A 144,179-nucleotide genomic window follows, 5' to 3' on the forward strand; every position below is an offset into this window, starting at 1 on the left:
TTTATTTATTTTATTTATTTATTTAGTACCCAAATAACAGTACTGGACCAATTACAATCTGGGTTAGTGTATTAAGCGTATTAGTAAATTTACCGTTTACAGATCATAAACATAACAACAAAACAGTATAAAATACATAGACTACATAAACGCCGTTTATATGTAAGTGTGTGAAAAAACTCAAAATGAGAAAAACACACTCACATACGAACAACGACGAACAAAAACTTATAAAGTAATTAAAGAAAAACAGAAAATACATAGTATGTAAAACAATTAAATACAAAAATACAGAATAAATATATAATGTAACAGCAAGATACCCGAGGGCTGAAATCAATCATAGACTATACAATCATAAGACAAAAGACTAAATTGATTGTACAGGATGTGCGGGTATATAGAGGAGCCACTTGCGGCAGTGACCACCATCTATTAAAAACAAAGCTCACAATAGGAATAGATAGAGCAAGAGATTTAAAAGAAGCTGCAGCGGAAATAGAAAAATTAACAGAAAAGAAATACAACCTAAACAGCTTAGAACAAGAAAGCGTGAGGGATTTATACAGGAGTAGATTAGATAAAAAGTTAGAAACCATGCAATTTACCAGCAATGAAGAGCATTATCATTATATAAAAACATGTCTTCAGGAAGCAGCAACAGAGGCCCTCGGACTCCAAATAAAAAACCACAGAAAAACTCCGTATTGGTGGGACGAAGAAATAGAACAAGAGATTAAAAATAAAAGAGAGAAGTATAAAAAATTTCTGAACACAAGGACCGACGCCGATAAGGTAGAATACAAGAGGGTCCAAGCTAAAGTGCGAAAAATGATATGCCAAAAGAAGAATGAGGCTTGGGAGCAAAAGTGTAACATGATTAACACACATTTAGGAGGACGGAGAAGTACAGAAAGTTGGAAAGTATTAAAATCGCTACGACAGGAAAAGAAAAGAGATATAATATCAGCAATCACACCGGATCAATGGGACGAATATTTTGAAAAACTCCTAAATGAGGACAGAGCGGAATTTTTAAATAACAGTGATACCAGCAATGTAAATATCTTAGCCTCACCATTACGGGTAACAACAAAAGAAGTAGAAGAAGTATGTAAGTTTTTAAAAAATAACAAAGCACCAGGACCAGGGAACATACCAGCTGAACTAATAAAATATGGCACAACAAAATTATATGAAAACCTGGCTAAACTCTTTCAAAGATGCATCAACGGAGCGGAAATCCCAGAAGAATGGAAGACATCATGGATATCCACCATACATAAAAAAGGCAGACGGGATCAATGTGACAACTACAGAGGCATCGCTGTAACGAACTCGATCAGCCGAATATACGGAAAACTGATTAAAAATAAAATCGAAAACGAATATAAAGATATAGAAGCTGAAGAACAGGCAGGATTCAGGGCAGGGAGATCAACGGTTGACCATCTGTTTTGTATTACACAGATTATTGAGAAGAAACTGGCCGTCAACCAGGAGGTGCATCTGTTATATGTGGACTTAAGAAAAGCGTATGATAGCATCCCACAAAACAAATTATGGGAAGCATTAGAGAAAACCAATATAAGCGCAAATTTAATAACAGCGACGAAACAATTGTATACCAAAACTGCATCAAGGGTGAAAGTTGGAAGCAGGCTATCGAGAGGATTCCAAATTAGCAAAGGCCTAAAACAAGGGTGCTGCCTTTCACCGACATTATTTAAGATCTACCTCGAACAAACTCTAAAACTTTGGAAACGCAAATGCAAAAACATGGGATTACCGATCAGCAACAATACAATATACACTTTGTCATTTGCAGACGACCAACTTGTACTAGCGCAAGACTACGATGATATAGAATATATGACAAGGAAATTAATAGAGGAGTACAAAAAAGGTGGTTTGGAAATAAACATAAAGAAGACCGAATATATGTGTATCGGTGGGACACAGCAGGACCTTACACTGGGGAATGGCGAAATTATTAAACATTGCGACGCATATAAATACCTTGGTATGACCATCACACAAGAAGGAAGCGTAGACCGGACGATAGAAGAAAGAAACAACCAGGGAAGAAAAGCAATTACCCTTCTCAATAGCATCCTCTGGGACCAGTCAATATCAAACAACAACAAACATAGAATATACAATACAATTGTTAAGAGTATAATCACTTACAGCAGTGAAGTATGGCAAATAAAAGAAAGATACAAGAGAAAACTTGAAGCAACAGAAATGGATTTCTGGAGGCGCTCAGCAGGAAAATCAAGATTAGAAAGGGTAACCAACAACAGAATTAGGGAAATAATGAATGTGAAACACACAATAGTAGATGACATTAGTACCAAACAGCTTAGATGGTATGGACACGTACAAAGAATGTCCGAAGAACGACTCCCGAAACAAATCCTAACGTGGACCCCTCATGGTAGACGAAAAAGAGGAAGACCCCGCCTGAGTTGGAGAGAAGGCATAAATCGAGAAATGAGAGAAAGAGAATTGGATGAAGACCTTTGGATGGACCGAAGTGAATGGCGACTAGGCATCGGAAGACGTAGGAGAACGTTTTAAAACCGATATATATATATATATATATATATATATATATATATATATATATATATATATATATATATATATAACAGCAAGATGCTAAAAAGTCACTGGTTGCAACCTAATATCGTTAGCAGTATTCTTAATGATGCGTAAATTAGAATTGAAGATGTCAAAGAGATCAGAGTTCGCATTGTAGTGAGCTTGCATTTGTACTAGAGGTGACTGCACCAAAATATTTGATCTGGCTCTGTTAACATAAAACGTTTGTGAAGTACGAGAAGCAACACGTGGTACGTGGAGATTAAGAAGTTGCAATAACTCAGGAGTATTTACTGGATTGTTAATAATTTTAAATAAAAAGCATAAAGATTGAGTTATTCTACGACGCTGAAGACTTTGCATCTTAAATTTATCGAGAAGTAGCTCTTCAGAAAATCCCCTAGCAGGATAAATGCCAGTGGATTTAAAGTGCATACTTTTTAAAAACCGCCTCTGTACTGATTCCAAAACAGTTGTGTGATTTTGATATATTGGAGACCAAACTATCGATGCATAATCGAGTTTGGGGAGAACAAGAGATGAATATAAAAATTTGCAAGTGTCAATATCGGTAAGTTCTTTCGCATTTCGTAAAATGAAACCTAGAGTACTAAACGCACCCGCAACGATATTAGTGATGTGTGGAACAAATGATAGTCTGCAGTCAAATATGACCCCCAGGTCCTTAACAGAGCTGGGGCGACAAATGGAAGTATTATGTATATGATAATCGTAGTGTCTTGGAGAAGGGCTTCTAGAAAAAGACATAACATTACATTTAGACGCATTTAGCTGCAAACAATTAGTGTCACACCATATACTGATTTTATTGAAATTTTCTTGAAGTCTAATGCAATCGGAGGGTGACTTAATTTCAAAAAATAATTTTAAATCGTCCGCATAAATTAGTGAATGAACATCTAGGTCATCAACAATATCATTAACGAATATCACAAACAATAGCGGCCCTACAATTGAACCTTGAGGTACTCCGGATAACTGAGGAAAAGGGGTTGATTTAAAACCTCTAATTTGTGTATATTGCCATCGATCTGTAAAATAAGAGTTAAATAATTGTAACAGCGTAGGTGTGATTGAAATAGAACTGAGCTTATTCAGTAGAATTTTATGACTTAAGCGGTCAAAAGCTTTGGAAAAGTCAGTGTATATGACGTCGACTTGAGCATTTCTGTCTAATGCTTCACACAGGAATTGAGTGATATTAACAAGATTTGTTAAAGTAGATTTACCACTGATAAATCCGTGCTGTTGGGGAACTATGAATGGTGAAATGTGGGTGTAAAGGTGTTTATTTATACATATCTCGAAAATTTTACCAAAGTTGGATATGATAGCAATAGGCCTATAGTTTTGGATAGAAGTTCGATTTTCTTTCTTAAACACAGGGACAATTTTAGAAACTTTCCATTGTGTGGGAAAGACCGAACTGGATAATATGCAGTTAAATAAAGTACACAGAGGAGTTGAAAATACGTGGGCACAATCTTTTATGAGAAATGCAGGAATATTATCTGGTCCCATCGTCATGTTCGGCTTAATCTTCCTTATGGCCTGTTCAATTTCAGATTTTGTAAAAGCGGGAATGTGCAATTGTTCGGCAATATATGTATTTAATTTGGGAGTGATATGGTCGGGAGGAGAAATATCGGTGTATGACTTTGAGAAGAAATCGGCAAATGATGAGGCAATATCCTGTGAAGTCTCTAGCTTTATATTATTATACGACATAGTTTCAGGAATAGAACAATTTGTTTTCTTGGAGTTTATGAACGACCAAAAGCTACGAGGATCTTGTTTAAGATTGAGTTCTAGTTGAGACACATAACGCTTGTATATTATTTGATTAAAGTATTTGAATTCTGAACGAATTCTCTTGAATTCAGTGTAATTTTGAATATTACGAGATTTTTTGTACGCGTTCCAAGCTCTATTTTTAGTATTCAGAAGATTAATCAGATCACCATTGAACCAAATCGGATAACGTTTAGTTTGCTTCTTTTTAAGAGGAATATGTTTAGAGAAGATGCTGTGAATATACTGATAAAAGGCATTTAGGTTGCTGTTGATATCAAGATCAGTGGAAAGAAAAGACCAGTCAGATAAATAGAGTTCATTATAAAGTTCTATAAAGTTGGCTCTCTTAAAGTTAAAATTCTGCTTACTGTCGATTTTGATTTCATTAAATTCTTTTTTAATACTAAAATCAATGATGAGCGGTGGATGATGGTTATCCATGGGAACAACATAGTCAATTGCCTGATATACGTTACAAAATATATTAGAAAATACCAAATCTAGGATTCGTTCATTATGATTAACTACATGATTATATTGCGATAGATTAAAGAAATTTGCAACATTCTGCACGGCCACTGATTTACCGGTAGTAATGCCTTGAGTATATTCCGGTATATTAAAATCACCCAAGACTAATACTGTTTCGTTAAAAAGACATTCAACTGTTTCTAAACACTCTAGGAATAATTCTAGTTCAGCTAGAGGTGTTTGCGGAGGTATATATACTAACACGAGATAAAAAACTATTAAATATTGCTATTTACCGTGTGATACGATGATGTTGTGCAGAAATCCCATTGGATTAATTACTTATTCCGTCCCCAAATAAGTTTTTGGTGATCCAAACTCCAAAATTCACATATTGGAGGTCTAACCTCTAAATTTGACCTACTATTTGCACACGCCACCCATCCATGCTCGTTGAATCGCCAACCACAAGTGCCACGTGCCACGGAACTTCTCTCTCACCTTCCAAGAGGAGCATCTCAAACGACCACAGAACATGAATTAAATGTCACGGAACGATTCGACAATTGTTCCGTCAGCCCCGACGTGTGACGTCACGTAAGAAGTCCTTTACGAGAAATTAAAGAATTTAAATGAGAGACCGATGGAAAATAATTATAAAAATAATTAAAGATCCAATCTCGTAACGTGAACCGTTACAACCTATAAGATTCTATTTGTTTTTTGCAATAAGATCGTAGTTTCGTAATTAAAATTAAAATAAGCTCATTGAAAAGAACAAAACGTTGAAATGAATTATTTTGTCATTTAAAGATTACCATAACCCAAACACTCACCCTACAACATCCAGAGGGTCGGATGTTGCTTAATAGACTTAATTATTCGGTAACATCAGTGGTACATACAAGATTTTATTTTTCACCTCAGATAATAGAAGAACTAAAATTGAGATGTTTTTACTTTTTATTTTATAATCTATGACAAATAATACTGTTTGAGGTAGTCTATGACAGTTGTTAATATTTTGACGTTTGTGGATTATATTTATCATGTAGTTGTCATTTGGATTTATATTTAAAATTGTACTTTCAATATTTATAAAGGTTAAAGGTATAACATTTTTTAATGTTAAACAATGTTAGTTCTATAATATTTACTCATTTTAAAATTATTTAAAATAAAAAAAACCTTCGTTCTATAACATTTTTTTTTCTTTTACAACAGAGGATTATAGGCCATAAAGCCCGCTTATTGTGTCCTAGGATATAACGAGTGTGTTTATAGTAACCATATCCAAGGTAAAATAAACAAGTAGTAATATGCAATTAAAATCAATTAAAGCTTTATAAATAAAATAACAGTAAACACAAACATAATTGTCATACTGTTAAAGGCTCCTCAATTCTAAATACTGCCTAATAATAGTTATAACCGAGGTAGTATAATTTGAAAAATTTTGTTTTTCTGATACGTTTCTGTCAAAATTGTACCAAACTGGTACCTTGGGTTGATTTACCTGGTCAGTGTTTGTAGAAAAAGTCGGCTGTGTTTTTCGACTTACTATTAATTTAAGTTCATCAGTCACCCATTTTTATGCATTGTTGGCGTTCTCTTCATTGCCAAATTCAAGTTTTTTGAATCTTGGGTCAATAAATGTTGCTTTGACAACGGTTTTACTTGACTCAGAACCACCCAAACGTTGTTGGACTGTTTCTATTAATTTTAATTTTAGGGAATTTCCAACATTTTTTTCAGTAGTAATATTTGGCGGTGCAAACTGTACTCCTCGAATTATTGGTATTAACAAGGAGACTGTAGGGTAATTTTCACCAGATATTAGACTTGTTGTATCATCTGCTTGTAATACTGTTATGAAGTCATTAATAACGCCCAGGTCATCCGAGTTCAGAAATTCTGGTGATTTTGATAAGTTTGCTACTGCTACACACAATGGATTCTTAATTTCCAACAGTCTTTGTAGCATATGGAAAGTTGAATTCCATCTTGTAACAACCTCCCGTTTTACTTTTAGAATAGGTGATCCCATCTCTTCTTGACCAGAAATAAGTTTGTCACATGCCAGACTGCTATGTTTAAAATGCCCTACAAGTGTCCTAATTTTTTTAAACGTCATTTAATTCTACAATATCTGTCAAACTCTTTGTTACTAATAAATTTAATGTCTGAGGAACACATGGTAAATGAAAAATTTGTAAATAAGTAAAGAAATTGAACATTTGACCCGTTGTAGGAAACAATCGCTATAACTTTTTTCAATGTTACAATGTTTAAAAATTTCACCCATCGTTGAGGAAATATTGTCGTCCATATGATGATCTGGTAGTCCTCGCGTTGACAAAACGTGTGCACGTAAATCACTCTTAAAAATAAAATGACCCGTTACTGTTATGTAGCCTTAAACGTATGTTACTTTTTTGCGGCTTGGCGGAGTGTACAATGGTTGTAGAGCACTGGGATACCCTAGAAATCCTTCATTTTCCATATAGATAAAGGTTGATAATCCTTTGTTATTTTAACTAATTCATTATGAGTTTCACTAATTTTCTTATCTGATAGGTAATTGTGCCGTTTACTACCAAACAGTTTTAACTGTTTGGTAGGAATTACCTGAACATTACTTAGCCTCACAGGGTCTAGAAGTAAACTGAATAGGATAAACTCTCTCCAGATGTTGCTTTAAATTGAATGTACCTCCGAAATATTTCAGCAATATTTACATAATATATTTTACTAATTTACATAATACAGGGTGTTTCATTAATAATTGTCCATATAATAACTGGAGAAACTTTAGCACAAAATACGAAGATTTAACCTAAAACACGTAAATAAAATGTGGTTCCTTACTGAGTTACAGGGTGTTTTATCTAAAAATTTAAAACCTATTTTTGTTCAGCATTTTAAAACTATTCGACGTATCCTTTTCATACTTGGCAGGTAGTATAGATACTATACAAACTACTAAATTATGTTAAACAAACGTTTCTGGCTATTACCAGAGGCGTATGACGGGGGAAAGTGAATGGTTGACCCTTTCCAAATTCTACGCCACTGGCAAAATTGCTATTTTAGTTCAATTTTTGTATTCTCCAATACTTTCTATGCAAATAATATACTCTTCATTCGTAACGATTACGTCATAAGTTTTCGAGATTTTTGAAGTTAAAAATGAAACGACACGGTTATTTTGATTAATGTATTGTGTCGCTTCATTTTTAATTTTAAATATCTCGAAAACTAATCATTTTATCGTTACGAATGAAGAGTACATTATTTTTATAAAAAAAATTGAAAAATCAAAAAATTACACTAAAATAGCAATTTCGTCAGTGGCGTAGAATTTGGGAAGGGTCAACCAGCCACTATCCCTTATCGTACGCCTCTGGTAGTAGCTAGAAACGTTAATTTATCTTAATTTAGTACGATTTACAGTACCTGTACTTTCTGCCAAGTATGATAAGGATACGCCAAATAGTTTTAAAGTACTGGGTACAAATAATTTTTAAATTTTAATCATATGAATTATATCATAAAATAATCAAAATAACTGTGCCGTTTCATATTTAACTTCAAATATCTCGAAAACTAATGACTTTATCGTTACCACTGAAGAGTATATTATTTACGTAGAAAGTATTGGAAAATCTAGAAATGGCACTAAAATAGTAATTTCTCCAGTGGCGTACAATTTGAGAAGGGTCAACCATTCACCATCCCCTGTCGTACGCCTCTGGTAGTAGCTAGAAAAGTTTGTTTATCATAATTTAGTAGGGTGCCTAGTAGTCGCACTTTCTGCCAAATAAGGTAGTGATACGTCGAATAGTTTCAAAATTCTGAGCAAAAATAATTTTTAAATTTTTAGATAAAACACCCTGTAACTCGGTAAGGAACCACATTTTATTTAAGCGATTTAGGTTAAATCTTCGTATTTTGTGCTAAGGTTTCTCCAGTTACTATATGGACAATTAATAATGAAACACCCTGTATATTTCAGCTAACAGTTCTGTCGTCATTTTTTACAAAATCACGCCACACAACTGATTTTTTTGCACCTGGTCGCATATTTTCTAAATGTCTAATAATTTTATACGAAACAGACAAATGGAATAACAAAAACAATAAACGATTCTCATTAACTGAGATTTCTACTTCTACCATGTGCTTATAGTTTTACAGTTAGAATTTAAATTTATGTAGAGTTCCGAGAGATGTAAATCGAATCCCACACACATCGATTTGACTACTTCGGTCGTTCGATCTTCGATACTTCGAAATAACTCGTAATTCGGTTCCAACGTACGGTTCCTTCTCTCATTCTCATTCTTTCTGCGCATACGGAATAAATCCATCGGTAATTCGAATCATCACCCGAGGATTGAAATACTCGAATCGTTAGTAGCCGAGTATTAAAATCAATCCGACTATTCTTATCACTACTATTTTCAATCAAAGGTGTTTCATTAGAGAGATATCGCAAAGGCTAACGTTAATAGCATATCGACACGTTAATAGCGAATAACGGTCTATTTCAACATAGGCATCAAGAGAGTTATCGCAAAAGTTCTGCAGCGGGGTTTAACGTTAACGTTATTATGACAACCGACGTTTGGCATTAAATGTAACCTACAAATTTTAGTGAGTCAGAGAAGTGACTGTTGACTGTTAAGGAATACTAAAACTATTTTGTTTATTATATTATACAGGGTGAGTCATGAGGAACTGTACATACTCCTACCTCGTATAGAGGCTCCTATGGGGAATAACAAATTACCATTAAAAAGTGTCTGCTCCCATTGTTTAATAATATACAGGGCGAGTTTCGCATTTTGACAGAAATTTGTATTCGTCATAATTTTTGAACGGTCAGATCGATGTGTCTCTTATTTTGGTCAATCGTTACACTATTACCACCTAATCAATTGATTTATTCAAACTAGAAAAAAATCAGGTTCGGCTTTAAAAAGTTAGTTCGTTTGTGTCTTAGAAAAAATTTCACCCTGTATACGCTTTTTGAAAACTCTAATATAAATTTTAAAAATTAGACAAATAGACAATTAAAATGGCATATTTTTTCCCCACACGATCACCTAATTTTTTATAAAAAAATCAAATTTGACTATTAATTAAAAGTTTGGTAAAGTGAACAGATTTAAAAAAATAAACTTGTATCTACTTAAAAAATCAGATCCGGCTTAAAAAAATTAGTTCGTTTGGGTCTTAGAAAAAATGTCACCCTGTATACGCTCTTTGAAAACTCTAATATGAATTTTACAAATTAGACAAATAGGCAATTAAAATGGCATATTTATTTTTTCCCCACAGGATTACTTAATTTTTTATAAAAAAATCAAATTTGACTATAATTAATTACAAGTTTGGTAAAGTGAACCATAGATTTAAAAAAAAAATTAACTTTTATTACAAAAATTAATTTTTTTTTAACAAATATTTAATTTATATTACCACCCATTCAACTGATTTATTCAAACTAAAAAAAAATCAGTCCCGCATTTAAAAAATTTATTCGTTTTGGTCTTAGAAAAAATTTCACCCTGTATACGCTTTTTGAAAACTCTAATATGAATTTTATAAATTAGACAAATGGGCAATTAAAATGGCTTATTTATTTTTTCCCCACACGATTACTTAATTTTTTATTAAAAAATCAAATTTGTCAAAATCGGAATTTTAACCTAAAAATGAAAAAAAAATGAAATTAGGGTTTAACTCGCTACAACTCTGTTCCATTTTAATATTTTTTTTCTGAAATTTTTACAGCACATATTATCTCTTACCATTGTGCAGACTATGAAAATTGTTGTAGACTTTCAGTCTTCTTCTCGTAAAAGTTATGAATTTTTAAAAATAAAAGGTGCAGATTCCTGAATAATTGCAAAGTTAAATCGCAAGAATTAAGTGAAAAAATTTAAAATTTATCTATTTGATCACGTCTATGTTAAACTATAGAGTCCAAAGAGAAGTGTTATGGGGTGTTTTAGATCTAGACGTGTCATAGAAAAAAAAAATGGTGAAACTTTTAATTTTAAGAAAAACGTTGTTTAATTTTTTTTATTTTTATGGCAAAATTGCGATTTTGACAAATCTGATTTTTTAATAAAAAATTAAGTAATCGTGTGGGGAAAAATAAATAAGCCATTTTAATTGCCCATATGTCTAATTTCTAAAATTCATATTAGAGTTTTCAAAACGCATATACAGGGTGAAATTTTTTCTAAGACCCAAACGAACTAATTTTTGAAAGCCGGACCTGATTTTTTCTAGTTTGAATAAATCAGTTGATTGGGTGGTAACATAAATTAAATATTTGTTTAAAAAAAATTAATTTTTGTAATAAAAGTTAATTTTTTTAAATTGATTGTTCACTTTACCAAACTTTTAACTCATAGTCAAATTTGATTTTTCTATAAAAATTAAGTAATCGTGTGGGGCAAAAATAAATATGCCATTTTAATTGCCTATTTGTCTAATTTGTAAAATTCATATTAGGGTTTTCAAAAAGCGTATACAGGGTGAAATTTTTTCTAAGGCCCAAACGAACTAATTTTTTAAAGCTTGGCCTGATTTTTTTCTAGTTTGAATAAATCAGTTGATTAGGTGGTAATATTGTAACGATTGACCAAAATAAGAGACACATCGATCTGACCGTTCAAAAATTATGACGAATACAAATTTGTGTCAAAATGCGAAACTCGCCCTGTATATATTAAACAATGGGAGCAGACACTTTTTAATGAATAGAATAGAAATATGCTTTATTGTCATGAAAAATTGTACAATTTTATCGACAAATCTTACAAAAAGTCAAGAAAACAAAACAATAACAATTCAATTTACTAAAATTACATAAATCGTCAGTATAAATTAAAAAATAATAATAATAATGAAGTTAAACAGTTAATCAATTGCAAAATTTAAAAATTTAAATAAATTGCAAATTGTATAGTCTACCTAGTAATTAAGTTTAAAACTTAAGCTGCTGCATATGAGACCGAAATACAGATGAAAAATAACAATAAAAATACTACTTATGCAAAGGGTACTGTAATTTCTTATTTATTGATTAAGAAAATCTTCTACTGCATAATATGGTCTTTCGGATAGATAGGCTGTTGCCATTTTACGAAATTTGGGGAAATATGCTGCAATTTAAGTTGTAGAGGGAGATGGTTGTAAAGTTTTTTTGCGGAATATAATATAGATTTCTTTACTAACTCAGATGACGGGATCGGGAAATAGACGTCAAAGGTAGAATTTCTCGTGTAGTCATGATTAGGTCTTGGTGGAAAGACATGTAGATGTTAACGAATTAAGCAAACAGTTTCTAAAATATATAAAGATGGAAGGGTTAAAATTCTGTGATCTTTGAAGTAACTTCTACAATGTGTTGTTCTTCTGAGGCCAAACAGATATCTTATTGATCTTTTTTGTAATTTGAAAATAACATCGAAATGGGCAGCTGTACCAGAACCCCAAAAAGGAAGACAATAACGAAGATGTGACTCGAACAAAGAAAAATATGGTATTTTGGAAGTTGCTAAATTGAGTTCATTCGAAACAGATCTTATAGTATAGCAAGCTGAATATAGTTTCTTCCTTAACAAATTAATATGGAGGGACCATTTAAGGTTGCTGTCTAAAAAAATACCAAGAAATTTTACAGAATCAACAGTACTGATCTGGCTGTTATTAAGAGGTAAGGGTTAGAGAGCTCCTTTATAAGATAATGCTACTGTTTTATCTACGTTAAATGAGAGTAAATTAGAGTCAGACCAGGTTTTTATTGTAAGTAGATCAGAAGTTATAGTAGCATGAAGAGTTGCAATATTTGAGTTGCTCCAAGTGATACTGGTATCATCAGCAAAAAGAAAGATTTTTCCATCGATTTTTAAACTAGTGATGTCATTAATAAAGATAAGGAAAAGTAGAGGACCCAATACTGATCCTTGAGGTACCCCACATACAATGTTCTTGAGACGAGAGTCTGTATAATTTGCTCTAACCAGTTGTTTCCTATCATCCAAGTAAGATTGGAACCAATTCAAAGAAATGCCTGGAATTCCGTAGAAATTTAGTTTTTTATCAAAATGTTGTGATTTACACAATCAAAAGCTTTGGCGTAGTCACAAAAAACGGTTGCAGTGTGAAGATGCTTGATAAACCTCATGTAGTACAGAAAACATGGCATCAGTGAAAAACGTGACAGCATTTATTATTTAAAAAGCCGAACTGATTTTGTGATAAAATGTTGTTTTCAACGAGAAAGGACATAAGTCGGGCTTTTATGAGTCTCTCAATAATTTTGGAGAGTACCGGTAGTAGTGCAATAGGTCTATAACTGCAGGTATTAGATATTTCACCACCCTTATGAAGAGGAATAATGATGGCAGTCTTTAGGCAATCTGGAAATTTGCCTTTCTCAAAAGAATCATTAATCAGTGAGATGACGACTTCCAACTCATTTTCTGGGAGATGAGAAAAAATGTTTATCGATAGACCATCAGTACTACAGGAAGATTTGCTTTTGATACTATTCACTATTTGGATCAGTTCAGATTTATGGACTGGTTTTATAAAGAATGAATTCGAGACCTTTCTTGAATTAGGGAGATAGGAAAGGGGATCTTTTTGTGGCAAAATAGTTGATGTAATATTTTTACTCACATTAACAAAGTATTCATTTAGTTCAGGGTCTGGAAGGGAAAATGTTTGAGCAGTGTGGGTTTTATTACGAAGATCGTTTATTATGGACCAAGTTTCTTTGGCAACACTTTTAGAGCTTCCCAGACGGTTTTGGTAGAGACTTCTTTATCTGATTTTATACGTTTAAGATAGGTTGCCCTGTACTTAGTGATATATTCAGTGATAGAGACGTTGGTAGTAAATTTCTTGATGTACAGTAGAGAACGCATATTCTTGGAAGATATTCGGATACCTTTAGTAGTCCAGGGTTTGCGATGTTTTGGCTTAATTGGAATTAGAGGAAATGCTTTATTGAAGATACAGACAAGCTTATCTAAAAAATCACTGAAATTATTATCCACGTCCATAGCAGGAAAGTGCCACTAAGAGGTTAAGCATAAATTTTGGAAATTACGAAAGTTCCGCGTAGAAAAAATCCTGCCTAAACGTCGGGTTTTCGAGGAGGGTTTGCTAAAGATATTAAACTTCGTATAAACTGCATCATGATCAGATAGTCCAGCATTAATAATTGTAGAGTGGACATCAAGGGGTGAGACATCTGAGACAGTATAATCAATTATGGTAGATGAAGTTTTTGTAATCCTTGTAGGAGAATCAACGTGCATTGTTAGACCATACGATTCAAATATGCTGATCAAGGATATTTGTGTAGCACAAGCAGCAGGATAATCAATGTTAAAGTCCCCGCATAAAATTTTTCTACTTTTATGGGGTAGGTTATCTAACAAATTTAGAGGGTTCTGAAAAAATAGTTCCACGGAAGAGTCAGGTGATCTGTAAATGCAAATAATATAAAGATTGATATTCTTATTGTAGTCTAAGGAAAACTCAAAGAAGGCTTCACTTAACAGAAAGTCATATTTTGTTACCAAAGAAAAATCATTGCTCGTAGAAAGAATCAGGGTGCCTCCATGAGCTGAGCTTGGACGATCATACCTAGCAATTGTGGTGTATTTTTCTACAAAAAAAGGCTCGTTTACTTCAAGCCACTGCTCTGTAACCGCAACTACCGGGGGAAATCCCAATTCCTTTATGAACAAAAACAATTCATCAGTTTTGTATCTTATAGAACGAATATTAATCAGAACCATGCTAAAGATGTTATCAATAAAACAATTTGAGGCTTCTAGTCCCTTCAGAATACATCGTGATGTTTAAAAATTTCGTTTTGGATAGACAGCGGAATAGTAATTTCGGTGACATTCCCTTGATTTTTGCAGGTATATAATCCTTTCAGAAGTGAGAAAGGACGTAAAAGCAGCAAGATCAGCTTCCACCTCATCTGGACCAATTCCATAAGCATTGTTAAATTCAAGCAGAATTTGTCGTAGATCTTCAGTTTTAGTAGGAAGTCCCTCGGAAGCCAAAAAGAGTTTAATGCTTGTGTTGGTAAATCCATCATAGAACACTGAGGCAGGTTAGGTTGGTCGTGTAGATAAGCAAGATGAAGTTTAATGGCTTTTAAGGTATCCGGTTCCCTTAATGTGGCTAGAAGATATCGACTATTCGAGTTGTTGGTTAATCTAACTCTTGGTGGGGTCAAAGGATCCAGATTTATCGATGTTTCTAAAGTATCCTTAATGAAATTTATAGGCGAATGGAACGGATTCTTAGATTTACACACTTCGATGGCCTGCTTTCTGTACGTATGTTTGTGTTTTCTACTTCATCTTTGTCCTTTCGTGAATTGGTAATTGGATTTTCCAAGGTGACAGGGCTTCTGAGATTCTTCGGATTCTTATGTGACTCAGATGAAAGCGTTGGTTCAGAATAGGAAGATTCTATACACCATTTAATGTTAACACCAGCTGGCCAAATTTCCTTATTAAATAATAAGTTAATCGATGTTTTAGATTTTATACCTATTTTGAACGAAGAGCCAGTTGTTGTGTCGGCATCTTTAAGGAGTGCGTAACATCTAATATATTCCTTAATGCCTAGCTTCTCTTTAATATAGTGAACGACTTGTATAGGGGTGTACGTTGGGTTCAAGTTACTAATAACCACAAAGTGACATTTGTCGTCTGTAATTTTTGGCTTTTGCTCTCAACTCGGTTTGAAATGTCGGGGCTCTTCAGTTTGGGTACTTGCGGTGGCATAAGATGTATTTTTCTTCAATATCTCTTTTTAAGTGGTAAAGTAGATAGATTTTAGTAAGACTGCTCATTTGATTTGAAATTTCACCAATATTTGAAGAAAGCCTTTCTAATCCCAACTTAATCTCAGTTGAATTTTTGTCTTGGATTTCAACCTTGATAGTCTCATCTGAAGAGCCGAAAAAAACTGACGATAAATTGAAAATGTCGTGTTCCATCTGCCTTACAGATTTTAAAACCTTTTCAGGATTCAGCAGGTTGTTTAGTTTGTGGATCTCGTCAATTTTTTTAGTCAATGGTCATTTGATATTTCCCATAGGGGCCTCTATACGAGGTAGAAGTATGTACAGTTCCTCATGACTCACCCTGTATAATATATTGTTATAACACAAAATGGATTTGGACATTGATACGGCAATAATAGCTGGTGCCGATGATAATGAAATAGAAGACCTAATTCTCATCAATTTACTTGAGGGAGAAGATATTCAGCAGGTTGGCATACATTCCGGTTTTAATGAGTTAACCAATAATTAGTGCAAAGATTTCTTTCGGTTTAGCTCTGGCGACATTAGATTATTGGTTAATTTGTTAAGAATTCCAAATGAGATTTGAACTGCCAATAGGAATAAATTAACAGATAAACAATGTATACCAAATTCAGTTGTATCAAATGATTTAAAATTTATTATTTTTAGGATTAACTGCTCTCTGTATCTTATTAAGAAGATTAATTTACCCAAATCGATTGAAGGATCTACAAATTTTATTTGGTATATCCCCACAATCTTTATCGCATAGCATCAATCATATTATGTTAGTTTTTATTATGAACGAATGGGGTCACCTTTTAAATGATTTAGGAAACCATGCTTGGCTTGATATTGAAAAAATGGAGTATTATTCCCAGGTAATGTTTTTGCATAATAGTAATTACAGTAAAACCTCGATATAACAGACTCATTGGGGGAATGGGGTGTCCGTTAAAGCTGAAAGACTGTTATACAAAAATAGGTTTAAAATAAATCAAAAAACTTTTCTTTTGAAATATGTGCTCTGTATTTATAAACCGGGAGATATTATACAGAAGTTCAGCGACGATTTTCTAAGTCCTCCCCTTTGCAATAGTGGAAGGGTAGACGAGGTACTTACAATTTGTGGAAATATCCACAAATTTCCTGTTATGGTGGCTCCCATCCTCTGAGCCACCCTGGATACTTAGGGGTGGTTACCCCGACTATGAGGGTTGATGTAGTAAATATAGTTCGTTGTTAAGACATTTATTTACACGTTAAATATATCACAGAAAGTAACTGGTGGTATATTATGTACTTGAAATCGATGTTACCCCGTCGAATCTCAACTGCTAATTGATTTATCTGTTCTCGTAAAAATATAATTAAAGTCGGTTTTTGTTTATTTACTGTTTTGGTAAGCCGAGGTGACCGTGATTTAAAGTGCTGACTGTTAATAAACACCCACTGAATATTATTGCAACTCGACCTTGTATCAAATACTAGCATGCAAAACTAGGTTACTCGTATTTATTAAACAAACATTACCACGGGCATTTAATTATTAAAAGGTTTATTTGTAATATGATGTTTATTGAGATGCTGTGTATCCCAATTCATCTTCCCCTTCCCCCGAAAATTTTCTGACTACGGAAAAGGAAGAAAATTTTTCTAATAGTACCACTAATTACTTGCTGCGTTTTACGAAGTACAATATATACATTTTTCCTATAAATACTAATTAGATACAAAAAATAAAAGTGAAAATGTTCGTTATCTAGACTGTTCCCGTTTCACTTGTCACTCACGGTGTTCTCGGATTGTAAGCATATAGTCTATTCTTATGTATTTCCTTGATTTTATTGTTTTCCGATCTGATCTTACAATTAACATTATTTACCTCTGTTATTGTGAAAGGGCCTACATAAAGACTATCAAACTTACCATTCTCTTCCCTTTTTACCAGGACTATGTCTCCTATTTTAAATTGTTGTGGTGTTGCTTTGAGCTTATTCTTTTCTTGCCGCTCTTTTTTGTGCTTTAGTAAGAAGGTTCTAGCTCTCTCGTGTGCGCTTTGTAGTTTGTAACGTAACTCATTGTAGTAAGCATCTATATTGTAACATGGTTGAACCTCCTGTGTAAGGTCTTCTGGTAGGTTAACCTTCCTGCCATATAATAGTTCAAACGGTGTGTAACCATGGTACGCGTTAGGGGTTGTATTGTAGCAGTATGTGAACATCCTGCAACACACATCCCAATTTTCTCTGTCTTCATCTATGAATGCTCTTACGTACTCGTTTAATGTTCTGTGTAGTTTTTCGCAACTTCCAATGGACTGTGGATGGTATGCCGTTGAGAAGTTGTGCTCTATTTTTAATAGCTTTGGTAATTCCTGCATTACTTCATTTTTATATTCTGTGCCTTGGTCTGTTCTTATTTGCTTCATGAGTTCGTATGTTGGTATGAAATGATCAAAAATTCCTCGGGCTATTGTATCTGCTTCTTTATTGCACACGGGTATGCTGACCGCGTATTTAGTAAGTTCACATAACATTGTTATACAGTATCTATTACCTTCGTTACTTTTAGTGAATGGACCTATCGTATCTATATATACTATGTCCCATGGTTTGGAAGAAGTGTCCGATATCACGAATTCTTCGACATGTGTTTTTTTCGGTTTATTAATTTGACATTTATGACATTGTTTAACGTATTTTCTTACGTCTTTTTCCAAATTTGTCCATCTAAATCTTGCTTTTAGCTTCTTTATGAGTCTGTTATTTCCTACGTGTCCTCCAAACATCGGATAATTGTGATATTCTTCTATTAGCCTGTGTTTTTCTTTGTCTTCTTCTATTGTTTCTGGTACTTCACATATGTATATTTCAACATTCTTTAATATTTTGTTTCCTTGTTTAATAAATTCCTCAATTGTGCACACTTTAAAAATAATATCGTTTACGTATATTTTTACTTTACGTACTGCATTCTCTACCGCCAGCTTATCAAGCTGTGCCAACATTTGGTTTAAATCGAAATGATTGAATCCTGTGGCTATGCTCTTGCTGCACTTTATTTTGTTTTTGACTCTAATGCTCAGCCTTGGTGAGATTAGTTCTGCTCCAAAAGACAAAATTGGTAGTCTATGCGCCTCTAAATTATTTAGTACCTTTCTTACTGTCTGTTTGTGGGCTTCTGGCTGTAGTGCGAATTCGCTTTCTGCCTTCGTTTGCCTTGCTTCCTTCTTATTTTCTCTTGCTTGAGCTGGTGTTATAGCTAATATATGGGTATTGTCTATGTATAGGTTCTTTAGTTGATGTAATGTTATTCTTGAAAGACTATCTGCATAGTTATTTTTCCCTGTTATGTATTCTATTTCGAAATCGTATTCCTCTAAATCTAATCTGATTCTTGTAAGTTTCGAAGTTGGTTCTTTCATTGCAAATAAATGTGTTAGTGGTTTATGATCCGTTTTTACTAAAAATGTTGGTGCTCCATACAAATAACATTTGAAATGATTAATTCCCCAATGAATCGCTAGTAATTCCTTAACGATTATAGGTTTATTACATTCTCCTTTATTAAAACTTCTTGATGCGTATGCTATAGGTAGGTCTATTCCGTTATAATCTTGACTTAAAATTGCTGAACAACTCTCGTTGGATGCGTCTGTTGTTAGGATGAATTGTTTATTGAAATCTGGATATTTTAGGATCGGTGGCTTCATCAGAGATGATTTAAGCTTATTGAATGCTTTTTCACATTCTTCTGACCAAAAAAATTCTACTCCTTTTCTTGATAATCTGTTGAGTGGTCTGCATATTTCAGCAAAATTTTGAATAAAACGTCTATAATAGTTACAAAATGCTACGAATCTTTTTATTTCTTCCGCTGTCTTAGGTGTCGGGTATTGTTCAATCGTTGCATATTTTGCTTTGTCTGGTGATACTCCTTCCTGAGAAAGATCATGTCCTAAATATGTTACTTCTCTTCTAAAAAATTGACATTTTCCTGGGTTAAGTTTCAAATTGAATTTTCGACATGTCTCAAATGTCTTTTTCAGGTTGTCTAGGTGATGTTTTTCAGATATTCCTATCACTACTATATCGTCCATGTAAAGAAATGCTTTGTCTGGTGTTAATCCCGAAAATGCTATTGACATCATCCTTGAAAAGCTATTTGGGCTTACATTTAATCCAAAAGGTAATCTGGTAAATTGAAATGCTCCATTTTCTGTGCTAAACGATGTGTATTTTCTCGATGATTTTTCTAATGGTATCTGGTGAAAACCTGACATTAAGTCTATAACTGAAAACCATTTTGCTCTTCCTAGTTGATCTAGTATCGAGTCTATCCTTGGTAAAGGAAATTTGTCTGTGACTATTTTCTTGTTCAGTTGTCTAAAATCTATGCATAATCTCCATGCTTTATTTCCATCTATCGCCTTTTTCGGTACCAGTACTACTGGGCTGTTGTATTCTGATGTAGACGGTTCTATTATTCCTTGGTCTCTCAGTTTTTGCACTTGCCGGTTTAATTCCTCTGTTTGTGCATGAGGTGTCCTATAGTTTTTCATGTATACCGGAGTTTGGTCTTTAACTCTCAGTTTCTGCTCGTAGAAGTTGTTACATGTTAGCATGTCGTGCCTTAGGACGAATATATCTGAATAATCTTCACATAAAGATACTAACTTATCGCGTATGTATTCTGGAATGTCTAACTTCAATGATTCCCGTAATTCCTTTTTCCTATCCTTGCTGTCGTTGATCAGTCTATATATGTTGAATAATTTAATGTCTAATGTTTTGATTTCGTTTGTCTCTACTTTTACTGTTTCGTAGGTTGTGTTCAAAATTTTGATGTACGGATTATTACTTGAAATAATTGCTCTCGCTATGAATATTCCTGGTTGTATTTCTTGTTGTTCCACTATCCTGTCGTTCTTCAGCGTTTGAAAAATTTTTACGATTCTGTAAATTTCAGATCTGGGCGGTATTATTATCGTGTCATTATCTATATTATCCAAAATGTTTGTACTAATGTAACAATCGTTGTCCTCTTTAATGTGCATTTTAAGGTTAGCATAGTCTAGTATGCATTGAAAATTTGAAATGAAGTCTCTCCCAATGATTCCGTCGGTTGGAATAGGAAAGCTAGGTTCCACTAATTGAAAGATATGCTCAAATCGAGATCCTTTTACTTCTAGTGTTGTTTCAACTTCTCCCATTGTTTGTAATTCTCCTTTAGTTACTCCTTTTATTTTCGCTTTTGTGTTTGGTTTCACATGTTCCTTCATAAAATCTTGTGAACATTTCAGTATTGAAATATCAGCCCCTGTGTCTATGATAAAGGTATTTGTGTTTTCTAGGATTCCTGTTTTCATTCGTACAAAATTCGTTAGGTTTAAGTCGAAGTTGTAAATATTATATTCCACTTCTGACTGTGTACTTTCCTTGTTTCGTTCATTCAAAACCCCAACTGCTGGTTTTCTGTTTCCTCTTGGCTGTCTTCTAACTCAAGTAGCCTTACGTTTCTGTTTCGTCCTCCTCTCTACGTTTGGTTGTTGAATTGTCTATATCCTCTGTTGGAATAATTCCGTTGGTTTCCTGTTTCTTCTCCTTCGTTCCGTTGTCCGAAGTTATTTCTTCTTCCTCTGTCGTATTTGTTGTGGTATCCTCTTCGGTATTGCTGTTGTCCTCTCCTATTTTCATAATTCGTCCTATAATTGAACACTCTTCCCTGTGTGTTCTCCTCTGTCGTATCAATCGATAAAAATTTAGATACTACTTCCTGCGGTGTTGTGAAATTACCTGCCTCCAGTATTAACTTTGCTCTATCCGTATTAACGTTTCGCTTCATTGTTGCTACAACTGTTTCCGTTGTGTATTTTTTCGCTAGCTCCAATGGCATTCCTTCCGCTATGTATGCTACGTTCAACTGTTCCGCTAATTCCTCTACTTCGGATGCGTACACTGCTGCATCTTTGTTTCCTTGCCTTTTCTTTGTTAACTTGTCTATTATCGTTTTCGGATTGTCACCTCTTAATTCTTTCTTCAGTGCCGCTGCTATAAGTGGGATCGTATCCTCTGTAGTTATCAGATTTCTAGCCTTATTAGTCAATCTTGTTTTTATTAATGTTATTGCTGTTTCTTCATGTCCTTCTGCTATTTTTCCAAGTAACTCTAATGCGTCTAAAAATGGTTGTAGTTTCCCTGCGCTTCCATCAAACTCGTTGGGCAATACCTTGCTTGCAATATTCAAAAATTTGTTGATTGTCAGAGCCATGTTTAATATTTTTATCTCTTGTTTTATGTCGCTTTTTCCCTCTTTTATTTCCTCGTCAATTTTTTCCTCTATCTCCTCGTCACTTTTTTCCTCTTCTACTTCTTCGTCGCTTTGTTCTTCCTCTATTTCCTTGTCGATTAGTTGATGTATTGAACTTGGAACTACTGTCCTTAAGTTTACAGCTTGAAATGAGCGTATAACTTTGTCTCTTATTTTTCCGAAATATTTGTTGCACGCTTCTCTTTGTTTGTCCGATAGCGCTTCCCAATTTTTCTTCGTTAAATGTGTGAATTTGTTATACAATTTAATTAGCTGTGTCGCTACTTCTTCTTGTATATCCTTAGATTTAGGTACTTTCTTCTTCAAGACCCTTCTACTTTGTCTTGTTACTTCTTGCGTAATCTCCTCAACTATTTTGATGAAATCTTCCCAAGTAACTTTGTTGCTACTCATTTATTCATAATTTTCTTATTCCTGTACCCGTAACGAACGCATAAATTTGACAGTCTTACGAGGTATAGTAAATATATATGAAAAATATTATGTCAAAAATAGTAAAAAAATAGTAAATTGCCATAAAAAAATCAGTATATCACTCAATATAAATCACCATTAAAAAGGGGTCTACTGCTTAGCCAATACAAATGTAATAAAAATCAGTAGTCAAATAATAAATGGATAAAAATCAGCAAAGATAAAATATGTTGGTAAATATATAAAAAAATCATATAAAAATCAGTATCAAATAAAATGTATCATTACGTCCTATAATAACTAATATCAGGGTTAAAAAAAAATTCTGTATATTTTGATAAATATTGGTATCATAAGGAAATTAAAATAGAATAATTAAGTAAAAATAGGTAAAACTTAAAAGGTATTAAGTCTTAAAAGGTCTTAAAAGTCTTAAAAGTCTTAAAAGTAAAAGTCTTAAAAGGTCTTAAATTATAATTACGTTAATATTACTTTATACTTTATACTTTATATTATACGAATCAGGAAATACCATAAAAATAGATAATATGGACTCACCACTTTTACGTCTGTGTTCGTATCACCAAAAAGTCCTCGCTGCACGTTCCGTACTACTGTCCATTTTCCATTGTCCCACGATGTTCCATATGGTAGTTCCGTCTCCATTCCATTCCATTCAGCTCCATGTCAAGCCTGACGTCTCCATTATTTTCCATGTAGGTACCACACTGTTGTCTAGGGTGGTCGAGGTGCCGGAACATTGACGTTTTTCTCCATTTCTATACTCGTCCTAGACTGCTAGTTCTGAGTTCTCGCCTGGTCTTGGATCGCCATATGGTGGCTCCCATCCTCTGAGCCACCCTGGATACTTAGGGGTGGTTACCCCGACTATGAGGGTTGATGTAGTAAATATAGTTCGTTGTTAAGACATTTATTTACACGTTAAATATATCACAGAAAGTAACTGGTGGTATATTATGTACTTGAAATCGATGTTACCCCGTCGAATCTCAACTGCTAATTGATTTATCTGTTCTCGTAAAAATATAATTAAAGTCGGTTATTGTTTATTTACTGTTTTGGTAAGCCGAGGTGACCGTGATTTAAAGTGCTGACTGTTAATAAACACCCACTGAATATTATTGCAACTCGACCTTGTATCAAATACTAGCATGCAAAACTAGGTTACTCGTATTTATTAAACAAACATTACCACGGGCATTTAATTATTAAAAGGTTTATTTGTAATATGATGTTTATTGAGATGCTGTGTATCCCAATTCACTGTGACATTTTCCTGTAAAAATTAGATTTTCCCAAAAAATAAAAATAGGGTTTTGCGATGCATTTCTGAGTCCTGCCTTATCCGTAGAATGACAGGATAGTATGGATTTTATGAAGAAAATTTTTTGGGCAGGAGCGTTGCAAACGGGCTAACAGAGTATATATGTATACAAACATGTAAGGAAAATAATGAAATTTTCATGATTTTCTGGGTCCTGCCAACTAAATAAATTGAAACATAATTATTTCAAAATGATAAAAAAATGTTCGCATGACGTCTCCTACTGTTTAAGTATACTTGTCCCTTGAAAAATTTTGCGCAAAATTTTTACCCTGATTCCGTGATTTTCTGAGTCCTGCCTTTAAAAAGTTATAATACTCAAATACAATCAATACTTTTCGGTACTCGGCTGGAAGGTTAAACGGTTCTTGTAAGATGGCAGGAGTCCTAGATTTCTAAGAAAATTCGTGAAAAATTCCACGATGTTCTGAGTCATGCCATTTTGCATATGTTTCAAGAATCTTAATATAAGTATATTTACAAAGAGGCAGGATGGTTTTATAGTTATTTCGTATACAGGGTGGGGCATTAGTGTGACAAAGTCCAATTACTCGTTTGTCGTAAGAGATACGAAAAAAAATTATTTAGGTAAAACGTGGGGCAAAGAGAGGATCATAATTTAAAAATATTTTCTAATATACAGGGCTACCCGTATTGACAGGGTGACACAAACTTATATGTTTTTTTAATGGAACACCCTGTATATAATTTTAAGACAATTCAACACAATTCACATAATCCAAAAATGTTTCCTAAGGGAGCTAGAGCTCTTTGAAGATGGCGCCTTGTAATTAGATTTTTTTTATCTTCAGAACGCTTCCATTTCGATAGACAAAAACTGGTCCTTTTTTTTATCTTCCAGATATAAATCGATTCCATCAATTGCGAATCTCTAGTACCGGTCATAGGAGTCCGTTTTGGGTAGGGCAACGGTTTTTTTATCGCATAACTTTTTTGTCTTTAACTTTTAAGCATTTTGACACTATATTATTAAATTGTGAGGTATTCTAGTACTAAACGGTACTCTTGCTGTAAGTCGGTAGGATGCACCGTTTTCTACAAAAATCAATTTCAAAATTTTTCGTATTTTGAATTTAAGAAAAATTTAAAAGAACAGTGTATTTACCGACTTAAAGCAAGAGTAACTTTTAGTACTAGAATACCTCATAATTTAATACTCTACTGTCAAAAATGCTTAAAAATTAAAGCAAGTTATGAGAGTTCGTTAATCTACCCAAGACGGACGCCTATGACCGATACTAGAAATTCACAATTGATAAAATATTCTGAAGCTATTTTCTTGTGGCATTTTTATAATCAAGTATATTCAAATGGGAAATAAGCCACAATTTTACCTAAAAATGATTTTATTAACGTTTCGACGCCCAAGTCGGGTGTCGTTGTCAAAATACAAAATAATACTAAATAAACAAAAATGTTGTTGCTTAGTAAAAAATTCTTCTAATAATTTATTTAATCTGACTCATTTATATCGGCAATTCAGACACGTATTATACATTTTACAGTAGACGACTTTAAAATGATATTGCCAATATTGATGAGTTGCGTTCCTGGGACGACTTTACTAAAAGATAGTTCATTCGATTACATGAAATCAATCCCAACTCAAGAATATCCGCCACAAAAAATCATAGCATGTGATCTGTCTTTAAAAAGACAACCAAATGCAACGGTGGCACTGAAATTCTCGCGTTAGAGATTCCATAGTAAATCACGAGGGAAAACCAGGAAAAACCTCGTGATACTATCCCGACATCGTAAGTATTTGGGTTTACATTTAGTTTACTCTCAAAACTAATACCAAATTCTGACTTGATATTCTAAATTTTAAATAATACTAAAATACTAAATATGTACTAACTCGATATGTTACTGATTTACTAATTGTGGTATTTTCTTTCTATTGACTTCCTCCTTTAATATGGGTAACCACATCCTACTGCATTCTACCGAGGAATTTGCGACACAATTTGTATTTATAAAATACCTTGTGAATGCGAACAACTTTATATAGGTGAAACGTCAAGACCATTAGACGTTAGAGTAAATGAACATCAGTCTTATATAAAAAATAGAGAATTTGATAGATCTCAAATATGTCAACACGCATGGGATAATGAACATAGAGTTCAGTGGAGAGATTCAAGTATAGTCCTAAAAGAAGCAGATAGTAAAAAGAGAAAAATCAAAGAAGCGGCTCTAATTATGCTAAATGAAACCAATTGTGTCGCAAATTCCTCGGTAGAATGCAGTAGGATGTGGTTACCCATATTAAAGGAGGAAGTCAATAGAAAGAAAATACCACAATTAGTAAATCAGTAACATATCGAGTTAGTACATATTTAGTATTTTAGTATTATTTAAAATTTAAAATATCAAGTCAGAATTTGGTATTAGTTTTGAGAGTAAACTAAATGTAAACCCAAATACTTACGATGTCGGGATAGTATCACGAGGTTTTTCCTGGTTTTCCCTCGTGATTTACTATGGAATCTCTAACGCGAGAATTTTAGTGCCACCGTTGCATTTGGTTGTCTTTTTAAAGACAGATCACATGCTATGATTTTTTGTGGCGGATATTCTTGAGTTGGGATTGATTTCATGTAATCGAATGAACTGTCTTTTAGTAAAGTCGTCCCAGGAACGCAACTCATCAATATTGGCAATATCATTTTAAAGTCGTCTACTTTAAAATGTATAATACGTGTCTGAATTGCCGATATAAATGAGTCAGATTAAATAAATTATTAGAAGAATTTTTTACTAAGCAACAACATTTTTGTTTATTTAGTATTATTTTGTATTTTGACAACGACACCCGACTTGGGCGTCGAAACGTTAATAAAATCATTTTTAGGTAAAATTGTGGCTTATTTCCCATTTGAATATACTTGATAAAATATTCATCTCTGGAAGAAAAATAAACGTACCAGTTTTCGTTTTTCTAAATAGTTTTTTTATTTTTTTTTAATTCAAAAACCGAAAAATTTTTCAAATCGATTTTTCTAGAACACGGCGTATTCTACCGACTTAAAGCAAGAGTACCTTTTAGTACAAGAATACCCCATAGTTTAATAATCCAGTGTCAAAAATGCTTAAAAGTTAGACACAGAAAAGTTATGGGATACAATGTCCGTTTCCCTACCCTAAACGGACGCCTATGACCGGTACTAAAAATTGACAAATGATGGAATCGATTTATTTCTGGAAGATAAATAGGTGTACCAGTTTTCGTTTTTCTAAATAGAAGTGTTCTGGAGCTATTATAAAAAACTAATTAGAATACGCCATCTTTATGCTCTAGCTTCATTGGGAAGCATTTTCGGACGAGGTGAATGGAGTTAAATTTTCTTAAAATTATCTGAGGAATCTCCGGGCTTCGATTGTTAGAAGAGTTTCTGGACACCCTGTATAATAGGTACAATCCCTACTATAATCAATTAATTGTAAAATTATTGATTTTCTTCCTATTACTTTTATTACGTTTACTTAGATAAATATGATCTAATCGCTTAAAATATAGTTATTTTCCTAAAAAGTGCAGAGAGTCATACTTTTCCGCACGCGACTGCAGTTTGCCGAACGACGCGAAGCGGGAGTTCGGCAAGCAGTCGAGTGCGGAAAAGAGACTTTCTGCAAGAGTTAGGAACAATATTTTTTCTACGAGTTTTTAAAAAATGACCAAATCTTAATCAATTAATTTAATTAATATGAAAATATATACACAAATTAATTCTTTGACAAGGTTGTCAAAACCAAACTTTCAATATAATTAGTTAGCATGAAGCATGACGACGATCTTGGTTTCCATGACGATGATTCAAAACGACTGTTAGTTATTGTCTACCGATTTGACTTTCAAATATTATGTCAAAATAATATTATTTCATCGAATTGTCGCGTTAATTTCATTAAAACAGGAACACAATAAGATACATTTGAAATAAAATAGCAAATAATACCTAAATATTAGTTTATTGCATGTATTTTAAGGCCATATTAATATCTAAACGCGTGCGGAAAAATAAAACGCGTGCAGAAAAGTAAAACGCGTGTGGAAAAGTAAAACTTTCTAAATTAAAACGGGTGCGCGAAAGTAGACATTTTTGCCCGCTCGTAGAAAAAATATGTTACAGTTTTGGTATCGGATTTGAAAGGTGTGTAAAAATCCGAGACATGACTCAGGAAAATAATATTTAATACCGTACGATTCTTTTAACGATATAAAAATTAATTTTTATGTATTAAATATCTTTGCGGTTATCCTGCCACGTTGTAAACGGTTTTAGATTAGTGGTTTTTAAGCATACCTGACATGGCATGACTCAGAAATTGTGGTGATATAAATATGTTTGTATAACAACCTGCAATAATTTTACTGACTTAAAATTTTATTTTTATATACGAAATAACTACACAACCATCCTGCCTCTTTGTAAATAGCTTTATATTAACATTCTTGAGATATGTCCAAAATGGCATGACTCAGAAAATCGTGTAACTTTCCACGAATTTCCTTACACATTTTTTAACTATGTTTAGTAAAAAAAGTGTAACTAAACATCCTACCGTTTTGAATAATGTCTACTTAAATTATTTATTTTATAATAAAATTTATTTTATGACTCAGAAAATCACGGAACCAGGGTGAAAATTTTGCACAGAATTTTCCAAGAGACAAAATGCAGTTAAACATTAGGAGATGTCATGCCAACATTTTTTTCGATCATTTTCAAATAATTATGTTTAATTTTTAAGTCGGCAGGACTCAGAAAATTATGAAAATTTCATTATTTTCATTACATGTTCGTATATCCATATACTCCCTTAGTCCTTTTGCGACTCACCAGCCCAAAAAATTGTCTTCATAAAATTGATAGTATCCTGTCATTCTATGGATATGGCAGGACTCAGAAATTCATCGCAACTCCCCATTTTTTCCTCATGGAAAATCTAATTTTCACAGGAAAATGTCACAGGAAACCCCTTTTATTATATTTAAATAATCTTCTAAGGCTACAATAAACGCACTTTCTGAGGTTGCAGGCGAACGGTATATTGCTGTAATAAGTATCATTATGTTATTGAGTTTAATTTTTAATTTTAAGAATTTAAAAATGTTAACCTCTACTATTTCCACCTCGTAGTCAAGGATATTTTTTATGAATATTATCACACCGTCATTTTGATCGAAATTACCCTCGTTATAATAGATATTATATCCATCCAATTTAAAAATATCTATACATGCCACTTGTCTGGTCTAAGTTAATACAAAACAATCAATATCATTTTCTATTTGTTGTGTGTAAATATTAAACTCATCAAAATTTTTAATAATGGACCTAATATTTTGGTGCAAAATACGAAAAGAGTAGTTCTTATTGGAACACAAATTATATTCGTTTATGGACTCAACTACTTTTGTATCAATAGGAGTGTAATTAATGTATTCCAGAAACAAATTCATGTTACAATAATTAATATAGCGTACCAGTATTACTGATTATTAAATTAAAACTATTCTAGAAAACAAAAAAAGGTGAAAAAAAACTATAAGTACAATATAAAGTAAAAAAAGTTAATTTTTTGAAGATGTTGCTCTAGTGGGGTAACGATTTGTTCTTCTGGTTTCATCCAATAATGTGTCGGTTTCTTCAGCAGTCTTGTTAGTAGTAGTAATAGACAGTTTTTCTAGTGTTAAAGATTGCCCATCAACTATAAGCCTATTTCCTCTAAGCTTCACCGTTTTACCTGACGACCTGAGTTCAGATTGGTATTTTAATAATTCCTTTCTTACTGCTTGTTGAGATGGGGATAGATCTTCGGCGATGAACACCGTTGTACCTTTTAGAAGCTTGCACTTTTTTAAAACACTAATTTTTGCTGAATATGTTGCGAATTCTACCAATACTGATTTATTTGTTGGATTTTTACCAAAGACATTGAAACCACTGATATCCGAATTTACTAAATTTATATCCAGTCTCTGATTCAACTCTTGGATGATATCCTCAACAAGTGTTGACTTTTGTACATTTAAGCCGAAAATAACAATATTATTTTTTCTTAGTTTATTTTCAATTCATTCAATTTGATTTTTTAGTTCTACATTTTCAGTTTCCAGTCTTTTAACTCTAATAGTTTGTTTTTATTCCTCAACTTTCAGTTCATCAATGTATTTTTTTAAGAAGGCTACTTCCTCCTTAAGACAAGATATGAAATATTCAGATAATTTCTTGTTCTCTTCCTTGATAAACTCTTTTAATTTCATAAATTCACGATCTTGACTATCAGGCATATTTTTATTGTATTTTATTAATTTTACGTGTATGGAACGCTTTATCTTATATTTAATTTTTGTCAATAACGCACAAAAAACCAGAGCGATATCTTTTTAAAATTTATGGTTTTAGGTTAGTTTTGTCTTGTTTATTTGTATGCAATTATTTTCTATGTCCTTAAACAGAAAACTTAGTAATCCCAGGTGATGAATGGTAAATACATTGATAGTTGTGAAACTCACCTCCCAATTTGTTTCACTATTTCTTGCATAAAAGTGGTTTTAACGGAACACTTAATAATGACTTTTACTTAATCGAACCACACACACCTCTCACGAAATGTTGCGAAATGTCACGAAAAAGTATTTTATAAAATTCTACTGTCACAGTAACAGTTGTCATACTCTGATACGTCTAAAGGTGGAAAAATATGTAATTTAATGTTAATTTATACGTTTATAACGATCATTTCCATCTTCACTAGTTTCATCTCTTTTTGTTTCGCATTGTATTATGTTTTCCATCTTTTGAGCTATTTTGCCGGTTAAGAGTGCGCTTATCACTGTATATACAGAGTGGGCTAAATAAAAGTATCCACCTCGATATTTGGCAGTATTTATTAGATTTTAAGAAAATTACGAAACAGGTCGATTTTTGATCAAAGGGGGACACATTTTTACGGTGCATACATCTGTCATTTGTCAACCCCCTCCCTTCCACATCCCCTACCCCTTATTTTTAAATAGGGAATAGGGGTCGTGTGCTAGCTCATTTGAAAGGTTATTCAATTTTCTATTCAGTAATACAAACATTAACATAATTATTTATACAGGGTGTCCAAGAATTTTTTTTAATTAAATTAATTGACACAAAAAGAAGAATGTATGTAATTTATTTAATTCAAAATACATTCTACTGCTTGATAAATAAACATTGCTTTTTGCTTAATTTCAATGTTCAAGCTGCCACCCATCTGGCTCTTGGTAGGTTGAATATTGAATTTAAGCAACAAACAATGTTTATTTATCAAATAAACATTTTTTTTTTCGTTTTCAGTCAGCAGTAGAATGTATTTTGAGTTAAATGAATTACATACATTCTTCTTTTTGTGTCAATTAATTTAATTTAAAATAATTTTTCTTGAACACTCTGTACAAATAATTATGCCAATGGTAATATTACTGAATAGAGAATTGAATAACCTTTCAAATGAGCTAACACACGACCCTTATTCCCTATTTGAAAATAAGGGGTGGGGGATGTGAAAGGGAGGGGGTTGACAAATTACAAATGTATGTACCGTAAAATGTGTCCCCTTTGATCAAAAATCGACCTCTTTAGTCATTTTCTTAAAATCTAATAAATACTGCCAAATATGTATCTAGGTGGATACTTTTATGTGGCCCACTCTGTATATGAGTATGAGAATGGTAGACATTTTCAGAGTATAATCGCATAACTAGAAGATTTCAATTGTATTTAGAAAATCTGCGCTAACTTTAGAATACCTATTTATATTAAAGTATAATAATAAAAATTTTAAAATATGTATTGTGATTATTTAGAAATTTTAATACAATTTTATCTAGATTTATTAGATTGTAAAATGGAATTGAATTATTGCAATTTAATTGACTACTGCCCTTTTCAAAAATGTCCAAACTACTGGCAATCTCCACTACTGGATCCAAGTCTAGATTCCTGGTTTCAAACAGTCTTGCTTGTATTCTTTTGGAACGCAATTCCAAGGCAAATTTGTTCCTTATGGCAGATTTTAGATAATATTATTATAATTTCTTATTAAGTTCGCTAATCTTATATTAGCCCTCTGGTACCTATTGTTTTGTACCTCCTCTTGTCCTGCCTTGAGACGGGTACTATTGTATCTTGCCTCAGCTGCTCTTGGATCAGCTTTTCTATTAATCTGTACGGATTGGGGTGGTTGCAACCAAACATACTGTTAAAAGCGTGATGGAATGATTCTGCTGCATTTGTTTTCCTCGGGTTATACATTACAAGTAATATGTTGGCCACATTCTTCTAAGAATTGGCCCACATTAATATTATTGTAATTTCTTATTAAGTTCGCTAATCTTATATTAGACCTCTGGTACCTATTGTTTTGTACCTCCTCTCGTCCTGCCTTGAGACGGGTACTATTGTATCTTGCCTCAGCTGCTCTTGGATCAGCTTTTCTATTAATCTGTACGGATTGGGGTGGTTGCCACCAAACATACTGTTAAAAGCGTGATGGAATGATTCTGCTGCATTTGTTTTCCTCAGGTTATACATTACAAGTAATATGTTGGCCACATTCTTCTAAGAATTGGCCCACATTAATATTATTGTAATTTCTTATTAAGTTCGCTAATCTTATATTAGACCTCTGGTACCTATTGTTTTGTACCTCGCCTCGTCCTGCCTTGAGACGGGTACTATTGTAATCTTGCCTCAGCTGCTCTTGGATCAGTTTTTCTATTAATCTGTACGGATTGGGGGGGTTGTAACTAAACATAACGTTAAAAACGCGATAGAATGATTCTGCTGCATTTGTTGTTCTCGGGTTATACATTATAAGTAATATGTTGGCCACATTCTTCTAAGAATTGGCCCACATTAATATTATTGTAATTTCTTATTAAGTTCGCTAATCTTATATTAGCCCTCTGGTACCTATTGTTTTGTACCTCCTCTCGTCCTGCCTTGAGCCGGGTACTATTGTATCTTGCCTCAGCTGCTCTTGGATCAGCTTTTCTATTAATCTGTACGGATTGGGGTGGTTGCAACCCAACATACTGTTAAAAGCGCGATGGAATGATTCTGCTGCATTTGTTTTCCTCGGGTTATACATTACAAGTAATATGTTGGCCACATTCTTCTAAGAATTGGCCCACATTAATATTATTGTAATTTCTTATTAAGTTCGCTAATCTTATATTAGACCTCTGGTACCTATTGTTTTGTACCTCGTCTCGTCCTGTCTTGAGACGGGTACTATTGTAATCTTGCCTCAGCTGCTCTTGGATCAGTTTTTTTATTAATCTGTACAGATTGGGGTGGTTGCAACTAAACATACCGTTAAAAACGCGATGGAATGGTTCTGCTGCATTTGGTGTTCTCGGGTTATACATTATAAGTAATATGTTGGCCACATTCTTCTAAGAATTGGCCCACATTAATATTATTTTAATTTCTTATTAAGTTCGCTAATCTTATATTAGCCCTCTGGTACCTATTGTTTTGTACCTCCTCTCGTTCTGCCTTGAGAAGGGTACTATTGTAATCTTGCCTCAGCTGCTCTTCACAACAAACGAGACACTCTTTGTTCTACAATTGAGTTTTAATTTCAGTATTTTTTAAATGTTAGAATATTCCACAGAGTGTTTCGAACTTTGAGGAAAGAACACAGTATGATTGTTACACCCGGTATTAGGGAATGCAATCCCGACTCGAGATCGTAAAGTCGAGATCCCTCGGGATTAGAAATGTCAATCCCGCGGGATCCCGAAATTTACGGGATCTCGTCTAGGTAAAAAAATATCTAATAATCACATGAGTGAATACGATGAAAACTGCTTATTTGTGATAGTGAGGTTAATTAAAAATATTATTTGAAAGAAAACAAATGCCTTTATTCTTTAACTTTTACTAACTAAATAATTAAGTAACAATTTTAGTAACACGAAGAACATAATCAAAACAAAAGTAAATATAGTGCTCAAGGAGATCAAAAAGTAGTTACGGCCCGTAACTTTCAAAAGAGAGAAGAAGTTACTTTCAAAATCACCCGTAACTTACGGGTGATTTTGAAAGTAACTTCTTAAAAAACAAAGTGTATCTAGAGTACTATCTGCTAACCGGCATCTAATATCCGTTGCAATGTAGCCAGCTGCTGAGAATGCCCTCTCAGACTCAACACTGGTTGGCAACAGCGTGATTAAGCAATTATATGCAAACTGCAAAAATCTCCCCCTTGTTCCTCCACACTCAAATAAATCCATTTCTTTTTTTATTACGGACTCTAATTTGTCTAAGTTTGTGGACCTGGCTACACGTGTAAAAGGACTTTTAGACGCTCGCAGAGTTTCTTCTAATTCCTCTTGAAGTGAAGTAGGATTAGTTTGTGTAGCTACTGCTACTGCACTTAAATTTAAATCCTCTGCAATCATAGAAAGTGGCAAGTCATCTTCGTTTAATACTGTGGTATTAATTTCTACTTGGTTTGGTTCATCGCGATATAATCGTGTGATTATATTTTTAATTTCTTTCCTTATGAGATATTTACTTGTCAATTGGAAAGTCTCGTTGCCTTTCCATTGTTCTAAATCATCTTGATAATTATTCGGATTTTTCAAATATAACAGCGCTGCAGTTGCTTTTATGCGACGCTCGGAGATACGATTGTTCATCGAAGATACCAACTTTTCTGAGAGAGGAGTTTTTAGGTCTTCTAGCTTTCGAATCATGAAACGCAACGTATTTTCTGCACTAACTAAATCAGTATCTCGACGGCACAGTACCTCAACGGCCAACTTTACTGGCTGAAATGTATTTTCCAAATCGATAAGGACAGCATGTTCTTCATCCGTGAAAAAATAGTCTGAATTGGAACTGAGTGAGAGGTCAACTAAGGTCTTAGCTACACACTGCTTTACTCTATTGTATGTACTTACCATGTTGCATAGGCTAGACCAACGTGTCTTGCAGTCAAGGACCAGCTGAATTGTTTTGCCAAACACTTGCTGAATATAATTCTGAAGCATATCATTCTTGGTAGGAGAATTCCTAAAAAGTTTGACGCATTTTCTTAGTTTCGATATAATAATTTGGTATTATGTAGCCACATCAACTTGTCTTATAGGTAAGGAAAAGTATAAACCATCATAATTATCCGGATTGTCGTCCAAGACTTCTTCCAACTTGTCTTATAGGTAAGAAAAAGTATAAACCATTATAATTATCCGGATTGTCGTCCAAGACTTCTTCCTCCTCCGCACTGCGATTTGTGTTCAGTTCAGGGTCTTCAAATTCTTCCACTTCATTAGATTCTACATTCTTCTTATAAATGACATCTGTTATACCTAATTGTACACCGTGGGCGTAGCAAAGCTGTTGTAGTGGTTCAATCAGTCGACCAACTTTCTTCATGACGCTGGCTCCATCGGTCGTTATACCGACTATGTCGTTATCCAGGGATAAATTAAATTCTGATAGTTTTTCTTTCAGAAGCTGAACACAAGACTCCGACGACATACTTCCAAAAATGCGCGCTAGTCCAATATTCCATTGAGTAGGCTCACTGTTAATAATTGTGTGTATATTAACATTTAAAAATCGCCGATTCATTCCAGATGTCCATTCATCTAACGTAACTGTAAACCTATAATCTTCATTCTTCAACTTTAAAAGATCTTCCTTCACTTTCATTTTGAGCGTCGTTCCATAATTCATCACAATTTGTTTAATTGTATTTGGTGAAGAAGGCAATTTGTAATTGTTACCTTTCGCAGCAAAAAGACTCTTCATGTCCTCGGAACTACAAAATACTCTAAATGGTAAACCATCTTTGGCAACCATTCGGAAAATCATTAAGTCTTTTGTTACGTTAGAATCGGATGGAAAATAATCACTGATTTTGATTTTCTTCTGTGGTATTTGGCAATTTTCACGATCTTCTGGTGTAAATTGAGCCTCAACATCAATAGGCGACCGCGCAGCTGACGACGATGCTCTAGTAGACGCTGACGACGTCGAAGGTAGTGATACATTTGACTCAGGTGTACTTGATGTTCTTCCGACTCCCGCAATTTTTGTGTCGATTTTATGGATTGCCATCATATGGACGTGTAAACCTTTTGTAGACCCGGATGAGGTTTTGAGAATAGATTTACATAGTTTGCACTGAGCAGTTAAATTATTAACTGCTTTCTTGAAATATCTCCATACCGGTAAACGACTGCTAAACTCCACGTAGGCTTGATCTGGATTGTTTTTCGCCATTTTAAGTTACTAGTAATCACTTATTACTTATAGGAAACCAAAAGTTATATTATTATGTATTTAACTCACATAAACAACATGAAAATGCGTAATTTAAGGAAAAACAATTACTAAAACTGCACGAGCATAACTTAAACAATTAGGTAGGTAAACAAACAAATGGCTGCCTCTGCCTGCCCGCACGCATGCATGATGCACCTCTTTCTCCCTCCCTCTGCAGTGCTATTCGGCACTGCACTCCCGCCCGGCCGTCAGTCAGTTCAGTCGGCGCACCGCTCGCGTCCCGAGCAGATGTGTGTAGCATCGCTGACCATTGCCGCCCAATCCCGTCAATCTCGAACGGGATCTCGTCATATTATGCTTCGGGATTGATCCCGAAAAATTACACGGGATCTCGCGAGATCGGGATTGCATTCCCTACCCGGTACACAATAACATTTACCTGTCCAGCAACAATATTACTACATCGATATTCTTAAGTAATCAGGCTATAACATACTAAAAATCACTAAAGTTAGAGAACAGGTTTAGAAAACTCGAGATATGCGTGGTGCGTTAATTTGGCTGTTTAGTTATTTACAAATTCGCTTTCTTAGTGTAAATGTTTAGAACATAGACCTTTATCTTTGTTCCCTAGGGTCGCTGGGTGGCGCAGAATGGGCCGTACCGGACTCCTGGGTCTCCTTACGTTCCTGTGAATTCGAACGAGATAAAGTTCTGGTGTCTACCATGATTCTCAGCGGTTCTTCTTGTGCGTACAGTACACAGAACTGGCACAGGAAAACTAATCAGAACAAGTGCGTGATTAGCAGGGAAAATACCACTGTCTCAGTGAGATACTGCTCAGGTGTGTGACCTACAGAGGTAGGAATATCACGAGGGCAGTGTAATTGAAAAATCAGACAAGTTATATATGTGCAGAAATAATAAGGATATGCGAAAAATACTGTAAGTGCTTAACCTGTAAAGGAGTACCACAGGGTTAGTATTTTTCGAGAAATAAGAAGATAAAAAAAAGTAGATACAATATCAGAAATCTCATAGAACAATAGCTCTACCAGTGTCCTTGACTTACGGAAGAACACCTGTTAGAGTCGAGAAATAACTGCATAAAGAAATATGTATAAGTGTTTTCTTACAAGAAGAAAGACTTAGAAAAGTTAGAGAGAAAAATAAACAGATAAGCAAAAAATGCCTAAGTGTTCCTTAACTTACGGAAGAAACGACTTAGAAAAGAGAAAAGTTATATGCAACTATAAAATGGCAAAAATTCTAAGTTTTTCCTTAACTTACGGAAGGAAATCGACTTAGCACAAAACACAAAAACAAATATCAAATATGATACAAGTAAATGGGAAAATGTCTCAAATGCTTGACCCTCAAGATGAATACCATAAGAGACTATTTTCAAACAGTAAGTAAAAATGCACTATAAAATGACAAAGAAATGCGTGTTTTTCAAGTGCTTGGTCTGCGAAGAGAGATACCACTGAATTAACACAAAATAAGCAATATATAAAATATAAAATAATCAAATTCCTCACATTAAAAATAGCAAAGAAATAAAAGGCAGATTCTAGGTGGATGTATTGCTACACCGAACCTAAGAGTCTTCGATTACGAGGTAAGTCTCGGACTGATTTTCGACAGGAAATCCACCTCCTTTTATACCCAGATTTCTTTTGTTCTGGGGATTATGACGTAGGAGATGGATTTTTCCCAAGTAATCGAACCAATGGCATTCTGAATTTTTGGTCAGAGATGCTCTCAGCGCGCTGATTGGTTGAAGACTGAACAGCGTCTGAGAACATCTTTAGCCAGTCCTTATTGTTGAAAATCTCAGCATTTTCATTCTTCAAATTTTCGCATTCTTGTTTCTTTGGCGGTCTCTTCTCTTTTATATGTTCTGCAAAATATGTGGTTAAAAATTTTTTTTTTGTTCTTGAGTCCATGGGACTAAAATTCTTTTCTTCTTAAGATTGACTGTGTTTTGTTGGTTTTCATTTTCATCTTCAAAATTTTGCTGAGGATAAATAACTTTTTCCTCACTGTTTTCATTGCTTTGCTCTTCATCGTCTTCATTTAGTAGGTTATCATCTAAATTAATGGCGATTTCGTTTAGTTGCATAACTTTAAATTGAGATGCTTCTCCTTTTTCCATTAATAATAGAAGTTTAGATATTTTGGCAGTCCGGAATACGTCATCAAGTAATCTGTAGGAACTTTTATGTATTCCCAGAGTATGTTCCATAAACGATGCCAATTGCTCAATATCTGATTCCGTCATATTGAGTAATTGTGTGAGGGTGGCAAGGTGCTTCCTGAACTTGGTGGATGTAATGGCCAAAGGATTTTTTAATTGTGCACTTAAAACGTACTTCTTTAACACCTAACCACATAGTGGTTCAGAGGACTTGGGGTTTTCGAATAAATATATATTACTTTTGTTGATAATATTATCACGGTATCTAAATATTGTGGATAAATGTTCTTGAACGTCTTTTGAAAATAGGACCGGTACACCTCTACCTCTTTTACCCTTAATCACAATGCGTTTCAAGCTTTGCAATAAAATATTTTCAGTGGGACTTACTATATCTGAAAATTCTTCATATTTCTGTTGGTCCTCAATAACTTTATCGTATAAATAAAATGGCAACCTCTGTAGCTCTCCTGGTCTACGCCTATTTAAGAGTAGAACTCTGCAATATACAGTCTCTAAAACTGTTACATATGATTTGATATCTTTATTATTTTTAATTAGTTTTTCAAGAGCAGAATTTGCGATATTTATTAGATATTCCTTGAACAATTTTAAATCAGTTGCAAGAGGTAAAAGTGTAATTTTATTCCACTTATTTACTTGTAAGTCACTAGCGGCCTTACTAGATATTTCGTAGCTCCAATTGGTTTGAATTAAGTGAATCATAGTTTTTAAAGATACTTCTGCTTCAGCAGCGGATATTGTAGAATATAATTTTTTTCTCTTTAAAACAAGAACTATTGCTATGTCACAACATTGTTTCAGGCTAGTGCCCATATTGAGTGCCAAAGTAGGCGATTCAAAACGATCTTCCACATAATTATATTTTGCTATTGTGGCACTCACAATTATGTCAAAATATTTCGGTTGAAGAGCTTCAAACAAATTATTAACTGAAGGCTGATATTTCTTTATTTCAATTAACAATTTAGCAAGCTCCCTCATTTTCCTTGAAGCAACGGTTGCTAAATGTTTCTCTCTATCAGTTGTTATATATCGTGCAGCATATGCGCATATTAGGTCATCTTTTTTGGCTTCCAAAGATGTATTATTATGGTCTGGTCTCATTCTGGGAAATACTTCTTCTCTCAGTTTTGCGTGTATCTTTAAATTTGCGAGTAACAAGTTTTGTGCAAAAATGAAATAGTTCCAGGAGTAAAACAAAGATTCAATGAAAACCATGTCAACTCAAATGGAGAACTCATGGCTAATCTCTGTGCTTTTAACGAATTACGAATCAATAATACATTTTTCGACCATAAGCTTCAGTATAAATATACGTTTGAAAACTCCAGGGGGCACAAATCTATGATTGACTTTATAGTCACTAATAGAAAAATCCACCCAGAGCAGATTCTAGATATTCGAACTTTAAACTCGGCAGACGCAGGGAGTGAACACAAACTAGTCCTAGCAAAAATAAGAATGAAACTAACACCAAAACATTTTCCACAGGAAATCACCGAGGAAAAATTCAATGTAGAATCACTGTGGAACGATTCTACCAAAGAAATGTACCAAAGGAGGCTAGCACAGAAGATACAGCTGAAGCAGATAGACGACATCGAAGATATAAACGCGAGCTGGGAGAAAATTAAAAACAATATTGAAGAGGCAGCAACAGAAGCTCTAGGAAAACGCAAAGTCATACTGAACAAAAGAAACAACAACAATACACCATGTTTCAGAAAAGAAATAAAAGAGAAATGTAAAGAGAAGAGAGACGCCTACATGAAGTATAAAACATCAAACACTCCAGAATCCAGAGACATCTATAGAAGAATACGAAATGAAACAAAGCAATTGGTAAGAAGAACAAAAAATGAACACTGGGAACAGTTTACAAAAAGGATGGAAAGCGACTTCTACGGAACACAAAAACAAATATGGAGATTCATAAGAAACCAACGGAAAGAAATGGCAGAATTGAAGGAATACAATAACATACCAGCAAACGAATGGGAAAGATACTTGACGGAACTGTTTAAAGGAAAGGAAAATCATAATCAAAATAATAACCTACCTGAATTAAGACACGAAATTGAAATCAGTTTTCAGGAAGTAGGGGTAGCCATAAATTCACTCAAAAATAGGAAGTCACCAGGACCAGACGGAATAACCAACGAGCTTCTAAAATACGGAGGAGAAAGTATAACCCTAGAGATGACAAAACTTATACAAAAACTAATATTGCACTGCAAGATACCAGACGCATGGAGAAACAGCATAATGATACCAATGTTCAAAAAAGGAGACAAAGAAGACCCCAACAATTATAGAGGTATAAATCTACTAAATACCGCACTTAAGCTAACCACAAAAGTCCTAACCAACAAAATCAATATACTAACAACTTTATCAGATGAACAACAAGGATTCAGATCCGGAAGATCCTGCGTAGACGCCGTATTTGTACTGAGACAAATCACAGAAAAGGCCATTGAGTACAATAAACCAGCATATCTATGTTTTATAGACCTGACAAAGGCTTTCGATAGCATCCAAGTCGAAGACGTCTTACATTTACTGTATAGAAGAAACATACCAATCAATATTATACAAACCATCGAAAACATCTACTCTCATAATCGAATACAGGCAAAGATAAATGGAAAACTAACGCAGTTTATACCAGTACAAAGTGGAGTCAGACAAGGTGACTCGTTAAGCCCACTGCTCTTTAATATAATAATGGACGAAATAATAGAAGCAGTACGTAAAGGTCATGGTTACAGAATGGGGAATAAAGAAATCAAAGTATTGTGTTATGCAGACGACGCCGCATTAATCGCCGAGACAGAAGACGATCTCCAAAGATTAACACACATCTTTAATACAACAGCCAAGAAATACAATATGATAATATCAGCAGAAAAAACCAAATGTATGACATCTAAATACCCACTACGATGTAAAATCGAAATTGATGGGAAAATAATAAAGCAGGAAGCAAGGTTTAGATATCTGGGAATAGATATAACCAGTTACGGAGATGTTGAAGAGGAAGTACGACAACAAAGCTTAAAAGCAAGTAAAGCGGCGGGATCTCTCAATGACACAATCTGGAAGAACAAACACTTAAGACAAGACACAAAAGCAAGAATCTATAAAGCAGCAATTAGACCTATATTAACATACACGGCGGAGACAAGGCCTGACACATCTAAAACGAGACGACTACTAGAAACAACAGAGATGAAAATACTCCGACGAATATCAGGGAAAAGTCTGTTGGATAGGGAGAGGAGCGAAAACATAAGAAGATCATGCAATATAGAAGACATAAATGGATGGGTGACAAAACGGAAACAGGAGTGGAACGAACACATTAGTAGAATGGCAGAGGATAGGATAGTACGAATAGCACGAGATAAGTCACCAAATGGACGAAGAAGTATTGGCAAACCAAGAAAAAGGTGGTGCGATAACCTAAACAATTTAGGAGGATAATATTGAAGAAGAAACAGGCTTTAAAGCCTACATACAAGAAGGAAGAAGAATAAGTTTTGTGCAACAGAGCGATGATTTTTACTGTCATTGGAACTAAAATTTTTCCCATGTCTCCACAATTGCTTAGAAGAATATATGCCCAGGCAATCAGAACAAGGTAAAAGCTCTGTATTATTTACTGATGATCTTATAGGTTTTTTGAAACGATTGCTATTTAAAAAATTTCCTTTTTTCTCAAAACGTCTAAAAACTGTTTCCTTTCGGTAGAACCCGCTGGCTTTGAAAAAATACGTTGTACACTTCGCGTCAAAAAAAAACTGGTACAACTCTTATAACCGAAAATCGTGTTTTTCAAGTTGTGTAAGTTGATCTTGTCACAAGTGTCATTCTAATTTCTAGGGCAACGTTGCCAGTTCAACGAAAATATTATACCAAACTAGATAAAAACGGGGCTGTGCGACAGACCGCATTTTTTAATATACTAAAAACTAAAACATTTGTACTTTTACGTCATCTCAATTAAGTATTCACACATTGATTCGTGTTTTATTATAATTTATGAAAATATTTCAATTAAAAAATAATGATAGATAATAAATCTTGACATGACTTTAAATTATTATGTTTAATGTCAAATCGAGAAGTGTGACTGGTTTCTCGTAAATTGTAGGACAAAACTGAATTAAGTTGTGTAGAATAAATAAAACACACTGGAAAAATTAAAAATTTAATTTGAAATTAATACAAAATGAATAACTTTTACAGTGAACAAGTGTGGAATTTAAATATATGTATACAATTGGAAATATGTATACATTTTAAACGTTATTTTTTTGTATTTAGATTTAGTGCAATTCCGTTGTCTGTGATGGCAACAACGAAGTGATTCACGAACAATAATTGTCAGACTGAACACAGGTTTACATTGGGAAAAAAAAGTGTACCAGTTTTATATGACGCGAAGTGTACCTCAATTTCCTGGTAGTGGTTTCTTCTAACGTGTCTAGAAAAATTTAAAACAGTAATATCACAAAAGAAGCAATAATCTTTTCCTTTATTTCCTTTGCGTTTCTGGCCATTAAGTTTAATTTTTCTGGGATTTTCCCATTGATTTTGTTTTAATTTTTCCCGTATCTTGATTGCAAGTTTCATCAACTGCTTGGTGAATTATGTTTTTTTGCTACAGAGTTTAAATTACCTAATGTTGGATAATTATTTACGGTATTAATATACTTATTATTTTCGTTTGAGTTCTGTTTTTCTCTGAATAACTCGTCCACTGGAATAGAACTCACATTGTCTTTATTTTCACTGGACGTCTAAAAAAAATATTTTTTGAAAAAAAATTATTCAAAACATGCAGTGGTGAATTCAAGTAGTAGGTACCTTAGAATATAATGAAGCAGAAGTTGAAACATTTTGAAAATATAAATATATTACTCCAAGTAGTGTTATTAGGTGACTAATTATTATAGGTGACTACATTTTAACATTAGGCATGGACAAAATTTTTAATTAAATATAATATTTTATTTACTATATTTTATTTTGGATAGGAACTGTCTTACTATTTTTAAACAATATTCAACCACTGCTTTTAATTATGTGTAAAAACATTGATTTTCTAATAACTTAGTAGATCAGGGCGGATCTACACTCAGGTGCAAAAAAATCGATCCACTAAAAATTTGGTCATTTTTGAAGTTTCGAAATTCCTAGACCTGTTGTTCGATTAAAATGATTTTTTTACCACGTTATAGCCTTATTCATTGACAATCAATTGACAGTCAAACTGTCATTGTATACTGAGTGTACGAATCAAACTGTGTTTTTTTCTCACAGTTCGTATCACCTTGTGGACTATTCTAGCACTTATAAAATACTGAAATTAAAACCTAACTATAGCCTCAGGTTTTCTTAATATTTTGTCTTTCGCTTCATTCGCTTATGTTGGATAATAAAAAAGTTAGGTACTTTAACAACTGGCCATGTTTGTCATCAGTACAGGGTTTTTTGAAATAAGTGCGGCAAACTTTAAGGGGTAATTTTGCACATGAAAATAATGACAGTTTGCTTAATAATCATATGTCCGCAAACGCTTCGTTTGCGAGATACGGGATGTTCAATATTTTTTTACAAGCTGACAATTTATTTATTGCTTTAAAACCAGTTGAGATATGCAAATCAAATTTGGTGGGTTTTAAGACGTAGTTATTGCATATTTTTTTACATACAATTAAGAATTTTATATTCACCATTGGCGTGCGTACGGGTAATATTATGGGTCATAATACCCGTTTGCGCGCCAATGGTGAATATAAAATTCTAAAAATATAAAAATATAAAATTATACGTAAATATTTTACTATTTAACATCTAACTAAGTAATTAATTAACCCATTTAAAACGGTGTACAAAAATAACCGTAAATATTACTTCTTTTGCCCTTTATTTCGTCCAATTCTGAACATAGGCTTCCCCCAGTTTCCTCCATTCGCTTCTGTTTAGTGCTTTCTGTTTCCAGTGCGTTTTTCCTCCTATCTTTTTAATGTCGTCTCCCCATCTCATCTGGGGTCGTCCTCTTGCTCTCTTTCCTGTCCATGGTCTCTATTGTTGTATCGTGCTATTCCACCTATTGTCCGTTTGTCTAGCGTTATGACCTGCGAAGCTCCATTTTAGCCTGGTTATATGTTGGCCTGCGTCTTTGACTTTTGTTGTATTTCTGACCCAGTTGTTTTGCTTTTTGTCTGTCAATTTTACTCCTAACATTGCTCTCTCCATGGCTCTTTGTGTCTTTATTATTTTATCCATGTTTGCCTTGGTCAAGGTCCATGTTTGGCATGCGTATGTGAGAATTGGGAGCATGCACTGGTCAAACACTCTTGTTTTTAAGTATTGTTGTATTTTTTTTCTTTAGGACCCATTTTAATTTTCCAAATCCTGCCCAGGCTAATCTGACCCTTCTTTTTACCTCCGCTGTTTGGTTTTCCTTATTTATTTTTATAATCTGTCCCAAATATATATAATCATTAACCGCTTCTATTGTGGTGTCGTTTAGTATTACGTTTCTATTGTCTTGTGTGCAGTGGCGGATTTAAAGAAAAAAGCCCAGTCGGCAAAATTTCTTCAGGCCCCCCCCTAGAAAATTATGTTGTGTCAGGTGTTCCATGGAAAGAGAAAGATATATGTTTTAAGAATTTAATGAATATAAAAAATTTTTCATTTATTCATCGAGCATTATAAAAGTTGTATTCTTTTTTACATCGAGAAAATTTATTTATTTTTGAATCCTCTTCTCGCTTTTTTCTCCGCGAAAACTTCGATGGCTGCATCCAGATCAATTTGATTGGCGACTTGCTGTTCGATGAAAAGTATGCTGAAATCGTCCAATGCTTCTGCACTCATTGTAGAACGTTGACGATCTTTGACTCTCTTCAATGAACTCATTGTTCGTTCGGCGCTGGCAGTGCTGACGGGAAGGGTCAAGAATAAACGCAATAAACTGCAGCACTCCGGGAAACAGCTGATCAAATTTTTTTCAACGATGAAGTTCAAATATTGCAATTGACTATTCTTGGTAGAATCTTGTTCTTGTGAGAAATACATATCCGCAAAACTGATTAACTCATACTTCAGGGCAGTGGTAAAAAAAGTTGGATATTTCTCCATCAAATTGCACACATTTTTTTCAAATTCTTTCTCTTCCATGTTTTTGAAGGATTCAGGTTTGAGAAATCCGAAAAGTGAGTTTATCTCATCAAAACCGTTGGCCGTTTCTTGTAACTCACTGCACATTCTGTCCAGAACTTCAAAGTACCCAATGCGATGTTTCGTTGCTGTATCCAGAGAACTGTCCTCTGCTTTCTCGCCTGGCATTTTTTTCGTTCGTCGTTGTCTAATGATCGGAAAATCCGGACTCTTCCATCCCATCTTCTCCCACTGAGATTTAGCTTTCAAAACGAAAGAATCATACTTGCTCTCCTCACGCAAGTTTTGCAAGTTCTTCATTACATTTTCGAGACAATTTTGAGCCATCAAAAGATCAACTTCTTTTTTCTGTAATTGCACTTCAGCAATGTCAATGAATGATAGGACTGAATGCCACCATGTCAGGTTTAGTAAAAATAGCCAATTGATCGGCGAAAGTAGAGAATTTGCGTCCATTGTATCTTCTCCAGTAGCCTTCTCTCTCGATGTTTCTCGTTCTAAACAGTTGACAACACAGTCAAGATTTTGGATAATTGCTTCTACTGCTTGTGTGTTTGTCATTGTTTTTGTTTTGGCAAAATTCATTTTTAGACCTATTTGTTCGGATTCAATTGCTAGTTCGGTTAGCATGGTTTGTAGTTCTTCAAAACTTGATGCTATGACTACTACATCGTCTGCATATCTTAGGTGGTTTAGTTTCTTTCCATTTATGTTTATTCCCATGTTTGTCCATTCCATTGTTTTGAAAACATCTTCCAGTGCTAATGTAAATAGTTTAGGAGAAATAACATCTCCCTGTCGCACTCCTCTGTTAATTGGTATGGGTTTTGTGGTTTCCTCCAATTGTACTGTCAAAAAATATTACTTACCAGATATTTAAGAAACACGTTGGAAAATAATATAAACTATCCTATAGCAACTAATATACTGTAATAACTATGGTAATATCTAATATCTAATAATTAATAATAACTAATATCCTAATAATCTAAACACAAAAAAATATGAGATCTAAACAAAAACAAAATAAAGTCTTAAGAACGCACGTTTCTCACAACAAACGATTCACACGAAACAAGAAATTTCAGTTTTACAGTTTTTAGTTTCTAAAATTTGTATATTCTATGAATTATTTTTATGTTTCATCCCAAATGTCAAAATAACGATAACGTTATTTCGACCTAAGGGCCGTTTGCACCGACTATATTAACGCTAGCTTAAGATTAAGGCCCTTTTAAAGTAAATATTTTCGTTGCACCGTATGTCAAACTCGATTTAAACCTCACTTAATTTAAGCCGTCAAATTCGGCGGCTTAAGAAAACTTAAATGCTTAAAACTCTGACTTAACCTCAAATTTGCTAATTTGTTTGTTGATGATATTATTGTTTATAAAAAGAAAATGGATATTTTCAATGATGATTTGGATTTGTTGGAAATAATAGAACATGGTTTTCCGAGACGGGTATTTGTTCGGCCTAATTATTTTCAAACAATGGACAATTTAACTTTTTTTAGAACATTTAGATTTTACAAAGAAACTGTTTTGTTTATTTTAACTTTAATTGAAGATCGTCTATAATTTCCTGATGACAGGTAAGAAAATAAATGCAGTATAATATTCTGCCCATATCTCTCTTAATAAGGTTATGATTAACAATAGACCCCCTATAGGGCTCTATTAAAAATAGTACTTTCAATTATTCTCATTTGTTTGGAGCTTCTGTCATATGTTGTATATTAATATTTTACACCGAATATAAGCTCGAAACAAATTAGAAACATTGAAAAGTCCTATAGAAGTAGGTACCTATCTACAATTTTGATTTCATTTAACTTATGATACCATTTCATTGATTTTCAAATAATAATTTACTTGTATGATGTTTAAAAATAAATTATTTTACAAAAAAAATAAGGAATCATTTTACTTGATGGCAATAAAGCACATAATGTAAAAGATGAATATTTCCAATAAGAGAAATATATTACCACTTCTATTCTTAACACGGCAGTATTATTCCCATTAATTCTAGAAATTAATAATTTAATTACCTACCTATGTCTTAACCCAAGTAATACTAACAAAAAAAGTTGACTGATCTATTAGATAAAACAATACAAATAAAATACTTTTAGGAACAATAGCCTTAGTCCAATGAACCAGTTGCTAAGTTGTCTGAGATATTTAACTGTTGCACAATGTATGCACATTGATGTAGCTACAGCCAGCAGAACGATAGCAAAAGTATCCAGGTAGTTAGCGACATAGTATCCACGATTTATTAAAATGCCTACAACCCAAAAAGAGATCCTGACACACCAAGAAAAATTTTATTCGATGTTTAGATTTCCACGAATTATAGGGGCAATTGATGGAACGCATATAAGGATACAATCATCTGGTAAGAGGCTAATACATATAAAATGATTAATTAAAGTGATCGACTTTTTTGTTCAAGTAAAGTTCAGAAATAGTTTATGAACACATTTTAAGAAAATAATATTAGGTGTTTTTTAAGAAAAAGTTTGTGTAGATTTGTTTTTTAATTTAAATTCCAAATCAGTGTTAATAAACCCCCAAGTAAAAACTGTTCCGTTTGATGAGACATTAAAATTATATTTTCAGGTGGAAATGATGCTGAAGTGTTTAGAAACAGAAAATCATTTTTTTCTCTTAATGTTCAAGTGGTCTGTGATGCAGATATGAAATTTGAAAATGTAGCAAGGTGGCCAGAATGCGGATTTACAAAACCTATACTATTTCAGTCATGGGGGCGACTGAATTCGAGTAGGTTTTGTATGCAGAATATTAGTTACATATCCTATTCTATGTCGGTCTAGAAATGAACTGTATTTGTGTAGGATTTGTAAGCGAAATTTTTGATTATTATTGAGCAAATGTCTATACTGTTTCAGTCATGTAAGTAAAACTAATCAAATATTTACTTTAGTATGTGTGGAAGTTGATTTATTATATCATAAAATTTAGATATGTTTTGAAAATTAAAATGAATAATATTATATTTGAATAGTATTTAAAATTAAAAACAAACGAATAATTACTAATGTACGAATATATACAGTATGACCCTGTAAGTTGGAACTATACGGAAAACTTTTTTATTGTTGATTTTACGAAAAAAAGATATTCTTCATAAAAAGTTCTGCATGGTCTAAAACAGAAGATGCAATCATCCGATATTAAGTTTTATTAATAGTATATGAGAGATGTCAAAAAATATGAATTTCTGTCAAGAGTAAAGTATCTTTATATATTTCACAAGATTGAAAATTGTTATTACGAGAATTTGTTTGGACTTCAAAAATTTTCTAATGTGTAACTACATTCTTTTAAGTGAAAAAAAAATTAAATTTTTCCTCAAATTACAGATACCCAACATCATTTTTATTTATGATAAATACGATATTATTAATTTTCCGAAAAAAAGTTATTCTTTATAAAAAGTTTTGTATGGTTTGGAAACTAAGATACGACCATAATTTATCAAATTTTGTCAACGAGCTTTGTCAAAAAATATGAATTTCGTTCAAGAGTTTTTTTAAACATCCTTTATTTACTGCAATTAAAAAAAACAATAAGCAATAGGTTTATCACATTAACATAGTGGAAATCCATCCAGTGATGAAACTCCTTTGCGATACATTTCTGATAAAAATATCTGACATCTAAATAACAATTTACAAAGACATATTTTACGAACATATAAAAAACATCAATAGTTAAAATACACACACATTAAATTATATAGTCTACGTTTAAGTAATTACAGGTACAGAAAGGTCTAATGGGTCACGGCGTTTTAGTCTTCCTCTCCTCGGTCGCTTAAGTAGGTCTTGCGCAAGCGTATTTGGATGCTTCAGTAGTATATTTTTGTAGGTTCCACTGAGTGAGACAACGGTGTCTTTAATGTTTTGGATCTGAAGGTCTCGATGTATAACATAATTGGGCACATACCACGGTGCGTTGGTAATATGTCTCAAGACTTTTTGATTGAAAACGCTGAAGTTTCAGTAAATGGGAATTAGATGCTGTCCCCATATCTGAATACCGTAAGTCCAAACTGGCTTTAGGATAGACTTATACAATAATAATTTATTGTATAGACTTAATTTGGAGTTTTTGTTTATGAACCAATACATTCATTCTACCGCATACTTTTAAGCCATACGGACGTGTGTAGTAGTAATCGTATTTGGTTTAATAGCTTGTTAATTAGTTCTAGTTTTATCTTTTTGTTTTGGTGATCGTTTAAAAATAAATACATAAATTGTGTGTTTTTAAATAAATAGACCCCGTAATGGGGGATAAAAATCTAAAGACGTCCTCTTTGACGAAAGAAATTGATATGGACGTGTCTAGTGGAAATAGTGTATTGGAAACTAGTGGTGAAACAACTCAGGAAAAAGATGATTTGCAGTCCAAGGAAAAGGAGAGAAAGCATTTTAATTTGCAGTCAGATAAGTACAATTTAAATAATATCTGGGTATATATTGAAAGAATTGGTGATTTAAGTAATTTATCAAGATTACACCCCATGGTTTTAGGCGATTTATTATTTAAAAAGTTAAAATTTACTCACATACAGTAAATACGCAGTATTGGGAAGAATAGGATAAACGTCTTATTAAATTCTCGTTTAGATGCTAACAACTTAGTAAATAATGAGTCTCTAAAAGAACATAGCTTATATACCAAATCCAATCCAAATATTGTATACCATTTGCGAGCTTATATACCAAATCACTTGTTAGAAGTGAAAGGGTTGGTAAGAGACGTGGATACGACGTTTGATGTTAATTATCTTTTAGAGAATATTGAATGCACGTCAAAAGTTTTAAATATATATAGAACAAAACGTAGGATTCAAAAAGAAAGTACAATAGAATATGTAGATAAGAAAACTGTAGTAATTACTTTTGAGGGAAATATTCTACCCAGTTTCGTTGCTTTCAGTCGTGTTTATTTTCCTGTTGAGCATTTTGTTGGTAGGGCTGTTCAATGTTACCGGTGCCTGAAATTTGGGCACGTCTCTAATCAGTGTAAAAGCTCACAGGAATCCTGTATACAGTGTGGTGAAATAAAAAATCCAGATCATAAATGTGAGAAAAGTATGTTTTGCATTCACTGTAAAAATAGTAACCATGTAACAATATCTAAAAACTGCCCTTTTTATGAAAAGCAGAAGAAAATCAAGACCATTATCAAAAAACTACCTTTTTAGAAGCAAAATTATATTGCGAAAATTCATTCTCCGGCCAAATCAGTCACAATCCTTTTTCTGTTCTTTCAAGTTATGATAAAGAATTTCCCACACTCCCTGTAAATAACAATAATGCTTCTTTAAATCGGCCTAATATAAGTATGAAACAAACCCAATTTTCAACACACCGTCAAACTATTTCTAGTAGTGAAAACCTTCCTACAGCAAAGAAAAGAAAAGCCAACACCCCTCCTATTGTAACAAAAATAAGAAAACTTCTGTTGGAGTGAAAGTAAAAAGAAAGATATACTCCAACAGAAGTAAGGAAAAAAAATAATGAAAAGTAATAAAAAGGAAGAGAGAGTGTGGGCTATATAAAGAAAAGGTGAAGTGGCTTCTACGTTGAGAAGCCGCAGTAGGAAAACAAAAAAAATACTACTTTGCAGTAGTACTGAAGAAAGGGGAATTAGAAGGGATAATAAGTAGACGTGGGAAGAGACAGAGGCAAACTGAATAGAGTTGGCTAGCTATAGATGCAAGAGAGCAACTTGACACTCAAGGATGGATACGGCTCGTTTACATGCCTGTCGAAGAACAGTAGCTCTATGTAGATAGTAATAATGACTAAAATATGAAATAATAAAATAAGAATAATGTACTGAAGAGGAATGAAGATGAATAATTTCTAAAGACGAACAAGATAAATAAATCTAACAAATCATGGGCGCCATGAAAATGATCTTCGATCATTCTCCCAGGTATCTTATACTGCTGTCAGATATTAAATATATCAAACCTGTAATAATGAACATAAAGGAATAATAAAAATAAATGATATACAAAATAAATAAACATATTTATTAAAAATAACTACCAGATTTTTAACAATCTCTGAGTTAAGCAAGTTCATATTATGCTGTGACTCTAAAATGACATAAGTTATACAAGAAGATATATATATTTTAAAGATAACAACAATAATGTTATCTGTTACAAACTTAAATATAAGTACCTCTTACTAACATATAGGGTACAAAATTACATAAGTCTTCTACCAAATGGTTATAGTACGCCCGCTACGTACAACTAAAGGAAACCGACGAAGATGAAAATAATACAAATAAATAGGCCCAAGCCTCACTAAGAGAAAATACAATACTGAATAAAGCAAAATTAAATATACAAATGAATAAACGTTATAGAAGTGAAGTTAAGAAAAATACCGACAAAATGACCTAAATTAACCGAGCAAATGCAATGAAATAAAGTAACGACGAAGTAACCGAACAAACGAAATAAAGCGAATAAATACAATATTTGGGAAACAAGCAAGTAATGTTACAAAATAAATTTACCCGAATTACATAAACCAATATCAAAGCAATAATAAAGTATTAAAAACCTAATTTTCTCTAGGCTTATTCCTGTGCACAAGACGTTACCGTAGATACAAAGTTTGGGAACCAAATAATCTAATATACAAATACATATGTCAAAAAAAAACAGAGGTAACCTAAATCTGGAAAAAAAACATAGTGTATTTAACAGATAGTCTGAAATATAAAAAAAAACCAATAGTTACTAAAACTCCTCACTAAATGTTCCCAAACGAGGTTGCGGTTGCATCCTAGAAAATGAGCATCACTATGATGCACCTCCATGCCCCCCCGTAGGCCCAGGTGGCAGGACGAAAAGGAGCTGGAATGTCCCCCAAAAAGCTTGTTCCCAAAACATACTCCCAGTTTGACTTGGCGGTAGCTGCAATAAGGTCAAGGTGGCTTCCCTAGGTAGTCAAGGTGGGTACGACATCACATGAGGGTTAGTTTTCTTCCAAATGGCTAAAAACATATACTTCGTTTGATTTCTCATATAAACCGGTAAACAAAAGTAAAGAGAAGAAGAAATAATCGAGGAAAACTTTTTAGAAGCAATAACATAAAAAAAACAACCATTAAAAATGGAACAAAAACTAATCTCAGGTAACCTTGAACTATTTTGAGTTTGAAAACATGAACAAATAATGGCATTGCATTTGAAATAGGAATATAAAATATGACTTATCTGAAATAACATGAGATTAAGATAGTAATAGCCATCTACATACATTTTATATACCTTAATGAAATGGTATTGAACCAGACAAAGATAGTTACATGACAATTTATAGATATATTGGACATGAAAATTTATAGATATATTGGATGTTCAATCGGTTTAAAACGTACAGAGAAATGGTAATTATTTCCAATATTAATTTGAGGACTTCAAAAATGTTTGGTTATGTAAAACCAAAAACCCCATTAATATAAAGATCGATATAAAGATAATATAAAGATCGAAATAATCTACATCCTTCACCTAAGGGACTGGCTAAGAACATTTAACAATGAACCAACTATTTCATATATTCAAGGTTAACTAAAAAACATTAGTAGAAAAAACGATTTACCGGTTAATTTTTTATTCCTCTTCCACTGATGGTACTCCCATCCTTACTCCAGGAAACCCGTACTCCAGGAAACAAGTGGTGGTAACTTTTTACTATACTTCCAAACTTAGTTGAAATAAAAATTAATTTCGAAGAAATTAACCGCCATTTACGGTACTAACCACCAACACCAACCTGTCAACCTCGCAGCCACCGGCCAAGTGCCTCTCATTCCTCCCACAGTCAGCGAGGAAAACGTCAAACTCTCACGGAACACGAATTAAACGACAAGGAACGGTTCAACAACTATGTTCCGTACAGTGTGACGTCACATGAGAAGTCCTTTACGATAAATTAAAGAATTTAAAAGGGAGGTCAAGAGAAAATAATTATTTTTTTAAAAATAATTACAGCGCTAAAAATGATAATATAACGGGTGGACCGTTACAATCCCCTCCTACTCGGGGAAAAAAATTTTTTTAACCAAAAAAAATTTTTTTTTTTTTAAACTTCAAAATATTAACAACTAAATTTACAATAGTCTAACAATCCACGTTGATTCGCAAGATTACTTCTAAATATAAACTAATGGTCAAGGAAAAATAAATCAATACATGACTCAAACTCATACTAAAATGTTACTATGTTACTCTCTGCTACCAAATATTAACATATATTGCTCAAAAGTCAAAACAAAACTAAATATTGTACTTAAGTTCATAATAATAACTGAGTGTCGAATTGGGCACTAAAACCAAAATTGAACTATCCATGGACATCAGATTTATAAAGGGTATATCCAAGAACGGAACAACCAGGAAAAGGTGTGAGCCAATTCGAACCATATCAAAAGTAAATGTACCAAAGTGAATAAAAAAAATCAGTAACTAAAATAGGTAAAGAATTGAACACTTTATCCAAAACTGAACTAACAATGGACACCAGATTCATAATAGTATATCCAGAGAAGAACAATCAGGAAGATTTATGGAACAATTCTCACTAATGTCAAATAATACCAATAATAAACATACCAAAGGAATCCAAAACTCAATAACCAAAATAAATGTGGAATCGGACACTTAATCCAAAGTCGAACTATCAGTGGACACCAGATTCATAAAAGGCATATCCAAAGAAGAACGACCAGGCAAATTTATGGACCAATTCACACCAATACTAAACCACATAACAGATCAGGTCTACGTACACCCACATCCGGTAATACGAACCTATCCAACTAAATACACAAAATAAATGAAGAATCGGACACTTATCCAGAATCGGACTATCAATGGACACCAGATTTATATAGGAGTATATCCAAAGAAGAACGATCAGGCAAATTTATGGACCAATTCTTACTAATACTAAATAAACTAAATTATTGGATCCAATGGTAACTAATACTGAACAAAATAAATAAATTAGGTCTACATACACCCTCATCCGGTAATATGAACCTATCTGAACTAAGTAATCCAAAATAAGTCAGAAAAAAATTACTAACAGACTAAGTAACAGAGATGTAACCAAACTAAATCAAAGGTAAGATAAATACCTAAAGTGTATTGACTAAAGTATTCTAGAAAATACATAACTTAATTCATGCTGGTATTCGCGAACTATAGCATGTTGCTACAACAGATGTATGAGAATAACCAGACACAGATAAGGTACTAATATAAGAATAAGTAAGAAAGAAAACAGAATGAATAGTGAACTTACAAGGTCTATGGCACTATGATAAATAATAGGAAGAAAAAAAAAATATGATAAGTGATAGGGAAAAAAATTGACGAGAACGAGCACAATTTTAAATAAAACTGCAAATTCATGCGTTCTCACATACGTGGAATTATTCAGGAAATATTCCAGAATCTGAATAGCAACTAATGCCTAAGGAAAGAAGTGGGAATATACTCTGATGAACAACTCATTTGTCTAAACACCTCAAATACTAAATTAAGGGATCTACTGTGTATAGGAATAGTCAACAAACAGACATACTATGAAGTACGAGACATAATATAAACTAAACACTTCCCTATCAAATAGTAAAAATGTAACTGGAATAATTGGAATAACACTAGAATGGTTAGGACCTGCTGCAGACATTTCCTGACCAGAAATATTATGATAGATTAACATCTGTCTACTCTGCAATGAAAAACATAGATTGCGAAATCGGATAGCAATGGCCAACTGCTGAACTTCGAACCCACGTATTCACCAACTTTGAGCATCAACAGACTAAGTAGTTTCTAAGAAGAAATATGAAAGACTCAAGAATTCATACATACTTACATCAAAATTCCAAACTAATTCCAGAATCATACTGTGTAGGATAGAAGGATATAAATTATTATAAAGTGTTTAAGATATTGGAGACAAATAATGTTAATAGAGTAACCCAATAACAAATTAAAAACCACATCTTTCCAATATGGCAAATTCAATAATAAGATATAAATATGATCAAAAAAAAAATTAGTAAGTAATCAAATATTCCAAATAATATAACACATAACCTGAGATAAGTAGTGCATAACATACAGTTCCATAATAATATCCATATTAAACAAGAGTACCTACTTGTATGAGCTTACCTGTCCAAATAAGTATATAAATATATAATAATTCAACAACCCTTCTAACTTAAGGGGTTAGGTGTGCAAAAACTAAACAAAAATACAAGTGAAGTTCTGATTAATTGTATAATCCTACTGACAGGATTAGCAATTAATAACATTGACTCATAATAATAATTACAATGCACCATGCCTAATACCAAAAAAAAATTAAACTCATACATAAAGTACTACATAATAATTAAATTAATAAGTAATAAATTAAAAGTCATCAACAACAAAGCCAAAGATGAAATCAAGCAATGTATGTAGGTACCTGCATTATCAGATGACAAAAAAAATATCAGACTAAAATTTCTAACCATACTAAAGATTGAGCTAAGCTAAAGACAAACAGAAGAAGAGATTAGCTTGAACAACACTGTTAAGGTAATCTTCTTCTGAAGACTGTTCTATAACTTAGTAGGAAAATAGTATCAATGTTTCCTAACTAATAAAGAATTTATATTTAAATCTCAACCTAAAGTATCTGATTTCTATGAGCATTATATTATGGTACCCACATTGATATAATATTATTATCAACAATAATAAAACTAGAAACTGAGATGGATAATGGAACTACTTTACTATACAATAATTATAATTGTTATATTTAACACTACCAATTAAAGAAAAATAGTTTGGATGACCATCTGTAACCATCCGAACCATGCGAATTCAACGTATCATGTATAGAAACTAATGTCTGGACTGATATTGCTTTGTGGTGTGTGCCTGTCTTACCAAACAACCCAAATATCAAAAATAACAAATATAAAATATAATCTAAAGTTTGTAAGACAAAGATACATATGGAGAAAATATTAGCGACACACCAACAAATCAAAATGCCAGCAAAATATATAAATAATCAAATCAATAGCGTAAATAAAATACCTAAATACTGAAAATGATTTCTAGTTATGTATAAAATATAACCATACTAGAAAAAAATGTATGCATATATTCAACGATTAATTGTACGCGCAAACGTACTACCATTGGTAGAAGGAATAAAAATTTAACTAATAGAACATAATGTCAGTTATGTATACTCAATCTAAATACATAAATAAGTTTCCAATAAAAATACAAAATTCAAACTAAAATATGAGCTGTACCACTATAACTGAAAATGAGGTATCAAAAATAAACTAACCAAAACCAAAAGAAGCAGTATAAGTCTACCTGTTTATTATTAATAAAAATTAAAGACAAAAATAAATCAGAAATAACATATATACAAAGATATCAAAAAGTTAATAAAACAGAAAATTCCAATAAAAGAAAATTGAACTAAAAGAACTACTGTCTTAGAACCATAAAACGGTTGGCACCACGCATTGGGCAGCCAGTGTAACAAAAATAAGAAAACTTCTGTTGGAGTGAAAGTAAAAAGAAAGATATACTCCAACAGAAGTAAGGAAAAAAAAAAGAAGAAAAGAAAAGACTAAGGTAACTAGTTGGGGCCTCTTATGAAAATAAAAATGAAGGGACTTCAGCGGTTGAGCCGAAGTAGGAAAAATAAAAAATACTACTTTGCAGTAGTACTGAAGAAAGGGGAATTAGAAGGGATAATAAGTAGACGTGGGAAGAGACAGAGGCAAACTGAATAGAGTTGGCTAGCTATAGATGCAAGAGAGCAACTTGACACTCAAGGATGGATACGGCTCGTTTGCATGCCTGTCGAAGAACAGTAGCTCTATGTAGATAGTAATAATGACTAAAATATGAAATAATAAAATAAGAATAATGTACTGAAGAGGAATGAAGATGAATAATTTCTAAAGACGAACAAGATAAATAAATCTAACAAATCATGGGCGCCATGAAAATGATCTTCGATCATTCTCCCAGGTATCTTATACTGCTGTCAGATATTAAATATATCAAACCTGTAATAATGAACATAAAGGAATAATAAAAATAAATGATATACAAAATAAATAAACATATTTATTAAAAATAACTACCAGATTTTTAACAATCTCTGAGTTAAGCAAGTTCATATTATGCTGTGACTCTAAAATGACATAAGTTATACAAGAAGATATATATATTTTAAAGATAACAACAATAATGTTATCTGTTACAAACTTAAATATAAGTACCTCTTACTAACATATAGGGTACAAAATTACATAAGTCTTCTACCAAATGGTTATAGTACGCCCGCTACGTACAACTAAAGGAAACCGACGAAGATGAAAATAATACAAATAAATAGGCCCAAGCCTCACTAAGAGAAAATACAATACTGAATAAAGCAAAATTAAATATACAAATGAATAAACGTTATAGAAGTGAAGTTAAGAAAAATACCGACAAAATGACCTAAATTAACCGAGCAAATGCAATGAAATAAAGTAACGACGAAGTAACCGAACAAACGAAATAAAGCGAATAAATACAATATTTGGGAAACAAGCAAGTAATGTTACAAAATAAATTTACCCGAATTACATAAACCAATATCAAAGCAATAATAAAGTATTAAAAACCTAATTTTCTCTAGGCTTATTCCTGTGCACAAGACGTTACCGTAGATACAAAGTTTGGGAACCAAATAATCTAATATACAAATACATATGTCAAAAAAAAACAGAGGTAACCTAAATCTGGAAAAAAAACATAGTGTATTTAACAGATAGTCTGAAATATAAAAAAAAACCAATAGTTACTAAAACTCCTCACTAAATGTTCCCAAACGAGGTTGCGGTTGCATCCTAGAAAATGAGCATCACTATGATGCACCTCCATGCCCCCCCGTAGGCCCAGGTGGCAGGACGAAAAGGCGCTGGAATGTCCCCCAAAAAGCTTGTTCCCAAAACATACTCCCAGTTTGACTTGGCGGTAGCTGCAATAAGGTCAAGGTGGCTTCCCTAGGTAGTCAAGGTGGGTACGACATCACATGAGGGTTAGTTTTCTTCCAAATGGCTAAAAACATATACTTCGTTTGATTTCTCATATAAACCGGTAAACAAAAGTAAAGAGAAGAAGAAATAATCGAGGAAAACTTTTTAGAAGCAATAACATAAAAAAAACAACCATTAAAAATGGAACAAAAACTAATCTCAGGTAACCTTGAACTATTTTGAGTTTGAAAACATGAACAAATAATGGCATTGCATTTGAAATAGGAATATAAAATATGACTTATCTGAAATAACATGAGATTAAGATAGTAATAGCCATCTACATACATTTTATATACCTTAATGAAATGGTATTGAACCAGACAAAGATAGTTACATGACAATTTATAGATATATTGGACATGAAAATTTATAGATATATTGGATGTTCAATCGGTTTAAAACGTACAGAGAAATGGTAATTATTTCCAATATTAATTTGAGGACTTCAAAAATGTTTGGTTATGTAAAACCAAAAACCCCATTAATATAAAGATCGATATAAAGATAATATAAAGATCGAAATAATCTACATCCTTCACCTAAGGGACTGGCTAAGAACATTTAACAATGAACCAACTATTTCATATATTCAAGGTTAACTAAAAAACATTAGTAGAAAAAACGATTTACCGGTTAATTTTTTATTCCTCTTCCACTGATGGTACTCCCATCCTTACTCCAGGAAACCCGTACTCCAGGAAACAAGTGGTGGTAACTTTTTACTATACTTCCAAACTTAGTTGAAATAAAAATTAATTTCGAAGAAATTAACCGCCATTTACGGTACTAACCACCAACACCAACCTGTCAACCTCGCAGCCACCGGCCAAGTGCCTCTCATTCCTCCCACAGTCAGCGAGGAAAACGTCAAACTCTCACGGAACACGAATTAAACGACAAGGAACGGTTCAACAACTATGTTCCGTACAGTGTGACGTCACATGAGAAGTCCTTTACGATAAATTAAAGAATTTAAAAGGGAGGTCAAGAGAAAATAATTATTTTTTTAAAAATAATTACAGCGCTAAAAATGATAATATAACGGGTGGACCGTTACACTATGCAATCACCAGCACATCAACCACATTTTCCATTCACATTTGGACCCTCACAACCCTTACCTCCTAACCCATACAAACCAAACTATGTGTGTCATCTTTTATAATTAATCTTTTAAGTAACATTCGTACATTGGAAGACATAAAAACAATAAACGATAAAATAATAATTTCAGGTTTAGAACAAGTATTTAATAAAGTAGATAATAGTAAATTTTAATGTCTCTTAAAAATACTTTTAAAATAAGTCGATGGAATGCTAGATCTGCGGTTGCCAATAAAGGTAACTTAATGAATTATTTAAACAAAGAAAAAATAGATATTCTTCTTTTAAGTGAAACATGGTTTAAAAGAAATTTGCAGTATCGATTTAATGGTTACAATCTTATCAGAAATGATCGCCAAGATGGTTTTGGCGGTGTGGGTATTTTAATTCATAATTCAATTTCTTTTAGTGAATTAAACTTAAATTGTAATTTTAATAAGGATATTCAAGTTTGTGGTACAAAGATTAAATATGAAAAAAATGAATTAAGCATATTATCTATATACAGATCACCTAAAAGTAAGAGCACAGTAGATGATTGGAAAAATATTTTTTCGGAAGTCAGTAAACCAGCATTTGTAGGTGGAGACTTCAACGCACATCATGCAATCTGGGGATCGACTTTTAATGACGCAGTTGGAAAACAACTCATAACAGTGGCAGATGACTTTGATTATATAGTAATGAATAATGGTCAACCAACTATTTTTACCCGACCTGACCAAAATACTTCAGCCATTGATGTAACTTTTGTTTCGCCTGAACTAACTAGTAAAATAAACTGGTCCGTCTATCCTGACACTTTAGGTTCAAACCATTTTATCATCAACATGGAAATAAATTGCCAGTGGAACGTAAAAAAGGCCAACTGGTATTTATATACATCTTGTGTAGAACAATTTTTTGATAAGCAATACCAAATGGAAAATATATCAGAAAAATACAATTTCTTTATAGATGGGATCAACCAGGCAGCAGAAATTTCAATTCCACGGTACAAACCTTTTAAAAGCAAAATTCGAACCCCTCCCCCCTGGTGGAATAGAGATTGTGACAAAATCATCAGTGAGAGACAAGAACCACTTTCAAATTATAAACACAATTCGAATTTTGAGAACTATTTGAAATGCTAAAAGACCATAGCAAACGGTAAGAAAAAACTGAAAGCAATCGCAAAACAAAGTTGGAAAAATTTTGTCTCCACCCTTAACAAAAATACTCCATCATCATCCTTATGGAATCAAACCAGGAAAATAAACAGAAAACCAATATCGAATAAAATGCTTTGACAGTACATTAGAGGAAGAATTTTTTGACCAGATAGCACCACCATCTGTTAAACCACGAGAAATTATAATACCTACTACAAAAAATAATGAAAAGGAATTTTTACTAGAACCAGTTAAAATTGCTGAGTTAGAATAGGCACTCAAAAACAGATGCAACACAAGCCCAGGATTAGACAATATTAAATATCCTATGATTCAGTTTCTTCCTAAAATTGCTAAACTCTTTTTATTAGATATATTTAACGACATAATTATTAATAATTCAGTTATTTATTAATTTAAAGAAGTAATTATTATTCCTATTCTCAAACCAGGTAAAAATTCCAACTTAGCAGATTCGTACAGACCCATTTCCCTTATGTCTTGTTGACTAAAAACATTAGAACGAATGATCAAACATAGACTAGAATGGTGGTTAGATAGGAATAACTTACTTCCAGAATTTCAATTTGGATACAAAAAGGATGTGGTTCTATAGACGCTATTGCTACATTAGTAACAGACATTCAGGATACGTTTACCAATAATACATATCTACCTACAATATGTTTAGATATATAAGGTGCATATAATAGTGTGTGTCTTGACATCTAATGGAAAGAATGATTAGAAATTTTCACATACCATTTATCTGAGATCTAATAATAATAGACTGATAGGTCCTCGATATAATAACCTAGGACTTCCACAGGGGTCAGTTTTAAGCCATCTATTATTTAATATGTATACAGCTGACTTGCACAATATCTCAATGTTAAATAACAGCTTTAATATAATACAATATGCTGATGATTTTCTGATATACTCATCTTCCAAATCATACGAAAAGTGCATACAAATTTTAGGAAAAATGGACGACTTCTCTAATAGCTGGTTCAAAGAAAATGGATTTGAAATAGCACCGAGCAAATCCATTATATGTATTTTCGCGAGACATAATCTCCCAAAAATAGACAAAATAACAGTAAGCAGTCGTGAGTATAATTTCTGTGCCTCAATTAAATATTCAGGGATGATTCTTGACCGTAAATTAACTTGGAAGCTACACATCGAATTCATGTTAAACAGATGCAACAAGGGATTAAATTTCCTTAAAGCAATCTCTAAAACTTGGTGGGGAGCCGATGTAGAAACGGCATTGCTTTTTTATCCATCGTACATAAGATCAATCATCGATTATGGATGTGTTTTGTATGGTTCAGCAGCTAAGTATATCTTGGGAAAAATAGATGTGTTTCAAAATACAATATTACGTATTTGCCTGGGTACTATGAAGTCAACTCCAACCAATTCGTTATATGTTGAATCTCTTGAATTTCCATTGAGATATAGAAGACAATATCTTAGTCAAAAATTTCTGATTAATATTTGTCATAGAAACTCCTCTCTCTACTAAAATATTAGCAAACTTAATAATGCAGATTTAATAAATAAATATTGGATCCACAAGAACTCCCCTCCACTTTGTGAGGCTTTTAGGAATCTCTCATATTGCGATTAGACCAACTCACATACATATAACAGCTCAAACTTTGAAGATTTTGATACTTTTTTGCAAACTATTACGGTAATTAAACCAAGGTACCATGTAAATACTGCAATCAGCTTCAATATTTTAAGAAATTTATTAGAAAATTGGCCAGAATCAACAGTTATTTACACAGATGCATCAAAGTCTTCTTTTGGCACTGGATGCGCTTTTTATATCCCCTCAAAAAGTATAGAAAACATGTTTACACTGGATCATAATTTTTCAATTTTTACTGCTGAAGCCATAGCAATTTATGAAGTATTACAGTATTTTAAGAGTTCCAATGACAGCTCCGCAACAATTGCGTCTGATTCTTTGTCGGTTCTTTTAGCCATTAAGACTGTGTTTTTACCCAGTAAAAACACAAATATTTACATTCTTCTAATTAAAAAAATTATTTTTGAATTACACCATGAGCAAAGAACAGTTAGATTTTTGTGGATTAAAGCTCACATAGGGCTCGAGTATAATGAGCATCATAGGCGTAGCGTGACCTAATAATTTGGGGGGGCACGGGGTCTACGGGGGGGGGGGGAGTGGTGGTCCCGTGGAAACTTTTTTGAAAACTACCACTTAAGAACTAAAGTAAAGTATATGTGTATTTTTGTTAAACATTGGTTTTAATCAATTTTTACTATATTGATGGATTGTAAAAAGACTCAATTTCAAAATATACAAGTTTATTCGATTCTAGACATAACTGCATGGACATTTATAACACAAAAACAAATTTGTGTACAAGACAAAGTTTTAAGGTGAACAGAACTACAGTAATGGTTTTCAACGAACCAATTTTCGTTAGTTCTAATGAAGCATTAGCCTCCTATCGGCTAGATTTGAAAATCTGTCAACTAACAGATCTAGTTTTTTATCTTTCATGTATTCAGACGTCAATTCTTGCTCAATAGACATCAGGGCAAGCCCACTTAAGCGGTCTTCTGTCATGGTGCTTCGAAGAAATGTCTTTAGCCTTCGTAGTGTAGAAAACGATCTTTCTGCGCTTGCTGTTGTGATAGGCCACGAAAGTGATATTTCTAGTAGCTGCCAAACATCTGGTGTACTGGCTTGAAGATCATTCTCAATAAAAAAATCAGCCAACTCTTGGAACGTTACTCTTGTGGTTGCTTTGTCTGTTTTGACAAAATTGTTCTTTGCATAACAGTGAAAAAACTTAAGATGTGCAGAGAAACTTAAAGACAAGTTATAAAACTTTTGGATTGCCATAACAGCGTTGTTGTCAATTTCGGTCCAATTAAATAGTAACTGGGCAATGCAGTTGATTTTATCATAATCGTTCTTGGAAAAACGAGATTGCAAGTTTACAATTACTGTGTCTAAAGCAGCAAAGTAAATGTCAGTCTTGAACATCTGTTCACGTGATTGATGAAATGCAGCATCTGAAGAGCTACTACTAGCTTCAAGTTTTTTCGGAATCTTCCGTTTGCGTGGTAGTGAAGGCCTTTCAACTGACAAACCTTTCATACCATATTTGTTACACTGTTCTTCTGACTCATTCCACATCTGAATAAAGCCATCATCATTTCTGTCCAGTTTTAAACAGTCAATGACTGATTCAACTTTTGCAAAAACCTTAGAAATGTCAAGAGATTCACTCTGCAGTTCTTTGGAGAGTATATCAGTCTGACTCAAAACGCTGTGCAATAGTTTTAAACTGAATACAAATTCAAATGTGCTGATTTGTTTGGCTAGACCATCAGCTTCGGCTGCAATTTTACGATTTGATACATCGTTTGCAATAACTTCCAAAGTTTCGTACACTTCAGGGAGCTGCTCTAGAATTACATGGATTGCTTTGTGTCGAACTGTCCATCTAGTTCGAGACAAGCTCACCAGTCTTTTCATTTTTGTTTCTCCGCTTTGCTTACATATTGATTCAAATATTGAAAACCTGTTAGCTGATGCATTAATTAAGTTATACAGGTTATTTACTATGGATAAGCAATTCCGAAGCTGTCTTATTTCTTCACAAAATCTCTGAACAGCCAGATCAAGCAAGTGGGCATGGCAGTGTGTGTACAAAGCTTTAGGCTCTTCTTCTTGGAACCTTGAGGCAACACCTTTGAATTTGCCGCTCATGTTACTAGCTCCATCATATGCCTGGCCGTGCATTTTATTTAAGCTTATACCCAACTGCTGCAGATACTGTTTAATAGTGTGATGTAAATTTTCACCAGTAGTGTTTGACACATCAACGAAGCCCAAAAACCTTTCATTGATTTTAATGTGTCCATCTATTTTAGTAATGTATCGAATGCAAATGCTAAGCTGTTCACGGGTTGAAATATCCGTAGTTTCATCACAAATAATTGAGTAGGCCAAAGCCTCACTCACCTCTTGGACAATTTGTTGAAGCATTTCACTTTTTATGCAATCTATTATCTCATTTTGTACCTGGGCACTTTTGTATGAATGGACTGGGGATTTCATTAATGTTTGGATTCCTTCCTCCATTTCAGTAGATCTCAGTTCTAGCAGTTCTATAAAGTTCCCCCTGTTAAATGAAGCAGTACTCTCATCATGTCCTCTTAAGGCAAGATTCTGTTTTCCAAGGAATAGGATGTTTTCAATTATGAATTTTAAATACCTCCTATTCATCTCAACCATTTTAGTATGTGCCGAGGACAACGAATCTGCTACCGTGCTTCCTGCTTTTCTATACTCATTGAGAAACTGTTTAGATTTTTGATGCATTTCACTCTTCTCATGTTTCCTGAATTTTTCCAAAGCTTTCTTCCAATTGTTCATGCCCAGTTTAGTGAATGACTCCTCACCGCGACCAGACTTATGTTGACAAAATAGTCGGCATGGGTAACAAAATGCAGCGTCTGTAATGGGGCTATATTCGACCCAATTAAATTCACTGTACCAGGATTCTTTGAACTGCCTCGATTTGGATTGAATCTTGCTTACCTTAAAACAATCAACAGGCTGAAATGCTCCTTTTGCAATATCTGCACTTTGTACTCCCAATGAAGGATCTCTACTTTCGCCCTGGAATGTAGCATCACGATCTGGGCGTAAACAAGATGGCGATTCATCACCAACGCTACCTCCAGTGCTACTTCCCGCTAAATGTCTATCTTCATTTACACTTTCACTTGAATTTCCAAGTTTTTTAAAGAATGTTAGTACAGAGGACTGTTTCTTAGATTCTTAGACATGATAACAAACGAACATCCGCAAAAATTACACAAACAATAGCAGCTCAGCTAGTAACAATAAGCTTATTGAACGAATAAAACGTGGCGACCACCTACACAACACAACACACGCGCACTGAGCTGGTATGATATCCCTCCGCCAGGCGTCGGCTGGGCTCGGGTGCATTCGATCGGCTGCTCCAGCTCGGGCGCAACCGGCCAGAGTCGGCTCACCGGCACTTGTAAATTTAGTTGTAACACGCGCATACTTTACACACACAGAATCAAATTAGATGCATACAGAAAAATAGACTAACGGGGGATCTATATTAGTTATTCATTCGTAACTTTTAGTGTATACATATACTTAATTTAAAGATAATTTATATTATTTTTTTCTTTTTTTGCATAATGTTGGGGGGCACGTGCCCCCCCGTGCCCCCCCGGCCCGACGCCACTGATGAGCATGTAGATATATTAGCTAAGAAAGCCATTGCTTCTGGTGTGAAAACAGATTATAAGCTCTGCATTCCAGATGTATTTATAAAAATCAAGAATGATCTAAACAAACAGTGGAAACAAGAATATTATGAATATAGTCAACACTCCAAGTCACAATATGCACTGATACAACCCACAATCCCGAGTGAATTTTGGTTTAAAAATTACTCTGTCCCACGTAGATACATTACATCTATTATCAGAATGAGATTTGGACACGCGTGTTATCCAGCCCATCTAGCAAAACTTAGAATTTTAAGTTCCAATTTATGTGAAGATTGTCAAAAAGAAGCAGATTTAAACCATATTTTCTTTGAATGTACAAAATATACGCAACAAACTGATGACTTAATAAAAAATTTAATCAAACATAAAATCCTTCCTCCCTATAACATTTGCTACCTTTTGTCATTAAATAATAAAACCGTATATGACTATTTAACAGAATTTATTTCAAAAAGTAACCTTAACTTGTGAGCACAGTTAAACTAGTAACCTTTGTTTTAACCAGTCTAGTTTGTGTATTAATTTATTGTCTTGATGGGTCCCTAGACGAGAAGCGAGTAACCATGTTATTCCTTACTGATAATCAAATAGGTATTGTGATAATTACTTCCTTTTCTTTGCTTTAGGAAGAACTTAAAAAGTTGTGACTGGCTGAATGGCAAAATCGTGTGCCAAAAAAAAACCAATACATTTTCCTGTATATTATTCCTAGTTGTAGTCGTTTTTTCCAGATGTGCTTTCCCCAATTTAGTCGGCTGTCAAAATGTATTCCTAAGTATTTAACATCATTTCTTGTGGGTATGATGGTATTGTTTATATGCACAGTTGGTACACTTTCCCTGCATAAAGTGAATGTTATATGTGCAGATTTGCTGCCATTTACTTTAACTCGCCACAGTTGTAACCATTTCTCTAAACCATTTAAATGATGTTGTAAATTTTGGCACGCTGTAACTGGAACCGAGCTAGAGGCCATTATAACAGTATCATCTACGTATGTAGCAATTGTGCTGTTTGCTGTTGTGGGAATATCTGCTGTGTAGAGTAAGTATAAAGTTGGTCCCAATATACTGCCCTGGGGTACTCCTGATAGAATTGGAGTTATGTTTGATACTGCTTCATTATGTCTAACCTGGAAGTATCGATTGGTAAGATAGGATCTCAGAAGTGTATAGATAGGATGGGGAAAATGAGTTTTTATTTTAGATAGCAGCCCATCATGCCATACCATATCAAATGCTTGTGAGACATCCAAAAAGGCTGCAGTGCAGTATTCTTTCTTTTCAATTGCATCTCTTGCTACCTTGGCAGCCCTATGTACCTGCTCAATTGTTCCATGTTGTTGCCTAAATCCAAACTGGTACTCCGGTATCAACTTTTGTCTCTCGATTATAGGATTTATCGCTGGTGACCTGGCAATACCTCTTTTTTTCAGGAGAAACAAAAAACTGATTAAATCGTTACTATAAGGACTTTTTTATTATTTTTTAAGACAGTGGTTTAAATAAGATAAACTATAAGGTTGTTTTGAAATAAAATAGTAGAATTGTTAAATTATGTATTTATTAGGACACTTAGGATATATTGATTCTTAAATATTGTCAAATAGGATATTTTACAACACTTTATTTTGCCTATAGGAGAAAATGATATAATAAAAAACATTGCTAACTTTTCTTTTCAAACTTAAAAAATTATTTCCTACAACTTAAAACAAAAAAAAATAATAGAAAAGTTTGTTTTAGGGTATTTTGTTAAATATGCACACATATTTTTTAAAATAATGATTCGGAACTGCAAAATTATTCATGTAAAAGTGCATCATAAAATGCATGCGTATCTTTGGGAAGAACTGATTTTAACTCCTGCAGATGTTGCCACTTTTCAGACTTAATTTTGCATGGTCCTTGTAACAGTTTGGGATATTCCAATATTGTTGGCATAGTTTTTGGTCTACATGGAAGTTCTTTGTATTCATCCTCATAATCTAATTTTACTCTTATAGTGCCGCATGGATCATATTGAATACTCTTGATGTCATTGATTACTGGATCGTTGGTTTTTCTTCCAGGCCTAATAGAAGAGTATCTTAAATACTTTGAGGAGGAGAAATCTTTGAAAAATGAAGATTCCAGCAGTCGAGTTCTGTAAGGGGCAGGAGTTTTTCTCGCTTCCTTCGTACTGACTCATAATCGCTAGGCAAATGGATTTCTCTATGCCTAAGACATCTTTCTATAACGCTATGTACCGAATCACACTCCATCTGAGCGTGACTCGGCTCAAGAAATTTTTGGTATGCAAAGATATTGTATCTCATAGCAAAATTTAATAGTGCATTAGCTAAAACACTGTTTCTGTTCTGATATCCACATCCATCGGAGAACATCACGATTGGTGTTTTAGAATCAGTCAAGCAATGCGTCTTCAAGTAATGCATAATGCAACTTGTGAATGTTGATGCTTTCATTATATTATTCTGATCTTCAGAGAACCAGTATAGTCCAGAAAGCCACTGCGCATCCGCTAGGAAAAATATTCTAATTCGGATTTTTTGCACAATCTTACTCAAAAAGTACTCCTTTTAACAAATTTGCATGTTGCCAGGACCAAAAGGTGGTCAAAAATTTTTTAAACGTTTTTTTTTTGTTTTTTTCCTAAAGTTATTTTTTTTTTTGCATGGAAAAAAGTATTTTTAGGTTTTTTGGATCATTCCAAACAGAAAAGGTCTTTAGTGACTTTTCTCTAAAAATGATAGTTTTTGACATATAAGCGATTAAAAATTAAAAAATTGCGAAATCGGCCATTTTTAACCCTCAAAAACTATGTGAAAAATTGAAAATTTGAATGTTGCCAAGGTAGGTAGATATTCTTTAAACATCTATTGATGAAATCCCGAAGAGTTTCTTGCAATACAATATTCAAAACTCCTTTGTTTTTTAATTGCTAATCAAGCGTGCGCGACACTATTTTCCACCGACCGACAGTATGGTGCAAATGAAAGGAATAAATTCGTTATTTCGTAAACCGGCGTTATTAAGGAAAAATCCCGAAACAGGTCGATTTTTATTTTTAAGTTATGATATTGCGGCATATATGGTATACTAATGACGTCATCCGTCTGGGTGTGATGACGAAATCGATGATTTTTTTAAATGAGAATAGGTGTCTTGTGGTAGCTGATTTGAAAGGTTCTTTAATTCTCTATTCAGTAATGTAAACATTTACATAATTATTTATACAGGGTGTCCTTCTACTTCTTTTTTTGTCAAATAATTTAATTTAATAAAAATTTTTTGGACACCCTGTATAAATAATTATGCAAATGTTCATATTACTCAATAGAGAATTGAAGAACCTTTCAAATGAGCTACCACACGACCCCTATTCTTATTTAAAAAAATCATCGATTACGTCATCACGTCCAGATGGATGACGTCACTAGTATACCATATATGCCACAATATCATAACTTAAAAATAAAAATTAACCTGTTTCGGGATTTTTCCTTAAAAACGCCGGTTTACGAAATAACGAATTTATTCCTTTCATTTGCACCATACTGTCGGTGGAAAATAGTGTCGCGCACGATTGATTAGCAATTAAAAAACAAAAGAGTTTTGAATATTGTATTGCAAAGAACTCTTCGGGATTTCATCAATCGATGTTTAAAGAATATCTACCTACCTTGGCAACATTCAAATTTTTAGTTTTTCACATAGTTTCTGAGGGTTAAAAATGGCCGATTTCGCAATTTTTCAATTTTTAATCGCTTATAGGTCAAAAACTATCATTTTTACAGAAAAGTCACTAAAGACCTTTTCTGTTTGGAATGATCCAAAAACCTAAAAAAACTTTTTTCCATGGAAAAAAAATAATTTTAAGAAAAAACAAAAAAAAACGTTTAAAAAATTTTTGACCACCTTTTGGTCCTGGCAACATGCAAATTTGTTAAAAGGAGTCCTTTTTGAGTAAGATTTTGCAAAAAATCCGAATTAGAATATTTTTCCTAGCGGATGCGCAGTGGCTTTCTGGACTAGTAACAAAAGACATCTTTTGTCCTAAGGTCATACACTGTAAAATTGTGACAACAGAGCTTTGTTTTGAAATAGATTTTATTAGCGGGAAGAAAAGGACATAACTTGACTGCCTTCAGATCCATTGTAATGACTATTAGATTGCCTTTTTCCGCTTCCTCTTTATCAGTATTCTTAGCTTGTCTCGCAAGATCTTTCCTTTTTATATTCGTCTTCGGAAATATTTCCATATTTAAACGAAAAACAAGTATTACACTGGTCTTTTTGCGGCTTGTATAGTGACAAGTTCTTCTCTTTAAACTTCTTAGAAAAAACATTTCTTCCCAATGGAGTTACTTTTTTGTCGTTGCAAAAGTCATGACAGTAGACACTGTAAAAGTGAGCCATATTTTGAAAGGCGTTTTCCAGGTACAGTTTAACAGTATCTCGACGACAGTAATGAGATGGAAGTTTGGGTAATGATTCAAAAAAGTTATTTAATAATCCATAGTCCGTATCGAATCTCCTTCTTACGTATTCCTTGGTGGTTGTACTTGTAGAAGCTTCTTTACTCATTTCAAATTTGCTGTTGTCGATCCAAGCTTGAACCGTTTTGTAGCCAAGATCTAGTGTATTTAAGAACATGGTACGACAAACTTCAAGATTTTCGTTTGCATCGTTTAAATAATAATGATATGTGCCTAATCTCCTGGAATTTTCTTTGGTTTTCGTACGAGTTGGAACTTTTATAACATGTGATGCGACGAAAACTTTACGCTGATCCCAATTCAGATCATTTCAAAACTTTTCAAAAATAGCTGCCCTACATTCTTCAGATATTTCCGTGCAAAACCTCACTTTAGAGTTTTTACATTTCTTTGAGTTACATGTTTCTTTAATGCTTCTCCCATTTTTTGGGCAATTTTGTCTCATTTTCTCTCCTTTCTTTTTACTAAATCCAAGATAAGGTTTTCCTTTCATCCTTAACCTTTTGTTTTTATTTCTGATCCATAGTGATGGATCAGGAACGCTTTTTCTCTTTCTAGCTTCATTATTTTGAGTCTCAACCAATACTTCTTCATTGTCAATATCAGGATGATTGAATTTTTTATCCGTTGAATCATTATTCGTTCCAGAACTTGCCTGGGACTCTGAGCTAATGGATTCTTCTTCACTTGGGACATAGTCGTCGGTGTCAGGTCCACTATCCTGTTCATCTTCGCTCGAAATTTCATAAGGTACAAGACTTCTTACCAACAATGGTTTATAACTGCAAAAAATAAAAAAATGGTGGTATTCCTACCTATTTGTAATGTTAAAATTAAATCCAATTGGTATATTTTTAAAGGGGGCAATAGAACACTTAAATTATAAAAAAAATCTGGACAGACATTTAATTTAATTTTTCGATTACCCCACATGCCGTTAAAACTGCACAATTTTTTATACTGACTTACTTGTGACTGTTGTCTTGATTATTAGATTGCAAAATATCACAGGCGGTACTGTTTTCAGTCTCGGTCATAAGGTACTCCGTTTGGTCACATGAAGTGTTAATTATTTTTGGCGATAACTGACTATCCGCTAAAATTTCACTACTGGAGAAAGCATCAAGAACTTTATCTTCAATGATATTATTATCATTCTCCGATTCAGTACTATCCATTAAATAAATTGGCATCTAAGTCAAAAAATTCTGAGTTTAAATTCGTATTTTCCTCAAGCTCGATGGCAGTATTTTGTACGTTTTCATCATTAAAACCCCTTTGCAGATCAGGGTTTTCATTTTCTTTGTTAACCATTGGTAACATAAGTTTGGTTCTATTTGAGATCATGTTCCTAAAAGCAAAATAAATACTTGTAAAATAATATAAAATTACCAAACATTTATGTAACGGATCCAAATAATTTAAACATGTAGAGTAATTATCATTAAAATACCGATACCATAAAATCTTACCTGATCTGTGACAAGACTTTTTTTGTTAATTTTGAAGACTGAAATTTTGTTAAAAATAAAAAAAACCTTAGGGTTCTAAAATTGTATTTAAAATAATGAATGCAAAGTCTCCTATTTAAGTTTTTAAATTTTTCTTAAAATGGCAATTACTCCTATGTAAATTAAATAGCAGAAACATCCTTCTAGTTTCGATAAAATTAAGTAATGTGTCTAAAATACCTTCAACATAACTAAATAAACACACATGTTGAATAAACAATTGAAATACTTACGCAGTTAGTATGATTTTCGCAATAAAACGTCAGACAAGCCCAAGCACGTCCGTAGCGCATAACTTTACCACACAAACTACTTAGATAGGATAATTTGCGTCTTGTTTATTTCCTCTAGTCAGGTAGGAGATTTTTCAATAGCGATTTTTAGGCTTTCGGCTTAATCATACAAAAATACCAGTTTAAACCAAGGTGTATCTTTATGCTACATGTTTAAATCTGGAAAAATCTCATTTTGGCAAAAATGGCAGATAGGAGATATTGCCAGGTCACCCGCGTTATTCTTTGAAGGAGTAACCTTTTAAATATCTTAGATATAATGGGAAGCAAACTGATTGGACGATAAGATGGTAGTTCGTGCGGATCTTTATTTGGTTTCGGTATTAGAATAATTTGTGCCATTTTCCATTGAAACGGAAAATAGCCCAACTTTATTATAGCGTTGAATATGTACATAACCAACCGAAGTCCTTCTTCAGGTAAGTTTTTGCAGATTTTTCCCGATATTAAATCATACCCTGGAGCTTTTTTGATATTACGATTTTTAACTAAATCTTTAATTTCATTTATTTTGATATTTTAAATCGGAGGTGACATCTGGTAGGGTACCTCTAAGCTCTTGTGAATGAATTCTTCTTTTTCCGTAGGGACAATTCTGGGATGAGGTGGAAAAAAAAACTTGCCTGAGATGATTAGCGAAAGCTTGGGCTTTGTCGTCATCTGCCTTGGCCCAATCACCATCTTCCTTTCTAATGGGTCCATCATGCTTGATCTGATGTTTATTTTGATGAATTTTTTTGAGAGTTTCCAAATAGAGTAATTTGTGTCATCCGTCGCAGTGAGACCTTCCAGAAATTCATTTATTCCTTGGTCTTTGTATTTGTGTAGTTCTCTTTTAAGAATGCGAGTAGTCCTATTCAGTTGAGTTTTGTCCCCAGGAGATCTGGAAGTTTGCCACTGTTTTCTTAGTTTTCTCTTTTCGTTGATTAGGATTTTTATATGGTGTGGATATGGTGTATAGTTATTCCTCTGATTTAGATCTGGAGTTGCTCTCCAAGCTTCCTGTTGTATGATTGTTGTAAGGTGATGGACTGCTTCCTCAATATTTTCATTTGTTTTAAGAGGAAGATTTAAATTAATTGCATTTTGGATGTTAAGTCTGAACAGACTCCAATTTGTTTTATGATTTGAATGGGAGGGTTGTTTATTTGTATTGCATACATGTTCCATCACATCAATAAATATGGGAGAATGGTCCGAGGAAAGGTCAAATGATGGTTTAATATTTAAAAACTCACTACTAATTCCTTTTACGATAGCAAAGTCGATGAGATCAGGAATTTTATTTCTATCCGTAGGCCAGTAGGTTGGTTGTCCAGTAGAAATTGGGGTCAAATTATTGTCGTTTAAGCTTTTAATAAGTTCTCTTCCGCGTGTTGTTATCAATCTTGAACCCCAACTTGTATATTTTGCATTAAAATCACCGGCTACAATGAAATGATGACCAAGCCCATTGAAATAACTAGAGAAATGTTCCTCTTTAATTATTTTACCTGGGGGACAATACGCAACTGACATCGTTATATGTCCCTTGCTAAGTTCTACGGATATCGAGGTTGCTTGAATGTTTATTTCACATACTTTGTTTATTTCGTGATGTTTTATTTTACTTTAATGATTAACGCAGTTACACCATGACCTTTTCCCATTGGATGTGGTGTGATATAGGTGCAGAAGTCTGGCATACTAAAATAGCTCCTGTTTGTCATATGAGCTTCAGAGACCATCATGATATCAAGATTATTTAATTTTAAAAATGCCTTAATCTCCTCACTATAGTTTGTGAGACCGTTTGCATTCCAGTATCCAATTTTAACTTTAGGGTTATACATTAAGTTTTGAGAGCATAGTTATGAGAAGGTCGAACATTTTATGCATTCTCTCCATAAGTTTTTGGACCATTAGTTCTAAACTGTTACTTGTTTCTGTTGTGTTCAGTTTTTCTTGTGTAGTGCTCGTGTTTGGGACAAATGCGGTGGTGGTTCGATTTCGTCCTTCCACAGCGTTTGCATATCTAACAGATGGGCGACGAGTATTTGAGAAACTAGACGAAGTTGGATGATTAGGTTGTGTTTTCTCCCTCAGGTTTGGAATTTGTTTTCTTTGGAGCTCTTTATAAACTAAACAGCCTCTATAATTGGCAGGATGATTCTCTTGACAATTTGTGCACTTGACATCTGTAATTCGTTTTTGTTTTGGACATTCGGATGACAAGTGGTTGGCTGTACATTTTACGCATCGAGGCATTCTGTTGCAATATTTATGAGTGTGTCCAAAATGTTGACACCTGTGGCATTGAGGAATTTCTCTTTTGGGATGTGGTGGTTCAATTTCAATAATTGTGTTAAGCAGTTTATTGACTTTATAAATGTCTTTATTATTTGCATTTGCAACCAATTCTACGTGAAAAAGTGGTAGTTCCTTTTTATCCTCTTTTCGTTTTATATTGGAAATATTTTTCACTGAATGTCCTAGTTCTTCGAGTGCCGTTTTAATATCATTAACTTTTGTTGTGGGGTGAATATTGCGGATAACTACCCGAAATCCACGGTCCTGTTTTATCTGATATGTGTGAAATTGTGTTTTTTTTTCTGTTAAACTTTTAACAATATCTGAATAGTTGTCAGGTGAATCAACTTGAAATTTAATTTGATTATCCCTAAGGCATTTAAGGGTATATTGATTTGGTATTTTTTCGTCAAGCAGTTCACGTTACGATTGTATGTATTCGACATTTAGAATAAATATTGGTGAGGTTTTTTGGATTCATTTTCATTTTCTTCTTGTACATCATCATCATCATCAGTAGCTAAGGGGCTATATCTATTGGTCGTTGGCGTTCAAGAGTAAAGTGCCTTTATAGTTCACAATACAGTCAAACCCGCTTATTAGAATATCGGTTAAAGGAATATCCCGATTTAAGGAATAGAAATTTGAGGTCCCGAAACGTTGATACTAGCAATAAATGATGGGTTATTAGAATATCCCGGTTGAAACTTACAGGGACATACTGTGTATATTCGTACATTAGTAATAATTATTCATTTGTTTTTAACTTTTAAGATTATCCAAATATATATTATTCATTTTAATTTTCAAAACATATTTAAATTTTATGATATAATAATAAATCCACTTAGTAAATATTTGATGAGTTTTACTTACATGACTGAAACAGTATAGATTTGCTCAATAATAACCAAAAATTTCGCCTACAAATCCTACACCAATACAGTTCATTTTTGGACCGAAATAGCATAGGATTTCTAACTAATATTCTGCATACAAAACCTACTCGAATTCCGTCGCTCTCATGACTGAAATAGTATAGGTTTTGTAAATTCGCGGCCAGGATCCACCCATGATGCCACTATCTTTAATAACTCACGACTAAAAGCCAGCTTCATTGCCAATGAATTTAGAAACTGCATACTAATTGGTAAGTTCTAATAAAATTACTCATTGTTAAAAGTGGGCTTTCAAAAAAAATAGTTTTATTTGGAATATTTTACAGGGAGAAGTGATTTAAATATAATGGAACAATAATAGAAATAAACATATGGAAAAAAGTAAATAACATTACACGGAAAAATAGTTATTTTTGTAACTATAGCAAAAAATGCATATTTATTGCACAATGTGTGGAGCTGGAGATGAAGTCCAATTCGCCAAGCATGCTGAGTGCAATAAATATGCACACTTACTCGAGTTGCACAAATAATTATTTTTTCGTGCAAACAGGATAAGCGCCACATTTGACAAACAACTGAACTGGTCCTACATGTATAAAAATCTTATTTTTTTAGAATGGGCACTCAATCCATTTGTTACTTCCACTCCTCAGTTGTATTATCATATATCCTTTCTAAGTTTTTAACTTTGTAACTTTTTTATAATTCCTTTAAAACAGAATTGTAAAATTTATATCCTTATTTAATTTTACAGGAGACAGTGGATATCCACTTTAAGAGTACTTATGACTCCCTTAGATCGGCCATATACTAGAGCAGAATGACTATATAATGAATCCTTAATAAAAACAAGGAATATAATAGAAAGGACTATTGGTATTTGGAAAAGAAGATTCTCAATATTAGCTTATGGCATGAGATTAAAATTACAGATATGTAATAACAGATATGGCTATTATAATTGCAACAGCTGTATTGCATAATATAGCTCGTTTAATGAATGAACCTGAACCAGCAGTTCCAGTCGATTTAAACCTCCGGGAAATAAATTATTTTATACAAACACAGAACATAAATATTGTAATCCAATACTCTGGGTATTGGGATTTGGAAGAGAAAGAACTGATGAAAGAGGAGGAAAATAGAAGAGAAAAGATTTCAGATAAAATGAAGAACGGCTTAGCTCAGAGGAACCAATTAAAACTGACGGAGAGACCCAAACTCTCAAGTGGGGATTCGGGCTAGCTTTATTACACAGAATACGGGCTTTGAAATATGGAAACAAAGAAGGGATAAAATGAGACCTATTTAATACAAAAAAAATAGATGTCAACTAGATAAAACCACTGGAGATAGATCAATATAAAAAGGACGATAAAGAGAGAAGAAGAATGGGCGCCAACTCAACAATGGTTGAGATTTTTTTTAAGTAATGAACAACAAGAAATAAGCTAAATAAATGACAACGTCTTAATAATATTGTTAGTACTTAATATCTAACTGGACTATCAAGTGTCCAAATCTTACATACCAGATCTATATGGAAGAACTAAGCTTATATAGATGGTGGGGAATATCTGAAATTTATTGAAATGAGTCGGGTTCAATGACTTATATATAAATTGAATAATATTTAAATGTGAAAATCCTTGTAATAATGTATTTACTTTCTTATTAAATTTTATGCCTGAATTTATTTAGAATTATTATTGACCATTACTTATTTACCTTTTACTTGAAATCCAACTCGCTTAAAGAGAAAAAAAACAAACCCCCCTATTTTACAAAGAACTATAAAATGTACCTGGTTTATATCGATATAGAGCAGTTTACAAAAAGTACACAAAAATCAAAGTTATTAGGAATTTAAATAACAATAAAAAAAATATAGCCTTATCTTTTCAAAAACACACTGTTGTCCAATGAAGTCCTCTTAAGATGATCCTCGATCAGAAGGTAATGAACTGCCACATACAAAGCGGATGGATTGATGTGAGAGAGTAGCCAAAACAGTTGCTATATTGGTAGCTGTGGAATCAAGTAATGGTTTTGTCTTTCAAAAACAATGTAAAATTGGGTACTCCAAAATAGGAGATGGTCCCATAATTAAGGTGGCTATCTGAGTTTTATAATGACCGGCATTACGGTTTGAAACTTATATTTAAATTTGCTATTTCCTTTTTGTATTTACTCAAGACTTCCAATGTTGCTGTAACTGATATTGATGTTATCTTCCTTTGGATATATTAATTTATTTGCTTCCACGTGTTCTTTATTTAAACTCAGATGCCACCTTAAAATTCAAAGCGATGTTGTTCGTTCGGTCGTAGAACCCAGACTGACTTGTTTCTCGGATACGATCAACGATCGGCGCTTCGATCCGATGGTACCGATCCATATATCATTGGCGTAGCCAAGAAAATTTTGAGGGGTAGTGTAAAGTAAGCGCTATATTCTCCCTTTTCTCCAGCAAAAAAAAAGAGGAAAACTTCTAGAATTTTCCTTTTTTATTTCAGAACAACCAACGTTTGGACGACTTTGATGATGATACGGTAAAGCCAAAACGTTGTGGTAGCAAACCACAATGTTGTGCTCAACAGGCAGGATAAAATCAATGACGGAGTCAGACAAACAGTACACAGACCACACAGGATCTACTGAATTAGGCTTACATAAACCACGGAATAAAGAAGGGATGTGTAATTTACTACAGTTATTAAAAGAGGTAATTTAATTTAACTTAATACGATCAAGGATTAAGAAAGGCAAAAGAGAGGAAAAAAAATTACACCTTAATCACTTACGTGCTAAATATAATACTATAACCTTATTATAGAGTAAGTTAACTATATACACTACCTATCACCTACATTCTCAAGCGTTAGTAAAAACCTCATTAAAACTCCATTATGGTTGGGTATTACCAACACCTAACACCATACTACTAAGAACCATTCACAACATTCACCCTAAAACAAATCCTATCAATATACCCAACATTGATACTAGAGCGACCAGATTCTATTAATCACCCGAGAGTTCAATGAGGGCCTAATTTATTAGGAATAGTTGAAACTATAGTACTAGAAACCTAAACCTATATGATATGGTTCTGGATATCAACAACATAGAAAATCCACGGTAAAAATAATCCATAACATCTACCAGCTTTCATTGTGGTAGGAAGACAAAATAAGGTAAGGACACTAGCAAGCCCACTATACTCATGGTATAGGGTATGCTAAAAAGGTAAAAGAGAATTGTAAGCCCTCATCTACTTGTGGTATGCACAAGGTAAAAGATAATAAAGATCCTAACTGTAATACCTAAACTGCACTATTGACGTGGTCCAATTCTTTACTCACGACAAGAACAGTGAAGGGCAGATTTTTAGGACTCTATAATAATTAAGATAAAGATATGAATTCAATCAAGATATAGATACGAGATAAACTCATCAAGGATAAACTCAAGGTAAAGGTAAAGATAAACTTACTTCAGGTAAAGGTAAAGATAAACTCACATCTACCTTTTCATATTTAAGGTAGAAGGACATCTACCAGCATAATGCTTAGTAGGGAGATAAATAAGGTAACTCACATATTCACATCTACTAATCCAAGCAAGTGGTAGAGAGACAGGTAACCAACCTTATGGTAATAAGATATGTAAACTCAAATAATTTAAAAGATAACAGCATAGGAGATGACAACCAAGTTAAACAGACTTACTTACTGCTGAATATCAGAACGATCCAATTCTATATGACACATTCTAATTTCAACCTAAGAGACACTCAGGAACAAGTTATAGATATTAATATATTTCTGAGCCAAGTAAGGTGCGCAAGTCCAGGGTGATCAATCCTGAACCCACGCTCAAACCCTGACGCAGTTAAGTGAAGGCATACGATCTATGGACATGGTTTCCGGAACCCATGCAGACCATATATCACATACAATATTTTGTAAAAAGTTTTCCTAATTATCCCTATAAATACTTAATTAACTCAGAATTCAAGATGGGGAAAATTCCCATTATCCATCATGATAGGCAGTTTGGGCTTTCAAGAGACAACTAACAGCAAAATAAACAAGTCCATAAACTAAGATATTAACCAACATTAAGATACGATAAAATAAGATAAAAGGCACAACAAACAGATGTTAACCAGGTAAACAAAATAAATAAGCAGATCTTAAATAACAAACTGGTTCCTCACGATTTAATCTTCGTCTGAAGATGAATCATCTGAATTATCAGACAAGTTATGTGGACCTACAGTCTTATCCTCAAGTAAATCTTTGACATGAAACCTTCCTAGTTTCGTGCCAGTGGAGGTTTCCTTTAACTCATAGATCAAAGGAGAAATAACCTTAATAACGGTGCAAGGTATGTATTTTTGACACAGCTTGGCAGATTGGAAATTTACTTTATCAGATTTAACAAAATTTTTCTTTAAAACGGAATCTCCAACTCTGAAAGATAAGGCTCGCTTTCTCAGGTCATAACGGCACTTATTTCTATCATAAGATGCCTTTAAACGTTTGCGAATATCCACATAGATATCAGGAAGATGCTGAATATCTCCTAAGCGGTGTAACTTAACTGATATTGCAGGAAAATTAGTGTCATTTTCTGAGATTTTACCAAAATAATCACCAGAAAGAGGAACATGACGACCAAACATTAAGTACGATGGAGGACATTTGGTTATTTCGTGAGAAGAAGTCCTGATAGCTTATACTATAAAGTGGATATGGGTATCCCAAGCTCTCTGATCAGGAAAAGAATACGATCTTAAAGCAGTCACGATTGATTTGTTAACTCTTTCAGTGTGATGAACTTGTGAGTGATAATTTGCATTGTACCAGATCTTTTGTGCATTTTATTTAGACATGAGATCACTAAAAGCCTTAGCTGTGAACTGGGGTCCATTATCGCAAGACACTATCTGTGGAACACCATAAATTAAGAAAACTTCATTCTCAAGATACTTAATAATCGCTGAAGTAGTCGCCTTAGACATGGTATGAACCAAAGGAAATTTTGTAAAATAATCGACAACTACTAAGGCATACTGAGAACCTTTATATGACCTAGGATAAGGACCAATGAGATCTAAAGAGACAAGTTGAAAAGGAAAATCAATCTGTCGGTAACTACCCATTAAACCTGGTTGAGGAAGATTTGTCGACTTACACGTAGCACAAATTTTGCATCGAGCGATATAGCCACGAATAGTCTGGCGCATCTTCGGCCAGTAATAAAGTTCGGATATACGACGGAAAGTTTTGTAAAAACCAAAATGAGCTGCAGTAGGATGGTCATGAAAAGTGGCCAAACCCTCTGCTCTGTTTGTAGTTGGAACTACTATCTTCCACTCCGAGATTCCTGTAAGGGCATCCATGGAACTTAAAACATGTTTATACAAAACACCATGCTCAACTTTAAAATCAGGAAATTTACCTGGTACATTTTGTACATCACGCAACATTTTTCGATACCAATCATCTGGTTGTAACGAAGATAAGTCTAACAAATTAATATCAAATGTCCTAGAAAGGGCATCAGCGACTACTACACCTGCAGCTTTGCGATGAACGATTTTATAATCGTACTGTGCCAATTTTAAAATCCACCTAGCCAAACTAGGAGATGGGAAGAAAATATCTAAAATGTTCAATACCCGTAATTATAGCTAACAGCTCTTTTTCAGTTCTAGTATAATTTTTCTGGGCTTTATTTAATTTCCTGCTTGTATAGGCTATAGGGTGTTCTTCTCCATCGACAATTTGATACAGTACACCCCCAGATGCGGTGTTTCAACAATCTGTCATCAAATAAAAGGGTTTATTAAAGTCTGGGCCTACCATAACTGGGGAATTTGTGAGAGCCTCCTTGATTTTAATGAAAGCCTCAGGAGTCCACACAATATTTTGTCCCTTTTTCCTATTTTGAAGCAAATCCGTGATAGGGGACAACAAGGTAGAATAGAACTTAACAAACTTCTTATAATAACCCACCATTCCTAACAATAGACGGACCTGAGTGGTATTTTTAGGTACAGGAAAATCACGAATAGCTGACACTTTGTCAGGGTCAGTATGAAGGCCATGTGAATCTACAACATATCCTAAAAACTTAATAGAATCACGACAAAAGCTGCTTTTATCTAAATTAATAGTCAAATTGGCGTCTTTTAAACGCTGAAACAACTGCTGCAATACAGAGATATGAGTGTCGAAATCAGGAGTAATGACTAGAATATCATCAAGATAATATTGACAAAAGGGATCTAAGGCAGGACCTATTACCAAATCCATTAATCTACACATAGTCTGGGGAGCCGACACCAGACCAAAAGGCATTGTAGTGAACTGATATAATCCTTTGCCATTTACTGCAAAGGCAGTAAGCTTCTTACTCTCTTCGCTCAGTGGAATCTGTAGAAAATGCCTTCTTTAAGTCGATAGATGAAATGTATCTCGCGTTCTGTAACTTAATCAGGATGATATTTATACGAGGTATAGGATAAGCATCCCTGTTAACAGTTATGCTGTTCAACTTACGTCCGTCGAAACAGACGCGAAAAGTCCCGTCCTTCTTCTTCGTTAGCCACAACGGACTACAAAAATAAGACGATCTGGGCTCGATAATACCAAGCTTAAGCATTTCATCTACCTCCTTTACCAAGCTTTCATGCCAGGCTTGAGGCAAGGGATATTGATATTGCCTGAAGGGCTTAGACGAACCCACATCAATGTGGTGTTCGATGAGGTGAGTTCTACCTAACTGATTCTTCGAAGAGATAGAAGAGAATGATTTAATGACCCTATTCAACTGCTCTAACTCCTGAGCATTAAGTCTACTCATATCTTTAACTACATCAACACAAGAGATATTAAAAGGAGAGACAGATAAAGAAAATTCAGTAAAATTCAATTCACTATTAAAAGTTTTCAGAAAATCCATCCCTAGGATAACTGTATAACTGTATAACAAAAAATGTAATCATCCTTTTACATGAACTAACAGAAATCTCAGTTGTAAACTGACCTAAAATTGGTTGGACTTGACCATCAGCCGTAGTCACCTGCAAACTCTCATCCATCCCTATCTTAACATTAGAATTCTGGAGAAATTCCAGACCTAAAGAACCTAAAATAGAGATATTGGACCCTGTGTCCAGTAAAGTTAAACAAGAATGTTCTAAGATAGATATTTCAAGGTATGGACGATTATCCTTTTTTTTTTCGAACTAATAATTAATTAATGTCAACATCAATAAGCGAAGATAAGGGGTTACTTGGAGAAACTACAGAAGAATCACAAAGGACATGATCGATTAACGTCCTCTTTTCGGTTGGTATCTGCCGTTCCGTGGTCTTTTGTCTTTCGGTGGAGGCTGAGATGTTTGAGTGATTGAGGCTTGGGCCTCCTGACTCGAGAAACTGGTTCCTGGGTCTTGAGAATTTTCTAGAGTGTTCCCTGTATTTTGATGAGGAGTGAGAGCCAGGGGAGACGACCCACCCCTTCAGTCGTTTCCCGAACAGAATTCACATTCAAACTTACGGACACCTCGACATCCACATCCATAACAAAACAGACCTCTAGGTTCAGAACATTCAGGATACCGATGTCCGGACCGAAAACAATTCCAACAGGTAATTCTGGAGTTAAACGTAGAGACATTACCAGACCGGGAATAATTTGGCCTACCAGAATAGGATGATTCGTTATTTCTACCATTTGACCGACTAGGGACACTAGATACAGGTTCAGAAGACCATGACAAAACTTCTTCTAATCTCTTACATTTTTCTGTAAGATCAGCAATAGATGGAATATCTGTAAGTGCTAGACTGGAATGATACGACGGCAACAAATTCTTCTTAATAATCCTAACTATATATGACTCAGACAGAGGAACCTCCAAACGTTTACATAGACTAACAATTTCGTTAATGAAAATAGTGAATTTCTGTTGAGGAGCTTGTTTACGTGATTTAATGTCGTCCAATAAGGTGTCCTCGTAATTATAGGGAAGAAAATCTGACTTAAGCTTGGCAACTAACTGTTGCCATGAAGTAAAACTACCTCGGTTATTGAGGTACCAAGTAAAGGCCGAATCCTTAAAAACATCACCTGCTGACGAAAAGCACTCCTCTTTACTGTTCCCACGCGCTAGACGCAGACATTCTATTTTCTCCAAGAAACCAACAACATTTTCATTCGAACCACCAGAAAAATGTATACCCCATTTATAAATAGGAGCAGACTTCATGAAAGGAAAGGAGTTTACTGAGACACTAGTGTTATGAGGGGTGGAGTGAGCTTGTGGAGTCACTTTGAAATCAAGTTCACCTTCCAGAGCAAGAATTCTGAAATTAAGGAACTTCTTCACTGCATCCTCTTCCTCTGTTGCAGGTTCCAACAGATGGACTCTACCTGCAACATGATCCAACCGAGAAGTATAGCGACCATAGGCAGTATCACTAGAGGAGCCAACAAAAGAACTAATTTTGGCCTTGAGGTCTGTAAGAGTAACTTCAATTTCAGGAAGCTCCTCACTAAACTTAAGATGGGAAGCTGACAGAACAGCATGACTTCGGTTCGCTGAAGTTTGCGTCAAAGCACCTCTCAATGTTACCCTCTTCTGATCAACTGTTGCTATCGATGGATCATTTAATTGACGGACTCTCAACTCATACTCCAACTCAGGAGCTAACAAATGCTCTACCTTAAACGCTGACATGTTACACAACTAAGAGATATACTTGAGAATGAGATATGATAACGTAGGAAAAGTTTAACTTACTCTCTGTCCTTAAGCTAATGTTCGAGTGAATACTTATACCAGTAATGTTTATGCGTCTGTCCAGTCTTGAAGGTAGATGCAGTGCACTGTTACAACCCCAGAGAAACCTAATAACTTCAAAAATGTTACTTTCAGGTCGTGAAGTGAGTTATTTTGATGCTACTCCGGACTTTTTTTAAATATGTGAAACCGTTAAATTTGAGATATTGAAAATTTTTACTATATATTTCAATTTATTTATTTTGAATCCAAAATAGGTATTTGATTAATCAAAACAAGGCAATTTATTCAGTCTACCCAGTATATAGCAAAACAAGTTTATTTAAGATATAGATAATGTACAAAAGCGAAACAAAAAAAAACAACCGTTAAACTGAAAAACTAAAAATGAAAGAACAAAACTAAAAGTTAAAATGCAACGACCAAAGATAAAAAGCCAGTAGGTAAAATGAAAGAAATAAAACGAAACAAAACCAGAGCTATAACTCCAGAAGTTAAGTGCAAAAAGCCCCAAGTTGGGTCTAGCCAATTTGTAACCCAATACTCTGGGTATTGGGATTTGGAAGAGAAAGAACTGATGAAAGTGGAGGAAAATAGAAGAGAAAAGATTTCAGATAAAATTATGAACGGCTTAGCTCAGAGGAACCAATTAAAACTGACTGAGAGACACAAACTCTCAAGCGGGGATTCGGGCTAGCTTTATTACACAGAATACTGGCTTTGAAATATGGAAACAAAGAAGGGATAAAATGAGACCTATTTAATACAAAAAAAAAATAGATGGCAACTAGATAAAACCACTGGAGATAGATCAATATAAAAAGGACGATAAAGAGAGAAGAAGAATGGGCGCCAACTCAACAATGGTTGAGATTTTTTTTAAGTAATGAACAACAAGAAATAAGCTAAATAAATGACACTGGAGACAATGTCCTGAAATACAACAAAATTCAATATTTACTTTGTATTGCTATATTATATACTGGTAATAGGCTGAAATAAAAATCAAAAGTATGAATGACAAATATAGTGATAATTTATTTATATTGAACAATATCTGTTAAATAAATCTATAAAGTAAGTAAAAGTATACATACTTTATTTACATATTAGGTAAATAGAAACCATGAAAACAGTAGGGTGTTGAGATAAAATACGACCGAAAAGCCACTAGTAAATACAAAAAAAACCACTACTGCGCTAATCAAAAAGGTATTACTAGAAATGTGTCATCGAGTCCGTGAGAATAGCCAACATCTTAATAATATTGTTAGTACTTAATATGTAACTGGACTATCAAGTGTCCAAATCTTACATACCAGATCTATATGGAAGAACTAAGCTTACACTATAGATGCTGGGGAATATCTGAAATTTACTGAAATGAGTCGGGTTCAATGACTTTTATATATAAATTGAATAATATTAAATGTGAAAATCCTTGTAATAATGTATTTACTTTCTTATTAAATTTTATGCCTGAATTTATTTAGAATTATTATTGACCATTACTTATTTATCTTTTACTTGAAATCCAACTCTCTTAAAGAGAAAAAAAAACCCCCTATTTTACAAAGAACTATAAAATGTACCTGGCTTATATCGATATACCTGGCTTATATCGGTATTTTTGAAAACTCAGAATATAGTCTTTAAAATCCACTGAATTATTCTACTTTAGAAATGAAATAAACTATTTATTTTTGAGAAAAATAAGAAAGATAACAAGAATGTAATACAAAAACCGAAAATTACCAGCTAAAAAAATGTTTATACAAAGTGATCAAAACTTTTTTCTGTAAAACTTACCCAAATTACATTTAATAATAAGCTTCAACAATAATAAATGTTCAACAAAAAAGTTTTTCTTTAGCTCTTATACAGGATGTCTGCGTAACTTGGAACCTATTGATAACTATTTTGTTATCAGTTATACGAAAAAAAGTTATTCTTTATAAAATACTCTGTATCGTATATAATTTAAGATGAAACCATTAAATATCAAATTTTATTAATGTTATACGAGGTATGTCAAAAAAATATGAATTTCATTCAAGAGTATACCTTTATACCTTTATATTTCACAATATCAAAAATTTTTATTAAGAAAAGTTGTTTGGAATTAAAAAATCTGTTTTAGTGTTCAATTACATCCTTCTAATTAAAATATTGTGAATAATAAAGGCACTTAACTCCTAAGAAAAATTCATATTTACATACCTCGTATAAAATTGAAAAAGTTTGATATCTGATGGTTGTATCTTATATTTTAGACCAGGTAGAGCATTTTATGAAGAATAACTTTTTTCGTAAAATTGATAATAAAATAGTTATCATAATTGTAATAAAATAGTTATCATAATTGTAATAAAATGATGATAGGTATTCGTAATTTGAGAAAAAATTTAAAAAAAATTTTTCGATTAGAATGATGTAATTGTATATTAAAACATAGTTTTTAATTTTAAACAACTTTTCATAATAGCATTTTTTGATATTCTGGAATATAAAGGTACTTTACTCTTGAACGTAATTCATATTTTTGACATAACTCGTATAAAATTAATAAAATTTCATATATGATGGTTGAGTTTTAGATTTTTGACTATTCAGAGCATTTTATGAAGAATACCTATTTTTCGTACAATTGATAATAAAAAAGTTTCCCATGTGCTTCCTCTAGCTACGCAAACATACTGTATAAGAGCTTCTGTATAAGAATTTTCATGATTAATTATTTATATGGGAAATAAGCCACAATTAAAATGAAAAAAATAATTTTATTAACGTTTCGACGCCCAAATCGGGTGCCGTTGTCAAAATACAAAATATTACTAAAATAAACTAAAGTGTTGTTGCTAAGCAAAAAAAATTCTTCTAATAATTTATGTAATCTCACTCATTTATATTGGCAATTCAGACATATATTATACATTTTAAAGTAGAAGACTTTAGAATGTATTAAATTTTAAAATTAGCTTCAGAACAACATTAAGAATTTTCAAATTGCTATGCCATATTCGGATTCAGCATAATCAAAAACAAAATAGAAACATATTTGATTAAGTAAAATTATGAATTAAACGATATTTTTAAAATTATTTATACAAAACAATTATTATTGTTTAAACTATTATTAAACAATTAGCGTCCAAATCTGCAAGTAGAACTTTTTACTTTAACATGTATATAAACTAACAAAACAAGTTTTATAATAATATAAGCTTGTTTGAATTTTTCCGAAACAATGCATGTTTTCGTTCTAATTGCACACCCCTATTAACTTTGGTTTTGTTTCCATAAGTAGTGATTAATATAATTGGTTAATTAATTGAAATTAGAATATGCTGATCAATCTCAGAACAGAGAGAGAAAATACAGAGCATAACAATATATACATATGGAAAGGATTATTAGGTAAGCAGCTGAAATAACGAAGCCAAGAGTACTCTTTTTTTCAATATCAGATATATTTCGGTATTGCCTTTATACTATCATAAGTGATCGCTACAAATGTGTTAAAAGTGAGTTGCTTTGTGAAATAATTAAAAATGTTATTGAACTTACAAAGATGAGATTGCGGCTCTATGGTTAAAATTTTTTTTGTAAAAAATCTCCCCAAAGGGGAAACATTAAACATGTTAAAATTGTAAAAACAAGAAAAAACAAAACATTTAAATGGAACAGACTGTAACAATACACGTTTAAAAAAAATAAATTAAGTAATAAAATCTTTTGAATCTTAAGAACCAAAACATTGGGTAGGTATAACCAAGATACTGAAAATTAAAATGAATTGGCGGTAATACTAAATGTTATGTTCTATGGTAGAAACAAATGATAGTTGACAATGACATAATGAAATTTTGTTTTGTGGTTTTATTCACCCTAACCTAACCTTACTTTTTTTCAACTTAAAAAAATATATAATTCTCAAATGCAGATATTCGAGATGGAAAGAAATACGAAGAAACCGACAGCTTTTATGCTTTTAGTTTATTCATATTCATCAGAAACCATGGTGTTATGATGTAGTTTGTTTACATTGAATTCTTTATCTAAGTGAAGGAAGTGTGAGTAAATCTCACTTAAGTGGCTGATGTCTGATTTTTTGTTTAGTTAAATCAGTATCAGAAATAAAAGCCATTTCAAGAAACAACCTTTTAAAATAATTGTTTTCCACTGCTAGAACCTTAGCTTCTGTATAGTTCATTAGGTGATTACTTTCATGGACATGCATGGATAAACTACATCTGTCTGGATATCTCCTGGCATCACTCTTGTGCGACGTGATACGGTCTTTCAATCGTCTCGAAGAGTGGCCGATGTACTGCAGATTGCAATTTGTGCATGGTATACTGCACAAATCTACAGATTTGCTTTGAAAAATTTAATCAGGTGGAAGATAAATTAAATTAAAGTGGGTAGGTAGTGTTTTTCTCTGAACGGATAGGGTGGAAGACACTGCCTGACGCCAACTTTAAACAAAATAAGGTTACGGGTATAATCCCACTCGAATGAACAATAAAAGGAGCAAACCGGAGCATGATAATTCGTTTGACAAAGAGGAAGCATTTAAGAAAAGTAAGTCAACAATAAGAACACCACCCCAAAAAGACGATAAGGAAAAGCAAGAAATGGATGAAATAAAGAACATATTAGCAGAACTGAAGCAGGAGATTAAAACAGAAATAAATAACTTAAAAACAGAAATGAAGGAAGAAAATAAGAAGACCAGAAGTGATATAAAAGAACTAAAAGAAGAAATAAAACAAAATAATGAAGAAATAAATATTATAAAACTAGAAATCCAAAAAATGAAAAATGAATGGACTAAGGAAAGACAAGATTTGATAGAAGAAAATGAATTGTTTAAAAAAGAAAATAAAAAGATAACAGAAGATATAAAAGAAATCCAACGAACAATAGAAATAATGGACAAAGACAAAAGGAAAAATAATTTAATTATTAGTGGGTTAGAAATTGATACTGACGATTCAGCAACACCGAAAGAAAGAGCAACAAATATGATTGGAAAACATTTAGGTGTAAATATTAATATTAAAAGAGCATGTAAGATTGGAATAAGAACATGCTTAATAGAACTAGGAAACGAAACAGAAAAAACAGCCATTCTACGAAATAGGAACAAACTAAAGAATGTTGAACCCAAGAAAATATGGATAATAGAGGACCTTACAAAAAAAGAGAGAGAAAAAATGAAATCTCTAAGAGACAAAGCAAGGGAAATGAGAGATAAAGGAAAAACAGTGAAAATTGGGTACAACAAAATTACAGTGGATGGTAAGGAATGGAGATGGAACTACAATGAGGAAAAGGTAGTGGAGGTAGCGAGTCCAAAAAACTAGCAGAGCGACAGAGAAGAGACGAAGTAGATGCCAGACAAGGATCAGAAAACAAGGAAATTACGAATACACTGGACAATGAAAATAAAAGTATAGACTCGATTAGTGATAAGATTAGGTTTAGGAGTTCAAATGTTAAACATATTAATAGAAATAGGATGGGTGGTGGAAATATTGGTAGTATAGGTAGTATAAATAGTAGTAGTAGTAGTAATAACAATAATGGAAAATCAAATACTAGTTTTGTAAATGAAGAATCAGAACAAATAGGAATAGCAACATGGAACGTGACCTCTCTAAATGGAAAGAAAATAGAAATAACTGAATAAATGGAAAAAATGGGTATCCAAATAATGGGAATAAGTGAAACAAAAAAGGTAGGAGGAGGGCACATAAATCTAAATGAGGAATATAGTCTTTATTATTCAGTAGTACCGCAGGGACAAAGAGCAAAGGAAGGAGTTGGTATAATAGTAAATAAGAGACTAGAACCAAGAATAACCAAGAATAACCTGTACCAGGTTGAATTTTATTTTTTTTTTCAGCCAATATTGCAATGTAGATATTGCTGGATACGAAAAACTGCTTTCGGATGTAGTCCACAATTAAATGTCCGTTTATTATTTTTAATTTTTTAATTCGTATTTTCCATTACAGACACATTCGCTGTTGCTTCAGTTAGATGTTCCTTTAGAAGGGAAATTAATCATTTGATGAAATTTTAGATAAAGGACACCGCACACATCTTATTGAAAATGTAATGTCACTCAAATTCAATAAAATTTATACGAATAGATTCGTTTTAAATTAACAGTCAATTCTTATCATTGCGCCAACTCTTAATTATGATTAATTACGGCGCAAGTTGCCATTAAAATTTATCGAAATGACATTTTTGGAGTCCATAAAAGTGTCAGTTACAATCACTATTGCTCTAGGTGCTATTTAAAACAGCTTAAACCCCGCTGGCCCTAAGCGGATTAGTAAAACTATTATAATAAGATGCTTAATAGCCCGAGAAGATTTATGAAGTACCGATAATTTGGGTATTTTAAAATATTTTTTCTCTCTCTAACTTATGTACCTAACCATTTGATTTCAGATTTATTTATATCAATTTCTGCTCTTATGATTGAAAATTCAGAGTTGTCGCAATGATAAGAATTGACCGTTAATCTGAAACGAATCTATTCATATAAATTTTATTGAATTTGAGTGACATTATATTTTCCATAAGATGTGTGCGGTGTCCTTTACCTTTTCTCTGCAGAACTATTGCTAAAGCCATCACCCTCAATAAAACTTTGAGAATGATCTTCAGCGCCTACTTGCCTAAGGCTAGCTCCAGAACTTTCACGTTTGCTACTAGAATTAAATAATAAAGGTACAAAGACGCAATCAGTAAGAGATTGCTAAGAAGTTGTGTAGAAGCATATATCTCTAAAAAAACACTCACCAACTTCTAATACATCTAACTATTTTACAGTTAACTTGCCTGCTTAATAATTCATCAACGACTTGTTTTCTTTGCCTTTTTTAATGCGTCATCATGGCCTATCGTAGACACCTTAGATTTCACTATAGGCATATTCTTATTGGGAATATCTTTTTTGAAGCCTCGATAGTTTTTCGGGCGATAATTCAGCAGTTGATGTTTAAGATTTACATAACAATCAGTCTCGGTGAAATGATTTGAGCAAATATAAACCGTCTTTGGATTAAATTTTTCTTTCCTACCGCTGACGTGCACCCATTCCTTTCTGTGCACTTATGGTGGTTCCACGAACATTTTGCAACAGGTTTTTGGTTTGAAATGCCGTTGACGTCTATTGCGTAATGTTTGCAACCTTAAGTCGATCATCTACAACCGTGTTTAAAACGTTTTCTACCTTGCTCACTTCTTTTTACATACTCCCCGATTTGTCTCCAACGACTTACAAAACGATGGATGGTTGATGGTGATTTACCAAATATTCCAGCAACTTCCCTGTACCTTCGACCATTGTTACGGCCCTAGCTATATCAGTCGGTATTAAATCACCCATTTTTACTTGTTTTTGCAATAAGAACACCACTGATTAAAACAAATGAAAAGAAAAGTAACTTACAACAAACTCAAACAAATTAATTTATTAATTAAAAACAAGTTTGTAGTTGTTATCAACAGATAAAACGACTGTAAAATGTAAAACACAACATAAATAAACAATTTAATTTGACATTTTGACATTGAAAACTTTTTTGTTGCGTGGAGTATTCAAAGCTATGTAGATATAGTATATAAAATATAAAGAAATATATTGCATTCATAACTTGTTCCTTTAAATTTGCTGGTATGTGTAGATGTCGAATTGTCAACAGTTAAAAAGCGTCTGGTTTATTGTGAAAATTAGTAGATTTATTATTTAAAGTGTTATTTCGCGACACTAAGTGACAATGACGACCTCTCGTGGATTTGGGCTGCACTACATAGCTTCTAGGGGCTTTTCAATGTCAAACGCTGAGTGCACATGCATTTGAATCAAATAGTTAATATTCATTACGTAGTTTTACATATTTTAAATTAATTATTGGCTAATATAAAATGACTAACATGGAACCTTCACGTTTCAAAAAAAGTTGGCATCGATGTTGTATATAGAATTTTTAAAAAACCTGTAAAAATAAATACTAAATATTACCTACTTGTTTCAAATGCATGTGCGCTCATGGTTGTCAGGGTGCGACACTAAACACCTCGACCAAGCTAGTTCAGCTGAAATCCACGGGAGGTCGTCATTGTGACTTAACATCGCGAATTAAGTCAGTAATTTATTTATGTAATACATCCATTGAATTGTTAATTTCTCATGACCGACTTTGGGCTTATTTATGAATTTGGGCTAAGCAGAGAAGGAGGATTTTATTGCTGAAAAACATGGCTAGTTGTTCATACCTAACTTTTTTTATTATCCAACATCAGCAAATGAATAAAAAAAAAGATTTTAAAAAAGCCTAAGGCTACAATTGAATTTTAATTTCAATATTTTATCTATGCTATAATTCCACAGAGTGTTCCGAGCTTTAACCCTTTCGCTGCGGAGCTACCGAGAGTATTTGCATCTCGTCACTGCGGTGCTAATAGACGTCTCCCGCAGTGAAGCAAACATTTTTGGCTTTTAGGTTACAGTTGACTTAATTGTTGGAATTCTATCATTTGTTTTACTTTATTATTTTATTTCAACTATTTATTGCCAATTCTAGAACTATTATAATATATATAATAAATAATGTAGTAAAACAAATGATAGGGTTCATTTGTTCTTATGGTTCTTCCAATTCCGCCATCGAATAATGTTTACCCCTTTTTGGTGGCAGCGGCATGATGTAATAGTTATTACCAGTATTTTTTATCTCAAACAAAATGTAATAATTAGCGACAATTTAACTTTACCTAAATAACTTTTTTTCGTATCTCTTACGACAAACGAGTAATTGGACTTTATCACACTAATGCCCCACCCTGTATACGAAATAACTATAAAACCATCCTGCCTCTTTGTAAATAGACTTATATTAAGATTCTTGAAACATATGCAAAATGGCATGACTCAGAAAATCGTGGAATTTTTCACGAATTTTCTTACACATCTAGGACTCCTGCCGTCTTACTAGAACCCTTTAACCTTCCTGTCGAGTACCGAAAAAGTATTGATAGCATTTGAGTATTATAACTTTTTAAAGGCAGGACTCAGAATATCACGGAATCAGGGTGAAAATTGTTCGCACAATTGTCCAAGGGACAAGTATACTTAAACAGTAGGAGACGTCATGCCCAAATTTTTTTGATCATTTTGAAATAAATATGTTCAATTTATTTAGTTGGCAGGACCCAGAAAATCATGAAAATTTCATTATTTTCCTTACATGTTTGTATACATATATGGGTCATTCTCAAAAAATAACGAAAAGTGAGTATTGCATTGGAAAGTTTACAAATAAATTACATTTATAATTTATTTTGGTGCAAATATACAAATTATATTAAAATTATTTAAAAAAAATTATGTACCCCTCATATTTTTCAAAAAAAAAATTAAAAAATGACACGGTAATGAGATTTGTCAAACACGGTAATATACAGATGACATGGCAATGTTAAATTGGTGTCATGGTAATGTCCAAAGATAATAAAATTTGGAAATGTGCGATTTTTTGCCCTTTAAGAACTGATTTTTTTTTTCAGTATTATTAGCAGTAAGTATTTTTTTCACTGTCACAAAAACTACAAACATATCAAAACAAGTGTGCTGTTTATTTATACAAAAAACTAAAAATTATAATTCAATCAAATACTTAAAAATAAAAATTGCACATAAAACACACTAAATATGTAGAATAAAATTAAACCACTTCGTCTATAATTTTAGACTCCGGAACAACAAAGAGTCGGACAGAGCGTTGAACAGGTGGCTTGGACAGTTTACACAAAATTTCTTTACATGTAATAAATTGGATGTCACGCTTTTTTGGCAAAAAAAAATCCCCATCTTTTCTGTCCATAAATTGAATTTCCAAACACTTACGCTTCAGAGATAAAACTACTCCCGGATACCAGAAATCATTAAACAGAAAAGCCACCCATTCATTAGGTTTAATGTGTGATTGATTATCTTTGTCCTCTTCAGGAATATCAGGATCAGGTTTATGAGTGACGCTTAAAAGTTTATCGTCTGGTATGGGGCTCTCGGTAATTTCAGTATTGGTTGCTTCATTAATTTCTTCAATATCTTGATGCTCCAATGGATCAATGTATAATTTTATGTGTCCAAGGTCGTAATGGGTGCAAGATTTGCCAATATCGCAAGATAAACAAGTCAATGTGTTAAAGTGTAGTTCTTCCTTTAATCTGCACCATGTTACATTATGCACTAGCATTGTACCTTTAAACGTGCCAAAACTTTCGGTCATTTCGTTATCTACGGTTTGTACATTCAAATCACTCAATGTATAATATGTATGTTAGATACATTTTTCTTAACTACGTTCACAGATTTTTCGTAACAGGGTATGTCTGTATTTTCCGCTACCAATCGGTCCGCTGTACGTTTTAAGGTTGCCCCAATTCCGTCCGGAGCACCTTTGCCATTTCCAGCCTCACTGTATGACCAAGAAATCTTGTTTATATTTCTAAATTTGGTTGGCAAATAATACCCAATGATATTAAACATCGTCCTTTTGCGGTATTGTGTACTAGGGCTATCCGAAAGAAAATATATGGTATTTATCAAAGGCGTAGAAAAAGGTTCTAAAATCGGAATAAACTGAGCAGCAATTGCTTTGGCATCATGCCTAAGACTCGGAGATATAGTGCAAAATGAGCTTACCCGATCCTTGCTGTAAGCAACACCTGTATGCAATGTAATTTGCTGCCTTGATGCGCCAAAATGAATCGACTGTACTTCGGAGGAATATTTGCATGAATAGTTTTCCGAAAAGTCAATATGAAGAAGCAATTCGGAATCATTAAGTGACTTTTTGTTTGTTGATCATGTTCTGCGCTGATGATAGATATTTCTGACGTGTAGCATGTATTTTGGAAGAAGCAAGAACACCTCCTGGACAAGATTGTAGTGAGATATTGTAATATCTTCTTTCAAAGTTATCTGCACAATAATCGTCTTACCAGTATTGCTAATAACTCGGGATTCTTTTTTAGTACACCACTTCTGATATTGACATTGGCTGTTGGCATTAAATTCATTTACTGGAACTTGAAGTTCCTTGCAAGTTTTACATTGTCGACTTAAACATTCTTCATTATGGGGGGTACACGTAACAGCACTAATAACTTCCTCGGGAGTTTTCAAATTTTTAATTTTTTTAAAGTGTAATCTGGAAACGATCAAACGAAAATTTTCATGCGTTATGCATAAGCAAGTGTCCCGGGAGCCAAGTCTTGGTGTCACTACCCAAAAGGGTCTAAGACGGCAAAATGTAGTGTAAGATATTTTACATCCTTTTTCTTTTAAATATTTCTGATGCAAAGACTTAAGTGAGTAATTCATATAGCGTTTTTGCCTTTTAACTTTTTTGTATGTAATACACTCTTTCTTTCCCGCACACAGACGACTGTTATCATCATTTTCGAAACATTGATAACATCATTTTCACAGAATTTATCTTTACATAGCTCTCTTTTTTTGCGACTTGGCAATGACGTGCTTAGATATTGCGAAATATTAAGCTTACATGTTACTCCATATTTTTTAAGTATGCCTTTACTTGTTTTGAACGATGACCTTTAATACTCTTGAAATTTGCATTTAACTGCTGCTTTAGACACTCTCCAAAAACTAACTCCTTTTTGATACTGTTGGGAACTACAACTCCAGCCTTTTCAAGAGTAACGTTGGCTTTTGTATTGGGAGTCAAATCTGGCAAAGGACATTCTTCCGTATTAATTTTGTCATTTGGACTTCTATATTGTGCTGCAATTTTTTCTTTCAATGCCCTCGATCTTAGCTTCCTATTCTCATTTTTAAGCCTTTCTATTTCTTTTTTTTGTCGAAGTCTTTCCCGGTGTGCCCTCATCTTTAGACGGGATATTTTCCTTCTCAAATTAATTTCAGTTTGTGGCAACGCATTCTCTACAATTTGGTCTTCATTTATGTCAACCACTGATGGTGTAGGAGTATTGCAAAGAGCTTCGTTCTCAATATCAGTTAACTTTCTTCTTTTTTCCCTGTATGTTCTATTATGATGTATCCATGTTTTTCGTTTTTTTTTCTTTTATCTCTGTCACTTAAATCGCAAATAAGTTTAATTTGCCTTCGCTTTTCCTTTTCGGGTAACGCTCCTTTTCTTTCTGTCTTTGCTTTTCATATTCTTCCGGATTGTTCTTAATTTTCTGTCTTCTTGCACGTTCTCTATCTTTTTTCTTACTCAACATATCTTTCCTAGATTGTTCGGTGATTTGCTTGGCCATCTGAAATAAATAAAATGTCTATACCCACATTTGCATAAAGATGAGCTAATTACAGTATCGCAATCAGAAAGAAATATTTCATATTGTAGTAAAGAAATCTAAGTGAGTAAGTTACATATTCACTTAGATCTCTTCACTGCAATATGAAATCTTTCTTTTTGATTGCGATACTGCAGTTAGTTCATCTTTATGCAAATGTGGGTTAGCTCTCTTCACATCCACGACGACGATTTAGTCGTTATAATAACTACCTTAAACATTACCGTGTCATAACAACATTACCATGTCATTTAAAAGACATGGTAATGTCAAGCATTTCAGACATGGTAATGAGAAAAATACCAAATATTGTTTAAGTATTGTACAAGAATATAAAAGTCAAATTAATCCTACCTTGCACTAAAATTGCTCCAAATAATCCAAGGTATTTACAAAACTTCGTTTGCAACAGCACAAAAATATATTAGGGTCACGGTAATGTCGTCAAACCCGTTACACTTCATCAAATAGTCGAACGACTCACCTATTTCGCATCTAATTAGCAATTGCATGGAGAATTTTCTTTTCTGGGTTCATAAGTGTTGGTGGGGGAATAGTTCCACCCGATGAAGGTTAACCAAATACTTTTAGATATTGCCAGATTATAATAAAATGTTGGTGACACGGTAATGAGCATATCTCCTGGTTACAATTTAAAACTAAATATAAAATGAGAAGACCAAAAGTTTGAATGATGTTAAATGTCAAAAAAGGTTGTTCTATGTATAAAAACATTGAACTATACTAATTGTTTATCAAAATAAAACTTTTAATCATGCTGTATCAGCTGCTTACTACAAATCTATCACACGACCGAGACATGATAATGTTTTTTTCTAAAAATTTTATGGTAATATTTATTTTGCAAATTGTAGTTTGTACATTTAGATCAATGATAAATACATAGTTTAAAAATAAATATAAGCATAAACATTAAACAAAACTAATTACAGGCATAAAATTGTAGGTTTTCATCTTTTTTTGAAATTGACCCATATACTCTGTTAGCCCGTTTGCAACCGTCGTGCCCAAAAATGTTTTTCATAAAATCGATAGTATTGTTCTCAAACGACGCTTCAGTCACGGACCAATCAGCGCGAAGAGAGCATCTCTGACAATTTTTACCGAATGCGATTGGTTCAACCGCTGGGGAAAATCCATCTCCTACGTCATAATCCTTAGAACAAAGGAAATATTGGATATAAAAGGAGGTGGATTTTCTGTTTTTAGTCAGTCAGAGATTGCTCTCGTAGTATCAGTACGGTGCCGGTCACCGTAGAAGCAAGACGTGCAGCAAGCTAAGAGAAAAAGAGTAAGTTTGGTTAGCAGGTCTTATTAGACCAACCGTGAATGTAAGCACGGTTAGCGAGCCAAGCCCTCCAATTCTTTATAAGCAAAGAACAGAGGCAAAAGCTAGTTTACTGGATGCAGTGAACTCGGCGAGTTGTATTTTTTTTTTAATTGACTCACTGCCCGTTCGGGATACCTACTGTGCTCCGTAAGGGAAGGGTGTAATTTCAAACATTGCACCTCGACACTGCAAGGTGTAGTTTTTTAGAAATCTACACGGTTGCAGCCCCGGCCCCTTGGCGAGTAGGTTGAGACAGCAAGAGGATCCCGTACCCAGTTCTGTCTGGGTACGTGAACAACCGCGGATTGTCTAGGGCAGCCTACCCTAAAACCGTGCTGGCAACGGGCCAGACGGAGGCAAAAAAGAGGATTCTAAAAGAGGATTCCCGCCAAAACAACATGTCTGACAGTGCTAGGTCACTGTCTTCCCAATTCCATCCCTATGCGGATTCACGCAAAGTGAATCTGAATATGTTTCAGGGACTAGAATCCGACGAGGACTCACAAAGGATAGCGAGGACAAAGGTGACACTGAGCGACGGTAGAAGCAAATTCAGAGAGCCAGAGAAGCCAAAAAAGAAGAAAATAAAAAAGAGGATAGGAAAAGACACGGAGGAGAAAGAGGACTTCACAACAGATGAACAACCAACACGAGCCACAGAAAACATGAAGAAATGGACCACGAGATGGCAAAGAAACCAGCCACGAAAAGGCAAAGAACAACAGCACTCAACGGCAGTGAGGACGAAAAGAATGAAGAGATCCAAGCATTGAAAAAGACTATCCAGCAACAAGCTGAGGCGTTTAAAGATAGAGACGAGTAGATTAAGAGACTCCAGGCACAAATAGAGGACCTAAAAATTACCATGGTTAAATCAAACAAAACATTGATGGAACGCATGGAAGCAAGATTTGACCAACTCACAGAAAATCAGAATACAAAGGCCACGCCTACCAAACAAAATAAAGATGCCACACCCATTAAGCAAAAAGAAGTCCAGCCCACTAAAGAAAATAAGGTGGCAAAAAATAAGGGGGCAATTCCAAAAAATAAACTAAAAGAGGACTTTCCTGCTCTAAAGGAAAAGAAAACAGATGAAAAACCCAAAAATAAAGAAAAAGAAGACTGGGAAACCTTAGCAAAGGATGCTATGAGATCACATACGCCAAATAACGACGAATATACCTTACCTAAAGGATCAATGGAACCAATGCATCCACCAAAAAAGACGTCAGCCACAGAAGCCAAAAACAACCAGAAAGAGGACAACGAAAATGAAAACACAATGGAAATAGATGAAGAACAACAAGACAAACCAGAAAATACCAAAAAATATAGAAAACCGCCGATAATAAAACTCCAAACGGTAAGCGAAACACACAACATCCTGAAGATAGCGCAAAAAGCGGGAGTAATTACAACAAACAAGATGTCAAGAAGTGGCCGTGAAACACTGATACAGGCAAAGAACCCTGAAGATTACAGAAAAATGACACACATAATAGAGGAGTACAACACAAGCAAACCAATACAATGGATAGCATTTGCCCTAGATGAGGATATAAAAGAACAAAAAATAGTAATAAGAGGACTACCAACCAATACAAAAGAAGAAGATATTCTAAGAGATCTACATGAAGACTACGAAATAGAAGGCAAGAATGTAAAAAATATGACATCAAGGAAAAAAGATAAAAGAAGCTTACCCATGTTCATACTAACCATAAACAAAGACGACCTGCAAAAAGCCTTGAAAATCACTAACATAGGCCACATGAAAGTGACAGTGGAAGAATTAAGAAAACCCACAGGACCAACACAATGCTACAATTGTCAAGGATACCACCATGCGCAATCAGCCTGTCACAAGGACCCCAGATGCGTAAAATGCGGAGATGACCATGTAAGCAAAGTATGCAAAAGACCCAAAGAGGAGAAGGCAACATGCGCTAATTGCCAAGGACAGCAACCAGCCAACTTCAGAGGCTGCCCACGGTACCCAACTTGGCAACAAAGAAACCAACAACAGAGACAACAGGCAACAAACGTACCACAAAGAAACGAAAGAATAAACGGAACCTCGTACGCACAAGCGACGAAAAAGACGACAGAAAACATAGTGACAGCGTCACTATTACAACAAACCGACCTAACAGAAATGCTGAAAGACGTAGTTACGTCACTAGTCTATAAAGCGATCAGCGAAATGAAGTTAGCGCTGAACTAAATAGAAGCAACAGGGGATACTTGAGGATAGGTTCTTGGAATTCAGGAGGAATAAGGACCAACCAGAACATCTTGGACTAACTGGTCAACAGGTACGAAATGGACGTAGTAGCTCTACAAGAAACAAAAATCACCAACATCATCAACTTGAAGTTTCCAGGCTACGACGTATACAGGAACGACAATACAGGAAGATCGGGTGGCACAGCTATCCTAGTAAAAAGAGGTATAAAACACACTAGGATACCAACACCACAACTAGTTAATATGGAAGCCACTACAGTGAGGATACAAATGGAACAGGGAGAAATCAGGATTACCTCTGCATACGTAAGACCACTAGACCCACTGTCAAACGATGACCTGAATGCGTTCCTCGACATTGACGAACCTGCAATAATAATAGGAGACCTAACCGCAAGATCCCCTAACTGGATCGACAGAGCTACGAACAGAAACGGACGAATACTTAATCAATATATGGAAAACAGAGATGACATAGAGGCAATGGGAACAATTGAACCGACCAATTATCCAACAAACGGACTTCCAACACACATAGATATAGTAGTGGCAAGAAACATAGACATGCAAACAGAACTACAAACAATAAACGAAGGTACAGTAGGCCACAACCCAATACTATTAGAACTAGGAACGTGGGAAGAAGAAACCGTCACAAAAAGAACAAAAAAGAGGACAAAATGGACAAACTTCAAACGACTAGTTAGCCAAGGGATAAACACCGTTCCAATAATAAATAGTCCGAGAGACATCGAAGAAAAAGTCCTAGAGTTGGAAAGAATAATTCAAGAGGCACTAAGAAACAGCACAACAGAAGAAGAAATCGAAATACAAACAGGAAGGTTCAAAAATATTACACAAGAAATAAAAGACATGATTCGAAAAAAGAACAGAGCCAGAAGAACAAGACAACAAGCAGATAAAAATAGAGCAAACAGACTAATAAGAGAAGTCAAAACCGCACTAAACGAACATCGAAGCGAAACGTGGAATAATTACATACAAGAGATGGATGAAGGAGCACCAAATATGAAAAACATTTGGAAATTACAAAGAATACTACGCAACGACAGAAAACCCATCCCACCACTACACGGAGAAAACGGTATAGTGTATACTATAGACGAAAAAGCAGAAGTAATGAAGTCCACCCTTGAAAGAGAATGTAGGCTAAATTACCGTCAAGAAGAGGACGTGGACTTCATAGAAGAAGTAGAAAACCAAAGAAACAGGCCAGACGAACCAGAAGAAGATATCCCACCAACATCACCAGCGGAGATAAATATACATATCAAAAAGTGTTCACCAAAAAAAGCACCAGGCCCAGACAATATAACGAACAGACCTCTAAAATATCTACCTGCGAGAGCTATAGTATACCTAACGAATATAATAAATGGCATATTAAGATTCAAAAAATTCCCGAATCGATGGAAAGAAGCCCATGTCATAATGATACCAAAACCTGGCAAAGATAGCACATTTCCGCAAAACTACAGGCCGATAAGCTTGCTTCCAGCAATCAGTAAGATAACGGAAAGAATAATCCTAAGCCGCTTACAAGCCGAAACGAACAGGCTAGAAATCATCCCAGAAGCCCAGTTCGGATTCAGAGCAGAACACTCCAGCGAGCTACAAGTACTCAGAATAATAGAGTACATAGCAGCTGGACTAAACGATAAGCAATACATAGGGACAGCATTCCTGGATGTTAGCAAAGCCTTCGATAGAGTCTGGCATAAGGGCCTAATATACAAAATGCGAGAATATGGATACGGTGAGGCAATGACGAGGCTGATCTCTTCGTACCTGAGCGGCAGGAGATTCAGAGTTCGGATAGGACAAGTCCTGTCGGAACTTGGAACTCCAGAAGCGGGGGTGCCACAGGGAGCAGTACTGTCACCCTTGCTGTATTCAATATTCACCGCAGATATACCAAGATCACACGGTACCATGCTAGGCCTTTATGCGGACGATACAGCGATAGCGGCCAAACACAGGAACATAGACACAACAGTAGAGAATCTACAATCCGCACTAGAAGATGTAGAAGAATGGTGCACTAAATGGAAAATCGCCATAAACGCGGAAAAAACAGAAGCGGTAATGTTCAAAAAAAGAAGAGAACAGCCAGGTGAATAGCTAAGGTTATTAAAAAATCCAATCGAGTGGAAAGACGAAGCCAAATACCTAGGAGTCACCTTAGATAAAGGCCTTACATTTAACAAACACGCAGAAAAAACAATAAATAAAGTCAACGCTGCAAGAGCATCGGTAAGAGGACTCATAGGTAGAAAAAGCAAATTAAAAACAAAAACGAAGATACGACTCATTAATAGCTTAATAATACCGATAATAACTTACGCATCTCTCGCATGGGGGCAAGTATGCACGACAACCAAAAAGAAAATTCAAGCGGCACATAACAGAAGCCTAAGGGAAGCAGTCGACGTACCTAGATACGTAGCAGACAGATTCCTATTTAGAGAACTCAATCAAATCAGAGTAATTGACACCATAAAAGAAAGAGCGAGGACAAAATTCCCTGAAATAGAAAACCATCCAAGTCCAATACTGCGAGAGATGCTAAGGTACGACGCTTTCCACCGATGGAAACACAAAAGACCTAAACAACAGATAGCTGAATAAAGGTACAGAAAAACGACAAAACAGATGGTTCGTAGCTCAACACAAAACAAAACGAGACAAATCAAAGGTAAGACGCACAAATTAAGACATATTTTAGTATAAAATAACAACAAATGGGACCAGGCCTTAAGCCTGGGACCCAAGCAAGCAAAAACAGTACCGCGGACAAATCACCAGTAGTCAAAGGCTAAAAGCGCATCACGCTGGCCTAGTTTTCAAACCGATTAGGACACCACATTGGAATCTTATTACCCAGGATTCCCATGTGAAGAGCATTTGGCTGATAGTTGTGCCCCCATCGCGCATCAGCGTGCTATGGGGGGGGGGGAAGCGAAGGCCTGGAGCATTGGAGCGGGGTGGAGTGACTCCTGTCATAGGCACGGGTTAAAACAACTCGCTCCAATGAATTGTTACACCCGAACGTAATTTCTTTAAAGGGTGAACAAGTCTCACGGGTCGGGTTGAATAATAATGCTTGCTTGCTTGCTCTCGTAGTATCAAATACTCTTGGGTTCTGTGTAGTATTACACCTAGAATCTGCCTTTTATTTCTTTACCATTTTTAATGTGAGAAAACTGAAACCTTTGATATTTTTTGCTTTATATATTTTGTTTGTGTTATTCCAGCGGTATCTCTGCTTGCAGACCAAGCGCTGAGAAGGCACACATTTTTATGCCATTTTATTGTTGCATTTTTCTGATTTACTGTTTGAAAATATCCTCTAGTGGAATTCCTTTCGTAGGTCACGCATCTGAGATATTTTCCCATTTATTCTATCATAATATTTGATATATGTTTATTTTTGCTCTAAGTCCATTCCTTCCGTAAGTCAAGGAAAACTTAGAATTTTTATGCCATTTTATTGTTGCATTTTTCTGATTTACTGTTTGAAAATATCCTCTAGTGGAATTCCTTTCGTGGGTCACGCACCTGAGATATTTTCCCATTTATTTTATCATTATATTTGATATATGTTTATTTTTGCTCTAAGTCGATTCCTTCCGTAAGTCAAGGAAAACTTAGGATTTTATTTGCTATTTTATTGTCGCATTTTCTCTAAGTCGTTTACTTCTGTAAACACTTAGACATTTTTATGACTTTTTATTTTTCTATCTTACTAAGGTTCCTTCCGTAAGTTAAGGAAATACTTAGCCATTTTTCTGTGTCATATATTTTCTTTTTGAGAGACACTAACACTGTGGAACTCCTCCTCGAAGGTTACGCACTTGTAGTGTCCCTTTTATGCCATTTTATAGTGCAAATATATATTATATTATTTCTGCTTTCTCTGAGGTCAGAGTGATACTTCTACTTACGTAGATTACACACTGTAGACCCACATTTACTGGAATCAGTGGTATTTTTCCTTAGCAAGCTAAGAAAATCACGCACTGTCCTCTAACTTCTCGTGTAAGACATAATTCTTGCTGAATATATCTTTACACACGAAATACCTTCCCTTACGCAATGGTAGACACTCGTAATACATCTCGTTCGTCTTCACAGGAGTGAAAAGAGTCCCAGGAGTCCAGCACAACCTCTTCAGGACCAACGGAACCTCCTCGGGAACATGGCACCCAACTCGTCAACGACCCCACGACCCAAACACCGACTGAGCAGCCGAAGCCGGTATTCAAAACACCCGTCACGCCGCCCACTTCCGAGGAACAATTCATGAACCGGTTCCTCCAAGCAATGACAGCACTCTCAGTACTGAAAACAACAAACGATCCACCACCCAAGCCCAGAATCTGGAACTCTAAACCACCAAAATTTGAAGGGAGAGATACAGAAATACCGACAAAATTCCTACACAAGGCAGAAGAGTTCCTCACAAAATATGAAGTCAACGAGGAAGACTGGATAGACTTCCTATTGACGAATTCACTTTACGGAAACGCCCTAAGATGGGCAGAGAGTCAACTTTCAGTCGAGATAGACTACCAGACATTCAGGACTCGCTTTTTGGAAAAGTACGACGATCCAGCCCTCCTATCTACCCTCACAGGATGGCCAACTCTACGGCCAACGACAGGATGACGAACCAGCTGAACATTTCATATCAAGAAAAGCCGCCCTATTCAAACGACTGCTACCCGACATTCCAGAGGACCAACGCTGCCGAATTATCGCCGAACAGTTGAATCCTGTCTGCTACGTCTAGGAATCTGGATTTTATATAGTCAATTTCTTCATTTGTTTTGTCAGTTGTTTCCTTGACGAATCGAAGTCTTATTGGTCGACAGTAACGGGGTGATGAAGGCGTAGGATTTTGCCACAGTATTCTTGGTTCGTGGTCTCACAATTGCAATGGTACCATCGAACTTTGGAAAATATTCGCATCATTATCTGCTTCATTTTCAAACTTCATTTTGTATTGCATTTGTTGTGACCCGTCACAGCCCCATTTATTTATCAATGTCAAAGTTTTGTTCCCATCTTTTAAACATTTTACAACCTCTTCAAGGTCCATAAGAAGTCGTTTGGCTGTGTGGTCCACTAATTTCTGAACTTGTATTTCTGCACAAGTCTTAGTCACTCTGTGAATTTCAGGATAACACTCTTTCTTAGCTTTCTGTATCAGAGAATAGCACGGAAAGAAACTTTTGTTTGTGTCTCTTATTATTTCATATTGGGCTTTAGTGAGACCTGCTTCTATGAACATAGAAAGTGCCTCTAAAGGTGACAGCTGACGTGGTTGATCTTGTTCTTTTTGGCTCTTTTTCATAGCTGTTACATATTTTGTTGCTCTTCGAGGACTTCTTGTGAGGTCTTTCACGACCTTTGAAGCATCAGTTTTGCCCGAATCACGAAGTTTCATCTGTGTTCGTTAACATCTGCTGATCGAAGATCCTCTGTTTTCCGCCTCTTGGTTCTTTCACTTGAGTCCGAAAAAGACTTGATGGGGCGACCAGGGCTGTTTCCTGTAATAAATAATTAAAGGTAATTAAACAAAAACGATAATTACTATAATAGTAATCAATGATGATGAAAATTCGGTTCAAATACACCCCGCTGAGTTAATCATTACCGGGAAGCATCTTGCTTTCTATGAAATCCATTATTATGTGTATTTTACATACCTCTGGCTGGCAAGGAAATTGTGCTATTGAGCCAATTAGTGTTCTTTTCCTCGAATCTTGCTTTTGTTTTATTAGCAGCAGTCCATTTTTGCTTGAAGTCTTTTTTTACAATTGACAGTTTATGTTTTACATCCTTTAATATGATGTCATTGTCAGCATAATGTTTCAGAATTTCAGACTCCATAAATTGAAGCTTTCCATCAAAAGTTGCTTCGTTTGATCTTTGTATGATAGCATACAACTCATTTCGACTGAAACACCTCAACTTAGAAGGGCCTGTAATAACAAAAAAACATAAAGATTAAAAAAAGCGAAAATTTACATTCGGAATGCTAACATAAAAAATAGAATTATAAAAAATGGGGCGGTTTCGGGCGGCCATTTTTTTCATGGCTGTCTAGTGGGCAAACCACATTATGCCCTGGGATAAGTTTCGCAGCCCAGAAATGCCCAGAAATATTACAAAACCCTTTTGATATGTTTCAAAGTTGTCTTTTTTTCACATATATGAGAGGATTCTGTAATATTGTCAAAGCGGACTAAATTAGGCTAAAAATTTATCTAATATATAGTAGGATATAAAGAACATACCTGGTTCTGCAGGATCCATCACAAAAAAAGTAAACAAATTGCTTAGAGACGTAAAAATAAAGCTTTGAAAATCAGTAACTTTTAAAAACACTTATCAATCACACTACACTCTGAGGCGAAAAGTAACTTTAGACCGACAGTGCTGGAAAACGACTACTCGTAGCGACGTGCGGCTTTCATCTGCTCATGCGCACTAGTTTCCTGTCTTAATATGATGAATATTGGTGGGGAGAACGCATTTTTAACAAACACCATTTAGGCCAGGTTTTGAGGTCAAATACCACACTGTGGACGCTCCGAGACAATCAATGAATGGCGGAACGGGAACCCCCATAGACAAGAACGTCAACAGCAGGAGCGTCAACAACAACAGCAGCCGGAAAACGCCAACAGGGGCACCAACTAAACCCTGTGGAAGACCTGGTGCCCCAACTGAATCCAATCCACCCAAGGTCGAAGACAGCAGGACTCCCCTACCTAGACGGACGGATCAACCAAAGCCGAGTGAAGATTCTAGTCGACACCGGAGCATCTGGAAATTTTATCCACCAGAACCTGATCCAGAAAAGGGACCTGCAGATTCGACCAGGGATGATTCAGTTGGCGTGCACGGATAGTACGTCCCGAAGCCTAGGGACTACAACCGTCGAACTACAGCTTGACAACTTCTCCACAATATTCCAATGCATAGTTCTGGAGAACCTCAATCACGACGTTGTACTAGGGATGCCATGGCTAGAACAGGAAGACGCCAACGTTGATATTCCGAGAACATGTCTGCACGTTGGTACCACCAGCAGAACAACCATCTACTGGAAGAACCAAGCCAAACCGCATCCCACTACCCAATCACTGGAAACCCATCAAGCGCCCGACTTCGCTTTCGACACCATACAGGGATTGATAAAAGAGTACAGCGACGTATTCGACGACCGTCTACGCCAACCAACGACCAAAGCAACCGAGATGAGGATAGAGGTGACAGACGGGAGACCAATCAACGTGAAGCCATACAAGTATTCCACGGAGAAGAAGAGGACAATGTTCCGAGAGGTACAAGAGATGTTAGCAGCAGGAGTCATCCGACCCAGCAAGTCTCCTTACAATAGCCCGGTGGTCATTGTAAACAAGAAAGATGGTACCCCTCGTTTCTGCGTGGACTACAGTGAACGAAGCCTCCAGCATGCCACCTATACATGATAGTATAAAAGAAATCGGAACGGCACAAATCTTCACCACACTCGATCTAAAAAGTGGATTTTGGCAAGTTCCACTGCACAAGGACTCCAGCTCCAAAACCGCCTTCAGCCTCCCGGACGGATCAGCATACGAATTCTCAGTGATGCCCTTCGGACTCAAAAATGGACCAGCTGTCTTCCAGAAACTAGTAACAGCAGTATTCGCCGGATATATAGACAACTTCATCAAAGTATATATGGACGACATTATTATATACTCCGAAAACTGGAAAGAACATCAAAGGCACTTACATCTGGTACTAGAGAGACTCCGAACACACGGACTGTGGGCATCACTGAAGAAATGCAGATTCGCCACCAATGAACTGGAATACCTGGGCCACAAAATCACCTCCAGCAACACGCAACCCTTGGGAAAGCACGTCGAGAAGATCAGAGGCTTTGACACACCCACGACGATGAGGCAATTAAGGAGCTTCATCGGGACAGCGAACTGGCTGAGAGACTTCATCCCTCGATTTGCAGAGATTGTGACTCCCCTTACCAACCTGACAGCCGGAAATAACAAACGACTGAAATGGAACCAAGCTACAGAAGAGGCATTCAGCCACATCAAACAAGCAATCGAGGGACAACTACAGCTGCACAGACCAGATCCATCCAAGCCTTTCAGCCTACAAACCGACGCCTCCGACATCGGTATGGGACCCGTGCTTTTCCAGGGGACACAAGAGGACAAACAAGTCATCGCCTACGCCTCCACCAAGTTGAAGCCATCTCAGAGACGCTATCACATAAACGAAAAAGAGTGTCTCGCCCTAGTCTGGGCCCTCGCAAGATATAAGCACTTCCTGCAGGACCAACAGTTCACCTTATACACGGACAGCCAAACTTTCTTATGGTTACATCGCTTCAAAGACAAAGCCAAGCTGTCCAGATGGGCCTTACTGCTCCAAGAGTTTAACTTTACCATTCAACACATTCCTGGTAAATAGAATGAACTCCCGGACCATCTCTCGAGGAACCCATCAGACACTAGGGAAGAAGACACCGACCAAGATGACGAAGTGAACCGTCTAAGCTGGCCAACCACGGAAACCAAAGAGGACGATGACTTTCCACTCTTGTGCATGCTGGAGGACGTGGAAGAAGGACAAAATAACCCCATCCTCGACGACCTAACCGACCTGCCACTCCAGGACAAAATCCGCCGCAGCCACCTGGTACATCACGGAATGAAACGCTTTCGCCGACGATACCAGGAGATCACAGACAGAGGTCCAAGGAGCCAGGTCGAGGAGGACCTTCTCCGAGAATTCTCCGTAGCAGACAATGTAGCCTACTACAATGCCAGCCCGGACAAACAAACAATAGTCGTTCCACAATCCTTCCGGACGGACGTCCTGCATGTATACCACGACTCCGAGGAAGCCAACCATCCAGGGCAGGACGAAACCATCAGGGCCATAAAGAATTTTTACTACTGGCCCACATTGTCAAAAGATGTCCGGAACTACGTAAAGTCCTGCCTCACATGTGCCAGAACCAAAGCAGCAGCCAGGCAGCCAGCAGCACCGATCATCCCAAGAGAGCCGAAGAACCCTTGGGAAAGGGTGTCATTCGATGTACTAGGACCATACCCAGCTGCCCGGGAGATCCGCAATCGCTACATCCTGATTAGCTGGGTAGAATTCCGATGCACCCAGACCGTCAAAAGCCGACAGATCACCTCATTCCTCCAAGAGGACGTATGCAACCGCTGGGGGAAGCCAAGCACTCTCATCACGGACAACGCACCTCAATACCGGACAGACGCCTGGGAAAGGTTCCTGAGACGAAACAACATCACTGGAGAATACAGCCCTATATACCACCAGAGAGCGAATCCAGTGGAACGTCGAGCTCAGGAACTGAAGAAAGGACTGAGGGCCAGGTGCAAGTCCAACGACGATCCGCGATGGGACACCTACGAGGCTGACATAATCCTCAGCATGAGGCCCAGGAGGAATGAGGCTACCCAAGAGTCACCTGCTGAGCTGCTGCTGGGATACATGCCAAGACCAGCCGAGGAAATAGAGCAGGAACAGAGAGAAGCCAACACCGCAGCCAGACGGCAAGAGAGAGTCGACAGAGCCGTCAGAAATGCTACGGTGTACGCCCGAAATCTGTTCCCAGATAATCCAAACGCCCCACCAGCCAGGAGGTTCATCCAAGGGGAACAAGTAATGGTGAAGAACCACAACAGAGGAAACTTCGGACACACATGGACTGGTCCACACACGATCCTGAGGTCACTAGGGGACCACACGTTTGAAGTACACCGGGACCAGGACATCAATAGGACCATCCATGTGGACGATATTCGACCAGTTCCCCCACCCAGAGATGGACCTCCACAACTCAATACAATCCTTACTACGAAGCCTTGTGAGCACCAGGGTGGACTGAGTAGCTCTGTGTCGCCCACAACGCCACAGGATTTGAACCAGCAAGACTTCAGGGGGTCGCACCAGGGTGAATTGAGTAGCCCTGTGCACCCCCACAACAGCACACAAACCAAGGGCCAAGAGACGCCACCTTGGACCACGGTTAGACGTAGAAGAAAGAAGGCAAAAATGAATCAAATTTTTTGACATGTAAATTTTCTTCTTCAATGAATAAATACAGAACTTCACGAACCAAGAGTCTTCGAAGGGGGGGGGGGATGTTCTCAAACGACGCAGTCACGGACCAATCAGCGCGAAGAGAGCATCTCTGACAATTTTTACCGAATGCGATTGGTTCAACCGCTGGGGAAAATCCATCTCCTACGTCATAATCCTTAGAACAAAGGAAATATTGGATATAAAAGGAGGTGGATTTTCTGTTTTTAGTCAGTCAGAGATTACTCTCGTAGTATCAAAGACTCTTGGGTTCTGTGTAGTATTACACCTAGAATCTGCCTTTTATTTCTTTACCATTTTTAATGTGAGAAAACTGAAACCATTGATATTTTTTGCTTTATATATTTTGTTTGTGTTATTCCAGAGGTATCTCTGCTTGCAGACCAAGCGCTGAGAAGGCACACATTTTTATGCCATTTTATTGTTGCATTTTTCTGATTTACTGTTTGAAAATATCCTCTAGTGGAATTCCTTTCGTAGGTCACGCATCTGAGATATTTTCCCATTTATTTTATCATTATATTTGATATATGTTTATTTTTGCTCTAAGTCGATTCCTTCCGTAAGTCAAGGAAAACTTAGGATTTTATTTGCCATTTTATTGTCGCATTTTCTCTAAGTCGTTTACTTCTGTAAACACTTAGACATTTTTATGACTTTTTATTTTTCTATCTTACTAAGGTTCCTTCCGTAAGTCAAGGAAATACTTAGCCATTTTTCTGTGTCATATATTTTCTTTTTGAGAGACACTAACACTGTGGAACTCCTCCTCGAAGGTTACGCACTTGTAGTGTCCCTTTTATGCCATTTTATAGTGCAAATATATATTATATTATTTCTGCTTTCTCTGAGGTCAGAGTGATACTTCTACGTACGTAGATTACACACTGTAGACCCACATTTACTGGAATCAGTGGTATTTTTCCTTAGCAAGCTAAGACAATCACGCACTGTCCTCTAACTTCTCGTGTAAGACATAATTCTTGCTGAATATATCTTTACACACGAAATACCTTCCCTTACACAATGGTAGACACTCGTAATACATCTCGTTCGTCTTTACAGGAGCGAAAAGAGTCCCAGGAGTCCAGCACAACCTCTTCAGGACCAACGGAACCTCCTCGAGAACAGTATCCTGTCATTCTACGGGTATGGCAGGACTCAGAAATTCAGCGCAAAACCTTATTTTTATTTTTTGGGAAAATCTAATTTTTTCAGGAAAATGTCACATGAAATTTGTGGATGTTTCCACAAATTGTAAGTACCTCGTCTGCCCTTCCAGTATTGCAAAAGGCAGGACTCAGAAAATCGTGGCTGAACTTCTGTATAATATCTCCCGGTATAAAAGTTGCTGCTGCAACATCTCCTTGTCACCGGTATCTGCTAATTGTATTTTCATGTTTAAAGCATCGTATGTATTACATGTGTCTAGGGATGACTTATTGAATTTCATACCTGTGCTTTCAAAAATTTTGGTGAAGTGTGATCTGGAAACAGGCTGATAAGCTTTTCAACTAATTCAACTAATTTCAACTGAAACTCCAAGAAGTTTTTATTTAGTAGTTAGTTAATTCTCGCGTAAATACCTGTATTACGTACAAAAAGGCACAGAATAAACACATAAAATGTCATTGTAAGAAGCGCCAGCGAGTTCTGAGCCGTTTGGTAGCACATTCCTGAACTAACTCGACAAAATGACTTATTCCAAAAAAACCCTGAGCAGCTTTTGATTTTTAAACATTTAATTTGCAAAACTTTAAAAATATTTTTGTAAGAATCTTCCTTCTTGTTTGGTAGTAAACAAAAAACAAGTGGAATATAATATCCATTTTCCAATATATGTAGTGTAAACAACTGCAAGAAACGATCTGGGCAGTAGCTGAATGTACCAGCGGTATATGATTTGCTACTTTTGCAAAGAATGGTAACATTTGTTAGACACGAAAATACGATAATTTCTTCAATATCGTCGGTGATGAAAACAAAGTTTTCATCTTTTATTGTCTTTATAGTCATTGATTTTACAGACGCAATAGTATGTTCTACTTTTTGGTAAAACCGGTAGAGTTTTTCTTCTGTTCTTATAAATAGTGTTACGAATATCATAGTGAATGTCTTTAACTGTTAAAGTACTTAACTGAGCAATATTTTATGTTAAAACAGAATGTATTACCTTGCAAGGCTTCTCACAACTGTCATCGGTTGCTTAACGTTTAACACCAGCATTCACTATCTGCTTATTTGGTTTTTTCAAATTTTTTCGTGGGTATGTTCTAGTTCACTGCGCATAATCAATTTTTCGGCACCCACAGTATAAATTTTAGCTTTACAGGATCGAATCGCACATTTCCAACACACTGTACCACTTTTTAACTCCTTATGTCTTGTAAATTTCTGAGATTGTACTATTAATACAAGTTTTCCACGTTCACTAAAACTTTTAGAGAAACTTTCGTAAACTCAAGTTGGTTTTCCCAGAAATTATAATCCCCTGCTTGGGGACCAGTTGAGTGGTGTCATTTTAGTACCGTAATTACCATCGGTAGGATTTTTTTTTTTTTTTATTGACATCCCAATTTATTACAATCTGCCGTTTTTTACAAAGTAATAAGCATTAAATAATATTTATGTCGGCTAAACTATTGACATGTGGCGAACATACCCATTAATATGCCGCTCTTAATGTTAGTCTACTAAACTATTATTGGTTCTGGGAAAACATAAATAAGTACTACACTTTTTTTTAGCTCACACTAAATCACTGGTCACTTTACGTTTTAACCTGCGCACTGCACACATCTGCATCAAGTTCCTTGCTAGGTGGTTTGGGTGTTCCCGCAATCGGTCCTTGTATTTTTTTATTCGATATGTAATTTCTTCCTTTACATAAGTTACCTCTGCATCTCGATGTACGGCGTTGTTGGTGATGTACCAAGGTATATTTAAAATCATCCTTAGTATTTTGGATTGGAACCTTTGTATTATTTCAATATTAGAATTTGCGGCTGTTCCCCACAGTTCTACCCCATAGGTCCAAATTGGCTTCAACACCGCTTTGTATAGGAGTAATTTATTTTGTGTTGATAACTGGGATTGTTTTCCTATTAGCCAGTATATGTCTCTCACTTTATGGCCCAATTGTTTTCGTTTGGAAAATATGTGTTTTTTCCAGGTCAGTTTTCTATCCAGGCGAATCCCAAGGTACTTTACATCGTCTTTCTGTGGTATTTGTTTGCGGTTAATACATACAGGTGGACAGGTTCCTCTACGGGTTGTAAATGTTACATGTATTGACTTTTGCTCATTTGGTTTAATTCTCCATTTTTGTAACCATTTTTCGACTTCAGTTATGTTATTTTGTAATAGTTCTGATTCGATGTTTGGATTCTTGTTGGAGCATAAGATCGCAGTATCATCTGCAAATGTAGCTGTTGTTGTGGCAGGTGGTGTTGGAAGGTCGGCAGTATAGAGTAGGTACAGGACAGGACCCAGAACACTTCCCTGGGGGACACCCGCTGTTATGGGTTGAAGTTCTGATATTTCATTGTCGTATTTGACTCTAAGCCAAGCCGCACACCAAAGAAACATGAAACGAAAAACATGAAACATGAAACGAAAAACATGTTTCATGAAAAGAAAACACTGCTAAAAAAATCTCAAAGTCCGCCTACTAATGAAACGAGTGTGATTCATGCTCATGACACATTTTTATTTTCGGAGAGTCTCATAAATGGCCGGATATATATTTGTTTAGCAGTGGTTTATTTCCATGAAACGTAATTTACGTTTCATGTTTCTTTGATGTGCGGTCGGGCTAAAGCGTCTATTTGTAAGGTATGACTTTAGTAGTGTGTAATAATTTAGAGGCAAACAACTCCTCAGCTTATAGAGCAACCCCTGGTGCCATACCTTGTCAAACGCTTGTCCTATGTCTATGAATAGGGCGGAGCAATATCTGGATGCTTCGAGGTCTTTATGGATTCTGTTTACTAGTCGATGTACTTGTTGAATGGTAGAATGTTTCTGCCTGAATCCAAATTGGTGAGTTGGAATTATTCCCTCGTCTTCTAGGAGGGGTGTTAGTCTTGTTAATAAAAGTTTTTCGAACACTTTGGATAGCACGGGTAGTAGACTGATGGGCCGGTATGATTCTACCCTTTCAGGTGGTTTGCCTCGTTTTAAAATGGGTGTTATTTCGGCAACTTTCCATTGTGGCGGGAAATAGCTGATTTTCATGATTGAATTGAATAATTGTGTTAAATATGTATATCCTATTTCCGGCAGTTCTTGTAATATTTGTCCTGTGATTAGGTCGTACCCTGGAGCTTTTTTAGGGTTGGTATTGAATCTTATTGTGGCCTTTATTTCACTTTTTTTGAATCTTTTTTCTGGTAATTCTAGCTGGTATGATTCTTCAAGTGCTTGGTTTATTGTTTCCTCTTGGTTGGGGTCAGTTGTTTCATTGGGAATGAACACAGTTCTTAGGTGGTTTGCAAATGTCTCTGCTTTTTCCTTTGGTGTTTTTAACCATCCGCCCAGCTCTTTTTTTAATGGTGGTATATTGTATTGGGGTCTTTTTAATTTTCTAGTAGCCTTCCATAGGGAGTAGTTTGTTTGTTCAGTTGTATCTAGTTGTTTTATGTGTTCACTGAATTGAAGATTCTTTTCTGTTGCTATCATTTCTTTTAGCTCCTTAACAGCATTGTTCAACTGCGTTTTTGTTTGTGGCGCTCTAGTTGCTTGCCACTGTTTTCTGAGTTTTCTTTTCTGGGCTATTTTCTCTCTTATTGATAATGAAGTGTATTCATTCTTCATTTCATTGTTGCTGGGTGTTGTTGAGTCCCAGGCAGCTTGTTGTATAACTAAATTTAGGTGTTCTACTGCATATTCGATCTCCTCATTGGTCTTTAGGGAAATATTTAGTTGAAGTCGCTCCTCGACCAGTTGTTTAAAGATGTTCCAGTTTGTTTTTCGATTATGCAATACACATGGTTTTTCCCTGTGGAGAATTTTTTTATTTAGTGTTATAACAACTGGCGAATGATCGGAAGAAAGTTCATAACATGACTCCGCATGCATATAGTTCCTGTTAATTTGTTTAGTTATGCTGAAGTCCAGAAGATCGGGTGTTTTATTTAAGTCGGTTGGCCAGTACGTTGGTTCTCGTGTTGTTACTACTTCTAGATTATCGTTGTTTATTGCGTTGTATAGCTCTCTTCCTCGGGTCGTATCTAGTCTAGAACCCCAACTCTGATGCTTGGCATTATAGTAACCGCTACAAATAAATCGGTTGCCTAGTTCGTCGAAGAACACTTTAAAGTCTTCTTTTGTTATTTTGTGCTTTGGAGGGCAATAAACCGCAGAGAAAGTAATGGGGCCTGTCCAGTCTTCTACAACTATGTTTGTGGCTTGTATGTATTCTTTTGCAAGACAAGTTGCGAGGTGATGTTTGATTGTGTTTTTAATAATGATTGCCGTGCCACCGTGGGCGGTTCCATCAGGATGCATGGTATGGTGAACTGTATAATATGGAATTTTTAAGACATTCTTTTTTGTGAAGTGCGTTTCTGATATTAATATTAGATCAATTTTATGATTTGTCAAGTATAAACTAAGTTCATGTTTGTGTTGGGCTAATCCATTCGCATTCCAGATCACAAATTTTAGTTTGTCTGCCATCACTTCATCTTTGCTACGACGGTGGTAAGAAGGTTGAGCATGGTGCTCATCTGCTCCATGAGACCCTTCATCATTTGTTTTAACTCTTGTATATCAGATGGTTGTGTAGTAATTTGATTCAGTTGTTGATTATTATTTGCGACTTGGCTGTATGTAACACCTGGTACTATGTAATTTTGGTATACTCTCCTTGCACTTTCTTCGGACTCCTTCTTCCTCAGCGGTGGGTATCTTTCTTTCTGCAATTGCTTGTATACAGTGCACCCTCTGTAGTTGGCAGGGTGATTACCATTACATAAGACACATATGACATTTTCTGTTCGATGTTTCTGTGTGCATTCTTTTGTCGGGTGGTTTAACGCACATTTTACACATCTGGGTTGCCTGACACAGAAGTTCTTCGTATGTCCATATCTCTGACATCTTTGGCATTGTGCTAGATCCCTTACAGGCCTTGGTGGTTCAAATTTTACTCTTGCATTTTGTAGTGAGTCTATATTATATATATATATATATATATCTTTGTTGTTAGAGCTTGATTTAAGATTTACAAAAAATAATGGAAGTGGGTTTTTTGTTATTCTATGTCGTATGTTAGTGATCTGGTTCACTTTGCCCACATATGCCCTTGGATCTCCAGTTCCGCCTTTACCTCTTCTAGGTTGGTTGTTGGATGTAGATGTCTTAGAACGACTCTGAATGATCTATCTCCTTTTTTTTGGTATGTGTGGTATTCAGTTTTCTTATCATCTAATGCTTTTATAATGATATTATATATTTCAATCGTTTTGGCTTGAACTTTTACTTGGTCATCGTTTAGAACCTTGATAGTGTGGTTTTCTTTTGCTATGCTATTTAGTAGGAGGTTTAGTGGTTTTATATCTTTGACACCTGCAATAAATATTGGAGGAGGTTTTGGTATTGTACCATTTTCTTGTGTCTCTTCGTCGCCATCGGATTCTTCATTTAAAAGATTAAACCGGTTTGACGTTGACGTAGGAGGATTGAGCCAGTAGTTGTCTATTTTCATCTGTTTTAATTTGTTTTGGTAATTTTCGGGACTATTTCTGTTACGTTTTCTATTTTCTGCAATTTTCCATTCTTCATCTTGTCTGGAAGTGCTAGGTAATGTTTGGTACTTTGGTGGATAAAATTGTTGATTTCCCTCTGGTTGTACTTGTTGAGCAGTGTATACTTGTGGGTATTGTATAACTGGTGGTGGTATTTGTTGTATTGTTTGCGGTGTCATAAATGAATTAATTTGTCCTGTTTGTACGTATTGGGTGTTTGGATCGACCCAATTTATTTGACTGCTTTGCTGCATGTGCATATTAGAGGAATTAAATCCACTTGCCATTTTCTGTTTGTTATTTATATGGATATAAAGAACATCTAATTATTTTTAGCATGGTGATTAAAATTTAATTACTATATCTTGCTAATATGTTTTAAACTTACTGATTTGTCGTTATCGGGCCAGGAACTGGCTTTCGATTCACAGCGAACGATGTTCTCACTTCGACTACTAGATAACGACTTGGTAGGAATTAAGCGTAGGATTATCTTTTAGTACCTGCTCGGGGACGAATTGAGGGCCGACCATTGAGGGTAGGATGTTTTTCTATGTTAATAAAATTTTTTCCGTATTCTATAATTCCAAGGTAAAATTATTATTATACCTACTAATAGGGTACTAATTTACTTACTTACTTATCCTCTTCGTTTCCACTGGAACATAGGGCATCTACTGTCATTCTCCATTTTTGCCGATCTTGTGCTTTTTCTCTTAACTTCTTTCCAGGTTAGGCCGACGTTTTCTGCTTCTTTAATAATTGTTTTCTTCCATGTATTTATCCGCTGTTTCCGTTTTCCTGGAGGTTGGAATTCCAATGCTTGTTTTGTTATGTCTGTGTCTGGTTTCCGCAGAGTATGGCCCACCCCTTTCCATCTTCTCTTTCTTATTTCTTTATGTATTGGTTCTTGCTTCGTTTTTTCCATAAGTCTGAGTTTGAAATTCTGTTGGGCCAAAATATTCTTAGAATTTTTCGTAAGCATTTATTGATGAAGGATTGAATCTTTCCAGTGCTGTGTTTTGTTATTCTCCAAGTTTGTGATCCGTATAATAGTACTGCCTTTACATTGCTATTGAAAATTTTTACTTTGGTGTCCAGTTTGGTGTTTATTTCATTAAATTTCCATATATTATTTAACATATAATATGCTGTCTGTGCTTTGCCAATTCGTGTCTGGATATCCTCCTCTGCTCCTCCTGTCGTGTTCAGTATACTTCCTAGGTAATTAACTCTTTCCACTGATTTCAGCTCTTGGTTTTCTATGCGTATTCCCATTTCTCTCGGTGTGTTAATCTTCATTAATTCAGTTTTATTCATGTTTATTTCCATACCCACTTTTTTACCTTCTTTGGCTAATTTCTCACTTTTTTTCTGTATGCTGTCTCTTTGCTGAAAGTAGGCATACATCATCTGCGTATTCAAAATCTTCTAATTGTTCAAAGGTATTCCAGTGTATCTCAGTTTTACCGTTGCTGCTTTTTCTCATAAGCCAATCCATGACAATAATAAACAGAGTAGGAGACAGTATACAACCCTGCTTTACACCGCTGTTAATGTCGATTGGTTCTGTTAAATTCCCGTCGTATAATACTTTTGCTGTGGTGTTTTCATAAAACAACTTCATGATTCTTAAGAATTTGTCAGGTATCCCATAACTCTCTACTATTTCCCACAATTTTTCTCTATGTAGGATATCGAACGCCTTTCTAAAGTCAATGAAGTTTAGATATAGTTTACTTTGCCATTCCACTGACTGCTCGATGATCATTCTGAGCGTGCAAATCTGGTCTATACATGACTTATTTGCTCGGAAGCCAGCTTGATTTGGTCTATTTTATTTTTCATTCTATTAAGCATGATACGGGTCATTATTTTGCTCGCAACACATAAGAGGGTTATAGGTCTCCAGTTCTCGCACTTTGAGGTGTCACCTTTTTCGGGATAGTGATTATAATGCTTTCTGTCCATTCTTTGGGAATTTTCTCTTGACTCCATATATTTTCAAATAGTTTATACAGTAAATGTATCATTTTTTCAGTGTTTACTTTAAACAGCTCACCTACAATGTCATCTGGACCTGCTGCCTTTCCCTTTTTGAGTTGTTTTATACTATCTGTTATTTCATCTCGGCTGAAGTTGGAGACATCAATATCTAACGGTTCCGGGTTTTCTTCTTTCTCAATATTTTCTAATGAATTCACATTGTGGATAAACAAGTCAGTGAAATACTCCATCCATCGTCTTGCTATATCTTTTTCTGCTGTTAGTATTTGATTATCTTTATCTCTATGTGTGTTATGTGGTGTCCATTTCCTGGCGAGTTTCTTTGTGTTTTCATAAAGTTTCCTCATATCATTAGTTGCTGCAGCAGCAGCATTATCTGTTGCTAAATTATCGTAGTATGTTCTTTTGTCTTTTCTTGAACTCTTCTTGACTTCAATGTCTTTTCTCTTGTATTCCTCTTTTAGTTCGTTTTTTCTATCTTCCTTTGTTGTTAATATTTTCTGTTTAATTTCTCTTCTTTGTACAGTCTTGTCCCAATTATCCTTTGAAATCCATGGTTTATTGTTCCTGAGTTTTTTGCAAAGGACGTATTCGGCTGTAGCTTTGATAGCTGTTTTTAAGTTTGTCCAGGATTCTTCGATATTTTCGTTAACTACTTCTTTTCTTCCTATGTTGTTGTCGAATTCATCCTGGTATCTTTTTCTTATTTCTTCATTGTCAAGCCATTGCGTGTTGTATCTGATCCTATTGTTATCCTTGTGCTTCTTTTTGGTAGTTAGTCTGATTTTCAGTTTTGCTCGTACTAGTGTGTGGTCTGTTGATGCATCTGCTCCCCTCTGCGATCTAACATCTAATAATGAGCTTCTCCATCTTTTTGCTATACAAATATGATTGATCTGATTTTGTGTCTTTCCGTCTGGGGATGTCCATGTTGTTTTGTGTATTCTCTTATGGGAGAAAAGGCTTCCGCCTATAACAAACCCGTTCTGGGCACATAAATCTATTAATAATTATCCATTTTCATTTCTTGTACCTATGCCATCTGTGCCCATTACTGTTTCTCTATCTTTATTTGCTTCACCAATTTTAGCATTCCAGTCTCCCATAAATATGAAGATGTCTCTTTTATGTTTGTTCAGTAATTTGTCATATTGTGATTGTAGTTGTTCATAGAAAAGTTCTTTCATTGGTAGTTCTTTCTCATTCGTGGGGGCATAAACATTTATTATAGTTGTGTTCTGAAATCTTGTATTGAATCTTGCATAGATTATTCTATCTGATATTCCTTCCGATTCTAGTAACGCGTCAGTAGCTTCTCTATCTAGCATAAATCCTACACCACTCTCATAGTTTGATTCGTTTCCTTCTTTGCCAGAGTACAAAATCGTTTCTCCAGAGTTTAATTTATATTTACCTTTTTCCTTCCATCTTATTTCACTTAGCCCTAGGATCTGGATTTTGTATCTCTTAACTTCACTTGCTATTTGCAATGTTCTTGTTATATCTCTCATCTTGCGGACATTCCAACATCCTATATATTTTGTTTTCCTCGTATCCATTTTTCTCGTGTCCATTTTTCTCGCTGTGTTCGTCATCGTTTTATCCGACCTGTTTCCGAGGCCAACAGTAGATGTTTGTTTAGCGATTGTGTTCTTTACGTGATAGGGTTGCTAGCCCTACGCACAACCCTCCTCCTTTTTCAGCCGGGCTTGGGACCTTCCTAGGCGGAGTTAATATGGTACTAATACCTACCTGTTAATCTTCGAGCCTACCTGGGGGTTTTTAAAATGTACCTAGGGTATCACAGAGGACTAAAGGATTATAGTGAGCCGAGATGGGAATACCCCCTTTCAACATTACGTGTTCTTTATTTATTTTGACGAGAAATCCCATTACGGTAAACATTACATTTATTTAACGAGCTTTTACAAGTAAGGTCACTTGCACCGCATAAACGAACGTCTGTTATCTCTTCTCCGCACGCTTGCAGATAACTCGGTATATTACTATAGCTACAACTTAAAAAATAAAAATAATAATAAAATAAATAAAAAATTTTCAATTTGATAATTATCAAAACAAAAGCGAATAATAATAAATAATAAATCTACTATCTGATTTCACAAATTGTTTCTTTCAGTTTGCTATATGATATGTTTGTGTCAATGTCAATGCTTGGATTTGTATTCAGGTAGTGCAATATTCTGTCCATTAGCACATTTTTACCATAATTTGTATTGTGAAAGTTAGTGTAGAATGTATTTGTATTTCTAAGTTGCCTGGAAGGTACATATAGATTAACAACATGTAAAAGTTCAGGACAGCTAAAATGACCTCGAATTAGTGTGTATATAAAACATGTATCACACATTAATCTTCGAGATTCTAAAGTAGACAACAGTAGATAATCATGTGCCTGTCTAGGTATATTAAATCTATATGATAGTCTAAGAGCTGGGAGCGGATTTTTGCGTGATAAGTAATATGGAAAAACTATATGGGGATATGTTGAACTAGTTGTGTACATTACTTTCACCAACGGCCGGAAACCAGAGTGGAGGCCGTGGTTAGATATAAGGGGTCAAAGTCGCGGTTTTTATTATTTTTTTTTGTGACGCTCTTGATAGAGATAGTGCACCAAAATTTGGGAATGAGTAGATCATGACGTAACTAATTAAAATCTCCAGGGGCGAAAACCTGCGTGGCCGACAAAGGGGTGGGGAAGGGGTGAATATAAAAATTATAATTGGGGTTTTTGTGACGTTCCTGATCGAGATAGTGCACCAAAATTTGGGAATAAATAGACCATGACATAACTAAGTAAAATCCCCAGAGTGGGGGACGAGGGTAGTTATAAAGGGTGAAAGTCGCGGTTTTTACAATTTTTTTTCTGACGCTCATGATCGAGGTAGTGCACCAAAATTTGGGAATAACTAGTTCATGACGTAACTAAGTAAAATCTCTAAGGTCGAACGCTGCGTGTCCCACAAAGGGATGGGGGCAGGGGTGAATATATAAATTATAAGTGGTTTTTTGTGACGTTCGTGATCGAGATAGTGCCCCAAAATTTGGGAAAAAGTAGATTATGGCATAACTAAGTAAAATCTCCAGGGGCGGAACGCTGTGTGGGGGACAAATGGGTGGGGGCAGAGGTGAATATAAAAATTATAAGGGTATTTTTGTGACGTTCGTGATCGAGATAGTACACAAAAATTTGGCAATAAGTAGATCATGACATAACTAACTAAAATCTCCAGGGGCGGAACGCTGCTTGGGTATAAAGGGGTGGTGGCTAGGGTTGAATATACAAATATAGGGGTTTTTTGTGACCTTTGTTAACGAGATAGTGTAAAAAATTTGGGAATAAGTAGATCATGAATTTCAAAAATTCAAAAAACCAGCTATTAATCTTGTGAAAAGGTGTAAACCCTTCAATGGAAGCAGTTAAACAATTCTCAGGAAAAACCTTATTTTGTTAATTAATTTGGATCTCAAATAATCAATCAACTATATTGAAAGTATAATTGATTTCGATACTGTGTATATTGCAGTACATATTGCATATATATTATCCAATAATTACTTACCGGTATTTAAATTTTCCTCTGAATATCCAGTTTTATTGTTGTAAGCTTCTACAATTGTCTTGTCAATCGATGTAAAAAACTTTTTTACAATTACTATGATGACCACTTACATTATTCACCGAATCCGGCAAAATAATTTCTTGATATTTAATTTTACACGCTTTTCTAATATTCAATTTATCTCTGCAATATTTTAAAGAATCTTCATTGAACAAAATAATTCTATCTTTTTCGTTACAAGCAATTTTTAGAGCACACGAAGCATAAACGTTTTCATCCATTTTTGAATACAACGATACAACCGTTCACTAAAAAATCACATAGGCGTTACATGCAAGGCGTTATTTGGATATCGAATTCAACGCTCCAAGAGATTCGTGTCGGAACTAACCCAAGCGGATGACGACACAGGAATTTCAAAATTTAGTTTCGGTAGGAAATTTTAAATATAGCTTGAACTATTTAAATATAATGTTGTACAGTTGGAAATTTTTTAAATTGGTAAATTTTTAGGAAAAATAACCCCACCTAGCTCTGCGCCCTTCTGGATTTTGATCATAGACATTTAAATTAATCAATTCTGCAAATTGCGGACATATTGTCGACGAAGATCATCACCCAAAAGTTTTGTATATTGACCTCTGCCCGCCACCCCTTTGTTCCCCCACGCAGCATTACGTCCGTAGAGATTTTGTTAAGTTACGTCATGATTTACTTATTCCCAAATTTTGATGCACTATCCCGATCACGAACCTCACAAAAACCTCTTATAATTTTTATATACACCCCTGCCCTTACCCCTTTGTTCCCCACACAGCGTTTCGCCCGTAGAGATTTTGTTTAGTTACGTCATGATCTATTTATTCCCAAATGTTGGTTCACTATCTCTATCACGAACGTCACAAAAAAACCCTTATAATTTATATATTCACCCCTTCCCCCACCCCTTTGTTAAAAAAGCAGCGTTCCGCCCCTGGGTTTTTTACTTAGTTACGTCATGAACTAGTTATTCCCAAATGTTGGTGCTCTATCTCGATTATGAGCGTCAGAGAAAAATAGTAAAAACCACGACTTTGATCCCTTATAACTACCCTCGTCCCCCACTCTGGTTTCCGGCTCTGTGGATTTTACTTAGTAATGTGATGGTCTACTTATTCCCAAATTTTGGTGCACTATCTCGATCAGGAACGTCACAAAAAACCCAATTATAATTTTTATATTCACCCCTTCCCCCACCCCTTTGTCGGGCACGCAGCGTTCCGCCTCTGGAGATTTTAATTAGTTACGCCATGACCTACTTATTCCCAAATTTTGGTGCACTATCTCTATCAAGAGCGTCACAAAAAACAATAATAAAAACCGCGACTTTGACCCCTTATATCTACCCTCGGCCCCCACTCTGGTTTCCGGCCGTTGGGGAAAGTAATGTACACAACTAGTTCAACATATCCCCATATAGTTTTTCCATATTACTTATCACGCACAAAATCCGCTTCTATCTCTCCGACTATGAGCATAAACGAAGAAATCTGTGCTGAATGTTCTCAATCAACTTTTTATGTACTCCATAATTAGGAGACCACACTACTGAAGAATACTCTAAGAAAGATCTTACCAATGCACAATATAACACTTTAACTGCTGGGCATGATAGCTCTTTTGAATTAGGAGTAATAAATCCCAACATTTTAGCTGCTTTCACTGATATTGTATTAATATGATTAATGAATTTTAGATGATGTTCAAAACTTATACCTAAGTATATAATACTACTGACTTCAGATAACTCCTTTCCACCAACGCAGTATAAGGAGTCAATTGGATTCTTAACTTTGTGAAATGTTATTTTATGGCTTCTGAGTGTTTAGCTGTAAATGTAGAGCATTCAAATTCTCCTTAATGAAATCCATATCTAACATTGTATTAACTCCCCTAAAGAATTTGAGATCATCTGCAAACATTAATGCATCTGTGTATTTTAATTTATTTATTAAGTCATCAATAAACAAACAAAACAACAAGGGTGAGCAGTGAGCCCCCTGTGGCACTCCAGAAGTAACCTCAATAACATCAGAGCAATAGTTTCCAATTTTCTTTTTTTGAATACGTCCTCAAAAAATCCCTGAACCATTTGATCATCAAGGGTGAAAACTCTCAAGTATCTAGTTTATTTAATAATATGACGTGGTTCACCTTATCAAATGCTTTAGAGAAGTCAATATACAGTATGTCCCTGTAAGTTGTATCCATAGGGAAATTTTTTTTTCTATGGATGCTATACAATGTGCAACTTCTCTCACTACTTCCATACATTCAAAATGAACAATTTCTCAGGCAGTGAGAAATGTTGGCCATTGCAGTGAGAAATATTTTTTCTCACGGGTTCACCGCCGATTTACATATATATGACCGCCATTTCCATGGTAACATGCACAATACAAACACAATTATTTTTGTCTAACAAAATGTGTTCAAACTTGTCGAAACTTATCAAAAATTACCTTTTAAGACTGTTCAACTATTCATCATAATTTTTAATAAATAAAGTATATTAATATTAAGAATATTAAATACCTATTTGTATATATATATATATATATATATATATATATATATATATATATATATATATATATTTTATTTCAATTTAGGCATATAATATACCTAAAAGCACCTAAATTATTTAATTTTAAGGTTTGAACTCTTGACAAAAACGCATCCATAGAAAAAGTACAGTGTACAACACGAGAGAAATTAACATATTTCTCTCTCGCTTGATTTGTCAACAAACTTCTGCGCTCGTGAGAAATATGTATTTTTTCTCTCTTGTTGTACATATTACTATTATTATTAATTTTAGGAAAAAAAGTTATTCTTCATAAAAAGTTCTGCATGGTCCAAAACCTAAGATTTAACCATCAAATATCAATTTTTTTGAATATTATACGAGGTATGTCAAAAAGTTTGAATTTCACTTAAGAGTAAAGTAGTTTTATTTCTCACAATATTGAAAATTGCTATTATGAAAAGTTGTTTGAAATTAAAAACTGTATTCGAGTATGAAATTACATCCTTCTAATTAAATTTTTTTTGACAAATTATGGATAACTAACATTATTTCCAGTTATTTCAATTACTCTGAACTAATTAGCATAATTCATGGAAAAGTTATTTACCAGCAATTTTATTGCTGGAATCGAATTATAAGATCCTATATATTAATAATATAGTTATGCAAAATCCGCAGATAGTGTGCTACTTTTTTTATAAACAAAATGGCGCCGACAAATCGTATTTTTTTCAATTATTTCTCTATAACTCCGAAGATTTTAACTTTACAACAAGAACACCCAAACAAAAATTCACCACAGTTAAATTCTGCATAGAGATGTTTTTCACGATTTGCTCCGACGAAAATTTTCCTCGGAAAATGCGGGTTTTCCTAACAAAAACTCTAATTTTCAAATAAAGTTTTAGGTAAGTAATTATTAATCAATAATTAAATAACTTAGTGACATCAAAGCTTTCTTGGTATAGATTGTAATTCCAGAAGCCGGTGAAAATTAAACGAATATTTTAGCAACAATTCAATTGTTAATAAACAATTTACGATCGCAATAATAACCAAAATAATCATGATACATTGATCAAACTTATAAAGATTATAAAGATGAGATGCTTATTTTTATCGACAAAATATAAATTTTTCTTTTTTTTTTGCATAATCTTTAAATTTTGAAAAAAAATAGTTATAATACGCTGGTCTAATTAGTAAAGTACAAAGAAAAGTTATTTATCAGCAATTTTATTGCTGGAATCGAATTATAAGATCCTATATATTATTAATATAGGTATGCAAAGTCCGCAGATAGTGTGCTACTTTTTTTATAAACAAAATGGCGCCGGAAAATCGTATTTTTTTCAATTATTGCTCTATAACTCCGAAGATTTTAACTTTACACCAAAAACACTCAAATAAAAATTCACCCAATTTAATTCTACATAAAAGCATGTTTTTTCCGATTTGCTTCGACGAAAATTTTCTTCGGAAAATGTGGGTTTTCCCAACAAAATCTCGAATTTTCAAATAAATTTTTTGGGCCAATAATTATTTATCAATAATTATATAGCTTGGTGAAATAAAAGCTTTCTTGGTAAAGATTATAAATTCAGAAGCCGGTGAAAACGAAACGAATATTTTAGCAACAATTCAATTGTTAATTAAAAATTTACAGTCGCAATAACAACCAAAATAATCATGAGACATTGATCAAACTTAGAAAGATTATAAAGGTGTGATGGCTATTTAATATTTTGACGACAAAATATAAATTTTTCATTTTTCTGCATAATCTTTAAATCTTTAAAAAAAATTGTTATAAAAAAATTAACATTTCTCAGAAATTGTTTATTATATTCTAATTTTATAAAATACTTAAAATGCGTATTTCATAGGTCTTGAAAATGAATGCTTTAAAAAAATTTTCCAACCATTCGCAAAAAAGTTATGAAACAGCAAAGTAAATATACGAAATCTCCGTTGTTTATAATTTGTTTTAATTGTTTCAAAGCTTAAAAGTGAGTCTATGGTACAATCTAATTACTCACAAAGAATGTCAAAAATTAGTGCCATGGTTATATTTTAATCAAAGATTAAAAATACTTTTTTTTGTAATTTTTAGCGCAAAAGTAGGCCTAATACAGAGTCGGAGCTATTATTTATAAAAGTGTACGTCTCGCGCGGCCGGTCGTCGCTCAGAGTGAAAATTTCAGCTACAGTGCTGTATTATTCTACTTTCGCGCGTGTAAATTACAAAAAAATATATTTATAATCTTTAATTAAAATATAACCATTAAATTGATAATCGATATTTTTTTGTAAATAATTAGCTTGTACATTATACTCACTTCTACGCTTTGAAAGAATTAAAAAAATGTATAAACACCGTAGTAATCGTATGTTTATTTTGCTGTTTCATAACTTTTTTGTAAATGGTTGCAAAAAAGTTTTAAAGCATTCATTTTCAAGATATTTGAAATGCGCATTTTAGCTATTTTTTAAAATTACAATATAATAAAAACTTTCTGAGAAACGTTAATTTGTTTATAACTATTTTTTTAAACATTTAAAGATTATGCAAAAAAATAAAAAATTTATATTTTGTCGACAAAATGTTAAAAAGGCATCTCATGTTTATAAGATTTCAAAGTTTGATCAGTGTATCATAATTATTTTGGTTATTATTGCGACCGTAAATTATTAATTAACAATTAAATTGTTGCTAAAATATTCGTTTAATTTGCATCAGCTTCTGGAACTATAATCTAAACCAAGAAGGCTTTTAAGTCACCAAATTATTTAAATATTGGTAGATAATTACTTATCTAAAACTTTATTTGAAAATTAAAGATTTTGTTGGGAATACCCGCATTTTCCGAGGAAAATTTTCATCGGAGCAGATCGGGAATAACACGTCTCTATGCAGAATTTAATCACGGTGAATTTTTATGAGAGTTTTTGTTGTAAAATTAAAATCTTCGGAGTTATAGAGCAATAATTGAAAAAAACACGATTTTCGGGCGCCATTTTGTTTATAAAAAAAGTAGCACACTATCTGAGGACTTTGCATACCTATATTATTAATATATAGGATCTTATAATTCGATTCCAGCAATAAAATTGCTGGTAAATAACTTTTCCCAAAAATGGCCTATTCTCCGATAATCAGCCCAGACTAAATTCAGATAACTCTTTTATCATTAATTTTATGAAAAAAGTGATTCTTAATAAAAAGTTCTGCATGGTCTAAAACCTAAAATACAACCATCTTATGTCAAATTCTATCAAAATTTCATACGAGGTATGTCAAAAAATATGAATTTCGCTCAATCGTAAAATACGTTTATTTTTCACAATATCGAAAATTGTTATTATGAAAAGTTATTTAGAATTAAAAACTATGTTTCAGTATGTAATCACATCGTTCTAATGGAAATATTCTGAATTATAAAGGTACTCCAAACTCCAAATAAACTCCAAAAATGATGAAACGATGACAATCTTCGTTCTTCGGGTACATTCTGGCAGCCATTGCCGCATTTTTTCCGATACAAGGATAAGGTTTAATTTCTCTTTTAGAACGTATTAATAGAATAGAAATATGCTTTATTGCCATGAAAAATTTTACAATTTTATCGACAAAGCTTATAAATAGTAAAAAAAAACAAAACAGTAACAATCCAATTTACTAAAATTACATAAATCGTCAATAAGTTAAATAAAATAAATAAATGAATCGAAGTTAAAACAGAAATAATCAATTGCAAAAATTTAAATAAATTGCAAATCCATAGTCTACCTAATAATTAATAAAAAAGGTTTAAAAGTAAAAAAGTTAAGCTGCTGCATATGACACCCAAATATAGATAAAAAAAAATAAAAATACTACTTGTGCAAAGGGTACTGTAATTTCTTAGTTATTGACTAAAATAATCTTCTACTGAATAATATGGTCTTTCAGACAGGTAGGCTTTTGTCAGTTTACGGAATTTGGGAAAAGATGGTGCAGATTTGAGTTGTAGGGGGAGATGGTTGTACATTTTTTTTGCGGAATATAATATCGATTTCTTTACTAACTCCGAGGACGGGGTCGGCAAATAGACGTCAAACGTAGAATTTCTCGTGAAGTAGTGATGATTAGGTCTTGGTGGAAAGACATGTAGATGTTTACGAATTAAGCAAACAGTTTCTAAAATATACAAAGATGGAAGGGTTAAAATTCCGTGATCTTTGAAGTAACTTCTGCAGTGTGTTGTTCTTCTGAGGCCAAACAGATATCTTATAGCTCTTTTTTGTAATTTGAAAATAACATCGAATTGGGCAGCTGTACCAGAACCCCAAAAAGGAAGACCATAACGAAGATGTGACTCGAACAAAGAAAAATATGTTATTTTGGAAGATGCTAAATTGAGTTCATTCGAAACAGATCTTATAGCATAGCAGGCTGAAGAGAGTTTCTTCCGTAACAAATCGATATGGAGGGACCATTTAAGGTTGCTGTCTAAAAAAATGCCAAGAAATTTTACAGAATCAACGGTACTGATCTGGCTGTTATTAAGAGGTAAGGGTTGAAGAGCTCCTTTATAAGACAATGCTACTGTTTTATCTACGTTAAACGAGAGTAAATTTGAGTCAGACCAGGTTTTTATTGTAAGTAGATCAGAAGTTATAGTAGCATGAAGAGTTGCAATATTTGAGTTGCTCCAAGTGATACTGGTATCAGCAGCAAAAAGAAAGATGTTCCATCGATTTTTAAATTAGTGATGTCATTAATAAAGATAAGGAAAAGTAGAGGACCCAATACTGAACCTTGAGGTACCCCACATACAATGTTTTTGAGTCTAGAGTCTTTATAATTTGCTCTAACCAGTTGTTTCCTATCTTCCAAGTAAGATTGGAACCAATCTAAAGAAATGCCTCTAATTCCGTAGAAATTTAGTTTTTTTATCAAAATGTTGTGATTTACACAATCAAAAGCTTTGGCATAGTCACAAAAAACGGTGGCAGTGCAAAGATATTGTTCCATCTGTTCGGGTATACTCTTGACCTCTATTTTTAAGATCCTTTCTATTCTTGCTATAATTTATTCGTTTTGTTTTCTTACCTTTTTCGCCAACTATGTCAATATCATCTCTTTTACTGGCTAACTTCTTACTTACCTTCTGTGTTTTTTGACTATCTTTTTCTTAGGCCTCTTATTATGGGTAGATGTATCTGAAGACGTGTTACCTGTATCACTCCACGAACTAGAACCATCAGTAAAAAACGGGTCTTAATTATCGGAGATAAATTCACAATATGCCTTTTTGTTAAGTCTGGGTCGTTAGGATCGTTTTGTATTTTGCTTAATATTAATAGGATCAGAAGCAGCATCTTTGCCGACTAAATTTTCCATTGTGTTTGTTATTACATTGCTATCAATTACATTGCTATCAATAGTCCGTTGAAACTCTGCAACAGTGTCAACTGAAATAAAAGAGATGATATTTTATTTATTTCATAATAGGGCTAATATAACAAGAATGAATAATAGAAAGACTGACAATAAATTATTATGAAGGTACATACAAATGAAGCACCCAAAACGTTCGTAAGTTGAGCATTTCAGAGCCGTGTAATGATAATGTTTGCTATAGTCTATCGTCTACCTTTTTTCTAAAATGATATTTAAAACTCAAATCATCATCTATCTTTTATCAACTAGTTGAATCTTTCAAACTAATACATATTATTGAAAATAACAAATTCCAATACGAACCTATTCCTTCCAAGGTTGGTGGAGTCTCAGTATTATGGCCATCGGTATTATTGTTTTGCAAACATTCTATTTGTGGGACATCGGTGTTTTTGTATATTTCTGAAATAAATTACTACAATTTATTTCTCAAACTATTGTATCCATTAGTACTTTATAGAGAGAAGCTTTGTGTTCACAACATATCTCAAGAAAAATTTAGTCGAAACAGAAAACACTCGTCATTTACTTTAAATATAACAGGTAGTAGCCTACGTTTCAATCCCACCAATGCGTTTATTAGAAACAAAAGCCGCTTTTATCCTTATAAAGGCAGATGACAATACAGTCGAAAGTGGAGTTAAAATCATACAATGGTAAATATAGTGAATAAATATGACTGATGATTTTTATAAAATATTTTAGAAGGTGAAACATGATCACCCATATTTTCAATGCTTATCAAGGGTTGATTGTTATCCAACAATGAAGTTAATTCCGAAGATTGTTGTTCCTGTGTAGTCTAGCTACTTCGATTGTTGTTCCTGTGTAGCTATTTCGTCTTCGAAGGATAATTTACGTTTAGCACGTACATGAGAGAATTCGGATATTACTTTTTTATAAAACTTCCTACGGTCCATCATCACTGTATCAACTGTAAAAAAAGTTTTTGAATTAGGCAGTTAATGAATATGACAAATTTAATAGATAAACAACTATTTTATATTTAAAATAATACCATAGACTAATAATAAATCGGATACTTTTAAGATAATTTACAAACAAAAGGTAATAATTTACTTACTCGGTTCTACTATCACCCTTATCGACAGTCTCAACAAACGTGATCTCTCCCGGTAACGGCTGATCACTGACTAAAGCGACCTTTGATTGGCACTTCTATTTATAACTTCGTCGCTTGCAAAAAAATCGTTAAAAAAACGTTGCATTAAGCCACACGTTAATTGAATAATCAGAAAAATGTATATCTTAAACGACACTAAACATCATTTACAATTGAAGTCAAAACAACTTAGGCGCCATTTATAAAAACTGTAATGCTGTCGGTTAATTTAAAAACATTTGTGATCATTTTTTATACGTTACATTAAGCGACACTTCGTATTTTATTAGACATGTTGCAAAACAAATTGAACGCCATTCAACCCATTCTGAAAATATGAGGAAAACACATTAAAAACGCGATGTGCAATAAATGTTAGATAGGAAAAATAATTTAAGTCCCCTACCACTAACTAGTATGAACACAGAAAAACACTTTAAGTATTATTAGTAACATAGTTCAGGGTAAAGAAAAACAATTTCACCACCTCTCGCTAGCTAAAAAGGGAAAGCATAAACAATTGGAATGCCAAATATATCAAATGGGTGTTAACGTAAGAGCAACCTATACGGAAATTGACAAAATTTTGTGTCGGTACAATTATCGGTGATAAAAATGATCCACAAAACTGCAATACTTTAAGCTACATCAAAGTCCTCATAGAGTGATGGAACTAATACCAATCGACGCAGAAAAAAATGCTGATTTCAGTGATATATAAAAGTCATTTTTGACCAAAATGTCGCTTCAAGTGTTTTGCTTTTCCACCGTCGATGTAATTTTTATGGGGTGCACAAATGTCAGTATTATTATTTTTTAATATGTTGATGCCATAAGAAAGTCTTTTTCAACTCACTTTCAATACAAAATCTCTTAACAGTTTTCGAGATATTGGAAAAAATCGATTTTCATTTTGGAATTTCAAAGGGCTGTAACTTTTTTTATGTGCATATTTGTACTAAGGTAAGCTAGGTTCAATCGAATTATTTTTGGTCCCAGAATATGTGATTTATGACCTGCATTTTTGTTACACCCTGTATATCGATACTAGTAGTAAGTCAAGGTGATATGGCCATAGTTTTTTTGGGGGCCTGTAACATTTTCAGTAATTTAATTCTTGAATGAAGCAAAACAGTTTTGGGTAAGGCATGATCTTTTTTATAAGATGCTGTATTGAAATTAGTTAAACAAGCATTTTTATTTAGTAAACAAATAATATTTTTGAATTTTAAATGTGGGCCATCTCTTTTATATAATCGAGTAAAGATGGCCATATCATGTAAGGAAAGATGACCATAGTATATTTTAAGGAACAACCTAATTTATTGAAGTAACTTGCAGGCTGTAAGGCTTTTATTAAACGTAAATAATAGAACATATTTATTGTTCTTGTGTACGTACAAATGTACTTAGATACATTTAAAGGGGCATGTAGGTATAGAGAATCTAACTAAAAGAAAGTGACAAAAATCTAAAATTTTCACCTTTTTTATGAGTAAAATATTTGGGTGCTAGTAAATTGTTATTAGAAATAATTTTGTTAAATCTAGATTTTCGTATGACTTAAAAATAGCTTTCACACGATTTAACCAACCGCTTTTATACCAATAACATCGGTTTTTTATGTAGTTGTCAGTTAACAGTCTCAACAACAACCCTAGAACCAGATATTCTAAGGTCTGAAGTCGACGAAGCCATAAAACACCTTAAAAGAAATAAATCACCTGGTTGCGATGACATCACGGTAGAACTTTTACAGAACATGGGTGAACATGGTCTCCAATTAATGTGGAGACTGTGCAATCATGTTTGGAGAATCGGCAAATGGCCCAGTGATTGGTGTACCGCACTATTTACTCCCATTCATAAGAAAGGCGTAATCACAAAATGTAGTAACTACCGAACCATTTCACTAATTTCACGCCCAAGTAAAATGCTGTTGAGAATCATCAAGTGTCGCATGCAGACATACCTGGATAGACAAATACCACAAGAACAGGCAGGCTTCGTGAAGGGTAAAGGCACAAGGGAGCAAATTCTTAATAAGCGACAACTCATTGAGAAAGCACGAGAATTCAAAATTCCGATGATCTTCTGCTTTCTGGATTATCAGAAGGCATTTGACTGTGTAAACTGGACAGTTTTGTGGAAAGTTCTACATAAGATGGGGGTTCCTGATCATCTGTCAGCTCTGGTGAAAAGCCTATATGAGAACAGTGAAACCAGAATAAGAATTGAAAACCATAAGTCCGATCCTTTTAAAATAGGTAGAGGAGTCCTACAAGGATGTATTCTATCTCCAAGTCTTTTTAATTTCTATGGGGAATATATAATGAGAAAAGCACTCGACAAATGGAATGGCGGTATTTCTATCGCAGGAAAGAAAATCTCAAATCTCAGATATGCAGATGATACAACATTAATAACTGCATCCGAAGAAGAAATGCCCAGCCTGCTGCAGCTAGTGGAAGCCGAAAGCAATAGATGTGGTCTCAAGATCAATAAATAAAAAACAAAAATTATGATAGTAGATTATTCAAATTTATTTCAGACAACATTATCCTTGGACCAGTTTGAAGTGGTTAACGAGTTCAATTATCTAGGATCCTACATCAGTAATACAGGGTCTTGTGAAACAGAAATACGTAGGAGAATAGGCATGGCCAAAAACGCTATGAGTCGATTATCGAAAATCTGGAAAGATCGCTCCTTGTCGAAGAACACCAAAATAAGATTAGTACGCACCTTAATTTTTCCCATATTTAATTACGGATCCGAAACATAGACAATGAAATCGGACGACAGAAAAAGGATTGACGCCTTTGAAATGTGGAAATGTGGTGCTGGAGAAGAATGCTTCGGATCTCATGGACGGAACACAGAACAAATCACTCAATCCTCCAAGAGCTTAATATTCAGACTCGACTTTCCTCTATTTGCCTCTCCACCGTCTTAAAATTTTTCGGCCATATTGCAAGAAGTGATGATAATCTTGAGAGACTTATAATTTCGGGAAACGTTGAAGGGCGCAGAAGTAGAGGTGGCTCACCTACTCGATGGACGGATCAAGTACAGAAAGCCGGTGGAAAAACATTCTCTGAATCCATGAGAGAAGCTCAGGACAGAAGCCGATGGAAAGAGATAGTTGCTCGTATTATAGGGAATCACGACACTCAGCAATGAGGAAACGACTGAGGAGGAGGAGGAGTTAACAAAATATGACCAATTCTGATTTACAAAAGTCTGCCTAAGTTTTTATCAGTACTCAGTTCCTCAATTCTATACCTATTATTTAAATGTATTAAATTATTAACATACCTATCCACACTTGATACATTTGCTAGATTGACAATCAGCTGAAAAATGTGATTTTCCCCGACAACTTAAACAAAGTTTCATTTTCTTACCTTCATTTATCCTTTTTTGTCCACTTAGTTTAAGAAATTAATGATTCATTCACATTTATGTATTCCATGCGATTCCACATTGCAAAAGTGGCAACTAAATGTATTAGAACTTTTATATGCTCCTGTATTTTAGGTGTATGTGTAGATAATTATTGTTTGTTTAACTTTTCTAGTTTTGAAAAGTACAATGTTTCTATAATTACACATTGTCATGAAGAGAAGTATCCATTTTCTCAAATGTGGTCTCATACATTTTGTTTTTAGAAAATTATGCATATCAGTCATTGTCAGAAGCTCCCCGTTGTGCTCAAAGGACTCCCAATCACGCCTGGTTGTTGAATCAAATTTATTAGTTAAAATGTAAATTATTAATGTATGCAAGAATGTGTTACTTCCCATAACGCTTTATAGTCCGCAGCACATCGTCCTTTTTGGAAGATCTTAAAATGGTCTTAACTGCTTCGTTTGAGAAAGTCTATCACTTTCTGAAAAATTTTATTTAACATATTTACGTTGTCGGACTAACGAAACGCGCCTGTAAATTTGTCGGACAAGAGATCGGCAATCTTTATTAATACTTTAATGCCTGGTTGCACCAACAGATCTTAAGCTCCAGCTTAGATAAGCTCTACTTATAGATAGGGCCTCCTTGAGTATCACTTACGTTGCTCCATAATTTTAGATTCGTACCTTATTATTAATTATATCTATTATTATACAGGGTGAGTCATGAGAAACTGTACATACTCCTACCTCATATAGAGGCTCCTATGGGGAATATCAAATGACCATTAAAAAGTGTCTGTTTCCATTGTTTAATAATATACAGGGCGAGTTTCGCATTTTGACAGAAATTTGTATTCGCCATAATTTTTGAACGGTCAGATCGATGTGTCTCTTATTTTGGTCAATCGTTACACTATTACCACCTTATCAACTGATTTATTCAAACTAGAAAAAAATCAGGTCCGGCTTCAAAAAAATTAGTTCGTTTGGGTCTTAGAAAAAATTTCACCCTGTATACGCTTTTTGAAAACTATAATATGAATTTAATAAATTAGACAAATAAGCAATTAAAATGACATACTTATTTTTTTCCCCACACGTTTACTTAATTTTTTATAAAAAAATTAAATTTGACTATGAATTAAAAGTTTGGTAAAGTGAACCATAGATTTAAAAAAATAACTTTTATTACAAAAATTAATTTTTTTTTAAAAAATATTTAATTTATGTTACCACCCAATCAACTGATTTATACAAACTAGAAAAAAATCAGGCCCGGATTTAAAAAATTAGTTCATTTTAGTCTTAGAAAAAATTTCACCCTGTATACGCTTTTTGAAAACTCTAATATAAATTTTACAAATTAGAGAAATAGGCAATTAAAATGGCATATTTATTTTTTTCCCCACACGATTACTTAATTTTTTATAAAAAAAATCAAATTTGACTATGAATAATTAAAAGTTTGGTAAAGTGAACCATATTTACTAGAAACCAGATTCAAAAAAAATAACTGTTATTACAAAAATTAATTTTTTTTAACAAATATTTAATTTATGTTACCACCCAATCACCGGATTTATTCAAACTAGAAAAAAATCAGGCCCGGATTTAAAAAATTATTATTATTATTACTTATTTTTTTATTAAAAAAATCAAATTTATCAAAATCGGAATTTTACCAAAAAATTAAAAAAAAATTTAAACAACGTATTTCTTAAAATTAAAAGCTTCACAATTTTTTTTTCTATACCACGTCAAGATCTAAAATCCATAACACTTCTCTTTGGACTCTATAGTTTAACATAGACGTGATCAAATAGATAAATTTTAAATTTTTTCACATCATTTTTGCGATTTAACTTTGCAATTAACGAATATGCACCTTTCATTTTTAAAAATTCATAACTTTTATGAGAAGAAGACTGAAAGTCTACAACAATTTTCATAGTCTTCACAATGGAAAGAGATACGTGCTGTAAAAATTTCAGAAAAAAAAATATTAAACTGGAACAGAGTTGTAGAGAGTTAAACCGTGATTTCATTTTTTTTTATTTTTAGGTGAAAATTCCGATTTTGACAAATTGGATTTTTTAATAAAAAATTAAGTAAACGTGCGGGGAAAAAAATAAATATGCCATTTTAATTGCCTATTTGTCTAATTTCTAAAATTCACATTAGAAATTTCAGAAAGCGTATACAGGGTGAAATTTTTTCTAAGACCAAAACGAACTAATTTTTTAAATCCGGGCCTGATTTTTTTCTAGTTTGAATAAATCAGTTGATTAAGTGGTAAGATAAATTAAATATTTGTTCAAAAAAAAATTAAATTTTTGTAATAAAAGTAATTTTTTTAAATCTATGGTTCACTTTACCAAACTTTTAATTCGTAGTCAAATTTGATTTTTTTATAAAAAATTAAGTAATCGTGTGGGGAAAAAATAAATATGTCATTTTAATTGCTTATTTGTCTAATTTGTAAAACTCATATTATAGTTTTCAAAAAGCGTATACAGGGTGAAATTTTTTCTAAGACCCAAACGAGCTAATTTTTTTGAAGCCGGACCTGATTTTTTTCTAGTTTGAATAAATCAGTTGATTAGGTGGTAATAGTGTAACGATTGACCAAAATAAGAGACACATCGATCTGACCGTTCAACAATTATGACGAATACAAATTTCTGTCAAAATGCGAAACTCGCCCTGTATATTATTAAACAATGGGAGCAGACACTTTTTAATGGTCATTTGTTATTCCCCATAGGAGCCTCTATACGAGGTAGGAGTATGTACAGTTCCTCATGACTCACCCTGTATTATGGTATTCTTATTGTAATATATTAAAATTATATTATATTAATTCTTATGATATTCTCGACTTAAGATGTGTTGGTGCAACCGAGCATAAATTAAGTACTTTAAATTGATACCGCGTTAGAGTGACATCTTGCGGGTGTCGGACTCTACGATTTTGGAATTGGAAACAATTTTACATTTATCCCATTTCAACTTCTGTTAGAACATAAACCGTTGCCTGAAGAGCACGACCCCTTAATTAGTTTTGTTCATTTAATTGATGAGAACTTACACCTATATTTTTTATTTTGGTGACAATTTCAAAATAAGAATCTTCAAATATGGCCCGATAATAAGATTCATCTACATTATTTGTGTTTAAACTTTCTATTTGCATCTATAATTCTTTAAATTCATCTCAAGATGGCTCAAATTTTTCTAACCGTTCTTGAAAATTTGTTACTATGTCATTAGTTACTCGAGAAAAATCTAATTTGTACATACAATTTTCTAAACGAGCTAATGTGGCCTGGACTTGGCTTCTTTTTAATATTAATGTTTCTATTTTAAATTAATCATTGCGCACTATTTACTTAAGGGCAGAGGCGCAAAATTTCGCGCCAATGTGTTTTAAATGCTCTCATATTTTTCGCTTCGCTTTAAGGGCGCCATAAATACAATGCTCTGCAAGGCTATGAAGTGCAGTGATATATGTATCAGCGGACTCCTCTGTTGACTACGTTTGCTGACTTAAATAATTCAAATATTACATTCATTTGTGGTATAAAATGACCATCAAATTTCTCAATTGTAATTTTATATACTTGCTGTTGGGCTGATAGATTAAATTCCTCTGTTTGCGCCCCCATTAGATACACTAGCATATCAATTTTCTCAGTTTCTGATTTTTTTATAAAATCGATGACTGACATGTACCTTTCTAAACGCTTCTTCCAATGCGGCTATGATCCTGGATCGGAGAAATTAATAGAGGATGCGTGCCGAGCCACTTGGCTTCCATTTGCTTGGTTATCTGCCATTATGTACTGGATTTTTCACCTTTACTTATGCTCTTCAAAGAAGGTTCTACTTGCCAAATATTCCTTGGAGTATTTGCAAGTTGCTGTCACCATGTAGATTTATTGAGATAATCTTATTTCCTTTATTTAGCACATTATTACAATTATAATGAATAGCAATAATCCCTGCCCTATAAATTAACAGCTACTTAACATCCTTCTAGTGACAATCAGTGCCACCATTTTGCAACATGTACTGATTTTACAATATTTCGTTCTGATGTATTTTCAGAAGTATGTTGCCCTATAAATTTAAAATATGACAATATTCCCGATTTCATTTTACAGTTGTCACCTATGAAGTGAGCAGTAATGGCATAAAAACCTTCATTACTAATAATGTTGTCCAACCATCGGTAATAATAGCAACGTAGCAAGTTTATCTACTACTGTTCTTAGTTTGGATACACATTGTTCATACGATGCAGATAACAAAATATTTGATAATACCTTTCGGCTTGGAAACTCATAATGTAAGTTTAACATACCCACGAACTTTTTAAAAGTACTGCTTTATACATTATTAAACGGTTAATAAACAGTGACGATAAATTTTAGCAATTTATTATCAAGTTCTTGTCTTTTGAAAGGCCCCAATGATGTTTTAATAAATCAACTAATAGGCCCTTCTTTTGATTTTGACAGATTTGTCGCTGTCAGTTGACTAGTACCCGGCGCACTTATTTCATCGACAACGTTTAATGCTTGCCTATTCGCTATAATTGTTATATCTGGTATATTGGTAATAAAAATATTATAAATAAATATCTTGTTTTATTATAATTTATTATGAACTCCATGTATGTATTACAAGATTACAAGTATGTCTAAAGCTAAGTGTCAACGTCAAGAGACCACTCCCTTGTCACCTGTAGCCAACACACAATCATACTTTTACCTACATTAAACATATGCAACACTCTATACAACATCCCCCTTGTTACAAAACATAATCTTTTAACCTACTTGGTTTGTTAATGCTGCGACCAGACCTTGCCACATAACCAGCTTCATTATTACAAGGCTCAGCCACAGCACTAGTGTAAGGATCAGCCTCTGTCACATTCTCAGAGTGATCCGGTAACACATTACAATGGTGTTTAGATTTTCTGACATGAATTGAGTTTCGCCTAACAGTATTACCTGTGTCTGTAATACATATGACCTGGACCCTTGACTCTGTAGTACCTTAGCTGGAGACCGCATTCTATTAGGCCAATTTTGTATTACCACATCATCCCCCGGCTGAAATGGAGCTCTTTCATGAGCAGTGTAATTATAATATTTTTCAACCTTTTGTTTATTTTCTAACAATTTATTCTTAACATTTTCTACTACTTTAGGTTCTAACATTTCTGCTGTGCATGGCATGGTACTTCTTAGCATTCTACTCATCAATATCTGACTTGGGCTCACATCTAATCCAGTCACTGGTGTGTTACGGTAATTGAGTAATGCTAAATAAAAATCAGACTTACTTGCTTTACATTTTTTCAACATGTTTTTTATTATACCTACTGCTTTCTCACTTAAACCGTTTGACTTTGGGTACCTCGGACTTAAATTAATAACTTTTATGCCATAACTTTCTGCAAACTCCTTGAATTTGACACTAGCAAATGGCATATTATCAGCAATTATAAATTTAGGAATACGCACTGCACTGCAAAAATGTTTTTAAGTTTTACAGTCACACTATGAGCTGTTTTATCTCTAAGGTTTCTTACTTCTATCCATTTAGATAAATAATCTACTAAAACTAAATAATCATTGCCATCAAAATACATTATATCTACACCTACTTTCAAGAATGGCAGTTCTGGAATATCATGTGACATGAGAGGTTCTTTTGTTTTTGATGTTGGGAATTTTTCACAGGCCTTACATGATTCAACCAATTTTTCTATGTCACTCGACATTCCAACCCAATAAAATAAACTTCTAGCCTTTTTTTACATTTGGTTATTCCTATATGACCTGCATGTAAAAGATTAATAATTTCTTGTCTCAAGGACTTTGGTACTACTATTTTATTATTAAAATACACTATACCATCTTTGGCATGCAGTTCATCTTTGACTTTATAGAATTCTTTCAGTTCAGTAACAGCAATATTTTTATTATTTTTTGGCCATCCCTTAAAATACCACCTAACAACCTGTTTAAGAGCTTCATCTTTTCTTGAATGTGACTGTAACTGTTTCAACCTAGACTCCGATATTGGAAGGTCAATTTCAATACAATGAACAACATCAGCTAATGTAGGTTCATCCTTAGCATTATTTGTTAAGTAGTTTCTGGACAGAAAGTCAGCCATATACATCTTACTTCCTGGTATATATCTAATATCTAAGTCATATTTTAATAACTTGAGCACCATTCTCTGCAATCTAGTACTAATTTTACTTATACCTTTTCTTACTATGACAATCAATGGTTTATGGTCCGTTTCCACAACTACTTTCCTTCCATAAATAAATTGATGAAACTTCTCCACTGCTGCACATATTGAAAACAGCTCTTTTTCAAGTGGAGCTCATCTAATTTGGCTCTCTGTATAGCTTCGTGAATAAAACGAAATGGGCTTCCCTTGTTGTAACAAACAAGATCCTAACCCCACATTTGAGCTGTCAGTTTGCAACACTATTTCATTATTCTTGTCCAAAATGCTAAGTGTAGGAGCGCAACTAATTTTTTCTTCAATAGCCGAAATGCTTTTTCTTCAACTTCTCCCCAATGCCACTCTATGTCTTTTTTAAGCAGCTGACGCAAAGGAAATGAGTTCTCTGAATATCTTGGTATGAACTTACTCAGATAATTTACCATTCCTAAAAACTTTTGAAGAGATTTTACATTTTTAGGGGATTCTACACTTAATATTGCTTCAACTTGTTCATTATCTGATTTAATTCCTGTTTTAGACATTATTAGACCAACATATTTTACATGATCCACTTTATACTGTAACTTACTTCTATTAAACTTAATGTTATGTTCCTTTGCTTTTAGTAAAACTTTTTCCATTATTTCATCATGCTCCTTATTGGTTTCTCCTGCTACAATGATATCAAAATAAACCTCAACTCTTGGTATGTCACCAAAGATGTTGGTGTTTAATTTTTGCCTTACCTCCGGTGCTGATGTTAGCCGAAAGGCATTCTTTTAAAACGATATCTAGCGAAAGGAGTACCAAATGTACATATGTAGCTGCTCTGCTTATCCAGTACTACTTGAAAGAACCGATCTTTTAAATCTAAAACACTAAAGACTTGTTTAACCGCTAATCTATTATAGATTTCGTCAGGACTGGGAATCAAATATCTTTCTCTTAGTATACATTTGTTTAATTCTTTAGGATCTAAGCTCAACCTTAAAGTCTTATTGGGTTTCTCTACTATTACTAAATTGTGACAACACAATGTTGGTGTATTTACTTTTGCTATTATACCTTTGTTTTCCCAATCTGGTAAAGTAACCTTTAACTGATCTTTAATTGATTCTGGAATTCTTCTAATTGGTTTTATTACAGGCTCAGCATTATCAGCCAACCTCATTTTAAAACTTCCTATACTGCCTAGCCCTGAAAAAACTTTAACATTTTTCTTTAAGAATTTTTCCATTTTTTTCATGTGGCTTTTTTGACTATTAGTTACAGAATCTACTTAAACACGTTCAACTAAATTAAACTTTATACACTCCTGTAACCCTAATATGGGTACTGATGCCACATTCACTACTAGAAATTTAATATTGGCCTCAACAGAGCCTATTTTACCAACTAGTGTTACTGATCCCAAAGGTTTAAATCTACTCCCATTATACACAACTAACATTGTTCTGCTCTCTTCCAATACTATATTATTCGTTTTACTCAACTCTAAAAAGTACTTTTCTGGTAGTGTACTGCATTCAGCACCTGTATCTAACTTAAAATCTATATTTAAACCACCTACCTCGACTTTCTGATACCATTGTTGACTTCGTCTTTGAAAACTATCTATTATGTTGTTTTTTGTACTTACTTCTGTAAACAAAGAATCTAAACCTAAAAAAGTGTCCTCTTCCTCTTCAGTACACTCAAATACCTTCTTTCTTGTTGTGTTTGTACCAGTGTTTCTTTCACCTTGTTTGTATCGTCTACACACTGCTGCAAAATGATTCATTCCATTACATGCTGCACATTTTCTTACATAAGCTGGACATTCTCTTGGTCTGTGATTTTTGCCACACCTACCACAGCTAAAAGTTCTTCCTTCTGGGTCATTATGTACCTTATTACGTGGGAACTCATTTTTTCTAATAGCATTTACTTCTTTTTCTTGCAAAAATTTTGATTGAATTTTACCTGCCTCTGTAACCCTGCACATTTCTATTGCTTTTCTCGAAGTTAAATCTATTTCTCGTAAATCTATTTCTCATTCTTTTAAGAGCGTTATCATCTACCCCTATAACTATTCTATCATACGTCAAAATAACTGTCAAAGTCGTGTTCGTTCTTTGGAGTTCGTCCCAAAGAATTATTAATTATGGCAGTTTTTTGGTACATTTCGGCCTTGTTTCCAA

The sequence above is a fragment of the Diabrotica virgifera genome, chromosome 9 (genome assembly GCF_917563875.1).
Source record: "Diabrotica virgifera virgifera chromosome 9, PGI_DIABVI_V3a".
NCBI lineage: Eukaryota > Metazoa > Arthropoda > Insecta > Coleoptera > Chrysomelidae > Diabrotica > Diabrotica virgifera.